We start from the raw sequence: 101,163 nt of genomic DNA, 5'->3' as shown, positions 1-101,163 counted from the left end.
GGAACGGAAGATGCCCACGTTTTTTGTGTCAGGCTACAGACACTGGCGGCATTTTGATAAGTGGCGCGGATAGGGCGGCGGCCGGCGAGGGCAAAGATCCAAGGCCCGGGCGGGTCTTCCCTGTCGAGAGGAGCTGCCAGCGAGTAGGGCTGGCGGGCAGGCTCCGCCTTCTTCCTTCCGCCTCCAGAGGGCGTTGTGGGTGCAGGGAGGGGGCCAGAGGCGGAGCCGGGAGGCTCAGGCCCCGCCTCCTTCCGCCCTCTCCTGTCGGCGCGGCAGGGCGGGGACGCTGGGGCGGGGACGCTGGGGCGGGGACGCTGGGGCGGGGACGCTGGGGCGGGGCCCGCGGGTGGGGCCGGCGGCGCGGGGCGGAGCCTCGGGGACCAGGGCAGCCCGCTCACTGTGCAGTAGCTGCCGCCGCCGCCGCCCGCGCCTCCAAGGTCTCGCCGCTTCCTGAGCAGAGACCCGGGCTCGGCCGCCATGTCCTCCGCGGACGAGGTTGACGGACTGGGCGTGGCTCGGCCGCACTATGGCTGTGAGTGTGGGCTTCGCGGTGCGGGGGTCCCGGGGAGGGCTCTCCGTCTCCCCGGCGCCGTTTTCCCGGGGGGCTGACCGGGCGGGTGGGGCAGGGCGGCTGTGGGCCGTGCGGACCCGGAAGAGCCGGTGCGACGGGGTGGCGGGTGGCGAGGCCCCCATCCCGCGCCCCCTCGGTGTCCGAGGCGGCGGGGAGGACCCCGGCCGCCCCCACGCCTGGTCCCGGGCGCTGCGGCCGGAGGGCCCCACCCAGCGCCTCTTGCCGCCCAGCTCGACCGAGATTGGGGAGACGGCCTAGGGTGAGGTGGCAGGAGGACGGTGCAGGGCGTGTCCCGGGAACCGGAGCCCCGAGACGCGGGCTCTGCTCTGGCTTCGCGGGAAGGCGCTGCCCGAGCGCTGCCTGCGGGTACATCCAGGGTCCAGACCTGCCCGGCCCCAGGCTAGCTGAGAGGTGCGGCCCTGGGCAAGTCACTTCAGCTTTCTCGGGCTTAGTTCCCTCGACAGGATTTCAAAAGTGAAGACACAAAAAAGAAAAAAAGAAACATTACCTCTGACTTCCTCATTTTCCGAATCTCATTTTCTGTCCCTGCCCTGGGACATCACTGAACTGCAGGTGGAATAGTTACCGCTGGCCAAAGGAGGGCCTTTTGGAGTCTTGAGGTTTCCGATTTTATTTGATATTCTGAGAATAGTGTTTTTGGCTAATTTCACTCGACAGTTTTGTGCGAAGTATTATGTCAAATTTGTGACGTTAAAGCTGAGTAAGACCAGACCCTGCTTTCAAAGAACGTTTTAATCAGGGAGGCAGACAGGTGTAACTATCTAATGTTAATAAGGAGGGATAGAGATAAATATGTCATGTGAACCAACCAGGCTTAAAAGGTAATGTGGATGAAGAGGAGGGGTTTGGGGAAGGCAGTAGGAGCACAGATGGGACATTCGAACACAGCCTTGCAGGATGCTGTGCATTGTGACAGGGCAGGGTGGGGCAAGACATGAAGGTGAAGCGGAAGAGCGTGAACTAAGTTAGGGAAGAGAAGAGCGCTGTGTGTGTTGGCTCCTGAGTTGTGTGGAGTACACAGTGGATGTGGTGGGGGGAAGAGTTACCAAAAGTAGTTGCGGCTAAATTGGGAAAGGCATTGAATGCCAGCCCCAGCACTTAGGCATTTTTTCTGTATCCTGGATGCCTATAAAGGAAGCAGGTTGCTTTGAAGTTAATCTTAGGGGCTTTTGATACAGACCACCTGGGTTTGAATATAGGCCCCCATCATTTATTAGCCTTGGGGCAAATATCACTCAGCCTCAGTTTCCTCATTTGTAAATCATTTGATAATCACAGGATTGTTGTGGAGCTTCCCATGGGAGAATGCATGTAAAATGCACAGTACAATTACTGCCACTTAGGTCTCAATGATTGCTGGCTTTAGTGATTAATAAAAAAGTGAAAAAGCATGAAGTGCTCTGGATTGAGAGTCTGGCGGATAGATCAGCACAAATTTGGACCAAAATCTCAAGTCATATAGTACATATAGTACATGTTCATAATATTGGGGGTGTCCCAGGTTGCCACTGTAGGAGACGTGGGTTCAATCCCTGGGTCAGGAAGATCCCCTGGAGAAGGAAATAGCAACTGACTTCAGTATTATTGCCTGAAGAATCCCATGGACAGAGGAGGCTAGCGGCCTGTAGTCCCTGAGGTTGAAAGAGTCGGACACAAGTTAGCAACTGAACAACTGTAACAACTGTACAATATGTTATTGTACTTAAAAGTACATAATATTGTACTTTTAAGTAATACTAAGATGAATATATAACAATTGAAAAATGGTTCCTATCTGAGGAAAGTCATTATATTACACCTGGCTATCCACACGTTACCCTAACTCTCCAGGTGACCAGCAGGAATTTGATGCTGTGGCATTCTTTCATCGCTCAGGAAGGGTTACAGAGTCTTGCGCTTACATTCTTTCTTTTATGTTTTAGCTGTCCTGGATAATGAGAGACTTACTGCAGAGGAGATGGATGAGAGGAGACGTCAGAATGTGGCCTACGAATACCTTTGTCATTTGGAAGAAGCAAAGAGGTAAAGCTTGGCTGGAGAGAAGATTGGGAGAAAGGAGCTGATACTGTGGGGACAAAGATAAAGATCTCATTGAGTATGTTGTAGGTGTGACTGTGGGAGGCAGGTCGTTTGAAGGAATAAGTATAGCTAGGATATTTTTTTCATAGGAGCAAGTAGTCTTGATTTGTAGTTTATCATGAAACCGTCTGAGGGACACTTTGTTCATTCTCTTCAGTCGTGTCCAGTGGGCACTTATGTATACTGAAGAATTTCCAGGTTTGTGTTGTTCAGTTTTATGCTTATGGTGCATGTTTTGGGCACTACCAGTTATATGGGAGGAAAGCATTTTTAAGGTTTCAAGTTTGAGGCCTTAATATTTCACTGGTTATTTACTGATTTTGCTTTATGTGTGAATTGGGTCCGTTTTCCCCTTGGTAGTGCTCTGGGTGTATCTCCATCCATTTGGCAATATTCAAAGACTGTTTACCAAAGGCAGTGTCATCTGCTTTCTTTGTGAAGTTAATGTGCAACTGATGTTTTCCATTTTCAGATGCTCCAAGACCTTGTGGTTTTAGAGTGTCGATTTACTATCAGTAGTTCATTTCTTTTGTTCTGGTGCTTGTTTTTTTTTTTTTTGCAAGATTGCGGGGTAGATAGATGTAATTACAGATCATGTATCCTATAAGTGAGCTTTGGTGGAAAAGGCCAGCAAGGGAAAATGAGAGGTTTTGTGGTTAAAGTCTAATGAAAATCCAGGATTTTTCAAAGGGTGCTAATAAACAAGAGTTTTTTTGTCTTGTTTTGCCTTTTTAATTTTGAAAATTTTAAAACACTACAGGAAAGTCCAGAGAACAATACAGCAAACATCATGTATTCCAAAACTAGCAAATGTCAGTCCTTCAGATATGCCCCCTTGCTCTAAAAAGGCACAGTTGGAGTCCCCTTTGTGTTCCTCCCTGATCCCATTCTCCTTCTTTCTATTCCTGGGGTTACCTCTAATATGCATTTGATGCATCTTCTTGAATCTGGGCTTGCCTGAGACTGGGGGAGCTGAGAGGGGATTAATGATGATTTAGGTGGAGAGAATGGTAATAACACTTGTTTTTCTAAGTGGAAGGCTAAATGGAAGGAGGTGAATATGTTATTAGGAAGGGGAGTGTTTCTCATGCAGAGTTTGTAAGGAACAAAAACATTAAGTCCTCTGTTACTCAAATTACGGACTAGATCTAGTTGTGGAAGGTAAAGAATTTGAAAGCTGTAGCTGATGTGAAAGACCACCTTTTGCCCTGTGAAGACTTGGTGTCTTTGTTGAGGTGACCTGTGGATGAGAGAGGGGGCCCCAACCTATCTTCCTTCCCCTGTCTAAAATGTTTCTGCTTTTAATATTGGATTTGCACAGTAAAATTCCCTTTTTAAAAGAGGGTATTTTAGTTAACATTCCCTTGCGACCACTAATCCAGTTCCACTATTATTATTTTTTAATTTGGCCATGCTTGTGGCTTGTGTGGTCTTGGTTCCCCGATGAGGGATCAAAATTGCACCCTTGGCAGTGAAAGCTTGGAGTCCTAACCCTTGAACTGCCCAGGGAAGTCCCCAGTTCAGCTTATCTAGTTCAGCCATCTCATTTCAGTAAGGAAACTGAGGTCTGAATGTCCATGGCCATGTGCAGTTTTCTTGATTGAAGAATAGTTTCTGTCATTTTAAACAGTGGTTTTTAACCAGCTGTGTATGTCAGAATTGTCACGGGAGCTTAAGAAATGTGGCTGTTTGAACTTTACCGCAGAGATTCTGGTTTATTAGATCTGGGCTAGAAGGTCCAGATAACTATATATTTTAAAAACTCCTGATGGTTCTGATTGGGCTTTCCTAGTGACTCAGTGGTAAAGAATCCAACTGCCAATGCAGGAGACGTAGTTTCAATCCCTGGCTCGGGAAGATCCCTCTGGAGAAGGAAATAGCAACCCACTCGAGTATTCTTGCCTGGAGAATCTCATGGACAGAGGAGACTGGCAGGCTACAGTCCCTGTGATCGCAGAGTCAGACACGACCTAGTGACTAAACAACAACAGCAAAATGGTTCTCATGGTCCCCCCTAGTAGAGAAATGAGATTGAAAATCACATTTTAGAACTCTCCCTTACACTAGATTACAATAGCCTGACTAGGATGGTGTTCTTTATCACATTTTCTTCTTCAAATGCTGCACTAGGAAGGCATTTCATTTCCCTCTACTCCAGAGCATGTTCTTTTCTGGCAGGTGGTGGTGTTTTTTTTTTTTTTTCTTGAATAAAAAAGGCTCCCATTTCCTTTAAAATCCATCCAGGAGCCATGATCTCCTGGGACGTTTTTCAGTTGGGTGCTTCTGCATACTTAGGGAGTGATGAAGGCGGTGAGACGTTTGAGACAGTCTTGATTTTTCATGCTTTTGGCTATAGGGGAGAGCATAATAGTGGCTTTTTGTCCTTGTACACTCTGCGCTTTGGCCCCACATTGAGGAAATGTGCCTGGTTTATTTTATGGAGGCAGTTACAGAAGATCTGGATGCAGTAGTTTTTGTTGTTTAAAGCTTTGATTAGATTATCAACTTCTGAAGCACCTCTTTAGACTTTACACCGAAAGAGGGCTAGGACAAGAAGCCTGGGGATGTTGTGCTGAAAAAAGGAGACTGGGATACCTGCTGGCCACCCATTGAGGCTGCTGCCACCCCTAGAGTGTCCGAGGTGTGCCACAGGCAGATCACACGCTCTTCCTTATTAGCTGCAGCTTCAGTTATTAGCAGCGGCAGCGTCTCCTGCCCTGGTGAGCTGGGCTGTATGTTCCTTGTGTGCTGCCCAGGCACCTCTGGCACAAGTCCTTTTTGCCTCTTTGGATTGGCCCCATCCTGTTTCCTTCATAACCTCTGCCCCTCCCAGTTTGGAGGAGTCCCAAGGTCTGGAATTTACGCCCACTCCAAGGCCAGGAAGAAAGATCAGAGAGATCCAGGGGAGAAAAGGTTCCCCTCTTTAGTTCTATTTATAATGCTGCTGCCCCTCCCTCTAGTAGCCCCACCTTATAGCACAGTGGCCCCGTTGTGTTGTGTGTCCCGGGGCACTCTGCTTTCTCCTGTACCCGCCGCAGCGCTGCTGTGGGAAGAGAGGAGAGCGTGTGGAGGGAGAGAGCATGTAAACAGGGAGTGTAGGTGAGAGTATGTGTGGAGAATAAGTGAGAGCGTGTTGTGAGCTTAACCTGAAAGGTTAAGTGGGAAAGTTTAGGAGTGATCCTCTACAAGTGTACACTCTGGGCATGGTTGGGAAATAGAAACTACAGAGATTCTGCTTTCCTCTAGTTTCAATACGGAAATTAAGTTAGTGTTCTAATGCAGTGTCATCGAGTTTTATGCTGAGGGCTACAGAGCAGACCAAGGGCTTTTTATTAAGTGAGACTTCTTACATTCTGTATTTATGCTTAAATATGGGCTCATTTTTATCCTATTGCCTGTTCTGATTGGGCTTTACATTTGTTTTGGCTTAGCAGCAGTTGTACAGTAGAGATAAAGAGCATTTTTCACTCAGTTTGAAGGAGGTGAGGTTTAAATATATGAGATGTGGTAAGTGTTCAGTAATAGAAAGATCAGAAGGTTCAGGTGAAAAGAACTGAGAAGGGAATGTAATATTCTGCAGGGGAGGAGAAGGAATGAGTAGGACTAAAAATGGGAGGAGATCCAGTTAGGTTTAAGGTCGCAGGAAGAAGGCTAATTCCAGCATTTCCCCAAGTTTGACAGTTTAGGATTCCTTCTTTCAGAGGCTTGCCCATACACCCTTCTGAGCCCGTCATGGGTCTCCTTCCTCTTGCTTAAGTCAGGGAGCAGAGCAACTCCTCCCCCGCTCCCCCAAAGTGGGGAAAGTGAAGGCTGTGGCTGGTTGGAGACTGTCAAAAACCATGTGATGTTAACAAGAGTGTAACACTAAATAGAAGCACTTTACCTTCTGTAATTTAGGGGCGTTGAAAAAGTATCTTGCAAAGAAATCAGTCCTTGAGAACAAATTCTCTTTTGTATGTATGTATGTCTTTGTTGCTGGCATTGAATATTTTCCAGATCGCCTTTCCTGTAAGTGGGATCAGAATTCCAGTTACATCTGGATGTATCTAGGCTGGTACACTGCTATCATGAAAAGAGAAATTAAAGGCGTTTAACTAGAAGCTTGCCCACCAGCTTGGAGAATTCCCTTAGGGAGGAATATCACTTAGAGATTGGGGAGGGTAATTTTTAGATTGACCCAAGCTCTCCTTTCACAGATGAGAAAACAAATTTAATTGTTTGATGAGGCCCAGTGTGACTAAGAGGCCACAATAAATGTAGCTTTGTAGTGGTACTTTCGAAGTACAAGCTGGATGCGTTCATGTGTTTATGATTATCAAGGAGAAGTATGGGGCGGGATTTGTTCTTAAAATGGTGACATAGATGAAAGTCTCATTTTTTCTGAAACTGACCTAGTGCAACTGCCTTGGACAGACTCCATGGTAAGAAGTGTGTTGCTGTTTAAAAGTGATAAAACTGATTCAAACTAAGAGTGCTTTTTCATATTATTACAATGTTACAAATCAGCAGATATGTTCCCGGCTAGGCCACATAAACCTTGCCTACAGTGTAGCTGAGCCATTTAGTAAATTTACAATTTGAGAAATGTGGACAGTAATCTGGTATAAATTAGGCAGTCTACTAGTTATTAGCTGTTGTGATTACTAAGAAGAGTCATGTCATATGACCATAGTCTCATAATACTTATAATTAAGTAAAACACATTTTAAAAGCCTGAATAAAGCATCTTTGAAAATCTTGACTGTTGAAATACTCGAAGTGTGAAGAATGAGGACTTTCAGTTTTGGCAGGTGTGAGTCTGATTCTGGTCTTGCAAGTTTCTTAACCTTGGGGGGCAGAGCCCAAGTTTGCACTTTGCAGAATGCTGTGCACTTTAGGGGGTTGAGTGAGTGTTACGTGCCTGGCACAGTGTGAAGTACAGTAGGAACTCAATAGACGTATTCTTTATCCTGGTCCTTGGGGAAAAGCAGATTTAATATGAAGACGCTGAGGCATTCATAAACTTTTCCAGGGAATTTTCTGGGTACTTTCAAGATTCTCAAGGTTGGTAGCTCTAGTTTTTTCTCTTCATTCTTAAGCTGTTGTCTGAAAGAACAAGAGGATACTTCTAGGTATTGGAGGGTGTGAGAAGACTTTTCCTTTTTACATAATGCTTTTCCATATACCTAAAATGCTTTTTGAAGGCAGTGGCAACCCACTCCAGTGTTCTTGCCTGGAGAATCCTAGGGACGGGGGAGCCTGGTAGGCTGCCTTCTAAGGCACAGAGTTGGACACGACAGAAGTGACTTAGCAGCAGCAGCAACAAAATGCTTTTTACAATGATCATGAATTTTATAATGAAAAAGGAATGGATTAAGAAAAAGGAAAAACTGTGAATTCCCTGGTGGTCCAGTGTTTAAGACTCTGCACTTTTACTGCGGAGGGCCCAGGTTCTATCTCTTGATTGAAAAAAGAAGAAAGAAAAAGGGAAAAGTGTCCAAGTATATAATTTTTAGATAGTGGTAATCACAAATTTTGGGCTTCCCTGGTGGCTCAGACAGTAAAGAAATTTAGAATTTGTAATTGCTGTCTTAATTACTATTTTCATTGGGTACATGATGTCTGTAGTTTATTTAGGTTTATTCCAAAGTTATATTGCCTTGATTTCTGAAAAGATTAAACGTTTTCCCATATATTTGTTTATTGTTTGTTTTATTTTGCAAATTATCAATGGCATTTGTTTTCTAGAGTTATATTGTTGATTTTTGGAAGCTTTCTTATGGGTATCAGGTTGTCGTATTGCTATATTTTCTCTTGATTTCCCATTTTATTCTTTCACTGTATGGAAGTTTTAAATTTTATGTAGTTTAAGTGTTAATCTTTTTGCAATTTCTGCTATCTAGTTTAATTTCTGTAAGGCTTTGCTAAAATTTGAAGTTTTCTGTTAGCTTTTCTATGATTTAGTGATTTAATTTTTTAGGCATCTAAGTCTTTAAATTTCATGTTTCTAAATCATTCTGATATTTAAAAATAATCTTTATACTATGTATTAGCAATTGATATCTACTATGTCATATATTGAATTACATATAGTTATTTTCTAGGCTTATTATTCTGTTATGGTGAACTGTATTTCATTTTTCTTAGAGAAATGTATGACTTCATTTTTTGTATTTGTTATTTAGAAACAACATTTGAAGCTAGCTTGATTTTTAGCTCCAAGACAAGTAACATTTTAAAAATACTATTTCACAATTTGGAACTTGTAAGGTTCTTACTTCTTATAAAGTGTCCTCATGTTACATATTACAGTTGATACTGGCTTAGTAATTTTGCCTTGAATGCGGAGACACTTCTCAACTTATATCTTCATATCTTTTTTGTTTATTTTTGCTCTTGGAAATTGTTATACCTTTAATAATTGGTTCTAATTTAGTAGTCTTTCTTGGGGGTGCCTGTTGGTAGGTTAGATATCTCAGTGTCTTATGGCTGATCTTGTTTGTTTAAATCTTCTGTTTCACTAACTTGGTTTTCTGCCATCTTGATTTTTCCTCTTTGAGTCTGTTAATGGTGGTTGCTTTGTCCTGTTGCAGTGTTCATTTTGGCCTACTAACTCCTTTTCCCTCTCTACTATTGTTAATAGATCAAAAGGTCTCTGATTTGGCTACAAACTCCTTCTTTCTACCTGAAAAGGATCCTGTATGTATCACTAAATAGTGTGATTTAGGATCCTTTGCAGGTGGAAAAAAGGAGTTTGTAGCCAAGAGTTGGTTACTTTACCAGTTCCCCATATTTTCAGTAAGTATTGGAGTGGTTAAGACCACAGGAAATTGGTGTTAACCGGTTTGTTCGCCAGTCAAGGTTAGGAAAGTTTGGTTGGGTTAAGTCTTGGGCAGTTAGTTTGACCTCATCTGACATATTTCTCTGGCCTTAGATGTCAAAGCAGCAATTGTTCATATGTCTTGATGTTCCCAATTTAAGAAACAGTAAAAATATACTTGAAGGCCTAAGTTGGCATGTTTTAGGAATGTGATTTTCTGGCTTTGCATGATACTTTGTCTCTTAATTTCTGCATGATTCCTTCTGTTTCACAGTTTAGCAATTTGGGGATACCTGATGGTAGAAGGATCTGTTTCGAATATTTTTAAACTGTGAGGTATTTGATGGTTGCATGGCTGTTTCCATCTGGGGCTGCTAAGTAAACCCTTTCACAGGAAGTATTTGTGTAAGAAAGGGCTGGTAGGCAAAGTGAGACCATCCGGAAGTGATTCATGCGACTGGGGTTGTTTGTTTAAGTTGGGACTTGGTTGCCTAGAGACCGTATCTGAGCAAGCTGAGTGAAGTGCCACATGAATGCAGACGTTCCGTTGCCTACCTGATCGAAAAAAGACCCTGCCATTTGATTTTTCTTCTGAAAGACCTCATAATCTCATTGATCCCCGTACTTTGACTGTGTGTGAACCAAAAAATCTTAAATATATAAATGAAAAAATCTGGTTAAAGGGTTTATGTTGAAGGGAAAATCTACTTGCTTAAATCTGAATGTTTAAAATTTTTTTCTTTTAACTGTGTGATAGGAAGAATTAACTTTTTTCAGTGTTTTATTGTAGAAACTTTAATACTTCAGATACCTTTACACCAGCTAAGAGGTAGCAAAACAACCCCCACCGCCCAAACCAAAAACCAACCCTGCGGTTTGCATGGACAGCATGATATACAATATTTTCTGTTTGCCAGTGTCTTCCCCCCTCTCCCTCTTCATCATCATCATCATCAGTACCATTTATTCAGCACTCATCATATACTGGGTACTGTGCTAAGCCCTTCATATGTGTTGTCTAGTTAGCTGTGCTTGAAGTCACGTGAGGTGCTTATTCTTATCTACATTTAACAGAAAAGAAAACAAAGTGCAGAGAGCTTGACTCACCATCTCTTTAAGTGATAGATCCAGATTCCAGGCTTGGTGAGACTCCAAAGCCTTTGCTTTTCCCTGGTCCAGTCTCTCACTGCCGAACCATTTGTGCTTCAAAATCTAATGCCAGCAACAGTAGTTGCCAGTAATTAAGCAGAATGATGGTATGTTGTGTGTTCAGATGCTAAGTCATCTCCAACTCTCTCTAACCCCATGGACCACAGCATGCCAGGCTCCCGTGTCTTTCAGTGTCTCCCAGAGTTTGCTCAAATTCATGTCCATGGAGTCAGTGATGCCATCTAACCATCTCATCTTCTGCCACCCTCTTTTCCTTTTGCCTTCAGTCTTCCCCAGCATCAGGGTCTTTTCCAATGTGTTGACTCTTCGCATCAGGTGGCCAAAGTATTGGAGCTTCAGCATCAGTCCTTTCAATGAATGTTCAGGGTTGATTTCCTTTAGGATTGATTGGTTTGATCTCCTTACATACAACATTACAGTGAGATAGGCATTGTTTTTATTTTAAAGAGGGACAAAAATAAGTTGGTATCACATATTTCAAGGTCACGTAACTATCTGTGGAACTCAAGCCCACTTCTGTGTGACACTATCACTACCGCTGTCAGCCTCTACTGAAGGGGCAACGTTTAAGTCCACAATTCAGTCAGCTAGTTCCCAGACATTAAACAGCTTCCTGGTGTCAGGTGGGTGAGGGAACATGAGCTGTTTCTAGCTTCTCATTGCAGTCTCTTTTACCTGCTTCATATAGGTGGTCTCTGTATTTGTCTCATGTATTTTTGCGTCTAACAAATTGTCGGACTCTGCCTAGTATGCTTTTTCTTACAAAGCTAAAGATCATGATAGGCATACATGAGTAACTGCTGACTCTTGATTGAGGAAAAATTTGTGCCTGCATGCTTATAAGGAATGCAGTAAACATTAAGCTAAGTGATTTTTTACAGGGGTCTAGAAACATAACTTGGGACTTCCCTGGAGGCTCGGTGGTAAAGAATCTGCCTGCCAATTCAGGAGACTCAGGTTTGATCCATGAGTGAGAAAAATGCCCTGGAGGAGGAAATGGCAACCCACTCCAGTATTCTTGCCTGGAGAATCCCATGGACAGAGGAGCCTGGTGGGCTACAGTCCATGGGGTTGCGAAGAGTCAGACACCACTGAGTGACTAAACAGCAACAACAAGAGACATAACTGGTCTGTGATAAACTTGTGTCTGTTTAACTTTTTTGACCTAACTCCTGCTCACTAAGATGGCCTCTCGGGATTGGAAGTGGACGCAGTAGAGGTCCCATGGTTGCATACAGCAGCTCTAGGGAGACTAGAGAGAGGGCCTGGTTAGTTTTCTTCTTCCTAACCCAGCACCTCTTCTCAGTTCAGCTCAGAAAAGCTTTCCTCCTTCCCAGTTGCTTATTTTTTCAATAGTGACCTCATGCAGACAGGAGTGGCATTGGAAATTGCCTTGGACAGTTTGGCAAGAATTGTATTTTTTGGTGTTGTGGGTGGAGGAAAGGCCTGTCTCCAGGCCTCTATTTCTTCCTTACTCCGAATACCTTCCTGTTGACTCACTGGAAATCCTAACGAGAAGCAGAAGGAGCATCAGAGAGGCGGCTGCCAGCCCAGGGCTTGGCTTCTGTCGGGCTAGAAGTCTGGGGACTCAGAGGACTCTGGATTTAAGAAAAATTGTGAGGCTTTTGCAATGGAAGGAAATACTATTGTTGTGATAGGTGTTTATCCGTAAGGTAGAAAGCATCAGCCTTTTGCTAGGGATCATTAATCAGCAACATAAAAAACTAAGACTGTTTCCTTGAAATGGCTTAGTTAGTGTTCCTAAAAATTGAAGCGGAGAAACTGAAGTATAAAAAGAGGGAATGGGGCACATTTAGAAAACCTGAAAGGGAAAAAAACCTATGATCATTAAAAATAGAAAAATGATATAAATATAAAATGTAAGGGAATTCCCTGGTGGTCCAGTGGTTGGGACTTTATGCTTTCACTGCCGAGAGCGAGGGTCTAATCCCTGGTGGGACAGCTAGGATCTGGTAAGCCGAGTAGAGCAGTCAAAAAAAAAAAAAATTGAATTGAAAAAATCTTCTGGTGTAGCAGATCATTTTATTACAAATAACATGCATCTCAGATAAAGTTTAAAACAGCTGAAAGGAGACAAAAGTTACTTATCACTTCCATGACTACCAAAGCATGATGTTTTCCTGCCCCGAAGACTTATCACTATGTTGTTTCTTTGGACAGTGCTGCTTAGTCATTGCTAGTTTGACGAGCTTGTGCTAGACAGTGGCTTGACTTTGGGGGTTTTCCTTTAAAAACTCAAGAATACCCACAAAGGTGTTGGCAAATTTGGTCTTTAACTTTTTATAATTACACTTTTACTATTAATCACTTAAAAAACAGGTAGTATAGGGACATGATACTTAATTCAGAAGCTCTGCTAGGATATTCAGTAAAGAAAAAAAAAGTCTGCCTGCCTAGTCTTGTTTCCCAGGCACCCAGATCTTCTCCGTATATGCAAAATCACTTTTGTTTCCTTGTGTAGAAGTGATAACACTATACTTTCTTCTTTGCATCTTGTAATATATTCTGGCTGAATACATTATAGTGCTTCATTTGTTTCTTTTTCCCCTTCACAGTTGCATGGTTTTCCAGTGCATGGATTTAACCTATCAGTGGACGTATCCCTCCCAGCTTTTACTCTCATCGGTAGTGGTGTAGTTAGCTACTTTGTATGGCTGCCATCTTGCACTTACAAGTGTTGTAGGATGTGTTTCTAGAAGTGGAATTTCTTTTTTTTTGGTTTTGTTTGAGATCACTTTATTGCTAAACAAGTTGCTACAGATTTATGAGAACAAATCATTTGATTTTCAAGGAACCTTGAATTTTAAATATTGGAATAAGGGATTGTGGACCCACACCTCTCCATGGATATTAAAAAGAAAAAAATCCAAACCCAAGAACTTACAAAGATGAATTTATAATCATCCCTCTTCCAGTTTACCTTCTTTCTCAACCTCACTTGCCAGCTCTACTAGACATTCAGTTAGGCAAACCTAGAAATTACATTTTTTTTTTTCCTGTCACCTTTCAGGTCTAATTGATGCAGTTTTTTATTGTTGTTTTAATACATACGTGTGCAGACATGAGTGCACACACACCCACACCCCATCTATTTCTGTCAGCTCACCCCATCCTCACTGCCACCTCCCATATTCAAGCTACTCTCATTGCCTAACTGATTTACAAAGATAATCTGGTCTCCTATCACCTGGGCTTTACTGATGGCTCAGCGGTAAAGAATCCGCCTGCAGTGCAGGAGATGCGGGTTTGATCCCTCGGTTGGGAATATTCCCCTGGAGGAAGAAATGGCAGTCCACTCCAGTATTAATGCCTGCAGAATTCCATGGACAGAGGAGCCTGGAGGGCTATAGTGCATGGTGTCGCAGAGTCTGACACGATGAGGATGCACATATCCACTTTTGATCTCTTCCAAGTGATTCTTTATCTTTAAAGACAATGATCATGTACAGGCAGATAACCCCGCCTCCCCCAGCCCAGTGCTATCCCATGCGATTTAATTTCCTCTCTCCTTCATTAACAGTTGCTTAAGATAGGAAGCTACACACCTGCAAGGTGCTGGTGGAGTTTGACTATCTAGGCTCAAATCTATGATCTAAACCAAATTGGCTTGTTTTTTATTTTAGTCATTAAGCCGTGTCCGACTCTTTTGTGACCCCATGGACTGTAGCCCGCCAGGCTCCTCTGTCCATGGAATTTCCCAGGCAAGAATACTGCAGTGGGTTGCCATTTCCTCATCCAGGGGATCTTCCTGACCCAGGGATTGAACTTGAGTCTCCTTGGCAGGTGGATTCTTTACCACTTAGCTACCAGGGAAGCCCCAGTACATTAGTTGAAGTACTGCATTGGTTACATTGTACTACGGTAGAGTTTCTAAGTCAGTGGGAATAGCCACGTTTTGTTGTTCAGTTGCTCAATCCTGTCCGACTCTGTGACCCCATGGACTGCAGCATGCCAGGCTTCCCTGTCTTTCACCATCTCCCAGAGTTTTCCCGAACTCATGTCCATTGAGTCAGTGATGCCATCCAACCATCTTATCCTCTGTCATCCCCTTCTCCTCCTGCCTTCAATCTTTTCCAACATCAGGCTCTTTTTCAGTGAGTCAGCTCTTGGACTCAGGTGGCCAGAGTATTGGAGCTTCAGCTTCAGCATCAGTCCTTTCAATGAATATTCAGGGTTGATTTCCTTTAGGTTTGACTGGTTTGATCTCCTTGCTGTCCAAGGGACTCTCAAGAGTTCTCCAACACCACAGTTTGAAAGCATTAATTCTTTGGTGCTCAGCCTTCTTTATGGTCCAACTATCACATCTGTAAATGACTACTGGAAAAACCGTAGTTTTGACTCTACAGACAAATATTGTCAGTCTGCTCTCTCTGGAGGTTGTACCAGACTATATGTACATCAGTGATATATGAGAGGACTGCTTTCCCTATGATTTAACTAACATAGAGTACTTTTTTTGTTTGTTTGTTTGTTTTCATAGTTGAACATGGTGTTGTAATTGCAGTTTCTTTTTCAGATTGCCTAACTCTGAGTGAAGCTGAGCATCTTTACATGTGTTTAAAAGCCTTTCTGTTTCCTTTTCTGTGAACTGTTTTGGCAGAATTCTTTGCCTGTTTTTCTTCTTCTTTTTTAAACGCTTGATATTTTTGTTTGTTTATTTTTGGCTGTACTGGGTCTTCACTGCTGCATGCAGGTATTCTCTAGTTGTGGAGAGCAGGGGCTACTCTCTAGTTGTGCATGGGCTTCTCACTTCGGTGACTTCTTTTGTTGCGGAGCACAGGCTCCAGACACTTGGGCCTCGGTAGTTGTGGCTCGAGGGCCCTACAGGCAGGGCGCACGGACTTAGTTGCTCCGAGGCTTGTGGAATCTTCCTGGGCCATGGATTGAACCCATGCCCCCTGTATTGGCAGACAGATTCTCACCCACTGGACCACCAGGGAAGTCCTGCTCATTTTTCTAGTGTGTTATTATTGCTCTTATTGATGTGAGAGCTCTTTTTATATTGAAGAGGTTGACCCTCTTTGGATACTGTCTTTTAACTTTCAATTTTAAGGTGTTTAAAATAATTTAGAATTTTAAAAACATATTTGGTTTTACTAAGCTTTTGTTTTTTAGCTTTATGACTTTGTATCATTTTTAAAGGGACTCTTTGGTCCTTCTCTATACAAAAATATTCCCCCAGGCTTTCTTCAAGTATTTTTAGGATGTAAAGAATTTTAACATTTGACCCTTTGGTCCGTTCGGAATTTATTTTGGTGTAAAGAGTGACGTAAAACTCTTTTTCTCTAGATGGTATTTGGATAGTATCTTAAATCAGCCATCCCCAGCCTTTTTGGAACTGGCCCCTGGATCGGTCCCACGGATGGGGGTTAGAGGGGGTGGTTTGGGCTGATTCAGGCACAGTAGCGTTGGCACTCTGATGAGAGTCTACTGCTGATGCTAATCTGATAGGAGATGGAACTTAGATGGTGATACAGCAATGGGGAGTGGCTGTAAATACAGATGAAGCTTCACTCGCTTGCCAGCTGCTCATCTCCTAACGGGCTACAGACCAGTACCAGTCTGTGGTCCCAGGGCTGAGGACCCCAGTCTTAGACAGTGAGTACCAAGAATGACTCTCTCATGAAAAGTGCTCTGGAATTTGCCAAACTCTTTAGTCTGTGAATTGAGATTTAGCTTTTCTTTTTTTTTTTTCAGAATAAAGCATTTCAACTTTTGAGAATTTTGCAACATATGGCTTAAATGTCCTCTTAGAAAATTTAGCTAGAAGTTCCCAGAGAGTTTTCAAGCAAGTTGTGTTATGTTAGAAAGGTTAATAGTGTAATGAAGTTGGTCTTGAGAAAACAGATTTTGGATGGACAACTTTGACATGTATGTATACTGTGAAGGTATGAATCAACTTGTAAAACTCACAATTTATTCTTTGTGTTAAAGGAGAGTACAGTTTTGAGGAACTTTGGAAAACTGTGTAGCTAACCTCTGTATCACTATTTTGAGGTGTATTCTATTAATGTGACATTAAGGAGGAAAGGGTTTAGGGGTCAGATATGTTTCAGAAATACTGTATTAAACCAAGTTAAACAGATTATGTAACTAGTGGACTGTTAGACTATCATGGGCTGTAAATTCTGAATCTCCAAGGGCAAGGATCATGTAGGCAATATTCCTCCAACCTAGTTTACTATCAGATTCTTTCCTCACAGATTGTCTTTCTTAGGACTAGTGTTCCAGGGTGTACTTGTTTGGGAAACAGTGTTCTCTCTCAGAGTAATGGATTCAAGGGACTATTTCAATTAAGAATTCAAGACCTGTTGATGGTCACTTTTTAACTGTTTTATGTTTTATCTGTAGTTTCTTTACTTTCTTCATTGAGTTCTCATGTTCTTGGTTTATAGAGCTTAAACTAAAGACATTATGGTATGAACTGGGTAGGCACAATTACTGAACTGTCACCATCGGTCTTTAAGACATTGTGAAGAACAGGAGTGTGGTTTTTGAAAATGGGGAACTGCAAATGTACTAGTTATTAAAAAGGAGAGGATATCACAAATTCTAGTCTAGTGAACTAGTCTCTGGCAAAAGTCCATAGCATATGTTCTGTCATATATTATAGAGGGCTTCCCTGGTGGCTCAGACGGTAAAGAATCTGACTGCAGTGCAGGAGACTCGGGTTCGATCCCTGCGTCCGGAAAATCCTCTGGAGAAGGGAATGACTCTTCACTCTAGTATTCTTGCCTGGGAAATCCCATGAACAGAGGTGCTTGGCAGGCTACAGTCTATGGCATTGCAAAGAATCAGCCACGACTGAGAGACTAAGCATGTATACATGGCTTATGGTAAGAAATGAAGGGATCCTTAGGAGTCAACCAGGACTTCCTGTGAAAGGCCTTGTCACCATGACATCATTGCCTTTTGGACAGGGTCCTCAGATTGGTGAATCAGAGAAGCAGAGTAATGTCTAGATTTCAGTAAGGCATTTGAGAGTTTGTCTTGTGATGCTTCTGCAGATTGGATACATGTGGACTAGACTGTAATGTGATTAAGATTTGTAGCCAGTTGAATAAATCATTCCAGAAGAGCTGCTCGATGGGGAGTGACTGCCTCATGGGTGTAAGGTTCCTTCTGGGTGGTGGAAATTTTCTGGAATTAGATAGTCATGGTGGTTGCACAACATTGTGAATATACTAAAAACCACTGAACTCCATTATGTAAAATGGTTAAAAAATGGTGAATCTATCTAATATACATTGTAGCTCAAAAAAAGGAACAGCTAGATTTTTAATTCAAAGATAACTTGTTAGGGCATGTTACATGTAAAACATTTGTGTTTGGACTTGTGAATGCATTAGTGGTATATTGATCAAACTTCAGTTGCTGGAATGGTTAATACGCTGCACATGGTTAATACATGACAGATTTTGCTTTCAGAATACCTTGAATGTAATGATGAAATTTAATAATGGTAACTGTGACGTCCTGTGCTGGGGTTCAAAAAATGGAGTGTCTGTAACACAGGATAGAGAAGTAGCATTAGTAGGGAGAGGATTAGTGGAAAGAAAAACAAAATGAATCAGACCTGAGATTTTTTTTTTTTATGTTAGGAGCTAATGCAGCTGCTGACTTTCTTTCTTTCTTTAATTGGAGGATAATTGCTTTACAATATTGTATTGGTTTCTGCCATACATCAACATGAATCAGCCACAGGTATACATATGAGATGTTTGTTAACTCACTGTAGAAATGTGACCTACACAGCAAAGGAAGAGGTGGTTCTGCCAGCCTCTGTAAGGGTCAGAGGCTGCCTGAGGCCGGGTTCTGTTCTGGAGGCCGTACTTCAGGAGGGGCCTCGATAGGTACCCACAGCAGACACTGCTGAACATCAGGATCCTTCCCTGGGGAACCACGCCCAGTCAGTGAGTGTCCGTCTGCTAGTTGAGACTTGGTTATCGCTCTGGGACTAGAGCATGTTGAGTGAGCATGTCCAGCATTAAGAAAGGTCTAGGTCGGGAAGATCCCCTGGAGGAGGGCATGGCAACCCACTCCAGTATTCTTGACTGGAGAATCCCACGGACAGAGGAGCCCACTGGGGTACAGTCCATGGGGTCCCAAAGAGTCGGACATGACTGAGTGACAGCACAGCACAGTATGGAGATTACAGTGCTTGGGGAGTAACTGAAAGGACTGAGGTCACTTAATATGGAAACAAAATTTAGAGGGAACACAGAATCATAGAATCGCAAAAGATCAACCTCTCCTCCAGTATAGGAATTTATTCACCTGTATGTTTTGCCTGCCATTATTTAAAAATCCCTGAAAAATGAAAGAGGGTTTCAATTTATCATGTTCAGTACCAGAGGAACAGAACTTGTCAATAGAAATCTGCTTAATATGAGGAAGAACTTTGTAACAAGAAGAGATTTCCCAAAACTTGCTTTGAGAAAACGCATGTCGCAGATTTTTACGTACAGACTGTATAACGGTTAATGGAAGATTATGTTCTAACCTAAGGGCTTTCTCAAGTTACTTAAAATAGTTTTTATTTCCATTTCCTATTATTAAAAGGTGCTTTTAATTTGAATGACTTGATAATATTCCATTGCTCATTTTATTTTATTTTTTGACCTGGCTAAAAAAGTTGGGATGGTTATGTTGCATGCTTCGTCGCTTCAGTTGTGTCAGACTGTTTGCGACCCCGTGGACTGTAGCCCACCAGGCTCCTCTGTCCATGGGATTTTTCAGGCAAGCACACTGAAATGAGCTGCCGTTTCCTTCTCCAGGGAATCTTCTAGACCCAGGAATTGAACCTGGGTCTCCTGTATTGCAGGCAGATTCTTGACCGACCGAGCTACAAGAGAAGAGTTATTAAAAAATTACTCAACATCAAAGGATGGAAGATCTAACTGATGTCACAGGGCAATCTAGGTTGCCCTGGAAATGATGCAAAAAGTTAATGTGTGAAGGTTTAGCTAAGGAAGAGGTTCTTTTATGGCTGAGTTTTGCAATGTAGTCTGAAGTAGTATGGGAGGAAATGGACAGCAAAACTGTGTGTGTTCATCTTATTCTCTTGTGCTCCTTTAGGGGTGAGTCTTTTTCCACTTCTTGGTGTCCAGCAGCATCTCCTGCCACAGTGCTTTTCACAAAGTAGATGCTCAGAATATTGTTCCATTGAATTGGTGAAAAGTTGTGTGGAATAGGGGGGCTCTGGTGGTTAAGAGAATTTCATTGTTGATGATGATGAGGGTTTAGGGTTGTTTCTTGTTTCTTTCATTATTTGATTGTATTAATCATTGAGACCAGGACTGTGGTCCTCAAGCAAGACAGAAAGAACAGTTTGTGTCATTCAGCAGTTATTTACTGAGCACCATGCTTCAAATAGAAGTCAGAAAAGGATTCTACCCTTACCTTCTTAAATAATGTTAAGAGGTAAAGAGATACAGAGTTAAGAAAGTCTAGAGGAAGTTTGGAGGAAGAAGAGATTATTTCCAGTGGTAGATGGTAGGAGAGTTCATGGACAGAGGTGCCTTTTGAAAGTACCACTTGAATTGTCAGAGATTGACGGGGCTGATCAATTTTATCAACCTTTATTCTTAGTACGCATCTCCATCCCTGGCTTCCCATGTCACAACTTGATGAACTCTGCTTTCTTTACAAACTCCCTCATTTTTGCTGGCCCTAAAAAATTTACCCCATCTCCTTTATCATGCCATCTTGACTTCCTTCCCTGTAGCAATGGGAGAACTGTTTTTCTTAAGATTCAATCTTCTCTCTGTGGTCTGGATCCTGTCCCTTCTTGTCTCCTGGGGTTCTTATCCAGTGTTCTTTTCTTAACTTGAGCTCATAACTTGACCTTTTTTTTTTTTTTTCTTTCGCCCATTCTTTTTCTTTAGCACATAAATATCCTCACCCATTTTAGACAGACTCCCTCAATCCGAGACCCTGTCTAGGATTATTGCCTCTTCTTTTCTCCTTCAAGGAAAGCTTGTCTTTATTCCCTATGCCCATTTTTTTGGTGTGTCTTAACTCAGGGGGGTATGATTGTGTGCCCTCCTTCCCCCACCCCGCCCCCGCACTGTGATTTCTCTTTCTCAAGTCACCAATGACCGAATTGCTGTGTCCACTGGAAAATTTTCATGATTTATTTTACTTAATCTCTGCAGCATGTGACACTCTGCCTTTTCACTTCATGAGATTTTCTTCCTTTTAACTGGGTATCTTTTTATGCTTTAAAATTTTGACCTGTGTAAATATACATTGCCTGTCTAAGAAAATAAATTTAGGTGGTGCCTCCTCCAAGAAGCTTGCTTGGACACTCACCCTCACTCCAGGTCTGAGTTAGGTGCTCCTCTCTTGTGTCTCTGTGGACTTCCCAAGTGACTCAGTGGTAAAGAATCCACCTGTCAATGCAGGAGATGCAGATTCGACCCCTGGGTCGGGAAGATCCCCAGGGGTAGGACATGACAACGTGTTCCAGTATTCTTGCCTGAAAAATCCCATCGACAGAAGAGCCTGGCAGGCTGCAGTCTATGGGGTCATAAAAAATTGGATGTGACTGAGCACACACATACTCTTGTGTCTCCTTAGTTCCTGCCCCCCAAGTGTCTTTATTGTAGTTTTCACAGTATAGTGCTTTATATTTGTCTCTTATCTGATTTACTGTGAGCCTTAGGGGCTTCCTTAGTGGCTCAGATGGTGAAGAATCTGCCTGCAGTGCAGGAACCCTGGATTTGATCCCTGTGTCAGGAAGATCCCCTGGAGAAGGAAATGGCTACCCACTCTAGTATTCTTGCCTGGAGAATCCCATGGACAGAGGAGCCTGGTGGACTACAGTCCATAGAGTCACAGAAAGTCAGACATGACTGAGTGACTTTTTTTTTCACTTTAGAGACCAAGGGCTATGTCTTTCATGATTATCACAGTTAACCCCGCCTCTTGATTATTCTCACTAATGACTAGATCTGATCATTAACTTTTTTGGTGCATTCTTGCTCTGCAGGCTCTCCTTGTTCCCCTGGGCTCTAGCAGCTGCTGCAGTCGCAATGACTCAGAGAATTGGTTTTTTTGCAAAGAAATATGTGCCTGTCTTCCACCTAGTAGAGGACTCTCACCTGATTTTTTTTTTTTCTCAAGAGCTGATCACAATCAGCAGTGCCAAGGCTGAGGCTTTAGCTTATTTTGAAGTTTTGTTTTTTTGTTTTTTTTTTTCCATTTAGGGTTAAAAGGACTTTCATGCTTTATGATACATGGTAAAGTCGAGGTGGATGGGTGGATAGGTTGAACAAGGTAATGTTTCACCAGGCTGAGCTTCTGAAGATTTGGTCTGAAAGTGAGTTAATCCTGTTTGCCCAGGAACTTTTCACTGAAGTGTAGTTTAAATACCATAAAATTCTCTCATTTTCAGTGTATAACTCAGTGATTTTTAGTAAATTTACCAAGTAGTGCAACCATCACCATAGTCTAGTTTCTACCACCCTAGTTAAGACGAGGGACCCTTTTGAAATTCAGACATTTAATTTTGGCAAGTGAATCCAGCATACCTCATGTCCAGTTCAGCAGAATGAAATGATTAGTTCAGGGATGGGTCTATATTAGGTACCAAGGAACACAGAGGTTAAACTAAGTTACTTAAGATGAAGAAAAAAAAATTCCCTTCTACTTCTCACTTATCCCTATAGCTGTTCAGATTGGTTTAATTCATGTTCAGAAGTTTCTTTTAAAACAGATACTATCAAGATTTCTCCTTTCGTGTGTATGGCTTGGGAAAGTAGCCCTTGTCATGTCTTGCCTGGGTGACCGCCTGCCTTTGTTCAGTAGTTCTGCACCCATTAATAGCCCCTCTTCCTAATCCATTGTGTTTGGAGTGATCTTGTAAATCAGACCTAATCACTTCCTTCCCTGTTTCAAATCCTTCAAAGATTCTCTACAGTTTCTTCCTTTGGCTTGACATGTTCCCCCCATCAAGACACACAGACACACACACACGCACATTAACACATAAATGCCATTTTCTCTGGGAACCCAGCCCTAATTCCCTTCCCTCTTCATATGGTGAGGAATGCCTTTTTGAATAATCTACACTCCTTTTTCTCAGGACTGGGTTTTTGCCACACAGTGTTGAAAATATGAGGCTGTTTCCAGGGCTGAGATGGTGCTCATATGTGTTAGTGGCTCAGTACTTATCCTGTTTATGAGGAAAGACGACCTACTCGGGAGGTTTTTCTTCGGTGAGTCATGCTGACATTTGGGGGGGCGTTTGCTCTGCAAGCTGGGTGTGTACCCGCCCAGCCGCTCCTGGAGGAACCGAATCTCAGTGGTTTGGAGTAGTCAGTTCCGGCATTGGTATGTTCCGCTTCTGTATTGCACAGAGCTGGGAAACCGCTGAAGTCATGTGCTGGGTGGAACTTGTTCAACTGGTTTCCTCTTCACAGACCCCTAATTCAGATTCTCACCTTGATTCTTCTCTCCATATGCTCTTGGTCTGGGCTTGTTTCAAGGCTTACCACACTAGAGTCCTCCAAATAGTCATTTCTTTATCTTGCCGAGTGGTGGGATGGGTAGGGCCACGTAGATGCTCCCTTTGGCAAAAGTTATCAGGGAGCCCACAAGTTACCAGGTGTCAGACTCTAGAAGCAGGTTTATTTCTGGGATTTGGGTGTCCCCTACACATGCACAAACACGTAGCTACCAAAATTTAGAGCCTACTAGCACTTGTATTGGAGAAGGCAATGGCACCCCACTCCAGTACTCTTGCCTGGAAAATCCCACGGACAGAGGAGCCTGGTGGGCTGCAGTCCATGGGGTCACACAGTCGGACACGACTGAAGCGACTTAACAGCAGCAGCAGCGCTTGTTTGCGTTATCTCAGTTAATCCTCACAGCAGTCTTATGAGAATAGGTGCTATTCCTAATCCTGCTTTACAGACAGGAAGCTGAAGCTCAGAGAGGTATAGTTAGGTATGTCATTCTTGCTCATTATTTCCTTCCCTCTTTTCTCAAGGAAGCGGGTATGTTCCTTTCCATAGATAACTGCCCCCTGTGTTCTTCAGAATCTTCTTCCTTAATCTCTGTTTCTTGTGTCTTTAGTCCCTCTTTCCTTGTGAGGTACAAATAAGTGCCTCTTCTTCAATTATTTAAAAAAGAGAGAGGGAAACACATGCCTTCCCTGGCTGTGCCACCACTGCAGGCCCAGTCGGTTCAGTCACTCAGTCCTGTCCGACTCTTTGCGACCCCAGCTGTTTCTTTTTCTCCCCTTTCTCTATTTCCGGCTGTGCGGGGTCTCCGTTGCCACGCTTGGGGGCTGCTCTTTGTTGCAGTGCGCAGGCTTCTCTGGTGGAGCGCGGGCTCTGGGGCTCTGGCAGGTCTCAGTAGTTGTGGCACACGGGCTTAGCTGCTCCACGGCATGTGCGGTCTTCCCGGACCAGGGATCGCACCCGTGTCCCCTGCATTGACAGGTTGATTCTTAACCACTGGACCACCAGGGAAGTCCTAACCCTTTATTCTCCTGGTTTCTCGTCTTCCCTTTTTAGATTTCTTGAGAAAGAACTCTACCCTTGCTGTCTCTGGTTCTCCACCTCTAGTGACGTTTCTGGTAATAGTAATCTGATCCTGTCTCACCGCTCCACTGAGACGTCCCCTGTTGGGGTCCCAGATGACCTTCTTTCTTATTTGCCAGGTCTTTTTCTTCTTGCCACCCATCTCAGTGCAGCATTTGAAGTTGGTGACCTCTCCCAGTTTCCTAAAATGTTTTCTTCCTTGATTGCCATCATGTGATTCTCTCATAGTTCTCATTTTACCATAGTAAGTGTTCTTTCTCTGTAATATTTGCCTCTTAAGTGTCAGCGTTTTCCAAGGCACAGTCCTGGAACTTGAAAATTTTTTGCTACAGTCTTTCTCTAGGGAGCTCATCCACTCCCGGGACGCCACTTTTCAAATCTGGGTTTCCAACCTGGTCTTTCTCTTGAATTTTTCAGACTTGGACTTCCGACACATCTCTGCCTGGGTGTCTCATGGACCTCTTCAGTTGAACATGTTTCAGATATGAGCTTTTCATTCTGGGCTGCTTCCCCTGGGGTCCCCAGCCTTGTTTAATGGCTTTGTCTTTTATTTAGCCATCCATTCCACGAGACACCAAATCATCTCTTAAAAATAAAACAACCTTGTTCCTTTTACGGAAGTTTTTGCAAGTTTGCTATAGATGGTACACGTTGCCAGTGGGACAGTGTGAGAATGTGAAGTTTCCCTACATACTGGGCAATAATAAGTTACTATTCTTCTTTTTTATCTTTTCCAGTCTGATAGCTGAAAATGGTGTTATTGTTACTTTAATTTGAATTCCTTTGATCAGTAATAAGATTAAGATTTTTTTCCCCATAATTGCTGGTTATTTGTATTCTTTTCTGAGTTGCCTGTTTGTGTTTGTAGAGTATTTTCCTAGGGAGATATTTGTCATTTTATTTATTTAAAGCATTTATATGTGTGTGTGTACATGTGCATCTAAAAATTATGTGAGAGGGGCCTTCCCGGATGGTCCGATGTTTAGGACCCCATGCTTCCACGGTGGAGGGTGGGACTCAGGTTCAGTCTCTCCTCAAGGAACTAAGATCCTGCATGGCATGTGGCCAAAAAATAAAAATAAAGATTATGGGAGATTATTGGCTCCTTGTTATGGGTTGCAGATTTCTCCTCTGTCTTCTTTCAAATTTTAATTTTTTTTTAATTGCCTTGTAGAAGTTTAACTGATGTAGCCAGTTCATTTCCCCCTTTTAAAAAATGATTTCTGTGTCCACAGTCTTGTTTGGAAAGGCCTTTCTCATTTCAAGGTTATACGATTATTCATTTGTTTATTTTTTAAATGTTTTAAATTTTTAATATTAAAAACATTAAAAAATTTTAACATTAGTTTTTTAATGTTTTTAAATCTCTAATCCACTTGATATTTAATGTAAGGTCAGGAGCTAACTTTTTTTTTTCCTCCCAATTTGTCTGTTAAACCTTCATCTTCCTCAGTGTCCTTCTAACCCCTACTCTCAGCCATATAACAGATCCTTAAATGGGGTCAATTCTCTCTCTGAAATTACTCATCATTTTTCTTTCTGTTTCTGCTATTGCCCTAATTGAAGACCTTATCACCTGGATTCTTGAAATAGTTGCCTAATATTTCTCTGTTGACTCTGTCTTCTGTGCTGTTGTCCTAGTTACCACGCTAAATGTCAGATCTGACCAAGCTACACTTCTGCTCAAAAAGTTTTGTGGTTTCCATTGCCTGCAGATTAAAACTCTAATGTTCCAGATACATCTCCTTGTATTCCTTTACCACACGGATTTGTCATTCCTTAAATATGCCATTTGTTTTCAGTCCTTTTTGCTCTTTTTTTGTGCTGTCTCCTTTATCTTCGGTGTCTGTTTTTCCCGTTTTCATCTCTCTACATACAATTTATCTTACAAAGCCTAGTTCAAATATCATCTCCTATTGTAGCTGGTAGTTTAAGCATCTCTTTTCTCAGAGGGGTGATCTCCAGGTATTCAGCACTTTTTTATGCCACTGTAATGTTTCCTAAATGGGTACGTAACTGTCAGGGTACATTTTAAAAATATGTATAAATCAAAGTTTTATCAAAATAGGCTAAATATGAAATTATATCAGGACTATTTATAAGAATTATTATGCCATTATAGTAAAGATGGGCTTTTATATAAGCACGTATTTTTCACACTAAGGATGTCAACTTCAGTGTTTAATAGGTCTCTTTTTTGGTACTTGCTAGAATAAGGGTTGTTAATGAAGGCCATGCCCTGTGGTTTAGGATGCTTTAAGAAGCATCAGAACTTGAGCTTTCATTGGTGGGTATTAAGTAGATGATAACTATTATTATTTTCAAAGGAGGCAATATATTGCAGCAGTTGAGTTTGAGCTTTAGAATCATACCAACTTGGGTTTAATTGTGAGCTCAGCCACTTACAAGACAAGTTATCTTGGACAGGTTACTTTACTTTGAGGAGCCCATGTTTTGTTTTGTTTTGTTTTTTTAATCAGTAAAATAAGAATAATAATACTATTTACCTTAAGGGGTTTTGCAAGGTTCAACTGAGATAACCCATGTGAAGTAGTTAGCTTAATGTCTGCCAAAATTAAAACATGGTGTTAAGAGATTTTTTTTTAGCATTATTTCTAGAAAACGAACCATTTAAAAATTACTTTTCCTGTTTAATAGTTGTGTTTCAGGTAAGATGTAACTTAATTTTTTTGTTTTAGTAATTTTCATTTGAGTTAGATTTGTTAAAGCTGTTTTAGGGTTAAACTTGAGGAGAAAATGTTCAAAGTTTATACCCCTTTTTGTGGGAGGAAGGACTAACTCTGTTCTCCATTTCCTTAATGTTAAGAGTTTTGTCACTGAGGTCTGTCTGTGGCCCTGGCGGAGACACCTCATCACAGATAAGACTGTGCTGGTGTCCCCAGTTGGTATAATATTCTCAGAACTTCTTTTTTTTAAGTGACTTATTTGTTAAAACATTTGTACTTGAAGAAAAATTTAAAAAGCCTATATAGTTGCCAAAGCGATTTTCTAAAACACAGATCTGATCAGGTCGCTTCCGACTTAAAATCCTTCAGTGTCCCTTGTGAGGGATGGAGAGGTTTCTTAGCTGATAAACAGGCCTTGCACCATCCAACCTGCTCTTTTTTTTTTCCCCATTACCTCCTGCTTTCCCTTCCAGCAGTGTCAGTGCTGAGCTGGTCCATAACCGCTGTGTTTTCTCAGTCCTCCCTTTGTACGTGGTGTTTATTCTGCCTGGAGGCCTTTTCTGCTGTGGCCCTTTGGTTGACTCCTCACCATTCTTCAAAATCCACTAATATTTATGGATAATGTGAAGCTGGGAGAGAAGGTAATATTTTGGGCCACAGAATTAGGATCTGCAAATATGTTGACATTTGGGACAATGGGCTGAATCAAGCAGGAAGAAATGTACTAGAGATGAGTGCAAATAAGAATCTAATATACAGAGCTGCAGAGATCAGGTTTAGCAGCTGTGTATTCAGGGGAAAACATCCTAAGAAACTCTGTTGATTAGAAAAGTGTTATACAGTAATTTAATCAAGGCTTTGTCTGTGGTTTTGGTCTGTTCAGAATGAAGAAGTGATGTTCCAGTTCCATTTTAGGCCAGTCAGACCACACCTGGAACGTAAGTGTTCAGAGATGAATGAGGAAGGTTCGAGGGGCAGGGAGTCACCTCTCAGACTCCTGGTAGCACCAGCTGACGCTCTGAGTGCTAACTTTATGCCAGGCACTGTTCTTAACCCTGGGTGTGGTTGTCTCTTTTAACCCTCACAGTCGTTCTGTGAGGTGGGTGCTGTTCCCTTCTTGAGGCACACTTGAAGGAACTGGAATCATCTTACTGACAGAAGTGTCAGCATGTGGCTCATCATATGAGAGGAAAGGAGGAAAAGCACACATGTTTTTAGAATACCCGGCCATGCCCTGTGCTTAAGCCCTGCATTTCACATATAATCTTATTTAAGCCTCAACAATAGACCTATCTGGAAAGTATTGTTTTTCCCTTTTAACAAATGAAGAAATTGGGTAAGTGACTTTGGTCTTGATGAGTAACAGAGACAAGATATAAATCCAGGTCTTTAAAAGTCCCTGGCCATGTCTGGACACATTATATTTTAATTCCATATGTTGTCTTGCTCCATAAGGCAGCTTAGGGTGCTCATGGAGAGCTGATGCTGGCTTAATAAAAAGCTTTTTGGCTACTAGAATCCTGAGATGAAATGGGTGAATAACTTGAATGTGTGATTCCACGTCAGCATCAGTGATCAGGGGTCAGCCTGGATGCTTATATACTTGAGCTCACTCAGTCCTGTCTGACTCTTTGAGACCCTGTGGACTGTATCCCGCAAAGCTTCTTTGTCCATGGGATTCCCCAGGGAAGAATACTGGAGTAGGATTTTCTAATCCAGGAGATCTTCCCAACCCAGGGATTGAACCCGCCTCTCTTGTGCCTCCTAACTTGCAGGTGGATTCTTTACCACTGAGCCACCAGAGTCAGTTTACAGCATGATTTGACCAAGATGTTTTGGGAGTATTCAGGCGCTAAAGTGAGGGAGGGAGTGGGAGGTGAGAGGGGAGTGGAGGAGTTAGGGCAGACCGGAAGGGTTTTAATGAGCCTTCCAACCGTGAAATTCTATGAATAGTAAGATAGTTTTCAACATGAGAGTTGGTAACATGAGAATTGTGTTGGCCAATGACTTTTCTTTTGTGCATAGATTTTATTTATTTATTCATTCAGTTAGTTTTTGTTTTTTTGGCCTCACTGCAAGGCTTGTGGGATCATAGTTTCCCAGCAGGAATCCACCCTGTGCCTCTTGCATTGAAAGCGTGTAGTCTTAACTGCTGGACTGCCAAGGAAGTCCCAAATTTATTTTATTTTATTTTTTTTAGATTTCAGCTTTATTTAGGTATAAGTAGCATATAAAATTGTAGGACTTTGAAAGCAAGTGTGTTGTGGTGATGTGATGTATGTATACATTGTGAAAGGATTTCCTCCATCTAGTTAACATATCCATCACCTCACATGTTTATCTTTTTCTTTCTTTTTTGGTGAGAACATTTAAATTTCTGCTTTCTTTCAGTTATACAATACAGTGTTATCAAGTATACTCACTGTGTTTTATGTTAGATCCTCAGACCCTATTCATCTTACAGGTGTAAGTTTGCATCCTTTTACCAGTCTCTCCCTATTTTCTCCAGGCCCTACCTCCTGGCAAGCACTTAAAGTGTGACTTTATTTATTTATTTTATTAGATTCCACGTGTGATTGATACCATATGGTATTTTTTTTTTCCTTTTGGTTTATTTTACTTCACATACTGCCCTCAAGGTCCATCCATGTTGTCACAAGTGGCAGGATTTCCTTCATTTTCATGGCTGAATAATATTTCTTTGTATGTATGTGCATACCTGATGCTGGGAAAGATTGAAGGCAGGAGGAGAAGGGGACGACAGAGGATGAGACGGTTGGATGGCATCACCAACTCAATGGACATGAACTTGAGCAAACTTTGGGAGATGGTGAAGGACAGGGAAGCCTGGTGTGCTGCAGTCCATGGGGTCACAAAGAGTCGGACACAAGCAACTGAAAGGAGCAACAGTCCATATATCATAACCTCTTTATCTGTTCATGCATTCGTGGGTCCTTGGCTTGTTTCCACATCTTGGCTGTTGTGAATAGTGTTGTGATGATTGTGAGAGTGCAAATATATTTTCGATATCCTGTCTTCATTTCCTTTGGACATACAGTCATCCCTCTGTATCCGCAGGTTCAGCATCTATGGATTCAGTCAACTGTGGATTGAAAATATCCAGGGAAAAAATAATTCTGAAAAGTTCCAAAAAGCAAAACTTGAATTTGCTGCTTGGTGGCAATTATTTACATAGCATTTACATTGTATTTACAATAATTTACATAGCATTTACAATGTATCAGGTATTATAAGTAGTCTACAGATGATTTAAAGTATATGGGGAGGGTGTGCTTAGGTTGTATGCAAATACTACGACATTTTATATACAGGAGTTGAGCATCCTCGGATTTAGGGTCTTACCCGAGTCCAAGATTTAGGTCCTGTAACCACCCTGTTAATACCCAGGGAGTACACCCGGCAGTGGGACTGCTGGATGAAAGGCAGTTCTCTTCTTAATTTTTTGAGGAACGTCCATATTGCCTCCACAGTGGCTGTACCAATTTATATTCCCACTGTTGGCTGGGGAAAAAAAGTGCAATCTGAAAGTTGAGAATTATGTTTTATTCGGCTGACTTAAACCCGAGAGACAGCCTCTCAGATAGCTCGGAAGGACTGTTTCAAAGAGGTAAGGGAGGAGCCAGGAAAAAAAATGAGAGTTTTTTGGGGAAAAAACCCAAAATGCTTAGGTAGTCGGAACATCATAAGATTACTGCTATCGACACCACCACCACCACCCAGACATCTCAAGTTAACAAATTTAGTGCTTTTCTACATATGGGAAGATGCAGGAGTCTGAGGTTATTGAAATTATTCCTTTTTTTTTTTTTTGGTGGTACACTGTGCACCGTGTTGGATCTTAGTTCCCCAACCAGAAATCGAACCTGTGGTTCCCTGCATTGGAATCACAAAGTCTTATCCACTGGACCGCCAGGGAAGTCCAAAATTATTTGTTTGATATGCAGCCTATCTAGAGCCAGTATCCTTTTTTTCCTCTGTCTTGAATCCCCTCAGAGTACACCATTGAGGGTGGATGTAGAGGCCGCTGGCTTGGTGGGAGGCAACCCGTTCTCCTCCATCCTGGATTCCCCTTAGGGTGCGGCCGTGGTGGCCAGTGGCTTGATGGCCTCAACATTCTTTGTTTACTGCAGTGGCGATGACTGACACTCTTTGTCTACACCACCAGCAGTGCACAAGGGTGTCTTCAGATCCTCACCAACACTTGTTTTCTCTTGTCTTTTTGATGGTAGCCATTCTAACAGGTATGAGGTGATATCTCATTGTGATTTTGATTTGCATTTCCCTGATGATTTAATGATGCAGAGCATCTTTTCACTTACCTATTTGCCATTTGTATGCCTTTGGAAAACTATTCAGTTCCTCTATTTAAAAATTAGATTTTTTTTTTTTTTGCTGTTGAGTTGTCGAGTTCTTCAAATATTTTGGATATTAACCCCTTATCAGATATATGATTTGCATTGCCTTTTCATTTTGTTGATGGTTTTCTTTGTTGTGCAGCAGAAGCTTTTTAGTTTTACGTAGTCCTCCTTGTTCATTTTTGCTTTTGATGTCTTTGCTTTTGGTGTCAAACACTCCAAAAAAATTGTTTCCTACACTGATACCAAGGAGCTTACCTTCTATGTTTTCTTAAAGGGGTTTTACAGTTTCAGATTTACAGTGTTCAAGTCTTTAATCCATTTTGAGTTGATTTTTTTGTGTCTGGCATAAGATTGGTATCAATGCATAGATTTATTCTAAAGTGAACTTATACAGTTAAATACAGTTAAATGTTTTATAAGGAAGTTTTGTGTCTGAGCTGAAAAATGCTGGTAGACTTACAGTTAAGCTGAAATATTTAAAACCCTATTAAGTGGACAAAACGTGCAGAGATACCAGTCTTTCTCCTGCATGGGAGAGTTGCAGCTCTGTCCTGTTTAGACAGCTCTGTGGAGCTTAGCCCTGTTAGGCTTCTGGGGTGATGTGATAAGAGCAATAATGGTTTAGTGAGAAGGATTCTAAACTAGGAATCAGGGTCCTCTTATCCCACCTTTGTCACTAGCAGGTAACCTTGGGTAGACCTTAATTCTTATTTGTAAAACTAGAGGGTTGTGCAGATTGGTACAACCTTGGGGTGAGCTTTTGGTCAATAACGTCTTTTGTTTCAGAGTTAAACTTCTAAGATCTTTCCGAAGCAATTAATTATAAATACAGAAGAATATTGTGTACAAAGATGTTCCTTGGAGAATTATTTAACAGTTGAAAACATTTAGAAATGTTATAAATATCCAACATAGGTGACTGATTAAGCACTTAGTAGAATTTTAATGTGACTCAGGGTGTTCAGAGACATGGAAAATATTCATAAAATAATGAGAAAGGTCTTGTAGTTTTCTATAATGGATGTGTGTTATACTGGGAGGAAGAACCCAAAGGGATTTGTCCTAACAGCTCCTTGCTCTTGCATTTTGTGGTTCTTTGAATTAGTGGTAGAGGGGGAATCTCAGATGGGCTGGAGAGGACAGGTGGGTTTGTTGTATCTCCTCAGAATTATAGTAGAACTCAAACTGCTGCTGTGATTAAAAATGATAGTAATATAGCACATCACTTAATATTCTTAATTTTCCAAAATAATTTGGTCCTCATTTAACTAACTTTATGTTTATAAACAAACCAGAGGATACTTTTGCTGTGGAGCAGAGTTTAGAAAGAGGAATGAGCCACGCAGGGAACTGGCGTGCAGATAGGGGCTTGTTTAGAGACACTTGTATGCTTCGCCTGTTTCTTCTAGCTCCTGCTCTCTGCTTTATCTTTTGTGACCAGGTCACAGGTGACTTTTCTTCTGGCCTGACAGTTGTGTGGCATGAAGGGCATTCAGCTCCACCAGGAAGCTTGCGAGTCTTGTCATTAGTTGGGACTGTTTTAGAGCAGTCAGACGAGAGGAGGCAGAGAAGGGCTGTGGGGGGTGTGGCTGTGGTCCCCCCTTTTAATGTGATTGTAATCTAGTCTCCGAGAGGAGAGCCTGCAGAGCCCTGGCTGCTGGCTCTGATGCAAGGCAAGAGAACTAGTGTGCTGTTTGTGCACAGTCTTCTCCATTTTGAGAGGAAAATGTTACTTTTTCTTTACACCCTTATGTGGTAAAGGGCTGTGTTTGGCTTCGAGTTATTCCAGGTTTGTCCCTGTTAAATGAGAACACAAGTTAGACTGCCCCCTGAGAGCAGGGGTTGCCAGGAGCTGTTTGCTGGATCCTTTTTAGCAGTAAAACATTGGAGGGACGATTATTTATGATGACTACAGCTCTTTTTCATACCATGGACCTATGTTCTTCCCTACATTGCCCTCCTGGTCTTTAGGCTTTTGGAGAAGCATGGTTTGGATTTTATAGTTGTTACAAAATTGGTATCTAGTTACTGTGGCGACTCTCTTGGAAAATTCATCTGTTTCTTCTTTTTCCCCTCCTGACATTTCAATTCTACTATGTAAAAGAAAAGCCAGAGGAGAAAATACAATACCATTGGATATAGGAAGTAATCAGAAAAGTCTCTTGCCCATTCATCTGTCCAACTAATATTTATTTGAGTACCGACTTAATGTCAGACAGTGTGCTGTCTGAGTTAGAAACAGAATAGTCTTGAAAGAGGATGAATAACTATTCTATAGAACTTGAGAAAAGCAGGGCCATTGTTGCTTTCCCTTATTATTTTTTTAAAGATTCTGAGGGGTAATCTAAGTTTGAAAAGATGGAATACAAGAAATATTATTTATCTTTTAATTTAAGCTTTATGTATCCATTGACATTATAAACGCTTAATTTTTATGTTGTCTCATTTGTCAGTAAATCTAATTTGTACTTCAGTCTGCTGTATCTTTGTTCTTTTGTGTTTTTCACTTGGCTTTTCAAGTATTTAGCACTAGTGAAATAGACCAGGCATCATATATTGGTACTCTTCCCACCCCACCATCTTTGTTCTTTTGTGTTTTTCATTTGGGCTTTTCAAATATTTGGCACTAGTGAAATAGACCAGGCATCATATAGTGGCCCTCTTTCCACCCTACCTGCTCCCCTGGTGTGGTGAAGAACATGGGGATAACAATAGCCTTGTAAAGTTTGAGTAGCATAATTTTAAATTAAAGGTTTTCAATATGGAGTCAATGAAATCTCTTGAAATTATAAACTTAAGTATGTGTACATTTTTGAGGGGAGGTCTATAGCTTTCCTTGCATATTCCAAGGATTCTGTGACTAAAAAAGAAAAGTTTAAAATCATCGCCCTGAATCGCAGTTACCTACATTTCTATTGGTAGAAAATGTGTGAAGTAAATTTTGCTTTGTTTTATCTTGAAAGTGAAAATGTTGCTCTGTCAAGTGGATCTGCGAGCCCACGGATTGTAGCCCACCAGACTCCTCTGTCCATGGAATTTGCCAGACAAGAATACTAGAGTGGGTTGCCATTCCCTTCTCCAGGAGATCTTTCTGACCTAGGGATTGAACCCAGGTCTCCTGCATTGCAGGCAGATTCTTTACCATCTGATCCACTAGGGTTTTATCTTGGGCTTCCTTGAAATCTTATAAGAGGAATCTGAGGTGGACAGTATAGTTTTCTTTTCCTTTCTAACTTCTTCTCCTCTCTTAAAAAAATACTTAATTCATTTGTACTGGTTCCATTGGAGTTTCCTAAAGTATTTTAGGTGAGATGATTGACTGTTTTGGTAACCCCCAAACAACTTTAAAATCTGAACCTAGAAATTCACTGTCGATGCTGAATTCTCAAACCAGAAGAGAACTTCATCTACAAATTTAAGTTTCTGAGCAGCTGAGAGATGGTGGCTTCAGTTACAAAAGATTTTTCTTAGGAATTCTTCAGGAGCAACTGAAGGAGTGAGGGAGAGGGTCTGGGCTGAGCTTCGTGGGCAGTGAGGACCTGGAAGCCAGCTGGCATCTTGTTGCAGGAGAGGAAAAAAGGGCAAAGAGGGCGGCATTTATACTCAGGAATTTCCCTCAGTTCCTGGCTCCTGAGATGTGACTGGGCCAGGACAAGGACGTGTGTGAAACTTAATCTTTTTTTAAAATAATTTAATTAATTAATTAATTTTTGTCTGTGTTGGGTCTTCACTGCTGCACGGGCTTTTCTTAGTTGCAGCAAGTGGGGAGCTACTCTCTAATTGCTGCATGGGTTTCTCTCATTGCAGTGACTTCTCTTGTTGCAGAACATGGGCTCTAGGGTGCTCGGTTTTCAGTAATTGCAGCTCCTGGGCTCTAGAGCACAGGCTCAGTAGTTGTGGGGCACAGGCTCAGTCACTCAGAGTCATGTGGAATCTTCCCAGATCAGGGATCAAACCCGTGTCTCCTGCATTGGCAGGTGGATTCTTTAACCACTTAGCCACCAGGGAAGCCCCTGAAATTGAATCTTCAAAGAGTGTTGCCTATGTTCGATATAAACTTGTCCAAGGAGAGTGGAAATTGAGCTTGAGATCTCCAAGGAGAGTGTTCAGACCTTCCCTCTTTTTTTCTCAAGGCCTCTCTCCTTCTGTGCAGGTGGATGGAAGCATGCCTTGGGGAAGATCTGCCTCCCACCACGGAACTGGAAGAGGGGCTTAGGAATGGGGTCTACCTCGCCAAACTGGGAAACTTCTTCTCCCCTAAAGTGGTGTCCCTGAAGAAGATCTATGACCGAGAGCAGACCAGATACAAGGTGGGTCCTTCCCTGTTTGGTGCTTCAGTTTCCATAAATCAGAGAGAGTTTAGCATCCTTTATCCCATGAAAGAGTTACTGAGAAATATGTGGAAATGTCTTTGTTCCAACAAAATAAAATGCCTGGCAGAGTGGAGAAAGTTCAGTGCAAAGTCAAGATATAGTAGTAAAAGAACCTGAGCTGACCATATTCCTGGTGCAATTCTAATGAGTAATTTGTATAGAGAGATTTTCATGGTCCTTAATGAGGTTTTTATTTCTTAGAAGGCAGAGGAAATAACTAGGGAAATTACTACTTTAATTTTAACCAAACTCTGAGATTTGTTGACAAATTGAAAGCATTAGCAACTTTGGAGGGAAGAAAATCACCTCGTGATATTAAAGTTTAAGATAAGTAGGAAAGTGATCTGATTTCAGGAAATTGAGATGAGTGTTTGATTCTTGCAGTCCTCAAAAAGAGGATGACCTTAAGTAAGTTGGGATGTTGATAAGGACCAAATTCCATTGCCTACAGAATTTCTGTGGGGCGCTTTCCTAAGAGCTCTTATCTAGAAAAGGGTAAGTGTAGAAGATAGTGGAAGATTGCAAAACCAAGAGCAAATGTATGAAGGGTCAACTGTCAGAACTGGGTCAGAGCTCAGGGTTAAGAATGAAGACAGAATCAAGAGAGATTTTTGTTTTATGTTTAAATTCGAAGGAAAATATAGATCTTAAGCCAAAATTAACATCCCAAGTAGAAACTTTCCCTCATCAAAAAGCAAAGACTTGGGACTTCTCTGCTGGTCCAAGAGTTAAGACTCTGTGCTTCCACTGAAGGGGGTGTGGGTTCAATCCCTGGTTGGGGAGCTAAGATCCCACACACGGCACAGTGCAATCAAAAAATAAATAAAGAATATGCTAACCTCATTTAAAAATTTTTTAAAAAGCAAAGATTTATATGTGGAGTGTTAACTAAGTAGTTATTCTGAAGATACTTCCTGAGTTGTTCTGTCAAGAGTCTACAAAATGTGTGCAGAACAGATAGACGTGAGAGGCCTGGAGACTGCAGCAGCAGTAAAAGCAATTAGCCTACTCTTCTACCTGCCTTGAGAGTAAGCCTTCCTAAAACAACAACAGGTGCAGAGGTTCAGAGGGGGAAGTTTGTATGTGAAGTATGAGAAAACCTCACTTTGGGAGTATCTTCTACTAGCCAGACACCACATTGAGTGTTTTATGTACATTTTCTCAGTTAATCTTTCTGACAGACATAAAGTAGATGTTAAAGATGGGTAACAGTGTCAGTCACTAAATTCATGGCCAGCTCTTTATGACCCTGTGGACTGTATAGCCCGCCAGGCTACTCTGTCCATGGGATTTCCCAGGCAAGAATACTGGAGTGGGTTGCCATGTCCTTCTCCATGAAAGATGGGGAAACTCAGACTCAAAAGGGTGAAGAGATTTGCCCAGTGTCACCAAGAGATGGCTGCATCAGGAACAGAATCCAGAATAATTGAATTCCCAAGACCATGTTCTGTTGAGCACACTGTACTCAGAAGACTCACCAGATGGTTCTTCACTGAGAAGAGCTGAGGTGTGAGTTTGGCTTCTAGGGATTAGAATGTGAACATATGCTGGAGATAGACCTTAAGTTTAAGGGGACCATGCGAAGTCTCACAGAGAAGCTTTTACAAGGAGAGTTTTTGTTTAGTATTTGCTTCAGTATTGCCAAACAGTGCCTAATGGTCTTTTATTTGTTCTAGGCAACTGGCCTTCACTTCAGACATACTGATAACGTGATTCAGTGGTTGAATGCCATGGGCGAGATTGGATTGCCTAAGGTAATTAATGTGATACAGTTCTGGCTTAGTTCTGGCTGTTTTGGCATAACAGTTCTCATTCAACATATAAAGTTATCCTCAATTGGTGTTTTATATATGTGTGTGTGTGTGTGTGTGTGTAATTTTTTTTTTCTATTTTAAATGCTAAAAGATCTCTCCAGTTTGTTTTAGGAATTGGCTTTGTTCTTTTTCTTTTCTATTTCTCATCCCTGCCTCACCTTACCCTAGAGAAATTCCCTATGATGTCCTTTACTTTTACTACACCAAATTATAAACGTTAAAATTCTCATACCATGAGGGAATTCCTTGGTGGTCCAGTGGTTAGGACTCAGGACATTCAGGTTCAATCCCTTTTTGGGGAACTAAGATCCTTCAAGCCTTGAGGTGTAGCCAGGAAAAAAAAATCACGTGCCATGAAATTCACCATTTTAAAGTACACAATTCAGTGGACTTTATTTGTTCACAGAATTGCTACATCCAGGTCTGACATAAGGAAATATTTTAGAAACATCATTTTCCAGCTTTTGAATAATTAAATCTGTGCGGAGTATGAAGGGTTTATTTTATATTTCAGATTGTGTAGGCCATATAATGATGTTTACTTCTTGTATCTGGTCTTGGCGATGGCTGTAGTTTGTGTTTATGACAGCTTTACTGAGGTATAATTGATGACAGAAAAGTGACACATATTTACTTCTTACATCTTGAGTTTGGAATGATGCTGTAACTTTTTTTTTGGCTGCACGGAGTCTTTGTTGCTGCCCTCGAGCTTCCTTTCGTTGCAGAGTGCAGGCTCTAGGCGTGAGGGCTTCAGTAGTTGTGGCACGGGGGCTCAGAAGTTGGAGCTCCCGGGCTCTAGAGCATGGGCTCGGTAGTGGTGGCACACGGGCTTAGGTGCTCCGTGATAGGCAGAATCTTCCCGGGCCAGAGATCAAGCCAGAGTCCAGTGCATCGGCAGGCAGGTTCTTGGCTGTGCCACCAGGAACGCCCGTGGTGGTACCTCTGATACGGGAGGAGCATCTTTGAGCACTTTTGCTCATGCATTTGCTTGGTGCTGCTCTTGGTGAAATTGCCATCTCAAATGTTGGGCTGCACCTCCCAGGCTGGCAAGCCTTGCAGTTGCCCAGCTTTGAGACTGAAGGAAGAGCCCAGAGACAGCAACAGAGACATCCCTGGTTTATTGGATAGGGGATCTTTCATGTCTGGAGCAAGGCTCTGGAGTGACAACGTGCCGTGGGCTGCAGAGAGCAGGCAGAATATGGCAGCAGTCTTTGCTGTTGGTGGTGGAGCTGGGGGGTTGTTTCCCACTTACTTTGGCCCAGGGCAAGCAGCAGGGGGTCATGTCCCTCTTGGTCGCTCGGGCAGAAGTCTTCCCTTCGATAAACTAGCATCGTGGAGCTGTTCTGATCTAAAGATTAGAATAGTCACTAGCATTTGCTGATCAGGGTGTACAGTTAAAAGGGAATGTCAGTCATATGACTAGGATATAGGTGAAGCACGGACTTGTTGAGCAGACGATGTACAGAAAGCAAGAGAATCACTGTCCTGGGTGGTGATCATACAACTAGCTACCCAGTCCTGTCTTGAATAGCCAGAGAGGCCATGATGTAGTATCACTGTTAGAGGCAAGGACAGCTTTTATTCCCCCCACCCCCACCATCCTTTGACTTAAGAATTATTCTTCTAGGAATTTATCCCCACTCACACCCTACCAGCTAAAAAAAAAGAAAGAAAGAAAAAAATTAGACAAGCAGGGAAAAAAAGGTATATGTAAGGCTTTTCAGCATTGCTTATGATGTAAAAAATTGATAGCAAACCACATGTTCCTTCACTCTGGGTATTAACCATGTTACAGCCCGTCAAATACTACTGCTGCCGTTAAAAAAGGATGATGTCAATCTGTATACCTAACTGTGATGTGTTAAGTGAAAAATAAAATCAGGCTTAGATTATACAAGTTTGTGTTCTGGCTTAGATGAGGCTGTGATTTTTGTCTAAAAATAGAGTGTTCTTGGGAAAAATTCACAGACAGAAATAGTTTTCATTTCTGTGTGATGGAGTTAAGGGGTGGTTTTCATTCTCTATACTTTCCTGTGGAGTCTAAATTTTTGTAACCAAAGAAAGATTCAAAAGAAATGTAGAGTATCAGAAGGTGGCTGAAGCCACTGGGAAATGAGCATTTGGCATTTCGAGGAGTGCTCTGCTCACTGTCGCACACATACCTGTTGAATTGAGTTTAACTCAAAGCTACGTCTTGGCTGAAGGCTAGCTTGTGTCCTCTTTTGTTCCAAGCAGAGTGCTGAAGCTCTCTTCCCTGCACTGGTACGTTCAAGAATTAAGTCCCACACATGTCAGGAAATGCAATACTTCACGTTCTTACAGCCACTAGGCCTTTCTGTGCACCTGTAACTTCCTGTTCCTGTCTTTTGTATAGGACGCCCAGTGGGCAATGGCAGTTTAACCTTTATGAATGATACTAAGAGCTTCGTTAATAATTGCTCTTGCTAATAGTATTTTTACTACAAAAATGCCTTTTTAATAATTTAATTTTATTACCATTTTTGTTTGCTCACAGTAGTGCCTTGTCCTGAACCACAAACAGAATTCCCCAAAGGCTGTCAGAACAGTTGGAGAAGGGAATGGCGACCCACGCCAGTGGGCCACAGTCCATGGGGTCGCAAAGAGTCAGACACGACTGAAGTGACTGAGCGCATGGCTATTAGCCTTGCTCTGTAGGATTTAAGTCCAGAAGATTTTTGAGTAATGTAGACTAAAGATGCTTAGCCTAAAAAAATGTGTTTTTGCCCATAATATAATGTGTGATCAATAACTGACAATACCTATATAGTATTTTTTAAAACTTATTTATTTTTAGTTGGATGATGATTGATTTACAGTATTGTGTTGGTTTCTGCCATATATCAACACATGTATAGTTTTATTGGGATGTCTTTCCTAATCTCTTTATGTGGTACATAAAGACTAATTATAGAGACTTAATGTGATAGTTTTTCAGTTTTTATCCATTTGACTCTTCATTATAATTGGTGCTGTTGGCCATCTTCTCTATGAAACATGTTATTGTTTTTGCTTTTTAAAATTGTTTTTAATCTGCCTAATAGTCCTCTGTTTTCTTCAGCTTTCCTACCTTCTATATCCTAGTAGGCATTCCTTAAGATGCAGTTCTGTTTTTAGCTACATTCTCCCATTCTCATGGTTTCAGTTGTTTTGAAGACTCTTTGCTTTATGATAAACAGTGTCTTCAATTGGCTACTAGACATTTCTCTGTGGATAGCTTTCTGTTGCTTGGAATGTCTCGTATCTAAAACTAAACCTGCCTTTTCTCCCTGGTGACCTTCTCCTCTGTGTAAGTGGTACCGTGTCGTCACTTTCCCAGTCACCCAGGCTCAGAGCCTTGGCGTTCCCATGGACTCCCGAGCAGAGCCCTTTCCCCAGCCTTCCTCAGTCATTCGCAGCGTCTGCTTTATCTGTTGAAGCAACCTCCCGGCCTGGTTTCTCCAGCTTCAGTCTCCACTGTTCACTGTGTTCTGTGTCTTGTCTGCAGTCAGATCTTCCTGAGGCTCCGTTTTTAGCTTTGGCTTTGAAGCTAGGACTTCTCTGAGGCCTGCGTATCAAGTTCAAACTGGTCTGACTGTCAAAAGTCCTCATAATCTGTCTCTGTCCTACCTAACCAACCTTGTTTTTCTATTACTTTCTAAAATGGATTCTGTAATATTTGGGGGGAAGGATGACTGATTTTGACCTTGATTTTCACTGTTCAGGGGAAGACATTTTAGTCTTAGGAAATGAGCATATAAAATTTTAAAAATTATTAAAAGAGATGATTCTGGTACATCCCATCTCTCTTTTGGTGCACAGTTCTTTCTTATTGGGAGCCATAGGTATTGTGGGAGTGGTGGTGGTGCTCAGTCGTGTCCGACTCTGCAACCCCATGGACTGCAGCACGCCAGGCTTCCCTGTCTTTCACTGTCTCCTGGAGTTTGCTCAGATTCATGTCCACTGAGTCAGTGATGCTATCTAACCACCTCATCCTCTGCTGCCACCCCCTTCTCCTTTTGCCTTCAGTCTTTCTCAGCATCAGGGTCTTTTCCAGTGAGTCAGCTCTTAGCGTCAGGAGGCCAAAGCATTAGAGCTTCAGCTTCCAATGAATTCCTTCCAATGAATATTCAGGGTTGATTCCTACATTAGTAAGGTTGATTCCTTACATTGCTTATGATGAATTGTCTGTTCACCCTAATGAAGTTATTTGTGGAACACTGATGATCTTTTTTTAATTGTCCAAAGTTTTACTTGTTTTACTCATGACTGGTGAATGATTAACTGAAACCCAGTGGATGCATACCTGACTCTACTTCTTTTCTTTCTCCTTAGATTTTTTATCCAGAAACTACAGATATCTATGATCGAAAGAACATGCCAAGATGTATCTACTGTATTCATGCACTGAGGTAATCAGATTTTCTTGGTAGAATAAGCAGTATATAGATATAGAGCACAGATTGGTAGTTGCCAGAGGTGGGGATTTGGGAGTGGGTGAAATGAATGAAGGTGGTCAAAAGGTACAAACTCCCTGTTGTAAAATAAACAGGTCCTGGGAATGTAAGGTACATCATCGTGACTATAGTTAATAATACTGTATTATGTATTTGAAAGTGGCTAAGAGAGTAGATCTTAAAAGTTCTCATTACAAGAAAAAAATTCGTAATTATGTGTGGTGATGGAAGTTAACTAGACTTACTGTGGTGATCATCTCATGCTGTACATCTGAAATTAATGTAACATTATTATGTCAGCCATATCTCTCTGAACTATGCATTTCACTTGAGATATAGCCCCTCTTTTAAATTAAAATCTCTTAAAATTATAAAAAACTATATATATTTGAAAACTTAACTGTTTACCATTTTGTTTCAACCTGATAAACTGAATTACAAAATATACTGTGTCTTTTTTTTATATTCTTTATTCAGTATTGGAGTATAGCCAGTTAACAATGTTGTGACAGTTTTAGGTGAATATCGAAGGGTCTCAGCCATATGTATACACGTATCCATTCTCCCTCAAACCTCCCTCCCATCCAGCCCACCACATAACATTGAGCAGAGTTCTCTGTGCTGTATATACAGTAGGTCTTTGTTGGTTACCCATTTTAAATATAGCAGTGTGTACACGTCCATCCCAAACTCCCTAACTATACCTTCCCCCTGTCTTTCCACCCCAGCAACCTTAAGTTTGTTCTCTAAGTTTGTGAGTCTTTCTGAACATAATACTCTTATGTCTTGATACTGATTGGTAACATAGTACCAGCAATTATCAAATGATTGTTTGATAATTAGTTATCTAGGACCTTGATAAGACATTTATTCCTTAAATAATTTTTATGACAATGCAAATATGATAAATAAGAACTGAAACAAGGTATAATTTTTTTCTCAGTTTCATAGTAAATTTGGAAGATGACTTAATTTCAGGTCCTCAGCCCTTAGAAGGAACACAGTACTAAATTGGAGGGAGGAGGTTGTATGTCTGGAGGGAGGGTGGGATGGGAAGGGAGTAGGGTAGGTGCTAGTAGCCTAGTATTTCAGCATGGCTCAGATTTACTGGTTGGCCATAGGACTAAACCAGAAGGTGATACAAGTGGGTGAGTATAAGAAGGAACATTCCGCTTGCGCTGTTCTTTTTATATCACATCCTGTATATGCACCTAATGTGTGCCAGACCCTGGGTATCACTGAAATCAGCGTGAAATCCGTAAAAGAGAATGTAACTGAGGGCTGGTAGACCTCTTGTGTGGACTGATAGACACATTAACCCCCTCAGAGTTTCCCTCCCTCGACTCTCTACCTTCTGGTCCATCTGTTACGCTGCACTCAGAGCTGTCTTTCCAAAACAGCCTTCATCTTACCAGACACTCCATAAAATGCTTTGATGATTCCATTGTAGTGTCACCTCTAGCCATTCCCTCCTGTGTATCTGTCCTCTAGTATCTCATGCGTTTGGTTCTGCTGTTTCCTCTGCCTGAAATGCCCTTTTCTCCCTGGTTTAACCTGTACTCTTCCCCGGGTGCCACCTCAGAATGCTGCCATAAGTATCTTCTCTTACTTTTTCCTTCTGAAGCAGAGTTAGCTACTTACCATCTTTGTGCTCCTCTAGCATTTTGTAACAAAGCTCTCACTCCACTTATCTTACTTGTTACATTGTCCTCTGGTTACTGTTTGTGCTTGGCTATCTTGTGGACTCCTTAGGGGCAAAAGTATTTCCTTTGTTCTTTATCCTTGTGTTGTTAGTATTTAGATACCTAGTATATAACCACAATAAACGTGTGTGTCCAAATTATACATTATAACAAATCTCCCTTCCTTTCTTCAGCCCAAGGGGATAATTTGTACCTGTCAGTGAAAAAGGAAATGGCAGTTTGTCTTTATGGAAGGGCTCTTCATGTTTGTCTCTACTTATCCAGTCAAGTTTCAGTTCAGTTCTCATTTTCTTGGTGAAGTTTCTCCAATAATGACAGCTTTTTACCTTTTTCTAAGCCTCTGGATTTTTTTGTTTTGTGTGTGTGTTTAGTTATATATTCCTTCTTTCATATCTTTTCTCCCTATTATATTTATTAGCATCTTAGGGACAGAAATCATGCCTTACTTTTTTTTTCTCTCAAAGGTACATAGCATAATGTTGGACTAACAATGGTAAAATGAGAATTTAAAAACATTGTTTAGGAATAGGTGACAAATCAGAGAGTTTTCAGAATGTAGCCATTTCAGATGTATATGTCTGAGCTAAAATCAGATTGATTCTAATTGTTGTGGTTGGCTCAGTGTTCCATGAGGTCTGTCAATGTTGATAGTCTTGTGAAGGCGGTACCCACCGTGGATATCTGAAGTTGGCAGGCAGAGAAGCTAAGCTGGCAGAGTTCCTCTCTGCTAGTTCTGTAGCTACTGCTCTCTGCCATGTAACCTGGGTCGCAGGCTGTCACATCCCCTGAAGAGAGACTGAAGAACTAACTGTGCCTTTCTCATGATGGAATCAGAATGAGAAAGGGAGGAAGCCTGCTATTGTTCTCCATTTCTCTTCAATAGGCAGTTCGTGCTTAGAAAGTATATACACAGCAGTGTGTCCTGGTTGGTGATTTACAATTTCTTTCCTCCCTTACAGTGTTTTTCCTGAGGGGTGGGTTGGCCACTCTTGATAATATGTAGGAAGTGTTTCTAAGTGCTTGAGGCTCTTGTTTACCCTCACAGGACAGTGTTCAAGGCAGCTCCCTCACTTCACCTACCTGTTTTGGGTGAGGCACTGTTTCCCTTTTGGATCAACAGTGATAAAGAAGCATTATCTCCTTGTTTTCCCCCCTTCCTGCCATCTGTATTTTTCCCCCCCAAGTCTTGACTGGCATTATTCCTGAGATAGTTACTGTACTTCAGTCAGACTAAGTTACACTTGTAGTTTACACTCCACTCTCAGATGAGACCCTACTCCTCCATTATTCCAGGTGTATTTGTATACTTCCTTTCCATTCCCCACCCGCATGCTTTATCTTTTTAAGAATTCAGTTTGGGGTTAAATTGGCCCATAATTGTTTATCTTAAATTAAAAAAAAAAAATGCTAAAAACTCTGAGTTTTGGTTCAGTTCAAACTCATTTGTTGGCAAGATCTGATCAGTATTAATTGAGATTACTTAGAATGTATATCTACTTAATGTGATTATTCAGATGTTTCTCTGCAGAAAAGGTAATGTATTTGGTTAGCGGTGCTTCCCCAAGACTTGTTGGGGGTGTTTTATTTTGCTGCATACACTCTACAACTTTTCTGAGAAATCCTAAATTAATATTTGGCCCAGGGAATTTAGGTAAGGGATGTGGATCTGTACTAGGTTGTGTTTCCTCATCAGCTGCTGTGTTTAAGAGCATTTGTTAGTGATCTTTGAGATTAGCATAGTGACTTCTTTCATAGGTTACTCTACAATCATTGATTTGTATTCCCTGGTGGCTCAGACGGTAAAGCGTCTACCTGCAATGTGGGAGACCCGGGTTTGATCCCTGGGTTGGGAAGATCCCCTGGAGAAGGAAATGGCAAACCACTCCAGTACTCTTGCCTAGAAAATGCCATGGATGGAGGAGCCTGGTGGGCTACAGTCCATAGGGGTCGCAAAGAGTGGACACAGTTGAGCAACTTCACTTTCACAGTCATTGATGATAATCAGCATCCAGATGGGCTGACACAGCTTCTTCTCCTCATTGCTGTAGAGTATAACTTAAATAGGAAAAAAAATGAAAAGAAATCTGAACTCAATTACAGGCTGATTGTGATAGGTAGCTGATAGCTTATTTGTGAAAGCAAGCACAGGAGGCCAGGAACAAAAACTGAAAGTGATGTTTATTATTAGGAATTTTAAGTTTTAGCTGTGAGGTTAAGTGCTTTCGAGGCTGGATAAGAGGACCCAAGTGGCCATTAGGATTCCATTTATAGCTCCATCATGTCCTTAAAATATTCCTAATAATTAAAATGAGATAAAGGCAAGATAATGCCCATCTGCTTTCGGCTTCCCTTCTCTGCTTTTTACAGCAACTGGTGATAGCATTGTGACGCCTTTGATTATCATTGAAGACCTTAGGAACTCACTCTTGTTGGGGCTGTGAAAATAACATGCTCAAGCTTTTGTTGAAGTGTGGCAACCACTTTCTTGCTCTACAGTAGAAATAAAAGAGGAAGAAGCTTCTGGAGAAAAATATTTTTACTATTTTAGAATGCAGATGGAACATCCTGTGCAGGAAAAGTATATGAAGAAGCATATTACTTGTCCAGAAAGTCATTAGCTCTTTGGCTTTGGAAACTGTATTGAATAATGTAAAATCTTTGGAGAGAGGAACTTTATTTCCATCTTGAGCATTTTATTCTAAAGAAAAGCCCATAATTGTAGACATATGATTTGTATTTGTACTTACCTGAGAAAATGATTGGTTACTGTGGATGTGCATATACTAATGTGTTTTCAGAATACTTGATTTTTTAAAGATTATGCATTTGGGTTTATCTTATACAGTTTGGATGGTGATCAGTTTTGTGAATGCAGTGTACATGATACATATTTGTATGTAGATAGCATTGAGATGTAGAGATTATCTGCAAATGCTATAGGCTACTCTGTTGAGTTTCTGTGGTTTGTTTCTTCAATATTTTTTATTTCCTCTTTTATTACTAGGCTGTCAATGTCTTGCTCATGTTAATCCCTGTGGAGTGGTTTTCTGATCTCTTCTAATTTATTCTGAGCTGGTAGAGCCTTAGTCTGTGGTTAATCTGATTCATGTTTATAGACATACATCCATCTGTGAAATATTAATTATTATTTATTAATATATGTCAGGCTCTGGGTAGGCACTGGTAAATAAGACTTTTATTGACCCTGACTTCATGGGGCTTAGAGTCTAGGAGATTTTTATTTAAAGAATAAAGATTTATGATATATACTTTATGTAAAACTCTTAAAATACCTGAATTAAACTTTTCCGTCAGTAATATGAATTCAGCTTAAGTAAGATTTGCTATCTGAGTCATTTTCATAAGACTTTTCTAAAATGTCTTTTTACTTAAAACTTACTGATCACAAAAAAATTAAAAAAACTTACTGATCACAGGAAGTTAAACAGAAATGAAGAGACTTCACTTACCTTTGTTATATTAACATTTGTATTAACGTCTGATTGCTTATTGGATTTGTCCTGGAGCTAGGACTTAAACTTGTGTCTCCTGATTCCCAGCCCAGTGCTTTTTGCATTACATTATGTGACTTTTAAGGACCTCCTTGTTACATAAAACTAAAAGAAGGCTCTGAGATAAAGTATCATAGCTGCTGAGTGTAATATGGCAGAGTCCTGGGAGTCTCCGTGTTCAGAATGCTTCTGTTCTTTATGCTGGTTTTCCCCGTTGATTTTAGAGCAACAGAACATCCAGCTGGGAGTCCTGACTCTTTTGCGTATTTTGTCTTCTAGTTTGTACCTGTTCAAACTAGGCCTGGCTCCTCAGATTCAAGACCTGTATGGAAAGGTTGACTTCACAGGTAAGAAGTTCCAGACCTGGCAGGAAGTGCTTGATTTATGTGGAAATAGCCTGGAGAGTCAACTGTACCAATCTTAAAGATGTGGGGCTTTAAAAACACTGTGCCAGCAGTGATTAAAAAAAAAACACAAGGAACCTGCTTCTCCCGGTATGGTGGAAGGAACACGAAACGGGATTTCACGCTCTGTTCTCTCAGTTATGACATGGGTGTGGTTGAGAAGTCTCCATTTTCTTATATGTAAATTAGAATATTAACATCTAATATTAAATGTTCACATACAGTGAGAAAAACTTTATGACAGTCTTTCCCTTTCCCTTCCAGTGAGCATCATTTGTAGGCAAATGAAGGTGGGGGGAAGGGGTGAGATGATACAAAGATGGCAATTTACTAATTTTAAAACTTTAGTTTATTTGGGTGTGTGTTTCTGTGTATATTTGCTATAGTCAAATCCTTGAAGAGATGGGGGCTTGGGGAGAAAAAGAACAGGGAGAATATTGGTGAAGGGTAAAATAGACTCAAATCTTTTTGAACTGGTGATTATTTTATAGGCTTTGGAGCTTTAAAAATTGGTAATACAGCTATTATCTATGATATTTTTTCTTCCAGAGAAGTTGTTCCCCAGACTTGGGGCAAGGGCCAAACCTTAACATGTTGTTTTCTGTATCATTTGGCTTCTGGCCTTAGACACAAAATTGTTTAATAGTAGCTAGTGACTTGGATTCACTTCTTGTTTGAGGTTCCTTTAAAGTTGCTCTATTCATAAGTTCATTAGAGGAAATGCCATTAGTAGCAGTTTGGGAAAACTATTCTCTATAGAGCCAGTCTCATGTTATGGTTATTTCTGATGCTTGTGATAGTACTGATAATAGTTGTGTGTCTATTGAATGCATGTTATATACCAGATATTAGGTTAAGTGCTTTCCATGTATTAATATTATCTTATTTAAATCCTTATAACAATCCTAAGAGTTAGAAGTCATTTTATCCAGTACATTTTGTGTTTAAGGAATCTGTTTCCTTCTAAGTTCTGAAAAGGTGTTTACCTTTGGGTCTTAATTCTTTCCTGTAGAAGAAGAAATCAACAACATGAAGATTGAACTGGAGAAGTATGGGATTCAGATGCCTGCCTTTAGCAAGATCGGGGGTATTCTGGCTAATGAGCTGTCAGTGGATGAAGCCGCATGTAAGAAGAGAGTGATTTCGTGGGTTCAAGTGGAGTTGTTGCTACTGCTTTCAATGATTAATACTATAATGGTGGTCTTGGACATGAGGAATTTTGCCAGCAAGTGTCTAGTGGCTCAGACAGTAAAGACAGAGTCTGCTTGCAATGCAGGAGATCCCAGTTCGATCCCTGGGTCGGGAAGATCCCCTGGAGAAGGGAATGGCAACCCACTTCAGTATTCTTGCTTGGAGAATCCCCATGGACAGAAGAGCCTGGTGGGCTACCGTCCATGGGGTTGCAAAGAGTCAGACATGACTGAGCGACTAACATTTACTTCTTTCTTTAGGTCAGTAGATACAGTTTCAAACACTGCTATACAGTTGTTTATGCTGTTATTTGGAAATAAGTGAGAAAAAATCAAATAGTTTTGATTAAAATAAAAGCACTAGAAAGCAAATTCTACGTTTCAATGCCTTTTTTAGTTTCTTATCTTCTAATGGTGTTTACATGATAATTAAGGGTGAACATTACCAGAACAAATGCTCAGATGCTCCCTGCAAAGTCCCTTACAAATGTTTTCCCCATAAGATTCCAGATTGAGCATTTCAGACATGGATGATAGGCAGAGCTGTGACTTTGTGTGTTAGGGAAAAGACAGGGCTCACAAGATCTGGGGATTCCTCTAACCCCTCTGTCTATGAAAAACAGCCTCTGTCTGTGCTGGGGGATTGCTGTGTTTGAATGTGTAATGTACATCCTTTACTTTATATAACCTCAGTGTTCTGTGTTTTGAATTCTTTTTTTCAGTACATGCAGCTGTTATTGCCATTAACGAAGCTATTGACCACAGAATTCCAGCTGACACCTTCACAGCTTTGAAAAATCCCAATGCCATGCTTGTGAATCTTGAAGAATGTTTGGCCTCTACCTACCAGGATGTACTTTACCAGGCCAAACAGGACAAAATGGCAAATGCTAAAAACAGGGTAAAAATGGAACATTTGCTCTTTTAAATTGATTTATAGGGGCTTCCGTGGTAGCTCAGCTGGTAAAGAATCTGCCTGCAATGCAGGAGACCCCGGTTCAATTCCTGCATTGGGAAGATCTGCTGGAGAAGGGATAGGCTACCCACTCCAGTATTCTCAGGCTTCCCTGGTCGCCCAGCTGGTAAAGAATCTGCCTGCAATGTGGGAGACCTGGGTTTGATTGCTGGGTTGGGAAGATTCCCTGGAGAAGGGAAGGGCTACCCACTCCCGTATTCTGGCCTGGAGAATTCCATGGACTGTATAGTCCGTGGGGGTCACAAAGAGTCAAACACAACTGAGCAACTTTCACTTTTCACAACTGATTTACAGTCTTTCATTATTTAATATGACTCCATTTTAAAGATCAGTTTTATTGAGATAGTAATCGATGTATAATAAAACCCAACCATGTAAAGTGTACAGTTTGATGAGTTTTGACCAGTGTATACAGATATGTGACCACCACCTGCAAAGTTCTCATATCTCCCTTTCAGAGTCAACCTCTACTGCCTCCCTCTGTCCACCCCTGACCCCGGCAACTCCAGGTCTATTTTCTATCACTTTAGCTTATCTTTTTTGGAATTTTATATAAATGAAATGGAGTTACCAATATGTAGTCTTTCAGTATTAGATTATATTTTGACATCTACTTTCTTCTTGAATTGTGTGCAAACCTGTGAGAGGCTCTGAGATCTAGTCTGAGACAAGGATTCAGGCTCCCAGATGAGCAGGGCAGGGTTCACCAGGGTCTCCTTCTGCCTGATTCTGGAAGAACCCCTTGAGCTTGTTATTTATGATTGGATCTCCTTTTTATGTTTTTGGTCACAATCCTGTAGCTTTGTTCTTTATTAAGGATTTTAAGCTACACCCTTTCTTGCTCTTGACTCTGTCATGGTGGGGGAGGAACACACATGTATTTCTTTGGTCTTCCTAGAGACTTCAGCTAATTTAACTACACCTTTTATTCATCTTCAGACAGAAAGCTCTGAGAGAGAGAGGGACGTTTATGAGGAACTGCTCACTCAAGCTGAAATTCAAGGCAATATAAATAAAGTCAACTGTAAGTATGTGCCCCTGTCAGGCCCCTAAAGGAATGTCACTGAATAATGTGCCTGTGGATCTGTTCATGGTTTAAGTTTATATCAGACATTTGTGAGTTTGCTTAGGAACTATTGCACATTTACTGTCTTTCGTGTTCAAGTGTCTTCTCTTTGGACTACCATTGTCCTCAGGCAGCATGCCCCCCGCCCCCCGCCCCCCTGCTCTTCTGTTGTAACTCACAGACTGGAGTTTTTGGCTGCAGTTTCACTCTTTTCACCCTGTGTTAGACACTTAAATCTGAAGAGAGATTTTATTGTCCTATTTTTAAAGTAATAATAGTTTTGTTTTTCTTTTAAAGAGCAATACAAGTTATCCAGAAATGAGCCACAAATAAAAAATTAGACTCCTAAGAATAACCATGCTTGGTATTTTTTTTTTTTTTTTCCGTGCTTGGTATTTTTAACTTATCCTTCAGAACATATATTTAAACAGAAATGAGGCTGTCCTGTTCATCTTGATTTTTGTGTATGTGTTACACACTTTTGAGAAATTAATTTTTTTTTCTGAAAAATTAATTTCTTGAATTAATTTAGTCTCTCTTCTGCAAAAGAACCTGCATCAGTTTCTTATTACTTGCCAGACAAAACGCTGTTCCCTGGCCTCGTGGAGCTGTTTATGCACTGTTTGATGCATGCAACTCTCTGTAGAAACTCATGTGCCTAATCATCTCCCACGTTCATTGTGTTCATTTTATGACTCATGAAGAGTGGCTCTGGAGTTGTGCAGACCTGGGGTTTGATCTCTTGCCCTTGTATTAATCACTGTGGGAACTGGGCACCTGTGGCACAGAGTCATTATACGTGTGATGAGATAATATATGTAAATTGGCTCGTATTTAGTAAGCACTCAATAACATTATCATTACTGTTGTTAATCATGTAACTGCCCCACTGTAATGCCCACATGCCTCATCTCTTACTTCATCCAAATTATACCCATCATTCAAGATTCAGCTCAGTTCTCACCTCAGTGCGTATCCTAGCTCACAATATACTTGCCTTTCACATCTCCTACAGCATCTGTATGCTTAACCACATGATTTTGTATTTAATTCTCTATTGTCTTAAGTGCTTGTTTTTTGTTTTTTACATCTATATAGACTTAAACTTGAGTTTACTTATGAATTCTGCTTCTTTTTAAATCCTCATAATTCCTAGCATATGGTTAGAGTCACCGAAAGAACTAAAAAACCTTGTTTAATTCAACCAGACTTGACCTTGATCTTATTTTGATCAAGATAATAAATAATACTAGTAATAGTCATCAGGGTCCTCTCTGTTCTTTGGAGATCCTAATTTCTCACTTGTACTAATGCTCTGAATAACTGGTGAGAATTTACAGATTTTTATCAACTCCTTATGGTAGAGAGTTCTAAATCCTGACCAGGAGTCTGTGTATTCTGTTCCGTTCTGGTTCATTTGGGATAATAGCTTTCTGAATAGAGCTGTGGTTCCATTCACGTATGGGTGATTGGTTGTGCTGTATCTGTATGAATACTGCTTTAGTCAGCGAGCATAAACCAGAATGTCCTTGCACTTAGTTCTCTCTGTAGAAGAAAGTCCAGCACATTTCCTGCTGCATACACTGCATAAAATACTCTTATTTACTAAGGGACTTTTCTCTACTATGTTGTTTGGGGCCTTTATTGCTATACCTGGCGGATTATGTTAGAGTTAATTATAAACTCATAAGGAAAGAAACGTATATGTGTATTTTGAAAGTGTTCCATGCATATTGTTCTTATGTGGTCAGAGGAGCAAAATAGTAAAAATTCCCTCAGATATGTTTCAGTGAGGAAGGTAGGCAAATGCATAATTTCAGGGCAACTTGGCTAGAACAATTCAGTGAGTAATTTCAAGGCAACCAGAGATGTGTGAAATACAGTCATAGAATAAAGAAAAGAATGATGACTTTTCCTCAAGGTTTGTACATGACCCTTCACTGGGGTTCTTAGGGTAGGTAAGGAGGAGAGGATAAGGCAGAATTCTCAATAGAGGGACAGTCTTATCCTAACAGTAGGGAAAGTCAGAGACAAGGGAAAGTTGGAAGACAGAGGGACTTTAGGTCCCAAGAATTATTTTAGTGTAATTATAGATAAGATTCTTTCCCTAGGGCTTGAGAGCGAGCAGTGAAGCCATTATGCTGCCCCAGAAGAAAGCTGCAGGCCAAAGGGTTAAAAATGAGAAAAAGTTCTTATTTTTTTGTTAAGTAGGATAAGGAAAATTAGATAATTAAAGCATAGTGGGAGAAAGTATGTGAATAATGTTCCAAACCAGTGGTCCCCAACTTTTTTGGCACCAAGGACAGTTTTATGGAAGGTAATTTTTCCACGGACCATGGCTTCAGGATAATTCAAGCGCTTTATATTCCTTGTGCACTTTATTTCTATTGTTATTACATCAGCTCCACGTCAGATCATCAGGCATTAGATCCTGGAGGTTGGGAACCCCTGTTCTAAACTTTAGAGTATAAGTATTAATAAATATCCACTTAAATATTTACATATTTATGTACATAGTAAGTTTATATTTCCAGTAAAAGCATAAATGACTAGATGCCTTTGCAGATGATCATCTGAGACTCTTGTGTTACATCCCTAGAGGAAGCCTGGTTGTTACCAGCCTGTGTTGCTTTTATTTTCTGTCCCCCACTACTGCAGAAGCTCCCTGAGGATGGAGACAACCTGTTTGTTTTGTTCCTGGCTTTGTTTGCAGCAGGTGCAGGTCCTTGTGGTGGGAAAGTGCTTGGTTGGTTGGCTGACGGCCACGTAGACCTGCAGCCGTGATTCAGAGAGCTGCTCGCCTCCTCGGTGTGGTGATCAGTGAGCCAAACCACAGGGGAGAAGGTTGGGAAGAAGGGAATAGTCTCTTAGGAATCTAGCCTTTCGTCCTTTTACCTCTTGGTGTCACATATTAGTTCTGGTTTGAGACTTTGTTTTCTCTTGGACTGTTTTCTTTATAACACCTGACATTAATTTTCTTTCTTTCTTTTTTTTTTTTTACAAATGAAAACAGTTTAAACTGATAACTACTGCTATGCCCCCAATATTTTGATTTTTAGTATTTTATTTTTGATTTGTTTTGCTACTTCAGTGATAAGATTAGATGTTCATTCCTGGGTGGGGCAAGGGAAGGAGAACCCTATTTTTTCTTCTAAAAATAGGGAAGCTGAAAATAATAATTACGATTTTCCAGGGGCTGTCATTTCTGAAATCAGAAAGTGTATTATTTTGACTTTCAACTTAATACCTTATTTATTTTATAATATGCAAAGTACTTTCACGTGTATGATTTCATTTAATCTCATGAGGAATCTTAGGAGGAATGTACCTTTATTATCATTTTCAAATGAAGGGAAATCTGCATTTTTACTGTTGATAATGTGTTAATGACCTTGTGTGATATCAGGTTCTGTGGCTAGAAGTAAAGAATGTTGAGGCAGTGTGGAGAGCCCCTTCTGCTCCACACGGTTAGACCAGCCTCCGTGTCTCGGCACTGCTTAGGGGCAGAGTACCTTCAGGAGATGCCAGGATGATGGAGGGATTCAGAATGATGCTATATAAGAAATATTTGAAGGAACTAAGGCTCTTAAGTTGGGAGTAGACTGTCACAGGGAAGAGGGGTTGGAGGTACTCAAGTGTCAACTCTAGTGTGTGAGCTTTAACAATTTTTTTTTTAAACAGAATCATCCAGAGATGTAGTAAATTGCAGTGGGAGACACTTTCTCCTGTGTAGTAGTTTAGTCTGGATAAAGACTTGGCATTTTAGCGGGAATGCAGGCATGTATTATTGATGCCTCTTAAATTGCTGCCCTTATTGGTGCCAACCTGTCTGCATCTAGAAGTTTGTAAGTAGGCTTAGGGTGTGGTCTAGGAATCCGTTAATTCTGAACATCCTGGGAACCTCTGAACTTGGAGACTTTAAGGTTCTCTTCCACCCTCAAAGCCTAATGCTTCTGTGATGCTCCACAGGAAAGGCTATCTAATTATATTTCCCCAGTCTGAACTGAGACTGGTTTTGGGGAAGGAAAAATATTCCCGGCTATGATGTTAACATAGTTTTGTCTTGAGCGTTTGCCTTTTTTTCCCTCCTCAGTGCTTGCTGCGTTAACAAACATAGACCTGGCTTTGGAGCAGGGATCTGCACCAGCCTTGTTCAAGATCCTGCAGTCACCCGCACTGGGCCTGCGAGGGCTGCAGCAGCAGAATAGTGACTGGTACCTCAAGCAGCTCCTGAGTGACAGAGAGCAGAAGAGACAGGTAACAGCATCTTGAGTGGCACCTGTAAGGCTTGACATCCATCCATTTCAATCTCATGCTGTTGTGTAAAGATATCAGTGGGGCCGTTTTTTTCCTGCCTGCTAATATAACTTTCTCCTGCATGTGAATTAAGCTGTTTAATATCCTCAGGTAAAGTGCAGATTATCTTCAGCTCTCTTTTGCTTGTAGAGTTGTAAATCCCCTCTTAAATAGCTTCGTCCACCCTCTGAATCCCACCATCCCTTCACTTGAAGTCCCCTAAATCCCCAACTTAAAACTGCTGGGCAGAGGACTTCCCAGGTGGCTCAGTGGTCAAGTATCTACCTGCCAATTCAGGAGATGCAGGTTCATTCCCTGGGTTGGGAAGATCCCCTGGAGAAGGAAATGGCAACCCACTCCAATATTCTTGTCTGGGAAATCCCATGGACCAGAGGAGCTTAGTGGGCTATAGTCCATGGGGTTGCAAAAGAGTCGGACACGACTCAGTGACTGAACAAGGACAAAAGCCATTGGGGAGAACCTGAAATTTTGTATTCTTACTTCAGGAATTTCCACTTTAAAAAAAAACCATACCTCACAAGTTTCCTCTGGCTAACACTGGGAAAGCATTTAATATTGCAGTAAGAGTAGACTGTGTGGGGTTGTACTTTATGGGTTTCTATTTTTTAGAACAAATCCAAGGGGCTTTTTTTTTTTTTTTGCTAAATAAGGACTAGTGTACATTTTATAAATTCTCACTATTGGCCAGAGAAAGCAACATTAATGTGCTAATGCTTCTATAAAGATTTTATCTTGGAACATTTCAGTGCTCTTTACAAAATATTCTTTTAAGTGTGTTGGTATCTGGAAAGTCCTTCTCCCCCAGATTTGACAAGGGTTTTTGACTCTAGTTCGGGCTGCTGCTTCAGCTGCTTGTAGCCTGAAGCTGTCTCTTAGGTCTATGGCTCAGTGTCCCTGTTGTTGAGATATGAGAACTGTGAGGCCTGGACATGCAGGCAAGAGTCATCTTTACCTGAATGTTCTCTGTTTTTCTCAGGGTGGTCAGGCTGAGCCCCTGCAGAAGGAGGAGCTACAGTCTGGAGTGGATGCCGCGAACACTGCTGCCCAGCAATATCAGAGAAGTAAGAGTCCCCTCAACTGTGTGTCCCCTGAAATACTGAGTAGGGGAGGAGAGTGACGTTGTGTCATGGAGGGGCCTGAGAGTAGATTCTGTCACTCCTCAACCCACCCCAAGCCTATTAGCCACAGTCAACTACCAGGTACCTTTGGTGGCAGTAGGAGTCCTCCAGTTTTAAAAGTAGAACCAGAGTCCGTGCAGGCTCACTTTGGCTCTAAGCACGTGCATACGTGGTTGGTTGGGACTTCCCTGGTGGCTCAGTGGTAAAGAATCTGCCTGTCAATGTAAGAGATGTGGATTTGATCCCTGGGTCAGGAAGATCTCCTGGAGAAAGAAATGGCAACACACTCCAGCATTCTTGCCTGAAGAATCCTGTGGACAGAGGAGCCTGGTGGGCTTCAGCCCACAGGGTCGCAAAGAGTTAGAAACAGCTTAGTGTCTGAATGACGACAACACCACCACCTTTACCAGGCTCTCCTCGATGTAGGGGAGGGGTGTTTTAGGTAGAGTGTAGTGGTGGCAGGCAGGAGCAGGAGGGGTGAGGAGAAGAGGAAAGAAAACAGATTTACTGAGATGCAGCTCACATACCGTTGAGTTCATCCTCAGACTAAGAAGACCACTGTCTGAAGGTGGAAGTTCCACTTCAAACGTCACGACTAATAGTTTAGCTGCAGAATATGATTTTCTCCTGTGAAAACTGGCGTCTGCGCCCGCTTGGGGCTCTGGGAGCCAGTGGCCTTTTTGACCTCGTGTTCTCCACCCAGGGTTGGCGGCAGTGGCAGCGATCAACGCCGCAATCCAGAAGGGTGTGGCTGAGAAGACTGTCCTGGAACTGATGAACCCCGAAGCCCAGCTGCCGCAGGTGTACCCGTTTGCTGCCGAGCTTTATCAGAAGGAGCTGGCCACCCTGCAGCAGCAGAGTCCCGAGGTGAGTTCACCAAACCCGTGCTGTTTGTGAGCAAAACAAGAGTGAACATGAATTAAATACCCACTTCTGGGTGTAGTTAGGCAGAACCTTTTTTTTTTTTTTAAACCAGAAAGTTAGACTCCATGTGGTTTTATTAAATGTCTGCTCTCCCTGGGTCTTCCAGAATGCCCTTCCTTACTCTCTCCCCACCTCTCCCTCTGTACAGCATAGCCTCACCCACCCTGAGCTCTCTGTTGCGGTGGAGATGCTGTCATCAGTGGCCCTAATCAACAGGGCACTGGAATCTGGAGACATGAACACAGTGTGGAAACAGCTGAGCAGTTCAGTGACAGGTCTTACCAACATTGAAGAGGAAAACTGCCAGAGGTGGGTGCCCCTGACCCTAACCTCTGTCTTCCGTGAACCAGCACTCTTATTTTCTCTGCAGGAATCGTGACTTCCTTGTGATCATCTTTTAGTTCCTCTCCCCTCCCCACTCCACCCCGTATTTCAGTTTGTTTTATTATGCTGAAGGATTTGTAGTAAATTACAGATACTGTAGCATTCCACTCCTAAATTTATTATAAATATGCTTATTTAAAACAATGAGGATATTTGTCATGTAGTCAAAATAACACTCTTATACCTTGTCAAGTCAATACTACTTCTTGAATATTTTCTAAACCTAGTCTGTTTTCATACTTCTTCTCTTGTTCCCAAACTGTTTGTTCTTTTCAGCTGGTTATTCAAACCAGGATGCAATCTATACTGTGTCCCTTTGTTATCTTTTATTTATTTTATTTAAAAATTTATTTATTTTTAATTAAAGGATAATTGCTTTATTGTGGTGGTTTTTTGTATACATCAACATGAATCAGTCATAGGTATACACATGTCCCCTTCCTCTTGAACCTCCTTCCACCTCACAACCCCCACTTTGATATTTTTTAATCTAGCATTGTCCCTTTCTTTATAATGCTGACTTGTTAAAGAGTTGGAGCCAATTGTCCTCTAAAATGTCCCATCTTCAGTTTTGGTTGCTTCCTAATATTTGTTTTATTCCTGTAAATTGGAAATCAGGTCTAAAGGCTTGTCAAGATTCAGTGAAGTATTTTTGGTGACTTGTGTTTCATATTTTCTCATTTTAAGAGGCATGTAGTACCTGCTTCTCCCCACCATCAGAGATACTGAGATTGATCCTTCGATTAGGGAGTCTGCTAGTCCCTTCATTGTATATTTTTCTCCCTTATCTCCAGAACGTAATCTTTTGTTTTGTACCTTTTACACCATCACAATGTCCAGTTTCCCATTCCATTCACCTAATGTTTTTAACCCCGATGATAATCCTTGTGTAAATCCAGACTTTGGGTGAGAGTTGCTGAATGGTAATTTGTTGGTCTGTCATTCCTTCTATGTTTATTAGCTGGCGCATGACCTTGTTTTCTGATCCTCAGAGGGATTGTTTGAGCTGCTGCCTCTGATTCCAGAGTTAGTCTTACCTGAAATTTATAACAAGTAATATAGATATTTTTCATATAGATATTAAGAATTAGTATATCTTTGTATTTTTACCCTTTGTTCAGGTTAACGCCTGGGTCCCAAAGCTGGCCTCTAGAATACATCAAACTGTTGGGGTTCCTCGGCCATCTCTTGGGTCCTGTGCCCTCATGTCTTCTTATTCCTGTCCACAGAAATAACCCTGCAGGTCCCTTTTCTAATGCTGCACTTCTTCCCTCTTTTGTTGGGGGAATGGGGCAGGTATCTGGATGAGCTGATGAAGCTGAAAGCTCAGGCCCGTGCAGAGAACAATGAATTCATTACGTGGAATGACATCCAAGCTTCTGTGGACCATGTGAACCTGGTGGTGCAGGAGGAACATGAGAGTGAGTGGTCTGCCTCCGCTCCCCCAGATCATGTCACCGTCACACACAGTGTGATTCCACCCTCCCGGGAGCACTGCCCCTAGGGGATTTTTGGAAATTAAAAAAAAACAAAAAAGCCTGTCCATTTAACTATCTCAAAAAGCTATGGTTGTCTATTGTTTTAAAAACACCAGGCCACTGCTATGATTGGAGAAGTATGTAAAGAGAACTAAGGTTTTTCAGGAGGTGAATTGAATGTGATCTGTTACTTTCAAATGCTGTTATAACAGGTTCTGACACTGCCTGGAGCTAGATCATATTGCACAAATTGTCCTCCCTAAGAGGTCTCTCACTTCAGACACCAGCTTTGAATCTGGTGTTCCCAGGTCACCGCACTTCTGAAAATATATTCCGGGGTCCCCTCCACCCCCTCAGTTTCAGTAATTGATTAGACTGACTTACTGAACTCAGGAAGGCACTGTACTTGTGGTTATAGTTTTATCGTTGTTCAGTCACTCAGTTGTGTCCGACTCTGCAACCTCATGGATTGCAGCATGCCAGGCTTCCCTGTCCTTCACTATCTCCTGAGGTTTGCTCAAACTCATGTCCATTGAGTCAGCGATGCCATCCAACCATCTTGTCCTCTGTCGTCCCCTTTTCCTCCTGACTTCAGTCTTTGCCAGCATCAGGGTCTTTTCTAATGAGTCAGCTTGTTACATCAAATATTGCTGCTGCTAAGTCACTTCAGTCGTGTCCGACTCTGTTCGACCCCATAGACAGCAGCCCACCAGGCTCCCCTGTTCGTGGGATTCTCCAGGCAAGAACACTGGAATGGGTTGCCATTTCCTTCTCCAGTGCATGAAAGTGAAAAGTGAAAGTGAAGTCACAGTGGTGTCCGACTCCTAGTGACTCCATGGACTGCAGCCTACCAGGCTCCTCCGTCCATGGGATTCTCCAGGCAAGCGTACTGGAGTGGGGTTGCCATTGCCTTCTCCAGGCCAAAGTATTCTTAAGAGTACAAATTGAATTTTATTGTACAAGAGTACAAAAAGAGTTTTATGTAAAGAGTACAAATCAGGACCAGTCAAAAGAAACCAATGGGGTGATGTATGGAAGGGCCCCAAATTCGAAGCTTCTGTGTCCTCAGGATATGTTGCCCTTTCCAGCCCATCGATGTGTGTCATAGCCTGGGAAGGTCACCTGAGCTTTGGCTATCCAGAGGCTTTACTGGGGCTTCATTACTTCTGATTGATTGAATTACTTGGCAGAGTAGTTGCCAAGTAATTGAATTCAATTTCCAGTCTGCTTTTTGTGTCTGGAATAGCCAAGTAGATGTTCAGAGATCATAAGACTCAAAACCCCAACCTTCTGATCACATGGTTGGTCTTTCCAGCATGACCAGCCCCTACCCCAGAAGTTTCTAGGGGCCGAACAGGAATCATCTGTTCGGCATAAACTCACTAGGGGCCCACCATGAGCAACAAAGATACTCCTATCACTTGGGAAATATGATAAAGAATCTGCCTGCAGTGCAGGAGACCCGGGTTTGGTCCCTGGGTCAGAAAGATGCCCCAGAGAAGGGAATGGCTTCCCACTCCAGTATTCTTGCCAGAAAAACCCCATGGACAGAGGAGCCTGGTGGGCCACAGCCCAGGGGGTCGCATGGAGTCAAGACCCAACTGAGCAACATTCACTTTCCAGAAACCAGAGACAAAGACCAGCATTTATTATACAGTGGAGTCATTACGGAAGCAGTGCAGGGACTTCTCTGGTGGTCCAGTGGTTAAGACTGTGCACTTCCACTGTTGGGGGTGTGGATTCGATCCCTGGTTGGGGAATGAAGATCCCACATGCCATGTGGTTTACCAAAAAATAAAAATTAAAGAGTAGTCCAGCTGGCTGAGATATGCAAGGAGTGAACATTCCTAGTTTTATTTAGTGTTTCCTGTGAGAAATTATCAGTGATTTAGTGGGAAGAGCATTGCTTTGGAGGAGGATGCCCTGAGCTTTGATTTTCCACCTGCCACTTGTTTGCTGTGTGATCTTGAAGAGATACCTAAACTTCATCCTTGTATTTTTTTTCTATAAAAATGTTGAACTAGGTGATTTTTAAGATTCCCTTGAATGCTTGAGTTTGGGATTGACATGTGCAGACTGCTATATTGAAAATGGATAACCAACAAGGACCTACTGTATAGCACAGGGAACTCTGCTCGATGTTATAGGGCAGCCTGGATTAGAGGGGAGTTTGGGGAAGAATGGACACGTGTATATGTATGGCAGAGTCTCTTCACTGTTTACCTAAAACTGTCACAGCATTGTTAATCAGCTATGCCCTAATCCAAAGTAAAAAGTTAAAAAAAAAGATTCCCTTGAGCCCTAGACTTTTTGTGAGTCAAGAATAGCTTTGATCACACATTGGAGTATACTCAAAAGCTATCCTGTAAAGCTAGTTTTGTCACAGTCCTCATCACTCTTCAGTTAGACCAATTAAAAATAAAACAAAAAGACTTGAGATTTCAATAGGAAAATAGATATAAGGGAGTTTACTTAGATGAAAAAAGCCCACTACATTTAAAGGAAAAAATTTAAATGCTGTTTAACATTTTGGATGGCAAATTGTAGTTTAACTCATGATAGCACTTGGGTAGAGGACTGATGGTCACTTAGCTTGTTTAAAGACTGATTTATTTATACAGTTTCTCAATTTAAAAAAATGACTTTCTGTCCACCCCTGTGTAGGGATTTTAGCCATTGGTTTGATTAACGAAGCCCTTGATGAAGGTGATGCCCAGAAGACCCTGCAGGCCTTGCAGATTCCTGCAGCTAAACTCGAGGGGGTCCTCGCAGACGTGGCCCAGCATTATCAGGACACACTGATCCGAGCAAAGAGAGAGAAGGCCCAGGTGAGTGGCCCTGAATTGTTCTTTCTGTTCAGAGAATGCCATCCATCCTAGGGCTGAGACAGAGGGAGGGGCGTTCACTCAGTGACTCTCTTCCCTTGGCACCCTTAGATTCAGAGCAGTGGGATACACATGGTGTGAGAGTCATAGACTCCGCCTTCCAGAAGTGCTATTTTACGCATTTGGTTTGTTTGTTGGTGTTTGTTGTTATGGTTGTAGACACACCTTATGTCTCTTTACATAAATTCTCTGTTGAAACATAAGATCCAGGAAAATGTGTCAGTTATTTAAGTATATGGTTGTATAAATGTTCAAGTGAGCATACCTATGTAACTGGTGCTTGGATTATAAAAAGCAATAACAGAAACCCCCTTATATCCTTATTCACTCCCTACAGCATGCTGGTAACCAGCATCCTAATTTCTGACACCACAGTTGATTTTTGTCTGGTTTTGAACTCTATTTAAATGAGATCATACATTATTTACTCTTGTGTCTGGCTTCTTTTGTCCCACATAATGTTATTGAAATTCATCCATGTGGTTGCATGTAGCAGTAGTTGGTTCATTCTTATTGTTATATACTATTTTGTTTTGTGGTTACATATTCTGTTATTAGTGAATTTTTGGTTGTTTCTCACTTGCTATTGCAATTAGTGCTTCTGTGAATATTTTAGTACATGTCTTTTGGTAAATGTACATATGCATTTCCATCAAGTATACATTTAGCAGTGGAATTTGTGGGTCATAGGGAATGCATATGTTAAGCTTTAGTAAATAATGCCATTAAGTTTTTTTTTAATAATGGCTTTATTGAGATACAGTTCACATTCACATATAGCTCACTACTTTAAAATGTACAGTTCAGTGGTTTTTCGTCTTTCATAGGCAATCAATTTTACAGCATAACTAAAATCAATTTTGCAGCATTTTCATCACCCCAAAAAGAAACCTGGGGGACTTCCCTTGTGATCCAGTGACTGAAACTCCAAGCTCCCAGTGCAGGGGGCCCAGGTTCAATCCCTGTTCAGAGAACTAGATTCCACATGCTATGACTAAAAGATCCTGTGTGCTGCAACTAAGACCCAGCAAAGCCAAATAAATAAATATTTTTTTTTTAAAAGAAAGAAAATCGGTACCCGCCAGTACCGAGTCGTTACCCTCCCGTCTCTTCAGCTCTGGTACCCGTCAGTCTACTTTCTGTGTGTGGATCCGTCAGTTCTGGACGTTCCATGTAAATGAAATCATCAGTACAAGGTGTGGTCCTTTGTGACCGGCTTCTTTCACTTAGCTTGGTTTATTCAAACCGTAGCATGCATTAGTATTTTCTTTTTATTGTTGAACAATATTCCGTTGTATGGCTGCACCACATTTAATTATCTATTCGTGAGTTGATGATCATGTTTCCACTTTGTGACTGTTAGGGATAATGCTGCTATGAATATGTTTTCCAAAGTAAATGTCACACAGACAGTTTTAAAAAGTTTGTCTTGCCTCTCAGCCAGTTTGTTGAGGAAATGGATGAGATTTACACCTTTTTTAGTTCTCTTGATGAATAGGAAGTCGCCATGTGTTTGGCAGGCCCTCAGTTGTTTGTTCTGTGATTAAAGCGTAATGACCATCTGTTTGTCTGAATTGTGGTTCATCTCCTTTTAAATTCTTCTAACTAACAACAGTTGGATAAGGACCTCCTCAACAGTTGTGCTGAGGCCCACAACCTTGAAGATCCCTACCATGAGGTTCTTGCAGCAGGCAGAAGAGCTAAAAGAATTTCTTTATTCAGGAGGTCAGATTCTTTCTGGAAAGTCAAAAGTAGTAAAACAGACCAGGGCTTTTGTATAATTGGAGGTTTTGTACACTGACACCCTTGTGGGTTCTGTAAGTTTGGGCTGTGGGGCAGGAGTTGTAGATAATACAAATTTTTTTTTAAGAGGCAAAAATCAACTGTGGTATTAGTCCAGTGCCTAGATTTTATTTTTTAAATTTATGTATGTATTTAGGCTGCGTTGGTCTTTGTTTCTGTGCACAGGCTTTCTCTAGTTGTAGAGAGTAGGGGCTAGTCTCTAGTTGCAGTGCGAGGTCTTCTTATTGCAGTAGCTTCTCTTCTTGTGGAGCATGGGCTTTAGGGTGTGTGGGCTTCAATAGTTGTGCACATAGGCATTTGGTGCCCCTTGGCATGTGGGATCTTCCTGGACCAGGAATTGAACTGGTGTCCCTGCATTGGCAGGCAGATTCTCAACCACTGGACCACCAGGGAAGCCCCATAATATAGTGTGGATAGATCTCCTTTGATTCTGTTGTCATGAGAGTACTTGACATTAATGTGTCCTAAATGTATACATGTAGCAAGTACCAGGTTCCTTTTAAGAAGATCATTATTATGCATGTCAGTTGATCCTGTGCTCTGGGTTGAATCACAAGTCCCAGGAAATTTTGTAGCCAGGAAATTGAGACAGAGACATTAACTGGTTTACTTACTCTAGTGAGAAACAGTTGGCCATCAGTTCAATTCAGTCGCTCAGTTGTGTCCAACTCTTTGCGACCCCATGAATCGCAGCACACCAGGCCTTCCTGTCCATCACCAACTCCCAGAGTTTACTCAAACTCATGCCCATCGAGTCGGTGATGCCATCCAGCCATCTCATCCTCTGTCCTCCCCTTCTCCTCCTGCCCTCAATCTGTCCCAGCATCAGGGTCTTTTCCAATGAGTCAACTCTTCGCATGAGGTGGCCAGAGTATTGGAGTTTCAGCTTCAGCATCAGTCCTTCCAATGAACACCCAGGACTGATCTCCTTTAGGATGGACTGGTTGGATCTCCTTGCAGTCCAAGAGACTCTCAAGAGTCTTCTCCAACACCACAGTTTAAAAGCATCAATTTTTCGGCGCTCAGCTTTCTTCACAGTCCAACTCTCACATCTATACATGACCACTGGAAAAACCATAGCCTTGACCAGACAGACCTTTGTTGGCAAAGTAATGTCTCTGCTTTTTAATATGCTATCTAGGTTGGTCATAACTTTCCTTCCAAGGAGTAAGTGTCTTTTAATTTCATGGCTGCAGTCACCATCCACAGTGATTTTGGAGCCCCAAAAAATAAAGTCTGACACTGTTTCCACTGTCTCCCCATCTATTTCCTATGAAGTGATGGGACCAGATGCCATGATCTTAGTTTTCTGAATGTTAAACTTTAAGCCAACTTGTTCACTCTCCTCTTCCACTTTCATCAAGAGGCTTTTTAGTCATAGGAAGCCATAAATGGAGGTCTGTCTGTGATACCAGTTTGTTGGATCAGAGCTTCCCAAACTTGACTGATCACTAGAAACCTTGAAAGGTCATTTTTAAAATACAGATTCCTGAGCTTTAACTCTGTTTCTGCTAACCCAGAATCTCTAGTGTGGGGCCTGGCTGCTGTGGCTCTGCCCAGGCCAGTGGTGGTCATGTTGTCTTTCGCCGCCTTATTAGTCCAGGAGGAGTGGACTCTGAAAGAATGAACTGAGTCTGGGTCCATGTCTAAAAAAGGAAAGAAGTTTGAGGATATAAGTTGTACCTGCTTTCATCATGTGACGGCCTCACTGCTCCTTTTGTTTGGGTCCTGGGAGTTAAACTTTTAGAGGATGTGACTAGAGTTTAAAGCATTTCCTTTTGCTGTGGAATAAGAATAGGGCGAATGAGAGGAAAGTTTACTTACACTGCCAGGTTCAGTCGGGTACACTATAGTTTAGGTATAGTTGTCTTTTTTTTAAGCTTCAGCTCAGCTTTTAAGTTCCTCTTGGGAGTAGTTTTAAAAATAGCCATCTGAGTTCCAAATTTAGCAAGCGAAAGAGGTTAATTTAAATTTGGTCTGTTTTTCTTGTATTATCTCTGTGTCTGGTTTTGGTATCAGAGTAATAAAGGCCTGATAGAATGAATTGAGTAGTGTTCCATCCTCTTTTATGTTTTAGACAAGTTTGTAAAGGATCAATGTTAGTTCTTTAAACATTTGGTAGAATTCACCAGTGAAGTCATATGGTCCTGAATTTTTGGTTTGGTTTTATTTTTGTAGGATGTGTTTTGATTTTTTTTTAATTGATTTTTATCTCTATATTTGGTATAGGTCTGTTCAGATTTTCTTCAAGTAAAATGCCTCTTTTTCTTTCACTTTGCCTTTAGGGAATTCTGTTATGCATATATCTTCCCTCTACTCAAATCTGCTGAATCCCTCTAGTGAATATTTCAGTTATTGTATTTTTCAACTCCATAATTTAATGTTTCTTTAATAGATATGTTTGTGTGTGTGATATTCTCTATTTGGTGAGGCATTATTCTCATTTCCTTTAGTTATTTGAACATACTTTAGGTTGCTGACTTACGTTTTTGTCTACTATGTTGTCTGCTTTGTTTTTTTTTCCTCTTTGGACCATGCTTTCTTGTTTTTTTTACATATCTTGTAATTTTTGGTTGAAAGTTAGACATTTTAATAATATAATAGAGAAGGTTTGGAAATCAGATTCCACCCCTCCTTGGGGTTTATTACTGTGCCAGTTCATTTCTGTTGTTGTTTTCTTAGTGATTTTCAGTTCTTTCAAGTCTGTATTCTTAGTCATGTGTGTCCACTGAAGTCTCTGCTTGGTTAGCTAGTGGTCAGCTAATGATTAGAAATTTCCTTGAATGCCTAGAACCAGCAAAGCTTCCAGCCTTTGCTGAGGGGCTTTGTATGTGTTGGGGCCTGCCTTCCACACTCAGCTAGGCAGTTCACAATTTTGCTTTAACGTTCACTTCATGCTTGCCCAGAGCCTCAGGGTCAGCCAGCGGTCAGAGTTTACAGTCTTATCAGATCTTTTTTGAGCATGTGCAGAACCTACACATGTGCTGTCATCTTCTCGATCCCCATCCCAGGAGTTTGTCAGAGCTTTTCAAAGCTGTCTGTGGACGTCTCGTTCTCTAGCTTTTCTTTTGAAGTTTTGTGTGTTGTTTTTTTTTTTTCTGTGTTCTGCAGCTTGTGGGATCTTAGTTCCCCAACCAAGGGTTGAACTCCAGGAACTGAACTCTCCCTTGGCAGTGAAAGCATGGACCGTCGGGGAAGTCCGTCCTTTTAGGCTCTTCGGTTAGCCTATTTTTGCCTAAGTGTTTATCCGCTGCCCCAGACATCTCTGATGTGAAGCAGTTACCTCTTACTGTTTCGGACAGATACTCCAGAAAGGCTGTTTGCACTGGGCACGCTCTGAGTCAGGTCAAATAAAGAGAACCTAGCTGTGGTCTTCCATGGAACTCCCTAATGTGTCAACTAATGACAGTTCTCTGGGAATAGATAGATCTGAAGCAGGAAGGTGTGTATGGGGTGGGAGCGGAGGGGGTGGGCAGAGCATAAAAAGGGAATAAAGCCATTTAAAGCACCACAGACCTCACTCTTCTTACAGAGAGTCAACTGTTCTTGAATAGGCTCTCTCTGACTGCTGGAAGCCTTTGGTTAATTTCTGGATTTTTGAAAAAGTTGATTCTGATGATTTTTGCCAGTGTTTTTGTTGCTTTTATGTAGAAGGGATATTTGGAGGTCCTGCCTCCACTGTTCTCACCAAGTCACTTCTCTCTCCATTTAAATTTAGTGCCTTGGGAATACTTGCTAAAAGTAGATTACTGGTCATTGGGTTAGTATTGTTTGAATGCCAAGGCATGGTATTAGTGATGCCTAAAGCTCAGCTTCTATGTACAGCAGTGCCAAATTGAATCTCAAAGACAGAGTTTTGAGTGGAGTAGAAAAGAATAGCTTTATTACTTTGCTAGGCAAAGGGGGACACAGCAAACTCCTGCCTTGAAAAGCTACATGTCCCCACTTGGTGAAGACAGTGAGAAGTTTTATAGACTGATGGATGGGTAGCGAGGTAAGGAAGAGTCAGCGTCATCAACCTTCAGGTCCAACTGGTCTGGGGTCTACATGCTTGTGGGCAGAATACCAAACTCAGGGAAGGTCCCAGAGGCTGAATGAAAGCTTTTTCCTATAATCAAAGAAATGGGAGACAGAAAGACCTTGTGCCCAGGAACCCCACAGGGCCCTGCCTCAGTATCATTAGGGGTTCTCAAGGAACTCATAATTGTAAATATGAATACTGTTTAAGTCTTGCTTCTCCTCACCCACCCCACAGTCTGTGTGTACACAGGCATGCGTACATGCATGTAGCTAGAAACCAGCAGGTGTGCACTGACACAGCTGGACCAGTTGCTAGAATATTGAATACATTTGTTTGGTGCACTGTTCCTGTCCCAAACCTCCCACTGTGGCACCCCCAGTTCTAGCTCTCTCCCTGAGCATTTACTGTGAGCAGCTAGAGGATCGATACCTAAACCATCAAGGCTCCACTTCGAATGGTCAGCACTTGTGTTAATAAATGTTTTATAGATTCATGTATGTGTGTTTCATGCATATATGGTATGTATGATGCTTTAAGGTATATCTATATGTATGTATAGCACGGTTAATATACGTGATGAGTGCTAAGATATTAATTTATATTACACATATATGTGTCTACACATTTATGAATATTTTAGGAATCATGACACGTGCATCCATGCCACATAAAACAAGAGAGACTTTTAAGGAGGTTTTAGGGGTGAGACGTGCCCTTTGTGGGCTTCCCTGGTAGCTCAACTGGTAAAGAATCCGGGTCAGGAAGATCTGCTGGAGAAGGAATAGGCTACCCACTCCAGTATTCTCTGGCCTCCCTGGAGGCTCAGACAGTAAAGAATTCACCTGCAATGTGGGAGACCTGGGTTCAATCCCTGGGTTGGAAAGATTCCCTGGAGAAGGGAATCTACCCACTCCAGTATTTTTGCCTGGAGAATTCCATGGACAGAGAAGCCTGGCAGGCTGCAGTCCATGGTGTCGCAGAGTCGGACACACCTGAGCGGCTTTTCACTTTCACAGTACCCTTTGCAAATGTCTGAGCTTTTGTATACGTACATACAGATGGTAACTGCTCTTCTTTTGTCTGTCTGCCCTTTCCTTTCCCTGTATCTTGTGGCTTCTCCACCTCTTTTACCTCCAGTCACTGCCCACTCCTTGGATTCTTATTTCTGGTCCCTGGCTCTTTACCTCTTCTAAAATGCAATCAGTGTGCTTCAAAGTGTACTCAGAGATGTCAGGGGATGTTATTTCGGTATATTTTATATGGCATTTTCACATTAAATCTGTTTCATCTTAATATCCTCCACAATATCTTATTCAGGTTTTTAACTGTGTCGAGTGGTTTGAGTTAATCCTTAGAACAGACTCTCACAGGAGGATGTTGGATTTTGTCATCTGATTTGATCTAATTGGAGCAGTGAGGTCCTCTTCTTTCCTTACACTGGGATGATGGTGTATGTCATCTGTCTTGCCTCTTTCAGTCAGAGGAAGGATGTTTCTATCTCATTTTCCCCTGACCCACCTAAGACACGGATCCAGTGGTTTTTTTTTTTTCCTTTCACACCACAGCTCTGTCACTTGTTTCTTAGGAATGTATGAAATGTTTAATCCTCCTGCTTTAGTCTGCATGGGACAGAGATGACAGAACTCTGGATGGTCAGAATTTTTTTTCTTAATATTTATATATTCAGCTGCACCATGTCTTTGTTGTGGCACAGGGAATCTTCGATCTTTGTCTTTCATCTTAGTTGCAGCATGTAAGATCTAGTTCCCTGACCAGGAACTGATTGAACCTGGGTTCCCTGCATTGGGAGCATGGAATCTTAGCCCCTGGACCAGCAGGGAAGTCCCCTGGATGGTCAGAATTCTTGATAAGCTGCACCTTTCTCCAGATACAAGGAAGGCTGAGCCAAATCTCCTGGCTTTGCTTACAGGAGATTCTGTGCAGAGAAAGCTCATGTATGATTAGCCTAAAAGTAAACCTCCAAATGACCTGATTCTGTGGAAGTACCCATTTTTAGGGTGCAAGGATGTTTACGCCAATTCTCTCAGAGAATACAGCTTCAGCTGTCTAGCTCATGACTTCTCAGTTTAAGTTATCACTGACTCAGTATATTATCTCATATTGAAACTATTGCTTAGCATTGCCAGTATTTATTCATAGGACTCTTGAGAGTTGTGTGTGGCCATTTTCTATTTTGAGTAACAGAAACTGACCATTGGTAGAAAACGGCTAAGTTCTGAAGCTATTAGGTGACTTGTTCTTGTGTTCTGTTTATTGGGGTCCTTTTATCCTTTACCGAGACTATGAACTTCTTACATTGGAACAGTGCCTATGATTGTAAGCCCAGTACTTAAACATAATTTAAAGTGGTCTTTCTTTCTAAAACTCTGCATTTGAGTGAAATCATTACTTTGGATTTCAGGTGCCTTCTTTTGGCCTCACCCTGTCACCAAGGCACTTTGTAAACTGCTGGGATTTGTGACTTCTTGGCTTGGCTGAATGAAATATTGTGTCTTTTCCCAATAACACAGGAGGAAAGCCAAGCCTCCTCTGAGATTTTGTAGTTTTTTCAGCTGCTGGGTGTGCTGAAGCCAGTGAAATTTTCCATTTTCCCCCAAAGCCAAGACCCTGCCTCAGCTGACAACACAGAGTAACTGACCCCAGCTGTCTCCTGGGTGCCTTGGCAAATTATATTTATATCAAGTAGTCTTGAAGGATTTTTGAGCTACTATTTATCCCAACTGCTATTAGCTCAAGCCTCAGGAGTAGTTAACTCTTGCCGGGTCTGCCAAGGTTGTCTCAAACACAGTTCTCCCAGCCTGGTCACTTTGAAACCCGAGGTGCCTTGCCTAGAAGGAGAAAAAGACTCCATTTCTGTCTCACCCTTGTTCCTAGTATTCAACGCAAACTTCACTGGGCTGGAGAAACTCTTGTTGGCCACACTGAGTAAACTAATCACCGTTTATTATGTTTCTGTGTGAAGATGTGTCTCTAAGTTTCCAACAACTGTTTTAACTTTCAAGTTTTAGAATATAAGCCGATGATAAGCTTAAGTTCCCCGTAGTGACTCCTAGCTTTACATGCGATAAAGTCTTGATAGTCTTAAAAATAGTGGTCACAGAGAATATATTGTTATTGTTGTTTAGTTGGTAAGTCATGTCTGACTCTTTGTGACCACATGGACTGTAGCCTGCCAGGCTCCTCTGTCCATGGTATTTCCCAGGCAAGAATACTGGAGTGGGGTGCCATTTCTTTCTCCAGGGGATCTTCCCAGATCAGGGATCGAACCTGTGTTTCCTGAATTGGCAGGCATATTCTTTACCGCTGAGCCACCAGGGAAGTCCCCCAAAATACATAGAGAATATTTACTCCCTCTGAATATTGCTGGCAAAGAAGGCTTTTTTAAAAAAAGTATTGCATATTCATATGCATGCTGTGGTCCTTGCCAGTGTTTAAGTCCCTGGGTCTCTTCCCAGTGTGGACCTTTTGCTCCTTCTAGCTGCTCCTGTCCTCCTGAATGACTGGAATTCACCTTCCTATACCCGTCGCTTATAATTGAGGTATTTCTCGTGTAACCCTTTTACCAGTTTTTTATGTTGGCTTCTTCCAGTTGACTATTCCACATGTCTTGTCTTGTATGTTTGAAACCTCTTCCTCTGTCTCTCATTGAGTCTCAGAAGCCACCATCATGGCATGTACCCTGATTTCATGACTCTAAGATCATTTTGCTCTTAATGGTTTGTAGGAAACCCAGGATGAGTCAGCTGTGTTATGGTTGGATGAAATTCAAGGTGGAATCTGGCAGTCCAACAAAGACACCCAAGAAGCACAAAGGTGTATGTATCAGTTTATTTCTGTTCTGATGGAAAGTGGGGGGTGGCAAGGTGTTCCATAGCTCAGTACTCAGCTTGACCAAGATATAGGGCTGGGGATTCTCTGATTGCCTAGTGGTTACGATTTGGCACTTTCACCGCAGAGGCCCAGGCTCTATCCCTGAATGGGGAACCATGCTACCTGCCAGGTGGTGTGGCCAAAATTTAAAAAAAAAAGATAGTTACAGGGGGGACGGTGTGCTAGTAAGCAAATCTAGATGCTTTCTAAACTATTCCAGTAACAGTTCTCTCCTGGGATAGTTGCCTTAGGAATCTTTGCCATCAATGAAGCAGTGGAGAAAGGCGAAGTTAGCAAAACACTCAGCGCCCTTCGTTCCCCCGACGTCGGCTTGTATGGCGTCATCCCCGAATGTGGTGAGACTTACCAGAGTGACCTTGCTGAAGTCAAGAAGAAAAAACTGGCAGCAGGTGAGTTATGGGTAAATCAATATGTGTCCTGAAAGTAAGAGCTTAGAAATACCACGGAAACTTAGAAATACCATGGAACTGAAGGGGAAGGGGACAAGCTATAGGGAAAGGCCCTGAAGAAGTACAGTAGGGGGCTTACTGTAAAGACTCAAGGAGATAATATTCCTATGTTTAAAAATAACTCTTTTTCTTCACCTTGAGTACGGCTAACTCAAGGTGGTCACTTAAGTTACCATGGTCATGGCTAACTTAAGGTCAATTTTCTGAAAATGTTTCTTTCATAGGGTATAGTTCTGATTACCTAAGCCTATAAGATACTTAAAAGTAGTTCATCTGCAGAAAGGGGGGAATAAAGATATTTTATCCCATTTTATGCCCCGCCCCTTTTTTTGAAAATTAACTAGAAAGACTGAATGGTTGCAAGTCTTTTATGAAAATAGTTTTCTGACACACGTGGTCTTACTTCAGTGTAGGCTTTGAAAGGAACAGAGGTAGTCAAGGTCAGTTTCCACATGTGGACTTCATAGGTATTTTCTTTTTATAGTGTGGACATGAATGAACTAAATGAGATGTTACAGAGTCATAATTTAAGAGGAACTTAGGATCCCTCTTTACTCTCACAGACCCAAGGGGTAGGCTTTGGGAATGGTATTCATTTAGGTTGTTCAGCCTGATCAGGGTGATCCTATAGGATTAGACATGTGGCTGTGGGGAGTGTGTCTCTGAGTTTCTTGGATCTTTCCTTTATTTTATGTCAGGAGATAACAACAGCAAGTGGGTGAAGCACTGGGTAAAAGGTGGATATTATTATTACCACAATCTGGAGACCCAGGAAGGAGGATGGGATGAACCCTCAGACTTTGTGCAGAATTCCATGCAGCTTTCTCGGGAGGAGATCCAGGTAGGTCACATTTCTTCACAAAAGAAGGAGCTGAGAGACAGTACCTGTAGTTTAGAGGTTATACTACTTAGGAAGAACAAGGGTAAATACAACTACTCTTAATCTTTCCCAATTTACATACTTAATCTCTTTTCTGACTATCCCACAAACTCCAAACTTTACTGTATTTGAATATAGCCTGCACTTTCACATAAAGTTAGCATTTTTTTATCACAGCTTTCAAAGCACGTCTTTCCCATCCCCTATGTCTTTGCTGATGCTCTTCATTCTTTTTAGGATTTCTTCATTCATTTGACACTTTCTGAACACCTCCTGTCCTCCTACATGTACCAGATATTCTTCTGTGCATCAGAGGTGTAATCATAAACAAAACAAAGTGCCTGCTAATGTGAGATGTCCCTCCCCTGCCATCTACATCTGTCAAAATTCTGGCTGTCCAGGCACACCCATCTCAAGTGTCACCTCCTCTGTGTAACGTAGATCAGTGCTCTCCAGAACTTAACATGTGCATGTGGAAAAAAAAACAAACGTGTGTGTGAGTCATCTGGGGATCCTGGTGACGTGAAGACTGACTCTGTGGGTCTGACATGAGGCCTGAAATTCTACATTTCTGACCAGCTCCCAGGTGATACTGGTGCTGCTGGTTCAAGGATATACTTTTAATACCACCTACATACATAATCATGTCTCCCTTGTCTTTGAAAACAAAAAAGACAAAAATTTTAATCCTGTAGAACTCTCCTGATTCAGTCTTGCCTATAAGTTCATACTCTGTTCTTACTAAATGCCTTTAAGTCAGTCTGTCCTTCATGAATTCATTCTCCATTATCATTCACATCTTAGCTCATGGCTATCCAGCTCTTATTTTAGTAAAACTCCTGCTTTAGACTGTATCAGTGGCCTTTTAATTGCCAAGTTCAGCAAGGAGATGTGCTCTCGTCATAGGTGACCTCTCAGTGTGTCCGCTTCCTTAAACCCTCGACTCTTTCGGCTTCTCCAGTGCTGTTCTCTCCTGGGTCTACTTCCGAGTGTCCCTTCTTAATCTCTGTCTCCTTTTGTTTCCTCTGACTCTACTTGCGTTATATCTGGGTTCCATCAGCCCCCTTCTCTTCCTCTGTATAGTCTTCCTCAGTCATCTCATTCAAGCCAGTAGCCCCAGTTTTCACCTGTGTGCTTGCAAACCTAAATCTTGTTCCTTCAGACTCACCGCCCGCCGCCTTAGTCCTTCTCCTCACCACCAGATTTGCCTTTCCATCTTCAGTCTAGAAGTCCAGTGGACACCTCAGCACAGTTTGATGGGAAAATCAGGGCTGGACTAGTACATAAAGGTGTATTTTTTTTTCTTCACATAAAGTAATTCTGAAGTTGAGCATCCAGGGAAGGTGTGGTGGCTCCACGATCTGGTCTGTCCCAGCGTTCTTCCGTCTGCCATTCTCAAGGTCACCTTGTCATCCAGAAGGAAGGCAGGCAGGAAGTAGGAAGACGGGGAGGAGAACAGACAGGCCTGATACCAGCTGTCTGTCTCTCTTAAAGAGCTTTCCTTCCCAAAGATCTTACCAAGCTGCTTCTGCTTGCATCCCATGGACTGTCCCTAGGTCATATAGTCTTTTTGTTTCTGTTTATTTGGGGTTTTTTTTTGGCTGCAGCTCGCGTCATGTGGGATCTTAATTCCCTGACCAGGGACCAAACCCATCCCCCCTGCAGTGAAAGCACAGAATCTTAACCATTGGACTGCCAGGGAGGTCCTCATGTAGTCTTTTAACTGTACACATTGTCTGGGGCGGGGGGTGGGGGGCGGAAATAGCTCTGACATCAAAGACAAGAAGGGGCCATGGCTATCAGGTGGGTTTGCAGGTGTTCTCAGTAACCATTCTCAGCACTCCTGCCCTCACCCAGGGTGGTCAGGGCTGCTCTCACTTGGATCATACACCCCAGGATTCTAATTCACCTGCTCACGCTGATCTGCCAGCTACTCAGCTAACTATGCTGCTTTTCTAAAAACGCATCTAATAGTTTTATTCCTCTTTGAAAGTTTGCAGGTTCTCTGGGGCTGGTAGTAATAGTCCAGACACGCTAAGCTGTTTCTCCAGACCATCTGTGGTCTATCCACTCCCCCACAGGGCCCTCCTCTGTGGCGTTCCAGGGGCTCCAGGCCTTGGTAGCACCTGTCTCTCTGTCTTCTTGTCAGTATGACCCCAGATCAGCAAGCACAGTTCCTGGGATGGTCAGCGTTAGGTGGGTGAGTGAGTAAAGGAAATAACATGAGGTCAAAGAAGGTCACGTTTTTGACTCCTTGCTGGGGGATGTGAGGGCAGCTTGGCCTTGAAAAATAGACCTGAAGTCTTCATTGCTGTTTCTTGGCTAAAGATCTAGTAGAGCGGCTTCCCTGGTGGCTCAGTGGTAAAGAACCCACCTGCCAATGTGGGAGGCATGGTTTTGATCCCTGGTCCAGGCAGATCCCACATGCCATGAGGTCACTAAGCCCGTGCACTGAAACTACCAAACCCCGAACTCTAGAGAACTCAAGAGAGGCCATTGCAGTGAGAAACCAGTGCACCTCGACTGGAGAAAGCCTGTGTGCAGCAAGGAAGACCTAGTACAGCCAAAACACTAAAGAAAAAAGCTAATCACACCGTATTTTTAAAAATCTAGTGTAGCCTTGGCAAGCTGTGAGCATTAGTGCGTGCACTGGCGATGGCACTGTGTTAAAACTCTGTACGTGTATGTCTTCTCACGTGACTGCTGTGTTTTCAGAGTTCCATCTCTGGGGTAACGGCTGCGTATAACCGGGAACAGCTTTGGCTGGCCAACGAAGGCTTGATCACCAAGCTGCAGGCTTGCTGCCGGGGGTACTTGGTCCGGCAGGAGTTCCGATCCAGGATGAATTTCCTAAAGAAACAGATCCCGGCCATCACCTGCATTCAGGTATTTCAGAGCCGCCTATGTGCAGACAGCAAGGGGGCTTCCAGAGCAGGACTGACGAACAGTCAGCACCTGCAGTTGAGTGTCTGAGTGTGATAAACAGTCAGGGCCTGTGGTTGAGTGACTGAGTGGGGTTTTTGCCTTCTGACCATCCCCTTCTCTCCTGCCACGTGATCAGCGTGTGCTTCATGGTGTTCAGCGGTAAGTTGTCCGGCTCAGTGGCGGCTCTTCTCGCCACCTCACTGTCTCCTAAGACTATTCCTTTATGTGAGATTTGAATATGGAGAGAAGCAATTGTGATTTTGCTTCAGTGCTAGGGAAGCTCAGAAAGAATTCTGGGTTAGGAGTTACGACTCCAGCACTGTCAGGATGTGGCGAGCCCCTTCTCTGAGTTTGTGTCCTCCTCTGTAAATGCAGATGCTAGTGTTTATCTTACCTTCCTCCCCAACTGGTTGTGAGGAGCCAGTGAGAGCATCTGTGTGGATGCCCTTTGAAAAGCGTGCAACGCTGTGCTCACTTCCGGGAGGTGGAAGTTAGCCAGGTGCTCTCCTGGTGAAGGAGAGTCCCGTCTCTCCTTCCCCCATCACAGGTGGATGTCATCCTTTTTAAGGGTGTATCACAAATTGCTCTTGGGGGAAAGTTTTTAAACTTCCTCTGACCCTTGGGAAATGACGCCTCTTCTGTAACATTTGGGTTTCAGTCTCAGTGGAGAGGATACAAGCAGAAGAAGGCGTACCAAGACCGCTTGGCTTACCTGCGCTCCCACAAAGATGAAGTTATAAAGGTATGTAGCCCAGGCAGGGTTTCTCATCAGCATGGCGTGTGAGCGTGACATGTGCGGAGATGAAGGGCTCTTCTCATTTCTGGGACCCCCTCTCCTTCTCCACAGATCCAGTCCCTGGCAAGGATGCACCAAGCTAGAAAGCGCTATAGAGAACGCCTGCAGTATTTCCGAGATCATGTGAGTACCCCTGGGTGAGAAGCACCGGTAGAATCAGTTTTGCTGTGTTTGCAGTGGACAGATGAACTGAGGAATTTCTTCTTTTGTGTCCCTTAGATAAATGACATTATCAAAATCCAGGCTTTTATCCGGGCAAACAAAGCTCGTGATGACTACAAGACTCTCAGTGAGTAACTGTGGCTCAGCAGAGAAGAGTTGAGGCAGTGGCTGAGAGCCATCGGGTTCTGGGTATTCTCCACGGATCTCTTTTCTTGTCCTGCAGGCAAGGCTTGGGGGGCAGGGTGCTGCTTGTGACTGAAGCCCCTTTGCTAACCCATGGCTTGGTGTCTTGCTGCTTGCTGTATCTGCCTTCTGCCTAACAACATAGCAACAGCATGACCAGGAAGATTGCACTTGGTGGTTGTCTCTGCACATCTCAAAAATAAACGAATATCTTACGTGTGAATAGAGCTGCTTTGTTTTCTTTTTTAAATATAAGACAATGCTGATGCTTTCCAAGACACAGAACTTCTTCTGGGAATGCCATTCCTCGTCTGACACATGCTTTCTCCCTGTCAGTCAGTGCCGAGGACCCGCCTATGATCGTGGTCCGGAAATTCGTCCACCTGCTCGACCAAAGTGACCAGGATTTTCAGGAGGAGCTTGATCTTATGAAGATGCGGGAAGAGGTTATTACCCTTATCCGTTCTAACCAGCAGCTGGAGAATGACCTCAATCTCATGGATATCAAAATCGGACTGCTGGTGAAAAATAAAATTACACTGCAGGTATGGTCCAGTACCAGCCAGGGCCTTGGGGCACTGTCCTGCTTGATACCTCTGCCTCCCTACCTTTATGCCTTGCAGGGCTGGCTTTCTTCTCCGTGAATGCTGTATGTTTTCTTTTATGTTAAATAAGAAATGAAATTATTTGATCACATAGTTTTGAGTAGAGAAGTCTTAGCCATCCAGTGGCTAAGACTATGCTTCCAGTGCAGGGGGCCTGGGTTCCATCCCTGGTCAGGGAAGTAGATCCCACATGACACAACTAAGAGTCTGCTTGCCACAGCTAAGACCTGGGGCAACCAAATAAATATTTTTTAAAAATAGAAAAGTATAGATAAAAATCATCCCATTATTACACCACTCTAAGAATAATTTTGTATCCTACATTTTTATTTAATATAGAGGATAAGATACATTTTATATGATATCATCACAAATACTATTTTTAATGGCAGTGTAATAATTGATCAGGAAGTAGTCTGAGTCACGTCTTTTTCCAGACTATTTGGCATTTTCAACTTTTTTTATTACAGAATAATACTGCAGTTAATGTTTCACTGTACATGTAGCTTTATTGTATACAAGACTTTGTAAGATAGACTCCTAGAAGCTGGTTTCCTGAATCAATGGACATTTTTAGGATTAGGTTCTTCATAAGTAGATTTGAGTAGGAATAGATTTGATTGACATACTGAAAATGGGATTCAATGTAGTGATTCCAGGGGCTCCCCAGGTTTCTCAGTGGTAAAGAATCAGCCTGCCAAGCAGGAGATGCAAGTTCGACCCCTGGGTCGGGAAGATCCCCTGGAGGAGGGAGTGTCAACTCAGTCCAGTATTCTTTCCTGGAGAATCCCATGGACAGAGGAGCCGGGTGGGCTACAGTCCGTGGGGTCCCAAAGTCCCACACGACTGAGTGATTAAAACAGCAGCAGCAGATGATAGTAATTCTAAAGTATGTAATGGGATCCGCCAGTGCAGTAGACCTTCACGAAAGGTTTTAGGTGCTAAAAACCTTTCCATAATGCCTGGAGTTGCATCTTTGAAAGTGTTTTGATTTATGTATACATGTGCTTGTTTACAGGATGTGGTTTCCCACAGTAAAAAACTTACCAAAAAAAATAAGGAACAGTTGTCTGATATGATGATGCTAAATAAACAGAAGGGAGGTCTGAAGGCCTTGAGCAAGGAGAAGAGAGAGAAATTGGAAGCGTATCAGCACTTGTTTTATTTACTGCAGGTGAGTGGCTCCTGGAATCAGTACTGTAAAATGTAGTTAACTTTTTCTCAAGAAAGCCTTATGCATGGATCTCTGTGGAAATCTTTCTGATTTCCACTGAGGGGTGAGCAAAGGGCTTGTCTTATTTTTCTTTTATGATTCAGGTACATCCTGATCCTTCAAACTGAAAAGTCTTGAATATTTGTGCCAGCCTTCAAGTTACATGGAAATCACTTATCCCTTGATTTATGTTTCAGACCAACCCCACCTACCTGGCGAAGCTGATCTTTCAGATGCCCCAGAACAAGTCCACCAAGTTCATGGACTCTGTGATCTTCACTCTCTACAACTATGCCTCCAACCAGCGAGAGGAGTACTTGCTCCTGCGGCTCTTCAAGACAGCCCTGCAGGAGGAGATCAAGTAGGGACAGATTTCTGCAGGGCCAGGAACCCCTCCCCTCCATCACAGATGCTGCCAGTTAGAGATTCAGGCCTGTCTGTGCCTTTTTTCCACACTGTGATATGTGTGAAATACTTACTCTAAAGAAGCATCTATTTTTTATAACAATAATATATAGTATAGGACTTCGATGGTGGCTCAGCAATAAAGAACTCACCTGCCAGTGCAGGAGTGTGGGTTCCATCCGTGGGTCAGAAAGATCCCCTGCAGAAGAAAATGGCAATCAGCTCCAGTAGTCTTGCCTGGGAAATCCCATGGATGGAGGAGCCTGGTGGGCTACAGTTGATAGGGTTGCAGAGTCGGACATGACTTAGGGACTAAACCACAACAGCAACATATATTATACACTAATGCAAGCTAATTATACTAAAAGTACAAATTAATTACATACATGCCATATATATGTAATTAATTGGCCTTCCCTGGTGGCTCAGATGGTAAAGAATCTGCCTGCATTGCGGGAGACCTGGGTTTGATCCCTGGGTCGGGAAGATCCTCTGGAGAAAGGAACGGCAACCCACTCCAGTATTCTGACCTGAGAAATCCCATGGACAGAGGAGCCTGGTGGGCTACAGACCATGGGATCACAAGAGTTAGACATGACTGAGCGATTAACAGTTTCAATTTCAGTTTTTCATACTATATATACTACACACCAATATAAACTAATTATATATATATAATGTAAACTAATATGCTAATTATGAACTAATATAAACACTAATATAAAATGTTGCTGTTTCTGGGAGATGATAGAATAAGAGATTTGCCAGTAGTTTTAGAAACATTCTGTATTAAGACAGAATTCTTATCCAAACAAGAAACTTTCCCGTCTTTAGCTAATAAGAGACCTGATCATGTTTCCATGATAAGAGTTTGCAGCTGCAGGCAGGTCCCATATTCAGATGAGAGTCGGGAAAGTTTCTAGAGAAAGAGCATGTACCCACCTCTTTCCAGCTACTTCTGTTTTTAAGGAGATGGGGTCTTTAAGTAGGAAGGATCTGAAAGTTGGTAGATTCGTGACTAGTTTGAACTGAACTTGTTTCTTGTGTTTTACAGGTCGAAAGTAGATCAGATTCAAGAGATTGTGACAGGAAATCCGACAGTTATTAAGATGGTTGTGAGTTTCAACCGCGGCGCCCGGGGCCAGAATGCGCTCAGACAGATCTTGGCTCCAGTGGTGAAGGAGATCATGGATGACAAGACCCTCAACATCAAAACTGACCCCGTGGATATTTACAAGTCTTGGGTTAACCAGATGGAGTCCCAGACAGGAGAGGCGAGGTATGATCATCACAACCCCTTTTTCTTTCATGTTTTTAGTATTTTCTCTCTCTTTTTAAGTGGTTAATATTTCTTTGATTTGAAAGTTAGTAGTTGTTCAAAAGTTTTCCCATAGAAACCTCTTCTTTAAGCAGTTGAGTTGGTAATTTCTTCACTTATTTAGCAGATATTTATAGAGTACTTCCTAAGTGCCAGACAGTGGGTTAAATGCACATATAGTAATATGATATTGGGGACTTCCCTGGCGATTCAGTGGTTAAGACTTCACTTTCTAAGTGGGGTGGGGTGCGGATAATCTCTTGTCCGGGAGCTGAGATCCCACCTGCTTCTCAGCCAGAACAAAACATAAAACAGAAACAATATTGAAACAAATTCAATGAAGACTTTAAAAAATGGTCTATATTAAACAAAAAAAAAAAAATACAATAACAGATGAGACATACAATAATGATTGAAACCAACACACTCCCTGCCTTCTGTTCATAGTTTGGAGAGATGAGACAGGTACATAGAAACGAAGTTGCAAGCTGAGGGGAGTTCTGTAGTTTTGTAGGGAGCTGTGATGAAGCATACAAGTGGGAGCTAACTTAGAGTGGTTGGAGAGAGCCTTTCTGAGCGGGTGAACCATCACATGGCGGAGGCTGGAGGATGCGATTGGCCCTGCCGAGTGCAGAGTCTTCCTGTCCAAATGCCGGCAGGTGAAAGGAGCTCTGAGAGTCTGGGACTGGAAGGACATGGGCATCGCGGAAATGGGGTTAGGTGGGAAGAGACACCTGGATCTGAGTGAGATCTCTGTGTTCTGTGAGAGGGAACAGGAGATGCTGTGGGCCAATGATGAGCTGCCCTGGATCACTGCAAGTTGGGCCAACTAAATTACCGTAATCCAGGAGACTTCTGTGCCTGGGCCATAGTTTACCATCTATGTGAATACATCCAGAGCAGGAATGTGTCACCAGAATATGGAAAATGCTGGGGAAATACAACTCAGAGAGCCAAAATGTTTCTGATTTTATCCAGCTTGGGTGAGGGCTAGAGATGTGAGCAGAGTAGTCTGCAGTGGGTTTCTCATTTGGTGTAGAGTAGGGTTAGATCATGCGTGAGGTTCTCAGGGGTAATCTTCAAAATTCAGATCTCCTGTCCCTTAAATGGCTCTCCCTGGCTTCTGGGAAAGTCCAGACTTAGCAATACACACAGGGCCCTCCATGACCTGGCCTCTATTTATTTTAATGTTCTCATTTCTCCTCCCTCTTCCCTCCTTGTGTTTGATCTTCTTTCCTAGAAGACTTTTTTTTCTCCCATTTTTCTGAGTTCATACGTTCCTTCCTCATGGAAGTCTTCTTGATTCCTCCAATCTGAGTAGAAGCCTCTTCTCTGTGGCATTGTAAGACTTCCGGTCAGCTTCTTATTGTTGCACGATGTGTTTACAGATAGTTACGTGTGTGTCTCTCCCACACGTACAAACCGTGAGGAACTCGAGAAGCTATCATGTCTCTAACGCTTTGATCCCAAATGCCCATCACAGTGCCTGGCACATAGATCTAGGCTCCAGATTCACAGCTGAAAACCTGAGCCCCAGTTCCGGCCCCACCGTTCACCAGCTCTGTGAACATAACAAAATTACCTGGTCTCTCGGGGTCATTCTGCATATGAAAGACACAGCCTGGCCTCAGGCTGTTGGTCTAACATGTTGTCATTCATTTGCTAAGTTGTGTTTGACTCTTTGCAACCCCGTGGACTGCAGCATGCCAGGCTTTCCTGTCCTCCACTATCTCCCTGAGTTTGCTTAAACTCATGTCCATTGAGTCGGTGATGCTATCCAACTATCTCATCCTCTGTTGCCCCCTTCTTCTCTTACCCTCAATCTTTCCCAGCATCACGGTCTTTTCCAATGAGTTGGCTCTTTGCATCAGATGGCTGAAGTATTGGAGCTTCAGCATCAGTCCTTCTAATGAATATTCAGGGTTGATTTCCTTTAGGATGGACTGGTTGGATCTCCTTGCTGTCCAAGGGACTCTTCAAGTATATGCTCCAACACCACAGTTAGAAAGCATCAGTTTTTTGGCACTCAGCCTTCTTTAGGGTCCAACTCTCACATCCGTACATGACTACTGGAAGAACTGTAGCGTTGACTAGATGGACCTTTCTCCAAGAAAGGAAAATCTGTCACTGCTTCTACTTTTTCCCCTTCTATTTGCCATGAAGTGATGGTCTAACATACATGGGGGTAATTTCTGCTTTCCCAGCAAACTGCCCTATGACGTGACCCCAGAGCAGGCCCTGTCTCACGAGGAAGTCAGGACGCGGCTAGACAACTCCATCCGGAACATGCGTGCCGTGACTGACAAGTTCCTGGCAGCCATCATCAGCTCCGTGGACAAAATCCCGTGAGTGTCGCCCGCTGTGGCCCCTGGTAGAGCCCAGCACCAGTGGCCTCCAGCTCCCGGTCCTTCTCACCAAGTTTTGTCTACCCCACAGCTACGGGATGCGCTTCATTGCCAAAGTACTGAAGGACTCCTTACATGAGAAGTTCCCCGATGCTGGTGAGGATGAGCTGCTGAAGGTAAGACCAAAAGCTGGCACGTTCTTTCCCTTCCGATACTAGCCCTTGGAGGAAAAGTGCCCAGACCACACCTGGCCTTAGACCTTCGTTTTGTTTGTTTTAGTCGCTTGGTTGTGTCTGCCTCTTTGAGAACCCATGGACTGGCCTGCTGGTCTCTGTCCTTGGGATTCTCCAGGCAAGAATACTGGAGCGGGTTGCCATTTCCTTCTGCAGGACTAAGCCTGACCTTGAAAGTGAAAAGGAAAGGTGGAAGTCTCTCAGTCGTGTCCAACTCTTTGCGACCCCATGAATTATACAGTCCATGGAATTCTCTAGGCCAGAATACTGGAGTGGGTAGCTATTCCCTTCCTTAGACCTTTAGCAGTAAGGACCTTAACATAGATTTTGTCAGTAGCTCGCCATTGAGCATGAGGTTTTGAAAGTGATTGTAAACAGTAAATGATACCTCTCTTAGATCCTGTATAGTTCCTATGTTGTTTGAATGGCACATGGCTATCAACCAAGTAGAGAAGATGGATTTTTCTGTCTTGAGTTAACATTTCTTTGAGTCCTGTCTTTTCGCTGAAGAATTGCTCCCTCTGCTGGTGGCCAGGTGAATGGTAGCAAGCACAGTTGTTTCCGCTAAGGCTGTTGCTGATAACTCTCTTACTCAGCTATGCTCCCTCTTTTTTTTTTTTCCTTAATCTGAACGCTTTTTTCTTCTCTCCTAGCTCTCTGCTTTCCTACAGTGAGGCCTCGATTCTAGACTTTCTGTTCAGGTGAATTCATTTTCTTTTTTTCTGAATGAAACTCTAAGGGAAATGCTTTGACTGTCCTTGAATTCCGTAGAAGAGATATGTGTTGAGTGGCTTTGATTTCAGAGGCATTAACTTGTCTGCCTTTGACATCTGCAGCATGAGAATGGTGGGGGTTGGACAGATGACGCTAGGTCGTGTTCAAGGATTTGTTTTAGCTGCTTAGAATGAGTGCCCCCCTGCACGGTAATGAAAAGTACATGTGGCTGACATGGCTTTATTTGTTGCCGTGATATGTGGACAAAGAATGTCCTAAAATGCTCAATAACAGACTTTATGTCTATCATTTTTACCTTCTGAATCTGTTCTTTCATTGTAGTGATTTTCAATTCTGTTCTCATTTTCTTTTTTTTCTGCATCCAGTCGAGGGATGTTTGGTCATTTTAGTTTCAGGCCTTGAGAAAAGGTGTGTATGAGTGTGTAGAGTGTTTGTTTTTTTTTCCTCACAGGGCCACATTTTCTGGTTTTGTTAGCAAAGTCATTTGTGGCTTACTTGTTGGAGTGGCTTTTAACACCCATTTCTTTTTCCTCTTTTCCCAGATTATTGGCAACTTGCTTTACTACCGATACATGAATCCAGCCATTGTTGCTCCCGATGCCTTTGACATCATTGACCTGTCGGCAGGAGGCCAGCTCACCACAGACCAACGCCGCAATCTCGGGTCCATTGCCAAGATGCTCCAGCATGCAGCTTCCAATAAGATGTTCCTGGGAGATAACGCTCACTTGAGCATCATTAATGAATACCTCTCCCAGTCCTACCAGAAATTCAGGTAAGGGGAAAGGGATGAGGTGCTTAAAAGACTCTGTGGGCATGTTTCTAACTCTTCAGGGTAAAAACGAGATTAAATACCACACCCAGCATTCCCTGGACCGCAGTATCATAGGATACACGCCTGATGCACTCTGAGCTCCAGATGATGAGGAGGAGCATGTGCGAGCTATCAAAATGTGTCCTGGACTTCCCTGGTGGTCCAGTGATTGAGAATCCGCCTGCCAACGCAGGGGACATGGGTTGGATCCCTAGTCCAGAAAGATTTCACATGCCGTGGAGCAACTAAGCCCATGTCCCCGCAGTGAGAGAAAGCCTGTGAGCAGCAGCAAAGACCCAACAGAGCCAAAATAGAAATGAAAAATAATATTTAAAAAATATTTTTAAGAAGTAAAATGTGTTCCTATGAAATAGACAGTACTTAACATAAACATAACATCTACATCATGCACATGTTACTTTGTAATCAGAGAAGAATTGGCGCGCACTTTCAGTATTTATAAGTTAGTCATTCAGTCGTGAGTTCAGGGCGTTGTCTTCGAGAGCTGGGTCCACTAACAACAATGGGTGTTTGAGAACCGTCTTAAATTATGGTTGAGCGGTTCTTGTGGGCAGAACCAAAATAAAGTGGAAAGAGCACCAATGTCCCAGGGCTGTCAAGCACAATGGACATGCTGCGGTTTCTCTCAAGTCAGCCGTCTTGCCTGGCTTCTGTTTGAACTCACCGCTCCAAGGGTTTGTGGGGTGTCCTTCCTTTGTCAGCTTCTTACACGCATGGCACTTGTGGGGGCCTGACTGCTGTGTTTATTTTCAGACGGTTTTTCCAAACTGCTTGTGATGTCCCAGAGCTTCAGGACAAATTTAATGTGGACGAGTATTCCGACTTAGTGACCCTTACCAAGCCAGTGATCTACATCTCCATTGGCGAGATCATCAACACCCACACGGTAAGTATTCTTCTTCAATGACATAATTCCATTGCTCTGTCTTAATTGCCTTCTCTGGCTGCTGTCCATTGTCTCTGGATGCCAGATACCTCCCCATCCTTTGATCTTACTGACATCACATCTGCCTTGTTTCTTATCTTCCTTTGCTTATTTTTCTTAACTTTCTTGAAGTGATCCCCAGGCCACCTGCGTCAATATCATCTGGGCTGGTTATTAAAAACGAAATTTCTAGAACCCCACCTCAGGCCAGCTGAATCAGAAGCCCCGTGGGTGGGCTTCAGAATTTCTGTTGTGACCCCTGATATAGTGACTGGATAAAATACTGTTTTTACTGCTCCTTCTTTTTACGCTGGCCCTCTGTGTTACTTTTCTAACATGATCTAAGATACCAGCTTTTTCCTCTGTGTTACCTTCGAGTGACTTTCCTTTGGGTGCTCTTTTTTTCCCCACCTCAGATTTTTATAATTCATTCCTTTTCCCCTTTGGGGGCATATAGAACAAGAAATGAGAAAGTAAAATGAAATTTCAGTGATTGTCATTTTTGATGACATCACCAAGTAGGATTTGGCGAATGGCCCTGAATTAATAATAATGTTGATCTAATGTACTTTTCTCTGAATTAAAAGATATTATATACTGGAAGCTTTAAATGAAAGCATGAGTATGAGTCATTTGAACTGGTTGTAGAGTACATTGATGACTTGGGTATTGAAGTCTGTGAGCTCCCATGTTCTTTCTTCTGTAGGGTGCATTTAAATCCTCTATAGCTGGTACTGAGAGAGTACCAGTATTTCGTCTTCATACATCACAGGCCAGCATGTTGCTCTATGTGTCATGTTGTTTATTTGGGTCAGTCTGTTGAGGATTAGCTCGTCAGTTCTTGAAAACACAGGAGTTTTGTTATCTAACCTCTTTTGTGCTGTTAGGTGTTGTGGGTGGGGCTGGGGGCTGGTGGGTTGAGTGTGTGAATGGAATTGACCCCTGGATGTGTGGATGCAGCTCCTGTTAGACCACCAGGATGCCATTGCCCCAGAGCACAACGATCCGATCCATGAGCTGCTGGACGACCTCGGCGAGGTGCCCACCATCGAGTCCCTGATAGGTGAGGCTCTGACTTAACTGCCTGGCAGCTGGAGATGGGGAGCACGGCAGGAGTGCTGTGATTGTCTCCTCTGTCTCCACGCTGTTTGTGCTCCAAATCCACATCAGGGAAGAAGTGAGGTGCAGTCCCCATCTGTTAGGAACTAAAGTCCAGTGGAGGGACTTCCCTGGTGGTCCAGTGGCTGAGACTCCACGCTCCCAATGCAGGGGGCACGGGTTCAATCCCTGGTCAGGGAACTAGATCCCGCATGCCACAACTAAGACCTGTTGCAGCCAAATAAATAAATATTTAAAAAAAAAATAAATAAATAAAGTCCAGTGGATAATGGACTCAAATGTAGTGCATATTATAAATGCTCAGATGTAATACATATCTGAGGATGAGATGGTTGGGTGGCATCACCAATTCATTGGACATGAACTTAGACAAACTCTGGGAGATGTTGAGGGACAGGGAGGCCTGGCCTGCTGTAGTCCATGGAGTCACAACGAGTCAGACACAACTTAGCAACTGAACAGCAAGAACAATACATATAATCATATAACTAGAAATGATAAGTCCTATAAAGGAAATGAACAGGGTATTTTGAGAGAGAAATATTACAGTGTTGAAATGATTTGTCAAACATTTATTATTTTATTAGGGATCCTTTGTCTTAATCATTTGACATAATATATTTTTTCTCACTGAAGGGTATCCTTGCCACAAGGTACATATTGGCTGATTCAACTATCTTCTTAAACTTGCATTCTCTTTTATTTGAATTATCATCTACTCTCCAATGTCTTTTCTCTTTATTATATTGATTTTTTTTCCCTACCCTTCCAAAACTTTAGGAGAAGGTGCTGGCAATTTGAATGACCCAAATAAGGAGGCACTGGCTAAGACAGAAGTGTCTCTCACACTGACCAATAAGTTCGATGTGCCTGGAGATGAGAATGCAGAAATGGATGCTCGGACCATCTTACTGAAGTGAGGATTGAAAGGAGGAGGAGTGGAGTGACTTTAACCCAGTGATCACGCCTGTCCCTTGGTCTTGCTGAATGAGTCCACTTGTTCATACCTAAAATGACCTTGTCCATTTAAGCCCAATACAGTTCTGGTCATCTCCCGTACTATACTTGGCACAGAACTTACCTGCCTTATTTGCTAATGAGATGCTGAAACAAATTTGCATCTCTGAGATCCTGACCTTAGTACCCACTCTGTCATAGCTGCATGAGTAATCCTGGGGCTTCGCGTACCTGTGTGGGGGCTGCCCAGTGGGACTCTGGGAGGCGGTATTTGTTCTGCTCCTGCTGAGGTCCCTTCAAGAGGAAGTGGGGCAGGTGCTAATGTTTGGATGCCTCCCGAATCTCCTTTCAGCACAAAACGCTTAATTGTGGATGTCATCCGGTTCCAGCCAGGAGAGACCTTGACTGAAATCCTAGAAACACCAGCCACCAGTGAACAGGTAAAGTTTGGGGGTTTATTGTGTACCATAATTAGATGGATAGACGCTCCTGTGGTGGGCGTGTGACAGGGCTGAGAAGGGGGGACACAGATGGTAAGAGGCGGTCACTGGGAGGTGGGCCTGGGTGTGACTGGCAGATGGTAGCACTCGGGGCTTCCTGAGAAAGCTGTTGGTCCCTAAATCCAGAGGTCGATGTTTCTAGGGCACAGAGCTCACTGGCACTGGCATACAGTCTGTGTGTGTGCTTTAATTTAACCTGAGACGGAGTCAGTGAGTCTGCCCAGCAATCTATTGAATATTGTATTTCTAAAATTTTTTAAAATTTTATTATTTTATTTTTTGGCTGTGCTGGGTCTTCGTCGCTGTATGAGGGCTTTCTCTGTTTGCAGTGAGCATGGGCTTCTCATTGCAGTGGCGTCTCTTGTTGCAGAGCACAGGCTGTAGGACATGAGGGCTTCGGTGGTTCTGGAGCATGGGCCTAGTTGTCCGGAGGCACGTGGGATCTTCCCAGACCAGGGATCGAACTCATGTCTTCTGCATTGGCAGGTGGATTCTTAACCACTGGACCACCAAGGAAGTCCTATACTTAGAATTCTGTTCAATGCCTTGGTAGGTAGGAGAGAAGAGTAGAATATGGCTCCTGAGTTATGTGAACTCATGATACAGTTGGATACATGTGACATATAAACTGAAACAATTAGAAAACCACTGAAAATTCACCATGATCTTGACTCAAAAATAATAGAAATTAAGAAAGGGGCCAGTGAGGAGCAAAGCATCAGGAAGGTATGGGGCTTGAACCAAGGTTCCCCATTTCACAGATGACAAAACTGAGACCGCCTTGAGGTTAAATAACTTGCCCACAGTCATTCACTTACAGTAGCAGAGCCAAACTTGGATCTGGTTCTGTCTGACTCCAGTTCATGCTCTTTATATCACATGATAAGCAGTAGTTTTGACATTAGAATGAAAGGGAATATTAGGAAAGGAATTGCTCCAGGTTGGGAAAAATTATGACCTTTCTGAGTATAAATATCCCCAGTACAAACAGTTCAAAATAGGGTCCCAGAACCTTAGCCATATGCTAGGATCTATCAGCATAGAGGTGATCATTGAGGTTTTGGGAGAGAACAGTCATAAAGGATGGACCATGGGTCCTTTGGCGGCACCAGCCCTTGCTAAGGCAAGGAAGATGTGCAGGGAAGATGAATACGGCAATAGCTACGACAAGACACTGGATTTGGGGTGAGAGGAATGGTAATGAGAACTGGTGATGATAGCCAGACGTTGAGGAAAGTGCTGAAAGAAGGGGAAAGCAGGTGTGGATCATTTCTTGGGTGGGAACACAACAGACAGACATTGGTTGGTGATTAGGAGAGATACCAGACATAAGAAGGGTCTCTTCACTGGCGTTTGCAGCACGTTTGAAAGCAGAGGGCAGGCCTGAAGGTGATCCAGCTGTGATGAGGTGGGGGAAAAAAAACATTCACCCGCCACTGGCATTGCATTGGTGTGATTGTAACATTCATCACACCAGGTTTCAAATAAAAGTAAATGGTTTCCATGTCCCACATGTGATAGGGAAAAAGTGAGGGATTTTGTATGCAGTAGAGTTCAATCTCCTGATTAAACCTTGGAGTCCAGGAAAGAAGCCAGCATCTTGGGACTTCTCTAACAGTCTAGTTGTTAAGACCTTGCCTTCCAATACAGAGGGTGCAGGTTCAATCCCTGGTCAGGGAGCTAAGATCCCGCATGCCTCACAGTCAAAAAACCAAAGTGATATTGTGACAGATTCAGTAAAGATTTTTTAAATGGTCAACATTAGGAAAAAAAAAGACGCCAACCTCTAGCTTCATAGATGTTTCTCTTCCAGATGAAAGGAGGGCAGCCTCTGCTTCATGCGTTTGTTGGGGTGGGTCAGGGGGCATAAACTTGTTGCCCTCTGTTTCTAGAATGGAGTGTGTGGGCTGTACAGGCTCAGGTGTGGGTGAGGGTGGGTCCTTTCATGAAATCCTCTTCCTTGCTATAGGAGGCAGAGCATCAGAGGGCCATGCAGAGACGCGCCATCCGTGATGCCAAAACTCCAGACAAGATGAAGAAGTCCAAAACCATAAAGGAAGACAGCAACCTCAGTCTTCAGGAGAAGAAGGAGAAGATCCAGTCAGGCTTGAAGAAGCTCACAGAGCTTGGCACCGTGGACCCAAAGAACAGATACCAGGAACTGATCAATGACATCGCCAGGGTATGGCATTTAGGGGGCAACAGTGGCCTGGCCATGTTGAAAGCCGTCTCAGAGGCTTGTGGGGACACGGGAGCTGTTCCAGTGACAACACACCTTTAGTTCATGGGCCGATTCAGGTCTTCTCCTCCCGGGAATCGCTTCTGACCCTTCCAGCGTGCGGTCCTAGCCTGCCCTTCCATGGCTTATTCCATGGCCTAAATTAGTAGGAAGAACATCCTGATTAGTGTTTCCTGTGTCTCAGTTTGTCTTTTGGCCTTAAAGAATTCCTCTGGCTCTTTTCAGTGATAACTGTGCAATAGAAATTCGCTTCAGATTGATCATCACATCCTAGATTTGTGTGAGTCTTCTCAAGTAAGGGGCTGTGGTGCAGGCCAAGGAGTTTATGCGTCCTCTGCTGTTGCACTAAAGCACACCACACACACCTCGCAGCTTGGCACTTGTTATATTAAAATGATTTTTTTCCTCCCTCTCCTGACAATATATTTAAGATGTTTAAACACGCTTTGCCAGTTGATTCTGAGACTGTTGGAGGTCTGTGAAAGTAACCCATTTTCCCTGCCTCTAGAAAATAGAAATGGGGAAAATGATGAGATCTGAATTTCTTTGTTAATTTTTGAGCATGAAACTGCTGCCTATGAAGAACAAGCAAGGCCGAGTTAAACACTGCCAGCTTCTAGTGTTAATGGTTCCAGAAGCACATGACATCATTATTTTTGTGATTTTAATAATTATGTCTCAGGATATTCGGAATCAGCGGAGATACCGACAGAGGAGGAAGGCTGAGCTGGTGAAGCTGCAGCAGACCTACGCTGCCCTGAACTCTAAGGCCACCTTTTATGGAGAGCAGGTGGATTACTATAAAAGCTACATCAAGACCTGCCTGGATAACTTAGCCAGCAAGGGCAAGTGAGTATTCTTTTTTTTTTTTTCCTTTATTTATTTATTTTCAGTGGGTTTTGTCATACATTGATAGATTTACACGTATTCCCCATCTCGATCCCCCCTCCCACCTCCCTCTCCACCCGATTCCTCTGGGTCTTCCCAGTGCACCAGGCCCGAGCACGCAAGTGAGTATTCTTATAAAGAATCAATGTCAGGGGAAAAAGAAGTAGAGGCAACTGAAGTGAGTGACATTGGAGATTTTTACTGACAACACACTGGATCTGTTTATTGCATTAGTCCTTTGTTTGGCTTCTAATCGTTTGTAATTTCCTAGTTCCATTTGTTATGTGTGCGTGCGTGCTAAGTCACTTCAGTTGTGTCTGACTTTTGTGACCCCATGGGCTGTAGCCTACCAGGTTCCTCTTTGCATGGGATTTCCCAGGCAAGAATACTGGAGTGGGTTGCCATTTCCTTCACCAGGGGATTTTCCCGACCCAGGGATTGAACCCAAGTCTCTCATATCTCCTGCTTTGGCAGGCAGATTCTTTACCACTGAGCCACCTGGGAAGCCCTCCATTTGTTATGGTATGGTGTAAATAAATAATGTGTGGAGGGTTTCAAGGATGCTTATTTCTAAACATCCTGTGTTCCAAAATATCTTCTCGGCCCTGGAAATTAAAGAACCTTGTAAAAGGGTCTTTTAGTGGCCCCCAAACCAGGATGCACCTCAAAACTCACTTAAGGAACAATATTAATATAAACAGTTCAATTCCCTGGCCTCAGTACTTCCTGAGCACAGGCTCCCAGACCATGATTTTTCCCCAGCTTCCAAGGAAGAGCTGATGCAGCCTCCTTGGTGCTGGCTACAAACCATCAATCTGCCCATTTTTCAGGGAGGGAAATTGAAAATCCAGAAAGGTGAAGTGATTAAGCACAGGTTCTACTTACTAGAAGGCTGTTTATTATTTACTCCCAACTTTTCATTTTGAGATTCTTCAAACCCCAGAAAAATCCCATGAACAGAACCACAAGCACCCATATACCTTTCGGCTATTAATAGATTCACTGTGTGTAGCCCATCAGCTTCCCCTCTCCCTAGCCTGCTCTCCCTCTCTATGCCTTTTCTCTCCCTCCCTGAAGACTTCCCAAAGCGAGGCAGGGCCGACATGAAGGGGTGAAAATCAGGTTCGCATAACCGAGCTCACGTAGTTGGTGCCTTTGTCCTTTGAAATGTCCCCATCATTCTCTGAGCACCTCTTGACTTTCTGTGACACAAGATGTTTCTGGTTCAGTTTGTATTCTCCCCTCCCCAGGCTTGGAATCAGCTATTTCTCCAAACATCCCTCGTTCCTTGTAATGAAGGATGGTATTTAGAAACCTAAATCTAGGGACTAGATGTGCTCATTGCCAGAGCCATTATTGTTTCAGGCCTTCTAGGCAGACGGGGCTAGGTCCTCATTTCCTTTTTAATGCTGTTGTAGAGATAAAGTAACTGCTGAGTCAGTTCTCCATCGATAGACATTGACATTGTCTCGTTACTTATTATAAAAAATTCTGCAACAAAGAGCTTCTTGTACATATGTCATTTTGCAGATGTAGGCATATTTTTTTAAGATAAATTTCTAGAAATATAATTGCCAGCTTTAAAATTTTATGCAGTTGTGATTTTGGTAGGTACTTCAGTTGCCAGCTGCAGGGGTTATTACCTTTTATCCAATTACCAACTTTTCTGCCCCATTTCTTGAGAGCCCTCCCTTGAGAGTCCCAGATCCAGTTCTCATTCATCTCAGTTCCTCCCTAGCTTACTTTTCTTACCGCTTCGTGCCTTGATTATCCCAGTGGCCTGCTAACATCTGTTTCTTTTACCTTGTTCCCATTTCTCTGTGTTGCTATGCTGACTTAAACTCTTTTAAAAATTACACATTCTAAGGTATTTTTATTTTTTCTCTGCACAGCCAGGAGGCTAAGAGTGACTCCTGTGGGGTTCCCTTCAGTATAGTTCCCTGAAGTAGAAATCCTAGCATTCATTTGCCATTTTAGAATTGGTTTGTTACTTATGCTTGCATATGGGAAGTTTGTTTTCCAACCTCATATCCTTGAGTGACCAACAGAGATTCGTAGTAGATAGTAACTTATAGAAAGTGACATAATGTGGTCTTTACAGGGTCTCCAAAAAGCCTAGGGAAATGAAAGGGAAGAAAAGCAAAAAGATCTCTCTAAAATACACGGCAGCAAGACTACATGAAAAAGGAGTTCTTTTGGAAATTGAGGACCTGCAAGTGAATCAGTGAGTATTTACTGTTTAACTTTATTTTATATATTGATTATTTTTGTTTCTGTGTTTGTCATAGCTTTATCTTATTGACTTTCTCTTATCTGGATAATCATTATTATATTTTACATGTGTTTGTAATTGATTAATTAATCAGTTATATGCAGGATTTGGCCTAATACCCAGAGTTAATTTGTCTTTCATAGAAGGGAATGTATTTGTATCTTTTCCCTATATGCCTCTATTCACATAAAGATTATTCACTCACTTTACTACTTTTTTTTTTAACTTAAATTGGAATGATACTGTTTATAGTCATGTATCCAGCTTTTTCCTTATTACATGTTGTGAGCATTTTTCACATAGTTTGAATGACCATATAATTTTTAATAACTAGTTTTAATTTAACCATTTACATATTGTAGAATATTTTAAATTGATTTTACTTTTTACAATATTCCACATGTAATAATACCTTTATAATGTAATCTTTGATTCTACCTTTGATTATTTATTTTATGATAGATGCCTAAAATTGCAATTTCTGATCAGTGTATAATTTTTTTTATTGTGAAAAACACAAAACATAAAATTTACCATCTTAACTATTTTTTTTAAGTAGTTAGTTTTTTGGCCACACTGTGAGGCATGTGCGATCTTAGTTCCCCAACCAGGGATCGAATTCACGCTCTGTGCATTGGAAGTTGGAGTCTTAGCCACTGGACCACCAGGGAGGTCCCTCTTAACTACTTTTAAGTGTACAGTTCAGTAGTGTTAGGTACGTTCACATTGTTGTGCAGCCCATCTCCAGAACCTTTTCATCTTACAAAACTGAAACTGTACCCATTAAACAACAACTCCCGTTTCCCATTTCCCCCAGCCCTGGGAAACCAGCCAGTCTCCTCTCTGATTCTATGAATCTGACTCCTAGTTGCCTCATACAGCAGAATAATATAATACTTGTTTTTTGTGTCTGACTTTCTTCAGTTAGCATGATGTCCTCAGGGTTCATGCAGGTTGTAACCTGTGACAGGTTTTCTTCCTTTTTAGGCCTGAGTCCTTTTTAGGCTTTTCACTGTATATGTGAGCCACATTTTGCTTATCCGTTCGTCCATTGATGGACATTGGGTTGCTTCCATCTTTTTGCTGTTGTGAATGATGTTGCAGTAAACATGGGAGTACAAATATCTCTTGAGACCCTGCTTTCTGTGTACCTGTAAGTGAAATTACTGGGTCATGTGAAAAAGTCTATTTTTAATTTTTTTAGGAACTGTCATACTATTTTCCATAGTAGTGGAAACAAATTTTTTAACTCGTGTATTAATATTACAAAATATTTTCTAACCATGTCTGAAATGTGTTTCAAAGTGCTTTCTTACCTCAATAATTCTTTACCGTCATTGAATAACAAAGCAGTTTTTGATATTTTTGACTTAATAGATAAAAAAGGTAGCACTTTTAAATTTTGCATTTTGTAGAATTCTAGTTGAGGTTTTTGGGGGGTGTGTGTGTGTATGTATTTAAACATGGCTTATTCTCTATGTTTTCTTTGATTATTTTTTCATTTGAGCACCTTGGTATTTTGGGTTTATTTTTTTTTTAGATTAGCACTTTATGCATTTTTCAACCCTTTTTTATAATTTATTATTTATTCCCTTCTTTTTTTGTCGTTATTTCCTGTTATTGTTCAGGTGCCTATCATTATTTAATAATTTGCTACCGCCGACTTAGAAACCAGATGACAAACCAATCCAGTTAAAATAAAATTATTTATTACGTAAAATAATATCTTTATAAAACCTGTGAGAGTCTCCTGTTGAGTAAAATGCATGTGTTTTAGACTGTGGACTCTGTAACCTCTCATCTAGCTTCTCGGTGACCTCTTTTGCATCCTCCATGGTTCTCAGCTCTGCTTATAATAGATCAGTTTGCTTCATAGTTGAGTTTTGGAAATCTGGGGTGACACACTTTGATCACCTAGAGAACAGCTTGCTCCCACTTTCTGATGCATAAACTCCTGGACATGTAACATGTTGAGACTGAGTGGTACCTTAAATATTTTCAGTAATAACAGTTTATCTTTGGTAATACTCACTCCATTTATATCCATAGCACCTACTCCTTCCAGAACACCTCCTGTCTTGGTTCTTTTGGTCCTGACCCCTGCTTTGTTTATGTATCGTTTCCAGTCCTCAGACATGCTTGTATTCAGACATCTGTCTTCTCCTCCTCCTCCTGGCCCCATTTCCTCTTCATTCTCCTTCCACTATCACGCTTCAGAAGTGGCCACACGGAAGGCCAGGAGGAGTCCTGATGTCATCCCTTCATAGGTCACTGTGTCCTTCCTCAGCGGTTCCTCTCAGTAGGAGCCACGTTCTCGCAGGAGAGGTTGCCACTCTCTCCAGATCCCAAAGCAGATGGAAATTACAGCATCAGTATCACACACATCCCCACCTGCGATAGTACTTCGCACCTTTATTTTCTCACACTTTTCACTGCTGAACATTGAGCTCATCTCCTTTCCAGACTTCACAGAATATTTTTATATGAGAACACAAAAATCAAATCCTTGTGATGTTTTGTTTCAAACAGGTTTAAAAACGTCATCTTTGAAATCAGTCCAACAGAAGAAGTTGGAGACTTTGAAGTAAAGGCCAAGTTCATGGGAGTTCAGATGGAGACATTTATGTTACATTATCAGGTAGGTCTGCACCAGGTAAAACTGATGGCTCTGGGTGTGAGACAGTTGTGTTCTTGTCAGGGGAGAAAGCAGACCCAGGTGAGGAAAGCAGCCCACACTTGGCAGTGAGCTGAGTTCTGAGTGTCAGATTTGGTCTGTGTGGGCTAGCAAGCTTTTGCAGACTGTTTGGGCTAGTGAGCTTTTGCAGACGTATAAGTCTTCAGCAAGCATACCTGAAGCTTCCACTTAGGGTTGCCACTAAATTGAACTGACACCTTGGTTGTGAATAAAATGTTTAGGTACAGATCTCGACAGTACAAAATCATGAACTTTTTCAGTAGCTTGAAATCTTTTTTTTTCCCCCTCTCATTTTGATTTGATATAGGAGGTTTAAAGGTATGCTGCTGACAAGATATGTGCAAGTTGCATCTTTGTACACTGAATCTCACTTTGTTTATATTTTGGGAACTTTTTTTTTTTTTGAGAGAAAGCAACTTTTTATTGAATCTAAGTTAATAAATAGGGATCACAGAACAAAGAGCAGACAAACAGCGTGAGTTACATCAGAATGAAAAGAGTAAATGACAGGCCTGGGTTTCCAGTCTGAAGCTGTTATGCAATATGACTTTTTTAGCCATACCACACGGCTTTGGGATCTTAGTTACCCCACCAGGAATTGAACCCAGGCCCTGGGCAATAAAGCACCAAGTCCTAACTACTGGAACACCAGGGAATTCCCCTCTGAATCCCCTTTTAAAGTCAAGAAGAATTCTGCAGTGAATCATATTGTAACATAACTGTCCCTAACTTTTATTTTGAAACATCTCTCTCTTTTTTTTTTACATTAAAAAATATAAGGGTGTTGAGAGGACTCCTAGGTAATGTCCAGCTTCCATTAGTTCTGTGAACACAGTGCTTTGTGGTTGGTACCCAGCTTATATTTCTCAAATGGCTGCACCCCGTTAGGCTGGGCAGGGCCCTTTCCCTGAAAGGAAATTCGAGCTCTTACACATGTCGCTCTCCCTTCATTGGGAGTTTTCCCCCACTTTCTTCCTCTGTCATTTATTGAGGACTTTCATGTCGTTACCACACCTAAAACTTGCCCCACCAGCCACACCACAGTCAGTTCCTACTTCACCTCCGTAGCCTATAGAGCCAGCCCCTGTTCACTACAGGAATCAACTTTACTTTCCTCTCGACTTCCAAACTGCAGACTCCTTAAGGACAGGTAGTATTTCTCTGTCTCCTTCTCAATGACCAGTAGATCCTCAAAACATGTTAACTGTACAGATGTGAAATGATTTTATGATGCATGTAGCTAACTCAAGTCCTTGCACAAAAAAGAGCCTCTTATTCCCTCAGTTTCACCAAATTTGTGTAGGCTGCCCATTCTGCCTCAGTGTATCACTCCATGCACAGAGCCATTATATGGAATGACCGCCAGGTGCAAGATGTTACAGTTCAGGTGATGCACCAGGGTCCTTGTACACCTGGAGCCGCTAAGATTTTTCCAAAAGATGAATTGGTTGAACTTTTGGAATCCCTTCAAGCCCCTGTCTTTTTTAAAGATTTTTTTCTTGCAATCTTTATTGAATTTGTTACAGTATTGTTTTTATGTTTTTTGGTTTTTTTTTTGGCCCTGTGGCATGTGGGTTCTTAGTCCCCCCCCACCCCACCCTACCCCACCCAGGGATCGAACCCACACCCCCTGCTTTGGAAGGTGAAGTTTTAACCACTGGACCACTGAGAAGTCCTGCCTTTAGGCCCTTTGATTCCTGCTTTTTCACCACCGCTCTTCTAAAGTTTGGGTGTGGGACCACTCTGATTTCCTCAGTTTGTTTCGGACAGTGGAGGGTAGTATGGAAACGGGGCTTAGCTGTCAGATCCAGATTCACCATGTCCAGCTCTGTCCTGTCAGGCGGGTCATTTAACATCCCCCAGCCTCAGTAGCCTCATCTTTAAATCTGAAATAATCACCCCTGGTAGGATTTCTGACAGGACTTAAACAGACATCGTATAACACGCTTCTACATTGAGGAACATATAGTAAATGTAAAAAACATTTAGTCCTCTCTTCCCCGTCGTGTTCAGGATAGGAAAGATCTGTCATTTGAAAAGGAAATGAAGACTCTAGTAGATGGTGTTGAGATGACATTACTGGCCTTATCTTGTGTTCAGTGGTTATTATGTCTCATCATGGATTGAAACGCTGTCACCTTCTCCAGGCGATACATCACTTAGACGAACTGGGCCGCAGCAGGCAGGTCCATAGCTGGGCACTTGTGTCTCACTCCAGCTCACATCTGGCGCACAAGGCACGCCACATCCCTTCCAGATTCCTCCCTACTCGTGTCTCTCCTTTTCTTGTCCCACGGACTTGATTAACCATCAGAATGTTTTTTTGAACAGGACCTGCTGCAGCTACAATATGAAGGAGTCGCCGTCATGAAATTATTTGACAGAGCTAAAGTCAACGTCAACCTCCTCATCTTCCTTCTCAACAAGAAGTTCTACGAGAAGTAACAGAGCATTTGCTTCCAGCTCAGAAGGATAAAGAAAGAAGTGCCCGGTGGCCGCCTTTCTGGAGGTCCTTCTTTATTTCTCCAAAACAAAGACCCAGCCCATACCATTGCCTCAGTCTAATATCGCCCCCAACTCCACAAGTTTAACTCCTCCCACTCAACAGGGACATTGGTCGTCCTTTCTTCATAGTGAAATTGTATTTCAGGCCCAGTCTGACCCATCTTGTTCCTTTGTTCTCTTCTGTTAAGGAAGAGTGGGAATTCTCCTGAAATCTCTCATGTTGTTACAGTCTTAGAGGTTGCATTACTATATTGTAAGCTTTGGTGTTTGTTTCTATTAGCGATAGGGACGGTGGGATTTGAATACTTGCTGTTTAGAAGTGGAAGCCATTAGCCCAATAACGTGCATACTTAGAAGACACACAGTTAAAATGTTAGGTTATCCATAGTTATTGGTTGTCACTTAAAAGTGAAGTTCCTTTATATTTCTGTTCCATCAGTAAAATTGAAGGATATGGGGAGGCTTTGGTTGTCTTCCATTCTGTCTTCCCTTATGGGCGGAAGCTAATAGAAGTCACTGTTCTGTGTTCAAAGGAAGCATTTTCTAGAAAGAGAAGGATGTTGTTTTTAAATTTCACCATTAAATTTGGGCAGTTCTCGTCAGTGGATGGGAGAGTCCCACTGTTAAAATTAAGCTATTTAGGTAAATTCAGAATGGTCTGAACACTTGCTTGTTTCTGTTGGTGCAAAGATTGACTAGTTTCAGGCAAACGATCCACTCCATCCCTATGGCAAAGGAATGGGTTATCCCTAGCGTAGAATGTAACTGTTTCCAAAACTGTTTTGTATCTTAAGAGTGCCTTATGAAAGTGTAGATTTATTTCTTAAAATGGGGGTGATAGGAATTTTAAAGATTTATATAATGCTTCAAAGTCTTTAGAATACTGTAAGAAAAGGGTTTGGGTTTTTTTTTTTTTAATTGGCTTATCTGTATATCTGAACTCTTAAAACTTTTTTATAGCTAAAACACTAGGGTTTATCTGCAGAGTTGCAGAGAGATTATCCTGCCTTAAACAGACTGAAACAAAACCAAACAAAAGCAGCCAAGCGATGTTACACGTGATATTAAAATCTGGTTCCCCACCCCGCCTTTTTTTTGTCTTTTTTCTTGCTGCCCACACTATGCCTTTATTTTATGAACTCTGTTTTTTAAATTTAGTCACAAACAATTCAGTGCTAAGCATTGAGCTCATGGAGCTTTCATTCTTAGATTAAAAGTCATGTACTTTTTAAAAACAGTCTTTTTATCCAGGAAAATATATTGAAATCACGCTACTGAGCCTCCTTTCCTCTGATGTTTTGGTTCAGTGTTCTTTTATCATAAAACTAACAGTTAAAAATTTACTGATGTATATTTAAAGCCAATAAACTGTTTTCATTGATAACAAATCATGTGACGCATCCCGGTTACAGATGTAAAGTGCTGGAAGTGTGTTTTTCATGATAGACTGTTTACTGAGTCAGGTCCACGGGTGCAGCCATACGGGTCTGCACACTCCAGGCAGCCCACAGACAGGTGAAGAGGTGAGGTGTGGAGTGTTAGGGAAAGAGTCTTCACCACCTTGACCTCATTTCTTGTGTTTCTCAAGACAATTTTTTTAGTAAATATTTCCCTCAGATTAAAAGAAGATGCCACTCTATGTGGCATCGCCTCAGAAACTGGGACCAACCAAAATGTCAACCGTTTTACCTTAAAAGATAATATCCAACCCAAATTCATGTTGGGCTCCAAAGGCCACGTCCATGACAGACAATAAGTAAAGTTCACAACTCTTTAATGAAATATGATGTTTCAATGATTGCCACAAACTACACCTCGAAATGGTAATTTTGATGGTAACCATGCATAATTATGGTGTTCACAGCATTGAGGATGCCCAGACAAATTCAAGTCATGGCATTGACACTTAGTAACTCTTTTTAATTTTAATTTATTAGCCATAGCAGTCTCTGTCTCAACTTTTTTCCTTCTTTGACCTTCTCTTCAACCAGCCATCATGACATTGACCATGTATTTCCTCCTCCCAGAATTTGGACTGCCTGTCAGATCATTGCCCCACACAATTGCCTCTGTATCTCTGTGTGAAATAAAAGGTCATTCATTTGTTTTTGTGTTGATTTTCCTCAGTCTCATTGTTAGCAGTTCCTGCAAAACCGTGTTAATTAGAGTGAAGTTTAATCATTGAAAGCCACAACAGAAAACAACCCCTTCATAGTCTTTTTAAAGGAACAAACACAAATCAGCTATCTCAAAGAGATTTTTTTAACTTGTGAGTTTAGCCTTTTTAAATATAAAATGCTTTAAGTAGCCTTAGCATAAAAAGAACTGGGGGTGTGGCAAGGTGGAGAACCAGCATAATGTCAGTTAG

The 101,163-nt window shown here is 42.1% G+C and overlaps 1 protein-coding gene across 1 annotated transcript; it reads left to right on the top strand.

Moving 5' to 3' along the window:
* Positions 1-373: 373 nt before the first annotated feature.
* Positions 374-100,902, top strand: IQGAP1 (IQ motif containing GTPase activating protein 1). Its single transcript, XM_043922676.1, has 38 exons — positions 374-532; positions 2,515-2,614; positions 35,431-35,587; positions 37,327-37,404; positions 41,797-41,873; positions 47,413-47,480; positions 48,550-48,663; positions 49,450-49,628; positions 50,643-50,727; positions 54,863-55,026; positions 56,063-56,147; positions 56,908-57,071; positions 57,277-57,437; positions 58,809-58,933; positions 61,655-61,818; positions 71,445-71,535; positions 71,833-72,000; positions 72,759-72,901; positions 75,656-75,826; positions 76,524-76,607; positions 76,713-76,784; positions 76,881-76,950; positions 77,343-77,551; positions 78,630-78,785; positions 79,022-79,185; positions 80,284-80,508; positions 82,752-82,892; positions 82,984-83,068; positions 84,403-84,635; positions 85,449-85,581; positions 86,581-86,683; positions 87,520-87,655; positions 88,049-88,136; positions 90,166-90,378; positions 91,118-91,284; positions 93,425-93,547; positions 96,125-96,233; positions 98,622-100,902. Exons 1-38 carry the CDS (start codon positions 478-480, stop codon positions 98,733-98,735), a joined length of 4,974 nt encoding a protein of 1,657 aa, XP_043778611.1. The 5' UTR covers positions 374-477; the 3' UTR covers positions 98,736-100,902.
* The last annotated feature ends 261 nt before the right edge of the window (positions 100,903-101,163 follow it).

The sequence above is a fragment of the Cervus elaphus genome, chromosome 13 (assembly GCF_910594005.1).
Source record: "Cervus elaphus chromosome 13, mCerEla1.1, whole genome shotgun sequence".
NCBI lineage: Eukaryota > Metazoa > Chordata > Mammalia > Artiodactyla > Cervidae > Cervus > Cervus elaphus.
The sequence above is the reverse complement of the archived record's forward strand: the minus strand, read 5'-3'. Positions and strand labels throughout refer to the sequence as shown.

Excerpts from the sequence above, each read along its gene's own strand:
- IQGAP1 (XM_043922676.1), top strand. The coding sequence starts at position 478 with ATGTCCTCCGCGGACGAGGTTGACGGACTGGGCGTGGCTCGGCCGCAC. Across the intron at positions 48,664-49,449 it reads GTCAGTGGATGAAGCCGCAT|TACATGCAGCTGTTATTGCC; the intron begins GTAAGAAGAGAG and ends TCTTTTTTTCAG. Across the intron at positions 88,137-90,165 it reads CACCAGCCACCAGTGAACAG|GAGGCAGAGCATCAGAGGGC; the intron begins GTAAAGTTTGGG and ends TCCTTGCTATAG.